Source organism: Loxodonta africana, chromosome 4 (assembly GCF_030014295.1).
Source record: "Loxodonta africana isolate mLoxAfr1 chromosome 4, mLoxAfr1.hap2, whole genome shotgun sequence".
Classification (NCBI taxonomy): Eukaryota; Metazoa; Chordata; class Mammalia; order Proboscidea; family Elephantidae; genus Loxodonta; species Loxodonta africana.
This window is the reverse complement of record NC_087345.1, coordinates 9,543,387-9,684,391: the sequence shown is the minus strand read 5'-3', so window position 1 is coordinate 9,684,391 and position 141,005 is coordinate 9,543,387. Positions and strand designations below refer to the sequence as shown.

The window sequence follows — 141,005 nt, the reverse complement described above, 5'->3', positions numbered from 1 at the left end:
CAGTTATTTCAGGAGGTAGCCTAAGATCAAGAACTGATGGTTCTGAAGGAAGAAGTCCAAACTGCACCAAAGACATTGGTGAACAATAAGGCTCCAGGAATTGACAACGTAACAGTTGAAATGTCTCAAAAGATGGATGCAGCGTTGGAAGTGCTCACTCATCTATGTCAAGAAATTTGGAAGACAGCTACCTGGCTAACTGACTGGAAGAGATCCATATTTATGCCTATTCCAAAGGAAGGTAGTCCAACAGAACGCAGAAATTATTGAACAATATCATTAATATCACACACAAGTAAAATTTTGTTGAAGATCATTCAAAAGTGGTTGCAGCAGTATGTTGACAGGGAACTGCCTGAAGTTCAAGCTGGATTCAGAAGAGGACGTGGAACCGAGGATATCACTGCTGACGTCAGATGGATCCTGGCTGAAAGCGAGAATACCAGAAAGATGTTTACCTGTGTTATATTGACTATGCAAAGGCATTTGACTGTGTGGATCATAACAAATTACAGATAACATCGTGAAGAATGGGAATTCCAGAACACTTCATTGTACTCGTAAGGAACCTGTACATAGATCAAGAGGCAGTGGTTTGAACAGAACAAGGGGATACTGAGTGGTTTAGAATCAGGAAAGGTGTGTGTCAAGGTTGTATCCTTTCACCATACCTATTCAATCTGTATGCTGAGTAAATAATACGAGAAGATGGACTATATGAAGAAGAATGGGGCATCAGGATTGGAGGAAGACTCATCGACAACCTGTGTTATGCAGATGACACAACCTTGCTTGCTGAAAGTGCAGGGGACTTGAACCACTTACTGATGAAGATCAATGACTACAGCCTTCAGTTGGGATTACACCTCAACCTAAAGAAAACAAAAATCTTCACCTTGGACCAATATGCAATATCATGATGAACAGAGAAAAGATTGAAGTTGTCAAGGATTTCATTTTACTTGGATCTACAATCAACAACCATGGAAGCAGCAGTCAACAAATCAAAAGATGCATTTCATTGGGCAAATCTGCTGCAAAGGATCTTCTTTAAACTGTTTAAAAGCAAAGATATCACCTTGAAGACTAAGGTGGGCCTGACCCAAGCTATGGTATTTTCAGTCTTATCATATGTGTGCAAAAGCTGGACAATGAATAAGAAAAACCGAAGAAGAATTGACGCCTTTGAATTGTGGTGTTAAGGAAGACTATTGAGTATACCATGGACTGCCAAAAGAATGAACAAATTTGTCTTGGAAGAAGTACAACCAGAATGCTCCTTAGAAGCAAGGATGGCGAGACTGCGTCTTACACACTTCAGACGTGTTGTCAGGAGGGATCAGTCCCTGGAGAAGGACATCATGCTTGGTAAAGTACAGGGTCAGAGAAAAAAAGGGAGACCCTCAACGAGATGGACTGACACAGTGGTTTCAATAATGGGCTCAAGCATAACGATTGTGAGCATGGCACAGGACCGGGCAGTGTTTCGTTCTGTTGTATATAGGGTTGCTCTGAGTCGCCAACTCGACAGCACCTATCAACAACAACAACAAAACATCTTTCTGGTATTCTCTGCTTTCAGCCTTGATCCATCGTCAGCAGTGGTATCCCTGGTTCCACGTCCTCTTCTGAATTGGCCTTGTACTTCTGGCAGTTCCCTGTCAATGTACTGCTGCAACCGCTTTTGAATGATCTTCAGAAAATTTTACTCATATGTCATATTAATGATATTGTTGGATAATTTGTGCATGCTGTCTGATTACATTCCTTTGGAAGAGGCATAAATATGGATTTCTTCCCGTTGGTTGGCCAGGTAGCTATCTTCCATATTTCTTGGCATAGACGAGTGAGCATTTCCAGCGCTGCATCTGTTTGTTGAAACATCTCAATTGGTATCCCATCAATTCCTGGAGCCTTGTTTTTCGCAAATGCCTTCAATGCAGCTTGGACGTCTTCCTTCAGTACCATCGATTCCTGATCTTATGCTACCTCCTGAAATGTTTGAAAGTCGACAAATTCTTTTTGGTACAGTGACTCTCTGTATTCCTCCATCTTCTTTTGTTGCTTCTTGCATCCTTTAATATTTTCCCTGTAGAATCCTTCAATATTGCAACTCAAGGCTTCAGTTTTTTCTTCAGTTCTTTCAGCTCTAGAAATGCTGAGCATGTTCTTGCTTTTTGGTTTTCTAACTCCAGGTCTTTGCACATGTCATCATAATACCTTACTTTTTCTTCTTGAGCTGCCCTTTGAAATTTCTCTTTCAGCTCTTTTACTTCATCATTTCTTCAGTTTGCTTTAGCTACTGGATGTTCAAGAGCAAATTTCAGAGCCTCTTTTGATATCCATTTTGGTCTTTTCTTTCTTTCCTGTCTTTTTAATGAGTTCTTGCTTTCTTCATGTGTGATGTCCTTGATGTCGTTCCACAACTTGTCTGGTCTTCGGTCATTAGTGTTCAACGTGTCAAATCTGTTCTTGAGATGGTCTCTAAATTCAGATGGGATGTGCTTAAGGCTGTACTTTGGCTCTTGTGGACTTGTTCGAATTTTTCTTCAGCTTCAACTTGAACTTGCGTAGGAGCAACTGATAATCTGTTCTGCAATGGGCCTTGTTCTGACTGATGGTATTGACCACAGATGTAGTCGATTTTATTCCTGTGTGAATTTAGCATGTGTATAGTTGCCGTTTATGTTGTTGAAAAAGGTGTTTGCAGTGAGGAAGTCATTGGTCTTGCAAAATTCTATCATGTGATCTCTGACATCGTTTCTATTACCAAGGCTATATTTTCCAACTATCCATCCTTTGTCTTTGTTTCCAACTTACCCATTTCAAATACCAGTAATTATCAATGCATCCTGATTGCATATTGGATCAATTTCAGACTGTTGAAGTTCATAAAATCTTCAGTTTCCTCACCCTTGGCCTTAGTGGTTGGTGTGTAAATTTGAATAATAGTCGTATTAACTGGTCTTCCTTGTAGGCGTATGGATATTATCCTTTCACTGACAGTGTTGTACTTCAGGATGGATCTTGAAATGTTCTTTTTGAACGTTTGGAGAAAGCATGTAAGCCAGCCATTCTTACCTTTAACCCTCTCCCCCCATTTTAGACCATGAATGTTTGAATTGCCTGTTCTGATGTTTTATCAAACCATTACTCTGAATCCATTTTTTGATATTATGGGCTGTAAAGGGTGTTGCTTGGTCTGAGGAAATGTGACCTGGCAGTCCTAATTGGTGCAATATCTTGTTTCTTTCATTTTAGTTTATACATTTGCGTCTACCACTGAGTATTCAAAGCTCAGTTCAGAATGAGCGACTATTCCTGTAAGGATCTATTTGTATGTTCCTGGGGTGATCAACAGCAGTCAGTCTTACTGGTGATGTTCAAGACCTTCGCCATGGGAGATGTTTCCCACAGCCATCTGCATTCTCTGTCTCTCTTGTTGGCAGGCACAACAGTTCTTACTGGCGTTTTGTGCCTCAAAGGGTGCAAGAGGAATATGCCTAGTTTCAGCACATCTCTGCATTTCCTGGGCCCAGGTGGCCACCTCAAGCAAGCACACTGGGGTATCTCTTCATCGGTTCTAATCACCTTCTGATCATGGAAGATGGTTCTTCTGATGGGCATTAATGCACCCTTCAAATTCCCTAACAATTCCCCTAGGTCCATGCCCCATATAGAACTTCCCTGTAATAGGCCAGTTTTCAAATTCCCTTGTTCCTGACCAAATGGCTAGGCTATTGGACACCACTCATGAGTCAGTAAAAACTCAGTCATAGGGAGTAATAACATACAGTTCAGCCCACTGAAGAAAAAATTCAAGCTTCAAGCTGCAATACTGAAGGATTCTATGGGCAAAATATTGAACGATGCAGGAAGCATCTAAAGAAGATGGAAGGAATACACAGTGTCATTATACCAAAAAGAACTAGTCGATGTTCAACCATTTCAAGAGGTAGCATATGATCAGGAACCAATGGTACTGAAGGAAGAAGTCCAAACTGGTCCGAAGGGATTGGTGAAAAACAAGGCTCCAGGAATTGATGGAATATCAATTGAGACGTTTCAACAAACAGATGCAGCGCTGGAGGTGCTCACTCACCTTTGCCAAGAAATATGGAAGACAGCTTCCTGGCCAACTGACTGGAGGAGATCCATATTTATGCCTATTACCAAGAAAGAGGATCCAACCAAATGCAGAAATTATAGAACAATATCATTAATATCACATGCAAGCAAAATTTTGCTGAAGATCATTCAAAAATGGCTGCGGCAATATATCTACAGGTAACTGCCAGAAATTCAGGCCATGTCAGAAGAGGACGTGGAACCAGGGATATCATTGCTGATGTCAGATGGATCCTGGCTGAAAGCAGAGAATACCGAAGTATGTTTACCTGTGCTTTATTGACTATGCATAGGCATTTGACTGTGTGGATCATAACAAATTGTGGATAACGTTTCGAAGAATGGGAATTCCAGAAGACTTAATTGTGCTCATGAGGAACCTTTACATAGATCAAGAGGCAATTGTTCAGACAGAACAAGAAGATACTGATTGGTTTAAAGTCAGGAAAGGTGTGCCTCAGGGTTGTATTCTTTCACCATACATATTCAATCTGTATGCTGAGCAAATAATACGAGAAGCTGGACTATATGAAGAAGACTGGGGCATCAGAATTGGAGGAAGACTGATTAACAACCTACATTATGCAGATGACGCAGCCTTGCTTGCTGAAAGTGAAGTGGACTTGAAGTACTTACTAATGAAGATCAAAGACCACAGCCTTCAGTATGGATTGCACCTCAACCTAAAGAAAACAAAAATTCTCACAACTGGACCAATGAGCAACATCATGATGAACGGAGAAAAGATTGAAGTTGTCAAGGATTTTGTTTTACTTGGATCCACAATCAACAGCCATGGAAGCAGCAGTCAAGAAATCAAGAGACACATTGCACTGGGTAAATCTGCTGCAAAGGACCTCTTCAAAGTGTTGAAGAGCAAAGATATCACCTTGAAGACTAAGGTGCACGTGACCCAAGCCATGGTATTTTCAATCGCATCATATGCATATGAAAGCTGGACAAAGAATAAGGAAGACTGAAGAAGAATGACGCCTTTGAATTGTGGTGTTGGCGAAGAATATTGAATATACCATGGACTGCCAAAAGAATGAACAAATCTGTCTTAGAAGAAGTACAACTAGAGTGCTCCTTAGAAACAAGGATGGCGAGACTGCGTCTTACATATTTTGGACGTGTTGTCAAGAGGGATCAGTTCCTGGAGAAGACCATCATACTTGACAAAGTACAGGGCCAGCGGAAAAGAGGAACCCTCAACGAGATGGATTGACACAGTGGCTACAACGATGAGCTCAAGCATAACAATTGTAAGGATGGCTCAGGACGGAGCGGTGTTTCGTTCTGTTGTACACAGGGTTGCTATGAGTTGGAACCGACTCCACAGCACCTAACAACAACAACAACAGCCCACTGTGTTTTCTTTTTACCTCCTTCAAGCAAAGTGGCAGCCTTCCAAACAGGATGCTGTTTGTTCATGTTGGAACTGCCTTCTATGAAGCAAGCAGCTCTTTTTTGGACAATCGAGAGCAGGGCAGTGCTTAAGTGGCAGTAAGGTCTGGCAGGTTCTCAGGTGTTTCCAAAGTCAGCTCCAGGCCCTGCTTGTGAGTCCCTCCTTGCGTTCCCCCAGTAGCCTGTCCCTCTATGAACCATTTCTGTTTTGTGATGGAATTCTGGGCACAACCCTCACCATTAGAGTGTTTTTCTCACATCACCCAAGATGTTATGTTTATTTCGGATTTCAAGATTATGTTATGTTTTTCAGTTGTAAGTGTCAAGTAGCACCCAATAGCAAACTAATTGTCCCTCAAATGGAAGTTTTCTGGTCCCAAATCCCAGCAGCCTTTGGGCATGGTGATGGCTTTAGCCGTAAGTACCAGCCTTCGCTCTCCTAGGGCTATTGTGCGGAGACTCAGCCTGTCACATCACTCCAGCTTCTTTCCATACCGTTTGAAATGACGACCTGTGTCCATACAGGCAATCTTATTGGCTCCCGTTAGGCATGTGCAGTGGATGTGAGCAGATGGATAAATTTATGTGCTTTCTGTTGTACGACACTAGGTCGGGGAAGTGTTTATGAGTTGAAACAGTACCCATCCCCATAATATGTTGAGGTAAAGGAGACACAACCACTTGCCATAAAGTCTGTTCAGACTTTCTGATTTTTTCATGCAAACGTTCATCCCAGTCCTATTAAACTGTCGCCCCCTCAGGGCTTCACCACCGCGTTTTGGTTTTACAATAGTAGGTAAAGGAAGTGTCCCCTGGTCAGACATAATCTGCGTTCCTATAATGCATGCAAGTGAAAATGATTTCACCATTTCCCATAAAGCCTGTTCAAACATATCAATTTTAATCCAAATTTTCACCTTAATCCACTCAAATATTATATCGTCCCAAGCTAACTACCCTCCCAATTTAGTTGTATCTTTCAGTCTAATCGTAGCCTCCATTAGGACTTCATCTACAGACTTTGGAAGCAGTGTGTGGAGCTCCTATGTCAAGGACTCCCCAAAATGTCTGTGCTCTGCCCCCTGGACACCTTACCCGCTCATGTGCATATGGCCTTAGGCCCCAGCCAGGGCTTAGAACAAGGACACAAGACCTTCTCAAAGATTCTTATCTGGATTAGATTGGGGACCATTTCCCTGGGCAATTGGAGGTCAGATTTCGTTTTCTCATCTTTGTCTTTCAGCTTTCTAGATTCCTCCAAACTAGAGTCAATCAAGCAGATATGTATACAGCCTTTCAGTATGGAGTGACTAGCAAGGGCACCCATCAGTCCACCTAAGTTCTTAGAGGATTGCCTTAAGATTTTTTTTTTCTAGTAATCTTTTTTTTTGTGTGTGGTGAAAATACACACAGCAAAACATATAGTTCCTACCTGTACCATCCAGTAACATTGGTTACATTCTTCACAGTGTGTCACCATTCGCACTATCTCTTTCCAAATTGTTTTTACCACCGGTTAGTTTACACTCACTGCCTCCTAAATTTTTATCTATGCTTTAAACTTGCTGTTGTAAATTTAATCTCATATTGATAGTCCTTTAAAAGAGCACAATGCTCAAGATAAGTATTTTTTACTAATTGAGCTAAACTGTTGTTTGGCTTAAAGATGACTTCAGGGGATAGTTTCATTTCAAGGTTTAAAGATTATGTCAGGATAATAGATTTGGGGGTTTCTCCAGTCTCAATGGGTCCAGGAAGGCTGGATTCCATAAGAACTTGAAATTCTATTGCACAATTTTTCCACCTTTGATCAGGATCCAACTAATAAATCCTTGCTCAAAACATTCAGTAACAGTAGCCAGGCACCATCCAGTTTTTCTGGTCTCATGGCAAAGGAGGCAGTTGTTCATGGAGGCAATTAGACCTGCAGTCCAGTTCCTCCTCTGTTTCCTGGGTCTGCATTTTCCTCTGCTGCTTCAGATGAATAGAGACCGATTGTTGTATCTTGGATACCACTCACAAGAATTTAAGACCCCAAGTACTACTCAGTGGCCTGGGATGTAGAACAGAAACTCTGAAAACAATTTTTGGTCAATTGACTAGACTGTTCCATGAAACCAAGATGCTAAATGTTTGAATCAAGAAAACTAACCCCATGAGGTGTTTGGTTCTACCTAAGTAATGATAGCACTCTTCCCTTTTTTGTTGTAGTTGTGACAAATTTTTCTTTTGCCCATCAAGGTTTGCTTTAATTGCTCAATTTGGTAATAAGTTTTTGAAGTTTTCCACTCTGCTGCAATGAGTCCCCTGACCTCTTCCTCTTCCCTCTGTGCTGTGTCACGTCTAACCTTTGTTTTCTGTGGTTTCAGAATGACTTTTCATTTTGGAAGCTGGTCTGATGCTAGTGGGTGTAGCTTGGTTGTCCAGAATCTAAGCTTGGCTCAGTGTCAAGATCCTTTCTGAAACTTTCTTTTGCTCTCAGTTTAAATTTTCCCTCTTATAGAGGTCACAAGGTTAGAGGCTCTAGCTCAGACCAGACAGAAGCCAAGGTTGGCCCAATTTTAGGATTGTCCCCAGTATACTCTCTTGCTTTTTTTTTCCCCCTAAATTATAACTGCATTCTTTTTAGTGTGGTAAATAGATAAAATTTGTCATTTTAACCATTTTGAAGTGTACAATTCAGTGGCATTAAATCTATTTAATGTTGTGCAACAATTAACCAGTGTTGTGCAACAATTAACCCAAACCAAGATTAAATCCATTGCCGTGGAGTTAATTCCAATTCCTAGCCACACCATAGGACAGAGTACAACTGCCCTATAGGGTTCTCAAGGCTGTAAAACTTTTCAGAGGAAGAGTGCCACATCTTTCTCCCGCGGAGTGGCTGGTGGGTTCTGACCACCAACCTCTCCGTTAGCAGTTGAGCACTTAACCACTTCACCACCAGGGCTCCTTAAAAATTGTTGTTACGTGTCGTTGAGTCAGTTCTGACTCTTAGTGACCCTTTGTGCAACAGAATGAAACACTGCCCTGTCCTGTACCATCTCCACGATCATTACTATGTTTGAGCCCATTGTTGCATCCACTTTGTCCGGCCATCTTGTTGAGGGTCTTCCTCTTTTTCGTTAATCCTCTACTTTTACCAAGCATGATGTCCTTCCCCAGGGACTGGTCCCTCCTGATAATAAGTCCAAAGTACATGAGATGAGATCTCTCCATCCTTGCTTCTTAGGAGCACTCTGGCTGTACTTATTCCGAGACAGATTTGTTTGTTAGCAGTCCATGGTATATTCAGTGTTCTTTGCAAACAGCAGAATTCACAGGCATCTATTCTTCTTCGGTATTCCTTATTCATTGTCCAGTTTTCACATGCATATGAGGTGATTGAAAATACCATGAGTTGGGTCAGGCACACCTTAGTCCTCAAAGTGACATCTTTTCTTTGTAACACTTTAAAGAGGTATTTTGCAGCAGATTTGCCCAGTGAAGTACGTAGTTTGAGTTCCTGACTAATACTTCTGTGGGTATTGATTGTGGATCCAAGTAAAATGAAAGCCTTGACAACTTTAATCTTTTCTCATTTTATCATGATGTTGCTTATTGGTCCAGTTGTGAAGATTTTTGGTTTCTTTATGTTGAGTTGTAATCCATACTGAAGGCTGTGGTCTTTGATCTTTATGAGTGCTTCAAGTTCTCTTCAGTTTCAGCAAGCAAGGTTGTGTCATCTGCATAATGTAGGCTGTTAATGAGCCTTCCTCCAATCCTGACACCCCGTTCTACTTCAGGTAGCCCAGCTTCTTGGGTTATTTGCTCAGCATACAGATTGAATAGGTATGGTGAAAGGATACAACCCTGACGGACACCTTTTCTGATTTTACGCCACTCAGTATCCCCTTGTTGTTCGAAAGACTGTTTCTTGGCCTGTCTACAGATTCCTCATGAAGCACAATGAAGTGTTCTGGAATTGCTGTTCTTCACAATGTTATTCATAATTTTGTTATAGTTCACACGGTCAAATGCCTTTGCATAGTCAATAAAGCACCCAAGATTCATCTGACATAACAATGCTGTCCCTCATTCCACCTCCTCTTCTGAATCTTGCCTGAATTTCTGGCAGTTTCCTGTCTGTGTACTGCCACGAGTGTTTTTGAATTAATCCTCAGCAAAATATTACTTGCGTGTGATATTAATGATATTGTTCCATAACTTCTGCATTGTGTAGGATCACCTTTCTTTGGAATAAGCGCAAATATAGATCTCTTCGTCATTTGGTCAGGTGCTGTCTTCCAAAATTTTGGGCATAGACGAGTGATTGCTTCCAGCACTGGATCCGTTTGTTGAAACATCTCAGTTGGTATTCCCTCAATTCCTGGAGCCTCGTTTTTCCCCAGTGCCTGCAGTGCAACTTGTACTTCTTCCTTTGGTACCATCAGTTCCTGATCATATGCTGCCTCTCAAAATGGTTAAACATCGACTAATTCTTTTTGGTACAGTGACTCTGTCTATTCCTTCCATCTTCTTTTGATGCTTCTTTTTCGTTCAATATTTCGTCCATAGAATCCTTCAGTATTGCAACTCAAGGCTTGAATTTTTTCTTCAGTTCTTTCAGCTTGAGAAACGCCCAGTGTGTTCTTCCCTTTTGGTTTTCTAACTCCAGGTCTTTGCACATTTCATTATAATATCTTACTTTGTCTTCACGAGATGCCATTTGAAATCTTCTGTTCAGATTTATTTATTTATTGCAGCACCTCTATTCGTCATCACCAAAACCTGGAAAAACCCAACATGCTCTTCAACAGGTGAATGGATTAACAAACTTTGTTATATTGGTACACAGGATACTACTCGGCAATAAACAGAACCCATTACTGAGTCACATTAGAATACAGATCAATCTTAAATGCGTTTTTGTAGGTTATAGGAGCGAGATCAAAATGGTAAATTATGGATGATTCCATTTACACAATATTCTGGAAAAGGCAAAACTATATATAGAGAAAACATCAGTTCATAGGAGTGAGAGAGGGAAGGGGGGTGACTACAAAGATCCTTTAGAAAGGTATTTTTTCAGGGATAGAACTGTTTTGTATGGCGTTATCTTGGTGTTCACCTGGCTGTAAGCGTTTGTGAACACCATAGAATTATACATCACAAAGAGTGGACTATTCTGTATACCAAACCAAACCCATTGCCATCAAGTAGATTCAATTCATAGCAACCCTCTAGGACAGGGTAGAACTGCCCCATAGTGTTTCCAAGGAGCAGCTGGTGGATTAGAACTGCTGATCTGTATGGTTAGCAGCTGTAGCTCTTAACCACTACACCATCAGGGTTTCCTGTGTATACAAATTTATAAAAGTCATCCAGAATACTTGAGTATCCCAGAGTGGGAAGCAAACTGTGACAAATGTGTCTAACTCTATTACACGTGTATGACATAATCTCCCTGAGAGCGATGAGGAAAATAGGAGCTTACCTAAAGAACTTTGGAGACCAGGTCTTTTTCTAGAAACTGTAAGTCTGAATACAAGAAGAACTGCAAAGAAATACTGCTTTAGTTGGTAAATATGCTTCTCAGAGCAGTATTGTTTAGCAATTGTGAAATTACACCTGTACCAGGGCTGAACAAGTGTGTAAATTGCATATAATCGGAACCCAGCTTCTCGCCACCAAAGACCATTATAATTAGCAAGAGAGAGGAGGAGGCTAGAATGAAAATTAGCAGAGATAAAGGACACTGCATAATGATAAAAGGGAAATTCAACAAGAAGACATAACAACCTGAAATGTGTATACGCTTAACAATAGAACTTTGATATATACAAAGGGAAAATGCATAGGACAGAAAGAAGTAGAAAAAATCACAAGCATATAGAAGATACGAACAACACCATCAACAACTTCACCTAATTGACATTTATGGAATACTCCACCCAACAAGAGCAGAAGACACATTATTTCTAAGTGCTCATTACATATTCAGCAAGGTAGACCATATGCTGGGTTATAATACAAACTTAAACACAAGAATAAAATAAATGAATAAGAAAAGTTGTGGTATATTCATCCATTGCAATAAAACATAAGTGGCAAAAAAAAAAATAAATTCCTACTATGTGCAACAACACAGATGAAATCGACTAACCTTATGTCGATTAGGTGAAGTCAGACACAATATACTTCATACAGTATGATTTTGAGTATATGAAGCCCAAGAACAGGCAAACATTTTCTCTGGCAATAACAGTGAGAACCTTGGTTATTTCCAGGGTGAATAAAAAATGGGAAAAGGGCAAGAGGGAATCTTGTGTGCTGGAAAATTTCTGTAACTTGATGTCAGAGGAGGTTATATGAGTGTATATCCAGACCTGAAAGTTCGTGGCTTTGTACACTTAAGATTAGTAAACATTATGCAGTGTATTATACATGTGAATACCTGCGAAAAAAGTAAAAACTGTTTATAATTGTCATTTTCAAAGGTGCTTCACCTTTTACCTACTGTCCCTCAGAACCACTGGTGTCTTCCTGCCTCTCATCCTGCAAAATTCCTCTCTCCAGGGTCCTCAGCTTTTGGAGAAATCAGACTGGATTTGCAGAGTTGGTGACCTGCTCCTAGGGAAAGATGCCTGGTATGCAAGAGACGACAAGCCGTGAAACGGAAGCCAAACTAGAGACTTCAACAGTTCTAAAGATGGGCAATACACGGGAGGAGCAAACAAATTATTTCTCTAAAGAACATGGCAAAAATTTTTTCAAATGGCTGAATATGCAAATACCACCTTCCTCGGCTCCCCAAGGGTATTAGAAATCTTTGACCACTGAAATCTGCATTTAAATTTATATACACATTTAAGAAAACCTAGGCTTTTCTCTGTAGGGGAAAAAAGGACAGCAATGGACAGATCCCAAATCCAAGAGGAAACCACTGAACCCCATGGTCACTGGGTGGTTGTTAACCCCATGTGGAGCCCTGATGACAAAGCAGGTGAATGGGTGGTGGTTTAAACTCACCCAGTAGCTCCCTGGGAGAAAGGCCTGGAAGTCTGCTTCTGTAAAGATTACAGCCTTAGAAACCCTATGGGGCAATTCTGCTCTGTCACTTGGGGTTGCTAGGATTTGAAATTGACTCGACGATACCTAACAATGACACTCTTCAAGTGACTGATTAAATCATACCCGTCTTTCTGAGATCAGCTGAATCTAGGGGGCGGTCTCTGTGGCCTGGGCCAGTCCCCTGTTCATTTGTACAATAAAGGCATCCCAATTATCCAGGAGGCTCCAAAGCTTTAGGGTTATCTTCTCAGGAAACAGGGCAAAAGACTAAATTACCTTTTGGTAAAGTTAAAATTGGGAATTTAAAAAAGGAAAATTGGAAGTTATCAAAAATGAAATGGAATGCAAAAAGATCAATATCCTAGGCATTAGTGAGCTAAAATGGACTGATACTGGCCAGTTTGAATCAGACAATCATATGGTCTACTATGCCAGGAATGACATATGAAGAGGAATGGTGTCGCATTCATTGTCAAAAAGAACATTTCAAGATACTCCCTGAAGTACAATTCTGTTAGTGATAATATCCATACGCTTACAAAGAAGACCAGTTAATATGACTATTTTTTTTAAATTTATGTACCAATCACTAATGCCAAAGATGAGAAAACTGAAGATTTTTACCAGCTTCTGCAGTCTGAAATTGATCAAACATGCAGTCAGGATGCATTGATAATTACTTGTGATTGGAATGTGAAAGTTGAAAATGAAGAAGGATTGGTGGTTGGAAGATACTGCATTGGTTTTAGAAAGGACGCAGGAGATTGCATGAGAGAATTTTGCAAGACCAACAACTTCTTCATTGCAAACACCTTTTTTTTCAAATATGGTGGAAAACCTGGTGGCGTAGTGGTTAAGTACTGTGGCTGCTAACCAAAGTGTTGGCAGTTTGAATCTGCCAGGCGCTCATTGGAAACTTATGGGGCAATTCTACTCTGTCCTATGGGGTCACTATAGGGTCGCTATGAGTTGGAATCGACTCGATGGCACTGGGTGTGGTTTTTTGGTTTTTATACATATGGACATCACTGGATGGAATACACAGGAATCAAACTGACTACATCTAAGAAAGATACAGGAAACCCAAAAGGTCGGAAGTTCAAATTCATCAGGTGCTCCTTGGAAACTCTATGGGGCAGTTCTACTCTGTCCTGTATAGTTGCTATGAGTCGGAATCTACTCAACAGCAATGGGTTTGGTTTTGGTTATGGAAAGAGACAATGGAAAAGCTCCGTATCATCAGTTAGAACAAGGCCAGGGGCCAACTGCAGAACAGACCATCAATTGCTCACATGCAAATTCAAGCTGAAGCTGAAGAAAATTAGAGCAAGTCCACAAGAGCCAAAGTATGACCGTGAGTATATCCCACCTGAATTTGGAGACCATCTCAGCAATAGATTTGATGCATTGAATACTAATGACTGAAGACCAGACTAGTTGTGGGAATACATCAAGGACATCATACATGAATAAAGCAAACGGTCATTAAAAGATAGGAAAGAAAGAAAAGACCAAAATGGATGTCAGAAGAGACTTTGAAACTTGCTCTTGAACTTGGAGTGGCTAAAGCGAATGGAAGAAATGATGAAGTAAAGGAGCTGAACAGAAGATTTCAAAGGACAGCTTGAGAAGACAAAGTAAAATATTATAATAAAATGTGCAAAGACCTGGAGATAGAAAACCAAAAGGGAAGAACATAGTCAGCATTTCTCAAGCTGAAAGAACGGAAGAAAAAATTCAAGTTTCAAGTTGCAGTTTTGAAGGGTACTGTGGAGCCCTGCTCAGGCTAACATTTCAAATCCACCAGCCGCTCCTTGGAAACCCTACGGAGTAGTTCCACTCTGTCCCCTACAACCGTTATGAGTCAGAATCAACTTGACGGCAAGGGTTTTCTTTTTTTTCTATGAGCAAAATATTGAAGGACACCGAAAGCATCAAAAGCAGCTGGAAAGAACACACAGAGTCAGTGTTCCAAGAAGAATCGGCCGACCTTCCTTCGTTTCAGGAGGCAGCATATGATCAAGGACCAGTGATACTGAAGGAAGAAGTCCAAGCTGCACTGAAGACATTGGTGAAAAACAAGGCTCCAGGAACTGACAGAATGCCAATCGAGATGTTTCGACGAACGGATGCAGCGCTGGAGCTGCTAACTTGTCTATGCCAAGAAATTTGGAGGACAGCTACATGGCCAACTGGCTGGCAGAGTTCTGTTCTTTGTACCCATTCCAAAGAAAGGTGATGCAACCGAACGTGGAACTTATCAATCAGTATTGTTAATATCACACACAAGTAAAATTTTGCTGAAGGTCATTCAAAAGCAGCCGCAGCAGTACCTCGACAGGGAACTGCCAGAAATCCAGGCCAGATTCAGAGGAGGACGTGGAATGAAGGATATCACTGCTGATGTCAGATGGATCCTGGCTGAAAGCAGAGAACACCAGGAAGATGTTTACCTGTGTTTTACTGACTATGCAAAAGCATTTGACCGTGTGGATTGTAACAAATTACGGATAACGTTGTGAAGAATGGGAATTCTAGGACAGTTAATTGTGCTCATGCAAAACGTCTACATAGACCAAGAGGCAGTCATTAGAACAAGGGGATACTTCGTGGTTTACAATCAAGAAAGGTGTGTGTCAGGGTTGCATCCTTTCACCATACTTATTCACTCTGTATGCTGAGCAAATAATCTGAGGAGGTGGACTATATGAAGAAGAATGTGGCATCAGGATTGGTGAAAGACTCATTAATAACCTGCATTATGCAGATGACACAACCTTGCTTGCTGAAAGCGAAGAGGCTTGAAGCATTTACTGATGAAGATTAAAGACTACAGCCTTCAGTATGGATTACACCTCAACATAAAGAAAACAAAAATCCTCACAACTGGACCAATAAGCAACATCATGATAAATGGAGAAAAGATTGATGTTTTCAAGGGTTTCATTTTACTTGGATCCACAATCAATGCCCATGGAAGCAGCAGTCAGGAAATCAAAAGACGTAGTGCACTGGGCAGATCTGCTGCAAAAGACCTCTTTAAAGTGTTATAAAGCAAAGATGTCACTTTGAGGGTTCAGGTGTGCGTAACCCAAGCAGTGAAAGACAGACAATGAATAAGGAAGAGCGAAGAATCGATGTCTTTGAATTATGGTATTGGCAAAGGATATTGAATATACCATGGACTGTCAGAAGAACGAACAGGCCTGCGTTGGAAGAAATACAGCCAGAGTGCTCCTTGGAAGTGAGGATGATGAGACTTTGTCTCATGTACTTTGGGCATGCTATCAGGAGGGACCAGTCCCTGGAGAAAGGTATCACTTGGTAAGGTAGAGGGTCAGCGAAAAAGAGGAAGACCCTCAATGAGATGGACTGACACAGAGGCTGCAACAATGGGCTCAAACATAACAATGATTGTGAGGATGGCACGGGACCTGGCAGTGTTCCGTTCTGTTGTACGTAGGGTCCCTATGAGCCGGAATCGGCTCAAGGGTACCGAACAACAAGAACAACAAAGTTGAATTCTTAGTACAAGTAAACTTTGAATGGATTCATGGTTAACAGATATCTTGTCATAGAGGGGGCAGGTTGGGACTATGTGATCATTGTGCCTCTATCCGGTCTCCTTGTTTGTCTATTTCTGGGTGCATTCCACATTGGTCAGTGACCTTTGTGGGATTTCCTATGTACTGAGAGAGGAATCTGAGAATCTGGGCCTCCATTTCTTTATTATTGACATTACCATACCAAAACCAAACCCAGTGCCGTCAAGTCGATTCTGACTCATAGCGACCCTATAGGACAGAGTAGAACTGCCCCATAGGGTTTTCCAGGAGCGCCTGGTGGATTCAAACTGCTGACCCTTTGGTTAGCAGCCGTAACACTTAACAACTATGCCACCGGGGTTTCCATTATTATTGACATTACCCAAAAACCCAGTGCCATCGAGTCGATTCCGACTCATCATTAGCTTATTTAATTCCTCATTAAAAAAAAATTCCTCATTTTTTTTTTTTTTTTGGTATAATGTATAGGTGGCATTATTGCCCTCAATTTACAGATGAGTAGACCAAGGCTCAAAGGTTGCATGGTGACAGGTAGTTTGTGACAGACGGGGCTTAGAAATTGGCATTACCCAGCTTCGTGAGGCTGGCTTGCAGGCCCAAGGAGAGAGAGTCTGACTCTGACCTCTCCCCTATACCCTTGGTCACCTCTGATCCCCTTTCCTCTCGGCCTCATGTAGGGAGTCCAGGACACACACACGCACGCACGCACACGCACACATGCACGCACACACACACACACCCTCGCACATGTGAAATAGTTAAAAATAGACATTTTACTTTGATTTCTCTCACCCTTGAGCCCAAAATTAACAGTAAAAGCCTGACCCGTAAAAACTGTAAATCTCCTTGTTCTTTCACCAGGAACTGCTAAATACTTGCGCATTGTCAACTTGTTTTTTCTGTCTTCAGGAAGTGTTAACAATAAGGAAACTGAGGACCAGTTTAGCATGGTCAGTAAATCATTGCAAACCCCTTTGTGACAAACATATTTATGAAACGTAAACTAGCTCAGCGTTTATCTAGTGCTAAGGATGTTACTTTAGGGAATTTCCCTTGCTTCCAGAGAGATGAAGTACCTTTTACTTACTCCTGGCAGGCCAGAGACCACCTAGTAACCTGATGTCAGCGGATCTGAATAACTGGGGCCTGGTTCAGTCAGTCACATTAGAGTTAGTCAATGGTTGATTTTCTATTCTTCTTCCACCTCTTCTCTTTATAAATTTCATTGTAACTAGCTTACGTGGAGCCATTTTTTTTTTTTTTTAAGAATCAAAATGGTTTCCCTATATGCATATAGAATAATAAACCCAATGTCTTAATTTCTTTGTGCTTTATTTTTTTTTATAATTTTTATAGTGCTTTACGTGAAAGTTTACAAATCAAGTCAGTCTCTCACACAAAAACCCATACACACCTTGCTACACACTCCCAATTACCCTCCCCCTAATGTATTTTTTTTTTTTTTTAATGAGACAGCGCACTCTCTCCCTCCACTCTCTCTTTGTGTCCATTTCGCCAGCTTCTAACGCCCTCCACCCTCTCATCTCACCTCCAGGCAGGAGACGCCACAGTCTCAAGTGTCCACCCGATCCAAGAAGCTCACTCCTCACCAGCATCCCTCTTCAGCCCATTGTCCAGTCCAATCTATGTCTGAAGAGTTGGCTTCGGAAATGATTCCTGTCCTGGGGCAACAGAAGGTCTGGGGGCCATGACCACTGGGGTCCTTCCAGTCTCAGTCAGACCATTAAGTCTGGTCTTATGAGAATTTGGGGTCTCCATGCCACTGCTCTCCTGCTCCCTCAGGAGTTCTCTATTGTGTTCTCTGTCAGGGCAGTCATCGGTTGTAGCCCGGGCACCATCTAGTTCTTCTGCTCTCAGGATGATGTAGTCTCTGGTTCATGTGGCCCTTTCGGTCTCTTGGGCTCGTAATCGCCTTGTGTCCTGGTGTTCTTCATTCTCCTTTGATCCAGGTGGGTTGAGACCAATTGATGCATCTTAGATGGCTAATTGCTAGCGTTTAAGACCCCAGACACCACTCTTCAAAGTGGGATGCAGAATGTTTTCTTGATAGATTTTATTATGCCAATTGACTTAGATGTTCCCTGAAACCATGGTCCCCAGACCCCTGCCCCTGCTATGCTGGCCTTTGAAGCATTCAGTTTATTCAGGAAACCTCTTTGCTTTTCATTTAGTCCAATTGTGCTGACCTCCCCTGTATTGTGTGCTGTCTTTCCCTTCACCCAAAGTAGTTCTTATCTACTCTCTAATTAGTGAATACCCCTCTCGCACCCACCCTCCCTCCCTCCCTCCCCCCTCTCGTAACCACAGAAGAATGTTTTCTTCTCAGTTTAAACTATTTCTCAAGTTCTTACAATAGTGGTCTTATACAATATTTGTCCTTTTGCAACCGACTAATTTCACTCAGCATAATGCCCTCCAGGTTCCTCCATGTTATGAAATGTTTCACAGATTCCTCACTGTTCTTTATCGATGCGTAGTATTCCATTGTGTGAATATACCATAATTTATTTATCCATTCGTCCGTTGATGGGCACCTTGGTTGCTTCCATCTTTTCGCTGTTGTAAACAGAGCTGCAATAAACATGGGTGTGCATATATCTGTTCGTGTAAAGACTCTTATTTCTCTAGGATATATTCCAAGGAGTGGGATTGCTGGATCATATGGTAGTTCTATTTCTAGCTTTTTAAGGAAGCGCCAAATCGATTTCCAAATTGATTGTACCTTTTGACATTCCTACCAGCAGTGTCTAAGTGTTCCAGTCTCCCCACGGCCTCTCCAACATTTATTATTTTGTGTTTTTTGGATTAATGCCAGCCTTGTTGGAGTGAGATGAAATCTCATTGTAGTTTTGATCTGCATTTCTCTAATGGCTAATGATCGTGAGCATTTCCTCATATATCTGTTAGCTGCCTGAATGTCTTCTTTAGTGAAGTGTCTATTCATATCTTTTGCCCATTTTTTAATTGGGTTATTTGTCTTTTTGCAGTTGAGTGTTTGCAGTATCATGTAGATTTTAGAGATCAGGCGCTTATCAGAAATGTCATAGCTAAAAACTTTTCCCCAGTCTGTAGGTAGTCTTTTGGAGAAGTCTTTGGATGAGCATAGGTGTTTGATTTTTAGGAGCTCCCAGTTATCTAGTTTTTCTTCTACATTCTTTATAATGTCTCGTATTCTGTTTATGTCATGTATTAGGGCTCCTAACGTTGTCCCTATTTTTTCATTCATGATCTTTATCGTTTTAGATTTTATATTTAGGTCTTTGATCCATTTTGAGTTAGTTTTTGTGCATGGAGTGAGGTATGGGTCTTGTTTCCTTTTTTTGCAGATGGATATCCAGTTACGCCAGCACCATTTATTAAAAAGACTGTCTTTTCCCCATTTAACTGTTTTGGGGCCTTTGTCAAACATCAGCTGCTCATATGTGGATGGATTTATGTCTGGATTCTCAATTCTGTTCCATTGGTCCATGTATCTGTTGTTGTACCAGTACCAGGCTGTTTTGACTACTGTGGCGGTATAATAGGTTCTAAAATCAGGTCAAGTAAGGCCTCCCACTTTGTTCTTCTTTTTCAGTAATGCCTTATTTATCCGGGGCTTCTTTCCCTTCCATAAGAAATTGGCGATTTGTTTCTCCATCTCATTAAAGAATGTCATTGGGATTTGGATCGGAATCGCATTAAATGTATAGATCGCTTTTGGTAGAGTAGACATCTTTATAATGTTAAGTCTTCCTATCCACGAGCAAGGTATGTTCTTCCACTTCTGTAAGTCTCTTTGGTTTCTTGCAGAAGTGTAGTGTAGTTTTCTTTATATAAGTCTTTTACATCTCTGGTAAGATTTATTCCTAAGTATTTTATCTTCTTGGGGGCTACAGTAAATGGCATTGATTTGGTGATTTCCTCTTCGATGTTCTTTTTGTTGGTGTAGAGGAATCCAACTGATTATTTAATGTTTACCTTGTATCCCGATACTCTGCTGAGCTCTTCTATGAGTTTCAGTAGTTTTCTGGAGGATTCCTTAGGGTTTTCCGTGTATAAGATCATGTCATCTGCAAATAGAGATACTTTGACTTCTTCCTTGCCGATCTGGGTGCCCTTTATTTCTTTATCTAGCCTAATTGCTCTGGCTAGGACTTCCAGCACAATGTTGAATAAGAGTGGTGATAAAGGGCATCCTTTTCTGGTTCCCGATCTCAGTGGGACTGTTTTCAGGCTCTCTCCATTTAGGGTGATGTTGGCTGTTGGCTTTGTATAAATGCCCTTTATTATGTTGAGGAATTTTCCTTCTATTCCTAGTTTGCTGAGAGTTTTTATCATGAATGAGCATTGAACTTTGTCAAATGCCTTTTCTGCATCAATTGATAAAATCATGTGATTCTTGTCTTTTGTTTTATTTATGTGATCGATTACATTAATTGTTTTTCTAATGTTGAACCATCCCTGCATACCTGGTATGAATCCCACTTGGTCGTGGTGAACTATTTTTTTGATATGTTTTTGAATTCTATTGGCTAGAATTGTTTTGAGGATTTTTGCATCTACATTCATGAGGGATATAGGTCTATAATTTTCTTTTCTTGTGCTGTCTTTACCTAGTTTTGGTATCAGGGAGATGGTGGCTTCATAGAATGAGTTTGGTAGTATTCCGTCCTTTTCTATGCTCTGAAATACCTTTAGTAGTAGTGGTGTTAACTCTTCTCTGAAAGTCTGGTAGAACTCTGCAGTGAAGCCATCCAAACCAGGGCTTTTTTTTGTTGGGAGTTTTTTGATTACCTTTTCAATCTCTTCTTTTGTTATGGGTCTATTTAGTTGTTCTGCCTCTGTTTGTGATAGTTTAGGTAGGTAGTGTGTTTGCAGGAATTCATTTCTTTCAGGTTTTGCTTTATTTAAAAAAAAAACACATTACATACCTTACAAAGAGAAAGATCTAGAGAGAATCACATCAGCAAAACACATCAGACGAGTGAGAAAAGACCCACTCCCCGGACATCCCTGGGAGCCTTGCTTTTAGGGAGGAAAAAGTGGAGAGAAGGCGTGTTCCCACTGGAGGGGCTTGGTGAAATGAGGTATGGCAAATCCACACAATGGGATGCCCTGCCTTGGTCAGAAAAGACGTGGAGGATATTTTCAGGTCAAGACAGGAAAGGAGTGCACGCTGCCTTCAAAAAGCCCATAAAACCACAGCTAAGGGATCTAAAGAGAGAAATCCACACTGACAGGAAAGACAGGAAAGGAGACACAACAACAGAAACTCTGGGGGCTGGAAAGCAGGGAGCCCAGTGCTACCTGATGTGCTGACGCCAAACAGCCAAATCTTTTCCAGCAATGGGGAAAGCTGAGATTAACCCTGTTCATCCCTCAGAATCCTCGAAAGCTTAAGAACTGCCAGCACCAGCTGCTTTCTGCTTTAGGGGCGAAGGAGGGCTAAACTCGTTGCCATCGAGTGGATTTTGACTCACAGCGACCCTGTAGGACAGAGTGGAACTGCTCCATAGGGTTTCCTAAGCTGTAAATCTGTACAGAAGCAGACTGCCACATCTTTCTCCTGCAGAGCGGCTGGTGGGTTTGAACTGCTAACCTTTTGGTTAGCAGATGAGCACTTAACCACTGCACCACCAGGGCTCCCAAGGAGGGCTAAAACAGGGACTATTTCAAGGTCTCTTTGAGAAGCATTTAGATTTCGAGATCCCCTCCAACTCCCTGCCCACTGTGATGCCCCTCCCCTTCACTGGAAAGGGTCAAAGGATCCCGTGGCTGGGCATGTCAGGGGCAGCTATCCATGTAGGTGCTCTGTCAACAACAGGTGGGCACTGAATGCGGAATACAGAGACACCCCCCCAATCTTTTCCTCCAGTGAGCTCCCAGAAACCTGGAGCCAGACCCTACCCTCCAGGCAAAGGACTGGAGAACTCTTGGGAATCTGACCTGGGAAAATCCTAAAGATAGTCCAGAAGTTTCCAGACAAATGTCTCACCAACTTTACATTACAGTTTAGTGAAAGCTAGCAAGTGCCATCCATGAACTTGTTTTAGTTCTTTTCTATTTTTGATCATGAGTGGTCAGCAAAAGATTGCCAGACATCTGCGGAAGGCCTCTTAGAAACAGAAAAAAAAAGGAAGAAGAAGAAGCCACTTGTAGGATTTAGAAACTATAAAGGGAAAAAAAAAAGTTTTAAAAAGCTATCATTGATATCTTTGAGAGAGAAAACGCTGCATCATGAAATAAGAATGTACAAAAAAGGAACATTCAGAAACAAAAAAATTATTTCTTGGAAATTAAAAACAAGGTAGCAGAATCGGAAAAACTCAATAGAAGGCCAGGAAGAGAAAGTCTGAGAAAATCTCTCAGAAGGTAAAGAAAAGAAAAGAAAAACATGAAAAGTAGAAATGAAAAGAGAGCTAGAAGACCAGCCCAAGAAGTCCAGGATTCTGAGTAACAGGAATTTCAGAAAGGGAAGGAAATCATCAAAGAAATAATTCAAGATAATTTCTGAGAAATAAAGGATATGAATTTCCAAATTGAAAGGACCCACTGAGTGCTAGCACAGATAAGATGCAATCTCGGAACTGTGGGGACAAAGATTTGAAAATATTCTAGGAAGAATAAAACAGGTCATATAGGAAGGCGGAAGAAACAGAATGGCTTCAGCCTGCCCAACAACAACAGGGCAGCTGGAAGACGCAATTCTAAATGACCATAATCTCCAATTTGGGATTCTTATTCAGCAAAGCGTCAATCAAGCATGGCGATAAAATACAAGATTTCAGAAGTGCTACCTCTCATGCACTCTTACGAACTCCTGGAGAATGGGCTCAACGAGACAATGTGCAATCCAGGAAATGAGGATCCAGCCAGGAGACAGGTCGAGGGCATTCCCAGGGTGATGGTGTACCCAGGATGACACGTGTACCAGGCTTGCAAGAAGCCAATCCAGATGGTAGCAGCATGACCTAAGACATAGACATATTGAGGTATTTAGGGTGTCATCACCAAGATCTCCGTTGCCACTGTACCACCTGTTTAAGAACGGAATGTCCAGTGAGCTTGACCCAGGTTCTTGTTTGCATTTGGCTGGTTTTCACCATGAGATGATGAAGCCTGGGACAGCTGAGGGCACTGGTTCTACCTTCCAGAAGTGTCCAACTTCCCCTACTCCTGGGAGCTGAACATAGGGCATTGTGAGCTCAGAAGCCAGAAGACAGAACACACTTCTTTGTGCATTTCCTGCCTGGATACCCATGCCAGAGCCCTGCCAGATGTCCTGACTGAGGGAGCCCTGTGCCCCCCTGGCCTTACCCATGACCTTGCCTTCTGACTACCCCAGAAGGGCCTCTTGTCAATGATCAGAGGCACTGAGGCCAGTCTGTGTCCTGGAGGCTCCGTTCAGGTATTCCTTCCCAGGGGTCTTCTGGTCTGGCCAGAGGGCCCAACCCTTCCCCCAGCCAGGTGTGAGCTGCCCCTCAGCTGTTCAAACCTAATCGATACAGTTCTCAGGAAAACATACATAAGTGGTATTAATACGACTCCAAAACAAAGCAAGGGCATGTTCAGCCCAAAAGTCAAGATAGAAGTCATCTCTGGAGGTGGGGAGGAGTCACTGAACAGGGTGTTCTGGGGGATCTTTTGGCACTGGCAATGCTCTTTTTATTAACCTGGGGAATGTTATTATTATTAAAGTGTTGTTGTTAGGTGACATCAAGTTTCGACTCATAGCGTCTCCATGTGACAGAGTAGAACTGTCCTATAGGGGCAGTTTTCTAGGTTGTAATCTTTACGGGAGCAGATCGCCAACTGCTGGGTGGGTTCGAACCATCAATGTTTTTGTGAGCAGCCAAGCACTTAACCATTGTGCCACCAGGGCTCCTTTTAAAAGTGTGCACGTATATCTTATACATATTTCTGTGTGTATGAAACCGTTCACAATTAAAAAAAATGTAGACAAATGTTTGTTAATGTAGAAAGAAGTTTCTGATGGAAGAAAACAAGTTACAAAATGGTTGATGGCATGTTGCATTCCTGTAAAAGAACAGGGGTGCGTGCTTAGAAAAGGCACAGAAATACAGAAGAGATGTCGACAGTGCTTTTCTCTACGTGATGGGAGGGGTGGGTGCCTTTATTTTTTTCTTTCTGTTTGTCTATATTTTCCAGTTGCTTTACAGTAAACACAGATGACTCAGGTAATAAACACATAAGTAAAATACGAGGAAATACTGTACTAGAACCACACTTGGACTTGGGAGGCAAATGGCACAGTGATCCACAGTGCAGGGCCCAGAACTCGGGGTGTGAGTCTTGGCTGCATCACTGATGGGCTGTGTGGCCTCTGGGATATCACTTCACCTCTCTGAGCATGTGAGGTAGGATCAATCCCCAGGGGACTGGGAGGGTGTTTCCCAAGCCTTCTCCCTCCATCTGCTTGTGCTGTATTCTCTAGGGTTCAGCCCAGACGTGGGCACCCTGAGGTGCTCGCTATACACTACCCTTGAGGCTGGCACATCCAAATGCCCCAAGAGCAGCGCAGTGGTCAGGGCTGTGGATTCAGAGGGGAAGCGGTCACTGCCCACTCAGAGTCAGGGAGGTGCAGAGCTGGGGTTCTAGGAGAGCTTTCTGGGTGATGCTGGAAAGCCGTGTGGAGGTGCCCAGGGTGGGGGGCCAAGGGTGCTCCAGGCAGTGGCACAGTGCAAAAGCACAGAGGTGGGAAGGGGTCTTCGGCCTGACTCCTGCTTGGCAGGGCCTTGAACACCAGGCTTGCACTGGATTCTAAGGCAGTGGGAGCCACAGAGGGTCCTGAGCAGAGGAGGGCTATGCTCAGAGTACCTGCAACAGCTGGAAAGGAGAGGGGAGCTGGGGCAACTAGGGGCTCCGGCCACTGCCCAGGGAGGCAACGGCTGCTGCCCAGGCTAGGTGGGGGCTGTGGGGAGGGAGAAGAGGGAGACAGAGGTAATGGGGAGGCTGCAGGATGAATCTGCAGAGTGAATCCCTGGCCCCCCCTAATGTGTAGATTTCTCAACTGTGCAGTAGGTGTGAACTTCGCCAATGCGATGGCCTTGGGTGCTTCTTCTCAGCCCCTCCCTCCCTTTGGCTCTGGCATGCTGCAGGTATTTGGGGACAGAAACTCCTCCCTGGAAGGGTGCCCGCATGAACTTAAAGCTCCCATGCAGTCCGGGTGAGGCTGGGGGGGAGTGGCACTGCTTCCTCTCCTGATGGGTCTTCCGGGCGAGCTTGCCACTCGGCCAGGCACCTCCCACCGGGTGGCTGCACGTAGGAGGCTTTGCCAGGCTAGAGTTTCCAGTAACTGCAGTAGAAACAGCGGCTGGGGCCACAGTGAATCTAGGAACCCACGGAAATGTTTTAATTTTTTTTTTAATCAGAAGAAAAAATGAATACAGTCCAGCCTGGATTATACTTGTCTTTACATTAATGCAGTCAAAAATATAATTTTTTTTAATGGAGGATGGGGTCCAGGAAGGTAAAAGTGTCCCAACCCCCCCCCAAACGAAACCCAAACCCCTTACTGTCAAGTCAATTCCGACTCCTAGCGACCCTATAGGACAGAGTAGAACTGCCCCATAGGGTTTCCAAAGAGCACCTGGTGGATTCGAACTACCGACCTTTTGGTTAGCAATGGAGCTCTCAACCACTGCGCCTACTGCGGCTTTGGCCAGTCCTCAAGGAGGCGGCAGGTCTATGCAGCGACCGGCTTGGGCAGATGTGGCCGCTGCAGCCCGTGGTGGCCCAAGCAGCCTGGGCCGCAGTGATAAAGCCAGGCGTCCCCACCCGGGAGGGGGTGACGGTGGCTGCCTCCCCTCAATGAGCGCCAAGCTGTCCCGAGCGCCCTGCCTGCTTTACCGTGGGGCATCCTCATCAGTCCCACGACGCTGTGCCCATTTTACGGATGAAGAGGTGGAGGACGGAAAACCGGCCAGAAAGTGGTTGACCCAGGACTGGACTCTTGGGCAGAGGGCAGCGCGCGGCTTCCTGAGGCTACAGCTAAAGGAACTGGGGTGCTCGCCGGGAATGGGGGACAGGCTGCTGTGCAGGACAACGTTCAGGGCTTTGTCAACAGGCGAGGTAACTGCCTCTTTGCACCTCGGTGTCTGTTGCCCCATTTTACAGATGGGAAACGTGAAGCTCGGAGAGGAGAAGCGACCTGCCCTGGGACACCCTGCGGGGACCTGGCGTTGACAAATGCGCAGCCGGCTGGGTCTGCCCCGCGTCCGGCGTTCCCCAGTTGGGGGAGAAGGAGCCAAGGGACCGCTTGTGGCCGGGGAGAGGGAAAAGGGAAAGGGGGAGGGAGGCAAGAGGGCGTCTCGTAGGCCAGGCAGCCGAAACGAGAGGGAGTTCCCGGTCCCAGGAGCCGTGCAAGCGCGCCGCTGGCATCCAGCCAAGCCGGGCGGGGCCGGGTAGGGCGGGGTCGGGGGGCCAGGGCGGGGCGGCCCGGGGACCTTCGCCGCCATCTCCCGCAGGGCAGTGCCCTTTCCAGAACGCACCCTCATACGCTGGTGAGTCGGGACTGGACGGGGAGGCGGGAGGGGGCGGGAAGGGGCCCGCGCGAGGGCGACCCCAGACAGCGCGGGGCCGGCGGGGAAACTGAGGCCGGAGGGGCGGCCGCCTGGCAGCGTTGGGGGGCTCGGCTCCCGGGTTAGCCTGGGCAGCGGCGGCTTCGGGGTGCGGGTCCTGCACCTTCTGCTCCGGCCAGGGTGGGGTGCGGGGCTGGGAGGCTGGAGGGGAACACTGGCACCCCGTCCCGGCCCGCCCCTGCCCCGCCCTCACCCCGCCCCTGCCCCCGCCCCCCCCGCCGGAGACTGGGGTCCTGCAGGATGCGCCCCCCGCGGCGAGGGCCCAGACCCTAACCACTGCGCGCAGGAGCCCGGCGAGGCCGGGAAAGGGTGGGCGTGGGCGGGACCCGCACGGGCCCACCTTTAGGATCGCAAAATGTCAGGGAGGCCTTGGGCTCATGATCCATTCAGACACTACTCGCATTTCACTGGGGAGGAAAAGCAGACCGAATCCGGGTGCTATTTGCCCAAAGCCATTTAGTGGCACAGCCGGATTTTAAGCCCTGTCCCCCCACTCCGACTCGCAGTCCGTGCTCTGGCGCTCTAGCTGGGACAGGGGCTTACAGTGAGCGGAGCGTCCCGGTACCCACTGCCTGCGGACCTACCTGCCGCCAGGACCCACCTGCCTCTCGCCCCTTGTACAAAGGAACTCGGGTGGGGCTGGAGGGGACGTGGGGCTGTCCCATGAACAACCTGCTGAGTGCGGGCGCCAGCTTGGCGGAAGCCCACGGCCCCAGCTTGGTTTGCAGGTTTAGAAAGGCCCGGAGCGGCCACGGAGCCGGCTCTGCCTTGCCTGTTAGGGCGAGGGGTACGTGCTACCAGCCACGTGTTCTTGGGCGGATGAGAGGAGGGTGGGACTGGAGCCTCCCCTAGGGGTGGGTGACAGGGCTGTTGTGAAAGCGTCAGAAAGAGTCACGGGCAAGGAGATGGTGCCCGCGGAGTCTGTGTGCAGCCTCGTCCGCTCAGGGCGCCAGCACCCAGCAGGCCCTCGACCTTAGGCGGGGCCTTGGGTTGTGGGCGGGGGCGCTGGTGGGCGTCTGTGGGGCTGAGAGGGGACCCCCGCCCCTGGGCAGCAGCAGGCAGCACTCAGCTCCCAGGAAGCTCCAGCGCGCAGGCCACTGCCCGTCGGAACAGCTGAGGAGCAAGTAAGAGGGGTGGTAAGCAGGTCTCCGCGCAGGAGGGAGGCAGGTAGCCTCCTGAGTCCCCAGAGGGAGGCTCAGAAGGAGTCCGGGTCCCCAAGGGAACCCTTTGAGCTGGGAGGAACTGAGGCTCACCCGCAAACTTCTCCAAGGGCACATAGCCAAAGTGGGAGCCAGAGTTTGGACCCCTGGTCTGATCCTAGCCTCCAACCCCCTCCAGCTCCAGCTCCGGAGGCCACTTTCACTTTCCTGATGTGGTTGGTGTGTGCGTATGTGTGTGTGTGGGTATGTGTGCACGCATGCGTGTGTGCACAAGCGTGTGTGTAAATGTGTGTGTGTGTGGAGTGTGTGCGCGTGTGTGTAGACACACCTTTGTGCGTGGCCGAGAAGTGACAATATCCAGCTGGTTCTTCCAGGAACTGTTGACTGTGGCTTCCTCAGGGATGTGGTGAGGGCTTGGCTGAGCGTGGAGAACTGCTTTTTACCTCATACAGTGTTGCTTTTTCATTTTATTTTCGAAGCTGTGTTTCTCTTGTTGTATTTTCGTCTACTTATCTTTGATTGTGCAGTTGATTCCTGAAGGCTCTCTTTGTTGAAAAAAGCAGTCATTCCCGATAAAGCAACCCCCCACCCTTGTTCACCCAGGGGTCCCTCCCCAACTCCCCACCCCTGCCCCGTGGGTCCTTTCAGAACTTTTCCTACCCGTCGTCACAGTGGTTACTTTCATAATTCAAAAGTTTTACAAAAATTTTAATGAGGAGCATTAGTCGTGAGTCATTTAAAGAAAGAGAGACTGAAAACAAGTCCCTGAGACAGTAGTGGCTTCCAGGGGGGCTGGGTCCAGCCCAGGAGAAAAGGGTTCTGTTTCTGGGCATCAGTTTCTGTCACCTTCTATAGGGAGACCTCAGAGAAAAGGAAGGTCCCCAGAGGCCCGCTGGCTCAGTCAGCCCCCGTGTCACAGATGGGGACACAGAGGCCCAGGAGATGAGACCCCACCGGCAGGGGTGGGCCTGGAGTCTCCTGGCCAGGAGTGAAGCCTCCCAGGGACATGGGGAGGGGGCTGCAGATCCTGTAACCAGCTGCCCCCAGGCTGAAGTAAGGTCTGGTGCCTACCTGTTGGCACTGGGGGTGGAGAGATTAATGCGGAATTTTCTGGCGCTGGGCAGAGGGCTGACGGCTGAGGTGGGGTGGGGAGCGACCTGCGCCCTCCATCCCGCCCTCGGCCTTGCAGGCTTTGGGGCAGGCGTCAAGTGCATGTTACCAATGATCTGATCGAGGAGACAGGGGGTGTGGTGGCGAGTGGCATCGCTGGTGGGTGATCTCGTGGGCCCGCCCAGAGCTTCGGCCCAGCAGACCCAGTTCAGTGTCCATTCCTTGTCTCCTCTTGAAGATGGGGGAAGGGTGTAGTGGCTTTGGAATCACTCGGACCTGGAAAGTTCTGTGACTCCCGCACCTCAGTTTTCTCGTCTGGCAAATGGGAATAGTAATGAGGTCCAAGGAGCCCTGGAGGTGCAGCGGTTAAGTGCTCAGCTGCTAACCAAAAAGTCGGCAGTTTGAGTCCACCAGCTGCTCCTTGGAAACCTTATGGGGAGTTCTACTCTGTCCTATAGGGTCTCTATGAGTCAGAATCGACTCGACAACAGTGGGTTTAATGAGGCCCACAAGGGAGAGGTGTCTCAGGGGAGAAGCTGCAGGTCCCCTCCCTGTGGTCACTGTGAAGAATAAATGAAGTAACACATTCCACCAAGTGCCATGTTCTCCATAGGCCCGAGGGTAGTCAGAGTCGAGCAAGGCCTTGAACCTTCTTTGACTCCACGCCCTGAGCCCTCTGCTTTGTCCTGTTCCAGGCCTCTGTTTTGGGGGTGCTCCCCTGTGAGTGGCCCCTGGCCTCGAAGGGGACCTTCTGTGAAGGGCATTTTACCCAGGAGTGTCCAGCAGCTGACATGGCCAGTGTGGTCTCGGCATTGGGTCTGGCCTGAGCCACTGCTTTCCCTGGAGGAAATGGGGCAAGTGCCCCCCAACACTGGTATCTGCACCCTTCAGTGGTCTACAGTTTTTTAGGCAAGCGTTGCTCCCTCCCCGGGACCCTGTGGAGCAGGCAGGGCAGGTTAGACCCACCTGATGTAGGAGGAAGCAGTCTCAGATGTTGGGAGTTATCACCAGGCAGACCAGAGGGAATGCCAAGGCTTGGATTCTTACCTTCTGGAGGAGATAGAAACACAGTTTCGATGGGGGCTTTGGTTGGTGGTGCATAGTTAAGAGTTTGGCTGGTAACCAGAAGGTCGGCAGTTCGAATCTACTAGCTGCTCCTTGGAAAACCTGTGGGGTAGTTCTACTCTGTCCTGTAGGGTCGCTATGAGTCAGAATTGACAAGATGGCAATCGGTTTGGTTTTTTTTGTTTGTTTTGGCCTCTGCTGGAGCCCAGAGCCCCTTCCCTGCCATGGTACCCCCTGGCCCTCCCCTGGCCCTCCCCTGGCCCTCCCTGGACCCCATCCCAGACCGGAATTCTCTCCATCCTGCCCAGCCCAGCCCAGCCTGGTGTGACTCAGCTTGGTGGTTCTGTCCCTGCCTACTATGCCCCAGCCTGGAGAGTCAGGATCTGGGCAGTCCCCCAGGGGCCTCAGGAATCTCCTGCCTAGGAGAAGTTCCCTACGTGTGGTGTCTGACCTCCGTGTTTTCTCACTCTCCGGTGGCAGTGGAGCCGGGCCAGCCGAGGGGGCAGCCTGGGTGTGGGCAGGAGCACAGGGCTCAGGACTTGGGGAGGTCACCACCCCTTTGGGGCCTTGGTTTATTGTGCCCAACAGGGCAGTTGGGTGGCAAACTCCATGCTCTATCAGCTGGAGCCAGCCCTCTTTGGGGTTTCCTGAGCCCCAACTGGGTGCTGTGGCAGTGTGACATGAGCACCCTCCCCTCAGTACCAAGGGTCTCAGAGCAGGAGTGGTGTGGTGCCAGTGGATGGTCAGAGGGGCCTTTGTGGTAGGCAGGCCCCTGGGTGGTGCGAACAGTTTGTGTTCAGCTGCTAACCTAATGATCGGTGGTTCAAACCCACCCCATGACGCCCAGGGAGGAAGCCCTGGTGAGGCACTTCCATGAGAGTCACAGTCAGGAAAACCCTGTGGAACACAGCTCTGCTCTGTGACACACCGGGTCTTCAGGAGTCGGAATCCACTCGAGGGCGACAGGTTTTTGTAGTGAATGGAGCCAGGAGAGGGTGTCAGGGGACCAGGGGGACCCAGGGAGGACTTAGGAGGGACTGATCAGTTAACATATATTGAACATGCACTCAGCTGCTCGCGGAAAGCTTGGTAGTTTGAGTCACCCAGAGGCAGCTTGGAAGAAAGGCCTGGCAATCTACTTCCAAAAAATCAGCCATTGAAAACCCTATGGAGCACAGTCCTACTCTGACATACATGGAGTCAGCATGAGTCCATGGGAACTAGTTAGGGGACCATGCAATTTTTTTTTTTTAATTTTTGTAATTTTTATTGTGCTTTAAGTGAAAGTTTACAAATCAAGTCAGTCTCTCACACAAAAACCCATATACACCTTGCTACACACTCCCAATTACTCTCCCCCTAATGAGACAGTCTGCTCTGTCCCTCCACTCTCTCTCTTCCTGTCCATTTCGCCAGCTTCTAACCTCCTCCACCCTCTCATCTCCCCTCCAGGCAGGAGATGCCAACATAGGCTTAAGTGTCCACCTGATCCAAGAAGCTCACTCCTCACCAGCACCCCTCTCCAACCCATTGTCCAGTCCAATCCCTGTCTGAAGAGTTGGCTTCAGGAATGGTTCCTGTCTTGGGGCAATAGAAGGTCTGGGGGCCATGACCACCGGGGTCCTTCTAGTCTCAGTCAGACCATTAAGTCTGGTCTTATGAGATAGGGGACCATGCAATTTATTGTTCAAACTAGGATACTTTTTTTTTTTTTTAAATGTCTTGTTTTGAACGAAGTTTAGACGTACTGAAAAGTTGCGAAATGGTAGAAAGAGTTCCCGTATGCCCTTTACCAGCTTCCTCTAATAATATAGTGACAAAACCCAGAAGATTAACACTGGCACAGTACTACTAACTAAACTACAGACCTTAGTTGAATATCCCCTGTTTTTCACTATTGTCCTCCGTCTGTTCCAGGATCCCACTTAGGGCCCCACATTGTTGGGATCTGATGCTGTTTTTCTTTAGTCTTCTGCAGTCTGGGATGGTTCCCTCCGTCTTCCCTTGTCTTTCACGACCTTGACACTTTTGAAGACGGCTAGAATCCTGCTCTGTTGTTTGTAGAATGCTCCTTCGTGCAGGATAGTTTGGTTTTTCCCGTGACTGGCTGGGGTTATGCATTTTGGGCAAGAATGCCGTGGAAGTGTGGCCCGTTTGTGTGAGTAAGTTGTATGGGGGGTTCACCGTGTTGAAATGTCTTAGTCATCTAGTGCTGCTGTAACAAATACCACAAGGGATGACTTCAACAAAGAGACATTTATTCTCTCACAGTTTAGGAGGCTAGAAGTCCAAATTCAGGGTGCCCAGCTCTAGAGGACAGCTTTCTCTCTCTGTTGGTTCTGGGGGAGGTGCTTATCATCAATCGTACCCTGGGCTAGGAGCTTCTCTGTGCAGGAACCCTGGGTCCAAAGGACATGCTGTATTCCCAGGCCTGCTTTCTTGGTGGTATGAGATCCCCCTGTCTCTCTGCTGGCTTCTCTCTTTTATATCTCAAAAGAGACTGACTCAAGATACAGCCTAATCTTATAGGTTGAGTCCTGCCTCATTAACATCATAGAGGCAGGATTCACAACACGTAAGAAAATCATGTCAGATGAAAAATGATGGACAACCACACAACACTGGGAATCATGGCCTAGCCAAGTTGACATACCTTTTTTGGGGACACAATTCAGTCCGTAACAACTGGCGATATTAACCCTGATCACTTGTAAAAGGGACACTTTGGAGAGTAAAAGGAGGCCATTAGCAGTTAGTCTGGGATGAAGCAGGGTATAAATGGGCTGACCTGGGAGAAGGCTCACGCAGGCCCCATAGAGCCCCCAGGGGCTGGCACTTGGCCTGGGGAAGCTTCTCTGGACGAGGTGGCAGAGAGGAGGCTCTCTCTTGCCAGGAGACCCAAGGTCAAGGATGAGGGTAGGGGAGTGCAGGACCCTCACAGCTGGGGCAGGAGCTGAGGTGGAACTTGAGTTGGAGGGAGGGGCACCTGAGGCTCCCGGCCATGCAGGGGCAGCCTTCTGGGTGGGTCAGGAGTTTGGGTGGAAGAGAGGCACTTGAGCTTTTGGGCGAGGGATGCGGGTGTGACTCCAGCCCCTCCCTGCCTCTCGCTTCTCTACACCTCTTGATCCGTCGACCACTGGTCAGTGAACTGGGTCTGGTGACACACCTACCCCAGGTGCCACTGAAGGAGCCCATGGCCTGACCCCAGGTCTGTGGCAACAAGTCCTCGGGACCTGCCCCCACTCTGGGGCACCTCCCACTCTTACCAAAGCCCTGTCTTCTCTTTCAGAACTTTCCAGAGCAGCAGCTGCAGCAGCCATGGCCCCATCCTGGGTGCCCGCTCTGGGCTTCACACTGGTACCTGGCCTGGGGGGCTTCCTGAGCTCCCACTTCATCCACGGAGAGGGTCTCCACTGGTATGCCAGCCTGCAGAAGCCAACCTGGCACCCACCCTACTGGACACTCAGCCCCATCTGGTGCACGCTCTACTCGGCTATGGGGTAGGTGGGCCGGCGCTGACCTGCACAGTCAGGCTTGGTCCCCCCGAGCAGGCTGGGCAGGGCCATCCCCCGCTTACAGGTCCCGGGGCAGTTGGTGGGGCAGACCTGGAGCAGCCATTTCACCAGCCTGGTTTGGCAGCCACCAGGTAGGAGAAAGCTGTGGGGCCCACTGGTTGCACAACCCAACTTTCTTTTCCTGGGCCCCTGGGGAGAGGCCGCCAGGGTGACGTAACCTCACACTGGCATCCTGGCTGTTTCACAACTCCGGGCTCAGCCAGCCTCTGTGTGTCACGTTCAGAGCAGTGTCAGTGCTGCTGTGGTCACCAGCGTGCACGCCTCTGATGACAGTTCGGTTGAGGATAAATAACCACGGCGTCAGTAACGGTAGCTGCTGTGCATTGGGAGTCCCTGAGTGGTGCTCGGCCGCTAATTGAAAGGTTGGAGGCTCGAGCCCACCCAGAGGTGGCTTGGAAGGAAGGCCTGCTCATCTACTTCCAAAGAATCCGCCACCGGAAACCCGGTGAGAACAGGGCTACTCCGACACTCATGGGGTTGCCGTGAGTCGGAATCAACTTGACGGCAGCTGCTTGGGGCAGTGGTGACGCAGTGGTGGGACTCTCACCTGCCATGTGGGAGACCCGGGTTCACTTCCTGGCACAGCCATCATTTGCCTGTCAGTGGAGGCTTGTTGCTGGGACGTTGAACAGGTTTCAGGGAAGCTTCCAGACTAAGAGAGACTAGGAAGAAAGGCCTGGCCCTCTACGTCCAAAAATTAGCCAATGAAAACTCTGTGAGCACAGTTCCCCGACACCTATGGGGTTGCTGCAAGCTGGAGTTGACTCTGCTGCAGCTGGCTTTCCTGTTGTCGTGCCCTGAGCCCCAGCAGGGCGCCGGGCCTCGACCTGCCTCATCCTCACAACCCTAGTCTTATAGAGGAGGGACACGTGGCCTTCCTAGACGTAGGGACCCGGCAAGAGCTCCTCTGCCTGCCCGGGTTAGTCCCTTCCGCTCTCTGGGCAGCAGTCTGGCCTCAAAGGCCCCCTGGGATGTGATGCAGGAAGGAAGTGCAGACCAGGGAAGGCACCCCCTGGTGGTTCCTGTGGGGACTGCGCCCAGGAGGTGTGGTCTGCCTCCCACCCTTCTTCTCCAGTGTTCTCTGCTGCAGGCTCTGCCCAGCCGGGTCCCCATCACTTCCCATGTGGAGGACCCTGGCACAGGCACCGCTCTTGCTGCCTCTACCTGCTCCAGCCTCCAGGCATCTCCCCCAACACACACATACCTGCCACCATCAAGACCCTGCCAAAGCACAAATGGGACTGAGCCACTCCCTTGGTGGTTCCCTGTGGCCCTGGATAAGGTCAAACCTCTCACTGCTGGTTAAGAGCCAGGCTCCAGCCCCAGGTCCCCTGGGTTCAAATCCTGAGAGGTCTCAGGCAGTGACTTCACCTCTGTGCTTCAGTTTCCCTACCTGTAAAATGGGGGTGATAGTACTGCCCACCTCATGGCATTGTCATGAGGGTGGAATGAATTAATGCTTAGAAAGTGCTAGAGCAGTGCCTGGTGCAGGTAAGAGCTAAAAGGCATTAGCTGTTATTATTGGTGGTGGTGTTGCCCTCGAGGCCAGAAAAGCCTCACCTGCCTCTCCAGTCACCCCTCCCCTCAATCCCCCTCCGCAGACCTCACCCTGTGGTCACACAGACCCACTCAGGATCTCACGCCTGCCTCTAAGCCTTTGCACATTCTATTCCTTCTCCCTGGCAAACTCCCACTCGTCCTCCAGGGCCCAGGCCAAATGTTCTGTCCTTTGTGCAGCATCCCTGTGTGGTTTAGGAACCCCCCCTTCACCCACAAACCCCATGTGCCTCCCCCTTCGCAGCACTGATGATGATGACAATGTACCAGGCACCGCCCTAAGCACAGGAAATGTGTTAACTCAAATCCCACAGCAACCTTGTGAGGTAACCCAGAGAGGTGGTGAGAATGGCATGGCGGTGGGGGCCTGTGACCTTGTCTGACTTCACAGCGGGGGAGGAGAGTCATTATCAACCACCGTCAACAGCCCAAGGCTGATCGTTGAGACGGAGGTCAGGCAGGACTCCTCTCCCCAACCTTTTTACCAATTGTGACACCAACCGTCCCTCCCACCGCACTCTACTTCTCTGCTGGATTCGATAACGTTGCATTGGTCATACAGAACTCACAGACCACACCTCATGATTAAGGTTTTATTAGGGAAGTTAACAGGTTACAATTCAGGATCAGGAAATACTCAGTATACAATTCTTTGATCAGGACAGCCTCATCTCAGCTGTGCCCTCAGGCAGGAGTCTCTTTGGCCCTTAGCCTCTCAGCCTGGCCTCTGTCCTGCTCGGGCAAGTGTAAAAAGCTTTTTAGCTCCACCACTAAGTGCTCAGAGGCACCCACTCTGCCAGGAAGCCTCCTGCTCCAAGATGCGCAGCTTTCTCCCTCCATGGGTTGGGAAGCCCAGTGCCCCGCCTCCAGGCTCTGCCGCCATCTCTCACCATTGCTGGTGTTACAGCTCCCTGTCTATCTCCTGGATCTAGGAGGTTCTCAGCACAGGGATCCTGGGTCCAATGGACGCACTCCACTCCTAGCTCTGGTTTCTTGGTAGTAGGGAAGCCCCCTCTGCTCTGGGTTGGGTCATTTTAAGCCTAGAAGGATGGCAAAACTGGGTTCCATACACCTTATTATTTGCATAGCCCACCCCCACAAGGGTTCCATGCACCTTATTTACATTATTAGCAAGCTATCCAATCCCCTTGTTGAGCCACAAGCACTGCATTTGCATAGCCCCACCCAGTCATTTGGTGGGAGTTAACAAAGACTATGACTAGAAAGGACCATATTAAATAATTCACTGCACTGCAGAGGTCAAGCAACTTCTCTGAGTCACACAGCAGGCAGTGCTTGGGCAGAATTTCTGGCTCCCCCACTGACCTGGGTTCCCCGAGAGCAGGGGCATGCCTGAGCCCTCACAGTGTCCACCGAGGGCCAGGGAGGCTCCTGGCCTCTTCCTGGCAGGTGCTCTGACAGGTGGCTGTGTTGCAGGTATGGCTCCTACCTGGTCTGGAAAGAGCTGGGGGGCTTCTCGGAAGAGGCCGTGGTCCCCCTGGGCCTCTACGCTGGACAGCTGGCCCTGAACTGGGCATGGCCCCCGATCTTCTTTGGTGCCCACGAAATGGGCTGGGTAAGTATGGCCTCGGCTTGTCTCTCTGGCCTCTCCCAAGGACTGTGGGGACGTCACATCTCGGATGCAGCCAGAATGTCTCTAGAAGTTCTTAGGGACCGATGCCCTGGAGTGCCCCTCAGCAGGTTTTCCTGGGGGCTCTGGCTGCAGTCGATGCAGTTGCTGGGATTTAAAACCAAACTAAAACCAAACGTGTTGCCGTTGAGTGGATCCTGGTGCATAGCGACCCTAGTGGGCAGGGTAGAACTGCCCCCAGAGCTTCCACGGCTGCAGTCTTCGCAGAAGCAGACTGCCACCTCTGTCTCCTGCGGAGCCGTCTGGTGGCTTTGACCCGCTCGTCTTTCAGTTAGCAGCCAAGCACTTAACTACAGTGCCACCAGGGTGCCTCTGCTTAGGGTTCGTGGCCATTTTATCGGAAAATTCCACATGACACTCGGCGCCGCGCCTGAAGAGACGTTGGCAGCAAGCTGGGGGCCACCTCCACCGAGTCAACGTTTGCTTCTCTTTCAAAAGATCTTTTCTGAGTTGGCGGAATTCATGCACAGGGGTGTGACCTCACTCACTGTCACCTCTTGGGGACAGCCTGGGACAGTTTACAGCAGACATTTCTCCCTTAACGATCTTGTTTGGGCCTCACGGTAGTGCTGGGAGAACAGGGTTGCCCTCTCCAAGGGCTCTGGAGCTCGGGGGAGGAAACAGGTGCCTGGGGCCTCGCGGTGGTTGCTTCGCCCTCAAACGTGCTGTGTCCTCTCGCGGCTCCATCACGTACAGGCACACACGTGTACACACATCACGGGTGAGGAAGGGGGGCTGTTCCCATTTCGCAGATGAGGGCACTGAAGCTGAAAATGGGGTGAAGGCCTGGCCATGTCACTGGAAGGCAGAATGGGGGTTCCAGTGCTTCCCAAGTCCAACGGGTGGCGGGGGAGCTGGACACATCCCCTGTGCAGACCTGGTGCCTCAGCCTCCCTGTCCCCCTCTCCTGTGTCTCTGCAGGCCCTGGTGGACCTCCTGTTGACGGGTGGGGCAGCAGCTGCCACCACTGTGGCCTGGTACCAGGTGAGCCCGGTGGCTGCCCGCCTGCTGTACCCGTATCTGGCTTGGCTGGCCTTCGCGGCCACGCTCAACTACTGCGTGTGGAGGGACAACCGCGGTCGGCGCAGTGGCCGGCGGTCCCCGGAGTGAGGATGCCCAGCTGAGGACTGCGGCCGCTGCCTGTCAGGAGCCACTGTGGTGGTGGCTGCCACGCTTTCACTGCCATAGGCCTGCTGTTCTGTCTGAGTCCCCAGCAGCCTCGGGTGGTCCGGGCTGAGCCCCTATCCGCACCCAAGCAGTGTCCCACGCTTCCTGCCTGAGAGGAGCATGAAGGAATGTGTTTTATAAGCCAAATAAAATTTTAACCTCTTGTGCGATGGCCTTCCTCCCTGGGGGGTTCTGGCTGTGGAGATGGGAGGGGCTGGGCAGCTGCAGGGCCCGTCCTCCTGTGGGCTCCACCTGCCCCGGCTGGGGATACCTGACGCTTTCTGGGACCCTCCCAGGACCCTGCAAGGGTTCAATCTGGGGCCCACACCAGCTCGAGCTGCAAGGCCATGGGCATTGACCGTGGGGTCTCGTCCATGGCCCGTGGCTTCTAGGACGCTCAGGGAAGGTTCTGGAAGGAGCGGGCTGCACAGTTGACCTGGCTCAATGCCTGGCTCCGTGGGGGCTCCAAGCAGGGTCCTCAACTGGCCTTGCCCAGGACCAGGGTGTGGCCCAAGCTGGGGATGCTGACTGACCTGCCACTAGGGTGTCTGGGCCATACCAGGCTCTCCCCACCAGGGGCAGCCCATACACCCCAAGCAGCAGGAGGCGAGGGGTGTCAAAAGGTGGTAAGAGCCGTGTCTATAACCATAGGATTGACGGATGGCAGCTCCTCTTTGGCCCTTACCCACCTGGGTTTGGAAGTGTCATCCCTAGCCTTAAATCAGGTGGCCCACGACCTCTGCAGGCAGCTGTTTGGTTGAAATGGGATTTGGCAAAGTGCCAGACACACAGGCAGGCTGCGTCCTGGGCAGCGCTCAGCAGAGCAGCCTCCAAGGACCAGGCCCCTCACTGGGCTAGGCCCCACCTGCTGGGCTACTGCTTATTCAGTAGATTGTTGTTGTTGTTGGGTGCCGTCGAGTTAATTCTGACTCATAGTGACCCTGTGTACAACAGAATGAAACACTGCCCGGTCCTGCGCCATCCTCACAATCGTTATGCTTCAGCCCGTTGTTGCAGCCACTGTGTCGATCCATCTCCTTGAGGGTCTTCCTCTTTTGCGCTGACCCTCTACCAAGCATGATGTCCTTCTCCAGGGACTGATCCCTCCTGACGACATGTCCAAAGTATGGAAGACGCAGTCTCACTATCCTTGCTTCTAAGGAGCATTCTGGCTGTACTTCTTCCAAGACGGATTTGTTCGTTCTTTTGGCAGTCCACAGTGTATTCAGTTTAGGGTTGCTGTGAGTTGTAATTGGCTCGACAGCGATGAGTTTGGTTTTTTTTCTTCTTTGGTTTTTCAGTTGACAGAAGCAGCTTATTCAAATAGGTAATATTTCCACACGTGGAGGTTTCATCACCATTTCGCAGGTGTGGTGTTTGCTCTCTCCACTCTCATGGCCCCCTCTGCCTTCCTCCTACTCTCACCTTTGGAAGTGGCCTGAGACCATGAAAACTCGGCTGACAGCATTGTCCAGATTGTTCTGACAGGGGACAGCTCACTGTCAGAGTGGTCACCACGCCGGTCTCCCCCATTCAGCTGTGGTGGCATCCATGCTCAGCACGTCGCACTCCGCAGGGGCCAGGAGCACCTAGCGAGCCCTCGGCTGCCCCACGTGCGTTACCGACACACGTCAGAGCAGAGGCTTTGTGCGTCCTTTTTCTTAATTTATTTCTAAGGCTTTCCAGGAGTTCCCAGGAGGTACAAATGGTTACTGTGCACAGCTGCTAACCGGAAGTTTGGCGGTTCCGGTCCACCCAGAGGCATCTCGGAAGAAAGGCCTGGTGATTTACTTCTGAAGAATCAGCCATTGAAAACCTATGGAGCAGCCAGCGTTGGGGCAGGGAGTTTGGGGAAAGTGGGGGTGTCTGGCAATGGGCACGGGGTTTCTTTTTATGGTGATGACAATGTTCTAAAATGAATGACGGTGATGGTCGCACAACCGTGTGCATGTGCTAAAAACCATTGTATGTGCTAAATGGCAGAATTGTATGGTATGTGAACTACATCTCAATAGGTGTTATAAAAAAACAGAGACCCCTGTGGAGTGCACTTCTACTCTGATACACGTGGGGTCACCATGAGTCAGAGTTGACTTGACGACAACGGCTCAAGGCTTTCCCACGTGGTCAAAGCTCGATCCCTCCTGAGCTTTGTGCCTCAGACACTTGTCTGAGCCCCAGGAGCAGAGAAGTCCGCGCCACCACTGACTTAGAGGCCAGGATGCCTCCTGCCCCAGAATGCTCTGCGAGCAGGCCTGGGCCCTCGCAGCGCACGGGCGCCCACATGGGCACATCTTTTTTCGGGCTTACAGAAAGTGCGCAGGGACGCCTGCGATTCCAGCGGTGGCCGTCCGGACTGGTTTTGCCCATTCCACAAACTTGTGGGCTTGTCCGCCTCCAACATCGGATTTCCTCCTGACCACAAAACAGGCACTGGCTGGACAAATGGGCGCTCAAGGAGGACACTGTTGCCATTATGTTTGTGGCTTTCTGTTAAGGCCCGAGCGATGCTTTCTTTCCGCGTTCTTCACGACCAGGCGCCATTCTTCCTGTTTCTAAGGTGTTTCCATCTACCAGGGGCTTTAGGTTTCTGGCAGTGTCCACGCCGGTTTCACAGGGGACGCCATTCCTCAGATTTACCAAGTCCTCGCGGTCTGAGCTCTTTCCTGGGGCGGCTGCACGCAGCCAAGACCCGCTGGAGCCTGCCTCCACCTCCCCCTCCCGTGGCCTGGCAGGAAAGCCGCTACGGGAACACGTCACAAGACAAGACTGTTCACACGAACTGAGAAGGCTCTGCTGGTTGGTCGCCAGCATGAAAGCAATAGTTTCTGAGGAGTGCTCCAGGAAGGCAGTGTAGCTCAGTGGTAGAATTCTCACCTTCCATGCTGGAGACCTGGGTTCGATTCCAGCTGATGCACCTTATGGGCAGCCACCATCCGTCAGTGGAGGCTTGTGTGTTGCTATGATGCTGAAGAGGTTTCGGTGGAGCTTCCAGACTAAGACCAGGAAGAAAGGCTTGGTGATCTACTGAAAATCAGCCCATGAAAACCCTGTGGCACAAAAAGGTGCTATACATGGGGGCCGACTCGATGGCAGCTAGTGACAACAGGGTTTCCACAAGCCCCTCTGTGCACATGGGGACCTGGCCCCCCGGTACTAGGAGACATGTGTCCTTGGCTTCTTGGCGGGAGAGCCACCACCTCGGGACACATTTATGTAGACAGACTTTCTAAATTTCATGGTCAGCCTCCTGAGCTTTACCTTCTGGATTCTTCCGTCTCAGCACAGAACCTTGGTATAGTTACTACCACTGGGATTCTCTCGGTCCACTCCAAATATCCAGCACTTATACAAATTCCAGCTTTTGATGGATTCTTGAAACAGGAAGCGACAAGGGCAGGAAAGTGTACCAGAAATATTCAGTGGACAGGAAGCGGCGCCCCAGCACCTCCCTCGGCATTTGTCCGGCCTTCCGGCTGTGGCCCTGACTCTGGTCAGAGGAGTGAGGACCTCAGCAAGAAGCCAGAGGGCCTGGCTATGCGGCCGATCCTGGTGGCTTCCCGTGTCTACGGGTAGGATGTCTCGCAGTCTGGCTTCTTAAGAGGACTGAACAGCTGGGGCGTCAACCCTGCTCAGCTTTTGAGCAAACACTAGAGTGAGCTCTGGTCCTGGGTAGCTCCAGCAAGTTGCGTGTAGTCTGTGCGGCCCCCCAACAGCCACGTGGGGGCAGTGGGGAGCTCTGTCCTCGTTTATCCATCTCCACACCAAGTGGGGTCACTATTCCCCCTCCTCCTGGATGACACTTGTCAGTGCCAGCTCACTGGACCCACCTACTGACCCCGAGGGGCTGATTCTCTCATCACATCCGCCCCTCTCCAGTGAGATCAGGCGCAGAGAGAATCCCTCTGCCAAGGCCACCAGATTTTCACCCAGCAGTCGGAGGCCTCGGGGCCTTGTGGGCGGCACAGGGTCAGCCTCAGCCCTCATGCCCCACTGCTGCCCCCTCTGAGACGGACCTGGAGCTGAGATGCTGCGCCGGGCTGGGGGACTTGGGGTCTAACATCATCTTATTTCTCTTATTTCTCAAAGCCTGTGTCTAGACTCCGGACATGAAGCCTGTGGTTCCAGGGCCCCCCGAGAGAAACTGAGGCACCTGTACAAGAGAAAGTCATCTTTTATTGTAGTACAAATCAAGTTGAGGCGGGGTAGTACCATGTCACAGCTGTCCCAGGAGAAAACCAGGGATGGAGTGTCCTGGCCTTCGGGACATTCAACGAGAGCCCCAAGGAATAGGCTCCGGCAGCAGCACTCGGCCGCAGGGCGGTCCCCTCGCGAAGGGCAGGCCCTCAAACGAAGCAAGCATGGGGATGAGCAGACACAGCTGACAGAGACAGAGGCAGATTCGTTCCAGTTCTGCTACGAGGAGGACTCCTTTATGGCTTCAAGATCGAAGCGACCACCACACCCAACCCCGACCGCCCTCAAGTGGGAATGCCCTGGGGGCAGCCCAGGCACCAGGAGCCAGACCCCCCACCAGCTTCTCAAACCCATGAACTAGCTGGGCCCAGGGGTACTGCTGCTACCAAAAAAATGCTGGCATCTGACTCTCAATTGCAGGAAAGAACTAGAAGTTGTACATTTTCCTCCCCAAAATTAACAAAAGTCCAACATCCTGACCCTAGAGCCTGGTAGGAGATGGCATCTGATTGTCTTCTGCGGGTGCTGGTGCTCCTTGGCCACCTATGTGTCCTGAGTTGCCGTCGCCAGAAGATCTCAGGAGGGCAGAAGGCACTGGAGTGCCCACAATGGGGAGGCCTTGGGGACAACAGGGACCCAAGTGGGTAGACTTCACTGTGCGTCAGTGACCCAGGGACAGGCCCAGCCTCACCAAATGGAAAGGAGACCAGGACAAAGACAGGGTCTTCCACCCTGGACCTTCACAGGTGTGCTGATAAAGGGTCTGGCTGAGCTGGGCACGGGCAGTAGGGCAGGGTTTGTGTGGTCTGGCAAGCAGCGTTTCCCCATGGTCTCCGGGGTCCCCTGCACAGGAGCAGATTCCTGGTGAGGAGGAAGCCTGCCCGGCTGTACCGCCCCGGTGGTTTCCACTCTCCCATGGAGGCTGCCGCTGAGGGAGGGCCACGTCACGCTCCACCAAGCCTCCCTTTTGCTAGCGCCTCTGGAGGATGATCAAGGTCTCAGATGCCTGCGAGCTCTTGGCTGAGCTGGAGGTGAACTGCTGCAGGATGGTGCGAGGAGGAACAGGCCTGGTGCAGCGCTTGGCCCTGGAGACACCTGCCTTGTCCCGCCTCTGACCCACGGAGAGCAGAGCCCTGTGCTCCCAGGGGACTGGGCTGGGGCCAGCTTGGGTGGGAGGCAGGCAGGCAGGCAGGCAGGGAGGCGGCCCTTGTAGAAGCCGCTCAGAAGATGGGCCTAGAGGAGAGGCGTGACATGGCAGTTGCTGGGCTGGTCCAGAAACAAGGTGCTGAAGACGTCATTGAAGAAGGTCGGGTGGTACTTGCAGGCACGCTCGCAGTCCGGGTTGAAGTTCACCTCCAGGATCTGGGGCTGCATGACCCGCTTCCCTGGATGGCGAAGAAATGGGTATGTTGGCGAGTCTGGGCATCTCGCTCCCAGGAGGGTGGGGTTGGGGCGGGGGTGTGAAGGCCAGGTTCTGGGTCGGGACTGGGAAGCTTGGGGAGGCCGCGCGCCCAAGCCCCATAGCTCCTGGCAGCAGTGGGGTTAGGACCGGCATCTCCTAGTTGAGGCCGCCCCTTGCAGAGGCCGGAGCTGCCTGGACAGGTTTGGTTCTGGCCCAGGAACAGTATGAGTACGTCACCGAGACGCCGAAGTCTTCAGTTTGGTCAGGAAGGGGTGGGGGCTGAGCACTGAGGAACCAAGGCTGGCCTGGCCGGTGCTGCCTGGGGTGGTGGTGGAGGGCCGCACGCTCCTGCCTCTCACTCCTGGGCCCACTGCAGACCCTTCTCCCACAATGTCTTCCTGTGAGTGCCTGGCCCACCCTGCCATGCGCTCTGAGGACACCCTGAGGTGTGGTGACGGGGCGTGGGGGCCCTGCCTTCCCTGCTATTGGGGGGTGGCTGGCCGGGGAGAACGTGATGCAGGTGGGGGGTTTGGGTCACAGGACAGGAGCCCCCAGCCCCCTTACCATCAGGGCGGTCGTCCCACTTCAGCATGAGGTCGATGGCATACACGGCTCGGGATGAAGGGTAGGCACAGAGGCCCAGAGGCGCAGGCTTGGCACACGCTGCCTGAAACAGCTCTGTGATGGCCTGGAAGATCTCAGCCTGGAGGCCGGGGAGGCAGAGTCAGGGGCCTGCATGGTGGGTCTAGCCCCCCAGAGAAGCTTTCGTGGAGGGTTCACGGCCTCTTCCTGAGCCCTAGCCCCAAGTTGCCCCTCCTACGCCTCTGTCTCTAGACCTGGCCATGGAGGCTCCGCCTCACAGTGCTGCCCTTGTAAATTTGCCCCGTCCCCTCTCTCAGTGCCCCCTCCACCTCACACACCAAGGAAGCTTAGCACAGCACGTGGGGTCTGGCTGGCCTCTCCAGCTGTACCCCTGCTGTCCCCTCAAACCTGACTCCCACGTCAACCTGACTATCCTGAGTGTGCTCTGATGCCCTTGGTCACGTCCTCTGGGGGTCCTCCCCAGGGCCACACCCTGCCCCCAACTGGGCCCAAGGACCCCCCATGACGGGGGCGACTCCTGCGGGTCCCAGTCTGGGCGACCCCAGGAGCTCAGGACGCACCTGGACACCCTTCCATGGAAACTCGGGGTACTGCTTCTCAAAGGCCGGGATGAACTCATCATAATGCACCTGCAGCAGATACAGGGATGTCACTGTCCCAGGCCTCCTCCAGGCAGGCTCCAGGATCACCTGCAGGGAGGGGAGGGAGCCCGTCCCCTGCCTGCAACACCGGGAGGAGGGTCACAGGAGGTCAGCGTTGGCAGGGAAAATCCAGCCCACCCTTCAGGGTGCAGTGAGGGGCAGGAGACTGGGCCTGAGCTCTGGATCTGATCTGTGTGACCTGGAGAAGCAGCTTAACTTCCCTGAGCCTCCATTTCTCCACCTGTAAAGTGGGGCTGATGCTCTCTGCCCAGCAGATGAGTGTGAGGGCTGCCCTGCGGCTAGCTGACCGTGCAGAACCCCTTTCAGAGCCCGCGCCTGGGCCCAGCCGGAACCCCCACCCGGCTGCAGGGCCCAGCCTGGGCTCACTGCTCAGCACCAGCTCCGACAGGCCCAAGGGACAGCAAGATCACCCGGGGCCAAGGCTGTAGCCAACGCACATGGGTAGGCTGGCAGTTGGCTCTGATTTCTCACAGGGAGGACAAGCCAGGTCTGTCTGACTCCCTCCGGAAGCCCCAACACCCACGCCCGGATGGGACACGCACCCACGCGCACACACACACACCGCCCCCTGTGGGGAGAAGCACTTGGTACCCTGGCTCAGAGACAAGGGCTCTGGGTCCTGTGCTGGCCCAGAGCTGCAGCCCTCGGGGCTGAGGAGCAGCAGGCCAGCTCGGTGCCCAGCTGGAGGGAGAGGACATTGGCACAGCTGCCTAGACACAGCAGTTCCCGCTAAGCACCTTCCCTAGAGCACGTCCCCTCCACGCAGGACAGACTGTCTTCCTGTGGAGTCACAGGACACATCTGTCCAGCCCTGCTGTCCTCGTGCTCAGCGGGCATCAGGTGGGGGGTGAGCCCCTGCTCTGCTCCTGACTTGCTGTGGGATCTGGGGAAGCCCCTCATCTCCCTGGCTTGTTTCCTCAGCTGTGGGCAGGATTATTTGGGAACACATGCACCAAGTGTGGCACATGGAGTCTTCTGGACGAGAAAACTTAAAAGGCAGCTCCTTGGAACGACTGTCCACCCAACTTCACCAGAGACGGCGTGACAGTGCCAGGAACAGAAGCCTGAATGACCCGCCATGAGCCCGCGAGGTCTTGGCCCTGCCACAGCCTCACCTGTTTCAGTACCACATCAGGGTTGTAGTTCATGACGGTGAAATGCTTCTCGTAGTCATCCAGGTCATTGAGTGCGAAAGGCCTGGACACAAGCAGACAGACACACATGTGGGTTCCTGAGTGGCACCTTGTCCGTGTGGAGTGGTCAGACTCAGCTTTCTGGCCACCGGCCCAGGCCGAGCATCAGTTTCCACGCCCTTGTTCGTGTTTGTGAGTGGCACCACGGCCCACCCAGAGTTTGGCTGGTGAGTGACCTGCTGACCAATAACATTCTCTGTGGGTCCACAAGGTGTCACTACACTCTCGTAGGCAGATATGTTCTACAAAGAACATTCCCATCCACCACGTGGGGGATGAGGGACCTCTGAAGCAGGCCAGGCAGGAGGTGAAATGAGCTCAGCCGGTAACTCACTGGGTTAGGGTAGAGAAGGGATTTCTGGATCCAAGTAAAGATAGGCCCATTGCCCAGCCTCGATGTCCCTGCCAGCCTCCCCAGTAGTTACCGGTTGGAGAAGCGCAGCCAGAACACGTCATAGGCGAACAGCTGCAGAGGCGCCACCGACCGCAGCAGCACGATGTAGCGGACGTCAAACTTGACCATCCCCACATCCTCGCGATGGAACAGGACGGGGCTCTCAATGTACTTTGACACAACCTGGGTTGACAGATGCGGCCTCATTCACCTGGGCTGACAAACTCTGCCAAGGGCACTCAGCCCTCCCAGGCTCCAGGCTGTGAGGCGTCCAGGCACCGCCACCTCACTGTGGAGAAGATGGACTCTCTCCCCTGTACCCTGAGCGCTGGCTCCCCTGGGCAGGGCCCTGACCTCTGTGCCGTGGGGAGCCTGTGCCGGCACCCCCAATGGCCAAGTCACACTGCACTTTACTTTCCTTTTGCTTCCCAAACCCTTGTCTACATTGTATCAGCCCTTATATTGATCTTTATTTTAACTGCAAGGGACACAAACACAACTCTACAGTTTCCAAGTTCTGAAAACAGAAGATAAGATGTTACTAGGAGAAGCAGCCTGTGGGGCAAAGGGAGGTGGGGGACTCTGGACTTTTCTGCCCGAAGTTTCTGTAAACCTCACGGTGCTCTGAGAGATAAAGGCTGCTAAAACTGTAACGGATTCTTAAAAAGGTGAAAAACAAAACAAAAAAATGAACTCAGACTCTCACCCAATATTCCATCCACTTCCCACCCGACTCCCCCAGATCTCTATACCGTTTTGGCACACTTCCTCTGGCTTCTTGTCCATGGACATTTCCCACAGCTGTGTAATTCTGTGCAAGACTGGCCTGGTAATCTACTCCCGGAAAATCGGCCACTGAAAACCCTACGGAGCCCAGTTCTGCACTGACATGTGGGGTCGCCATGAGTCGGAGCTGACTCGATGGCAAAGGGTCCTTGTCCCGGTCTGTAAGTGTGTGCCCTACAGGTCCCCCTTCATACATCCCAGAGTAGCCCTGGGTCACGACAGAGTCTTCATCCATGACCGGGTGGCTCTGTCCTGGCCTGGCAGTCTCCCTGCTGCTGAGCAGGTGGGTGGCACTGAGCTACAAAGCACTGTCGGGGACGGCTCCCCTGAAGGGCCCCCTCCTCTCTCAGCTGGGCTGTCCCCCAGCTCCCCTCACCCCTGGTGGAAAAAGCGTGGGTGGGGGCCTCGGACTGGGCTGCGACCTACAAGCCGGGTGACCCTGCCTCACTGCCCCCTCCTGAGCCTGCCTTCCCCCCACACCTGCACCCCCGCCCCCTCAGGTATGGAGCTGCGGGGCCCACCTTGGGGGCGCTCTCGCGGTGCCGGATGATGCTGCTGAGGTCCCTGGTGATGTGGGTGTCCAGGCTGCGGGCCAGGTTCCAGGGCTTGCAGATCCAGTGGTTGTCCTCGCCCCTGGGGGGAGAGAGCTGGCTAAGCCCCCTGAGGGGAGACAGCTGGCTAAGCTGCATCCTGGCCTGCCCCTGCGGGGAGACAGCTGGCTAAGCTGAGTCCTGGCCTGCCCCCTGGGCCACGTCTCCCCAGGACCGCGGCAGCGAAGGATAGAGCACCTAGCCCCTCCTGAGGTGCCGAGGCGGGCACCACAGACGAGACTTGGGCTGTTGGGCCCCAGGGACTAAGTAGGAGTTTGCTGAGCAAAGGGAGTAGCTTCCGGGGAAAGATCAGCCCAACAACGGCCTGGGAGGAACCACACAGTGCATGAATCAGCTGCCCCACACAGTGTTGGTCACCTGGCACACAGCAGGCACCAGGGAGGGCGCAGGCCTGGGGGATGCGGGTGCTGCAGGTGGGGCAGGGGCTGCAGGGTCCCATGGCTCTGGGTGGGGCTCACCGCCTCTCCCGCTGCTGGAAGTAGCTGACGAACTGGGGCAGCTCGGTGCACAGGTTGAAGGTGCGGGGCAGCCAGGGGGGTCCCTCGGGACCCCCCACCCGGCGGGCGATGGAGGCCAGGCAGTCTTTGACCGTCAGCAGGTTCTCACACGGGAACTGGTTCAGCAGCACGTTCGGCCGCTCCTGGCTGAGCTTCCTATGGGCCAAGGTGGAGCAAAAAGCTCAGTGGGTGGGGGAGCCACAGGCCCCGGAGGCAGGGTAGTGGGGAGTCTGTGGCCGGGCGGGGCCTTACCGGTAGTCCTTGAAGTGGGAGAAGTTGTAGAGGATGTCGGCATCTGCCTCCCTCGGGGTGAAGGTGAAGCGTGGGTGTGTCAGATGGCTGAGCACCTGCTGGACGTCAGTGCAGACCCTGCGGAAAAGCCCATGCTGAGCTGCAGACAGCACCCACCTCTGCCCGAGTTCTCCCTGGAGACCCCTCTGGAGGCACGAGTGTGATGGGCCAGAGAGCAGCTTGGGGGAATGGTGGTGGCGTCCGCCTGTCCTTCTGTCTCCCAGCCCTGCTCCATCCAGCCCAGCCCAGCGTCCCTCTCTGTGTCTCCTCACCCTCATTTGTGAAATGGCGTGGCTCCTGGGCAGGAGATGCACATGTTTCCACATGGGGTGGGCCTCGACTCACCTGCCTGCCCTCATGTAACCTACCAGCCCCACCTGCAGATGCTGGGAAGAGCCCTGGCCACCTGGATGCCCTTTCTTGGAGCCGGCTTGTGGCTGGCTGGTCTTCCATTTCCAGGACTGAACCCTTGTGCCCAGGAAGCAGAAAGTCCCAGGCAGACGAGTCTGGTCGTGACCCCTCTGTACCCCAAAGACAGGGGTGAAGGCAGGACCTGTGTCAGGCTGACCCTTCCCTTTGGAGCTCCCTTTGCCGGCCACCAGTGTTTCCACAGCCTATTCCCAGTTGTCAGTGAAGAGCTCACAATCTGCTTTCTCACGCTCTTGGTCCCGTAGTGTTTTCTCTGAGATCCCAGAACAGGACCCTGGTGTCTGTCACCTCCATGCCTAGGCTGCCAGCCCCCAGGAGAAGGGTGGGGAGTACTCCCTCCCCTTTGCGCTGGCACCACCCCGAGAGATCAGCTGAGGGGGGAGCAAAGCAACTGAGGGACAGTCACACCTGGGCCAGAGAAGGGTACGTACTTGAAGATGTGGTCGTGGGGATACGTTCCTGGGCTGATGGCAACTGGCAACTTCTCCTTGTTCTCCTCCAAGATGGCCTAGGAGACACCAGGGGTGGAGACAGACCTTAGTGCAAGGGGCACATGAACACATGCCTCCCCCACCTGGCACGTCAGGGTGGATGGCACGGGCCACATGCCTGCCCAGCATCCCCCTGGACACACCTGGACCCCAGTCAGGGCCTCTCACAGGCGCTGCAGCTACCAGCACCCAGAGGCCTCTGCCTACCCCCTCTCCACACCTGAGACCACCCACCACAAGGGCTCTGCAGAGCTCCACGCCCCGCTCAGGCACTGGCAGGCAGCGAAGAGCAGTGTTCCCAAAAAGAACCCAGTACCTGCCAGCTCAGCCTTTCTACAAATGGATTCTGGGGTTCAAGGCCCCCTGGGTGCTGAACACCCCAGTCTCGTGTCAAGAGAATGATGGGAACACGGCCCTGAATCTTCTCAACGCTGCCTCCAAACTACAGGCACTGAGAACATGCCAAACCTGTCCTGGGAGGGGCTGCCTGTCTGAGGGAGGAGCCCCAAGGCTGGTCCAGACCTGGGCAGTGCAGTGGCTTAAAAGAGGTCCACCAACTCTGTGACACTCCCTTTAAAGGTGGGGCTCAATTCATTTCCTTGAGTGTGGGCTATACTTAGCACCCTACATCTGATAATTAGAAAAAAAGTACAAGTGACAGGGTGTTACTTCTTAGACTAGGTCATAAAGGGCACTCATGGCTCCCTTCCTGCTCTCTTAGATCACTCCTTCTGGGGGACGGTGGCCGCCATGGTGAGAGGCCACTCAAGCAGCCTGTGGACAGGACAACTTGGTGTGGGGCTGGGGCCTCCAGCCCACAGCCAGCACTGACTTGCCAGGCGTGTGAGAGAGCTGCGGGGGAAGCAGCTCCTCCAGCCAGACATGCCTCAGAGGACCGCAGCCCCGGCCAGTATCAAGATGGCAGCCTTGCGGGAGACACCGAGTCAGACCCGCTCAGCTGAGCCACTCCTGAACCTGTTCCACAGAAACTATGAGACGACAAACACTGCTATTTTAACCTGCTACGTTTTGAAGTAATTTGTTACCTGGCCAGTTCACAGCTTTCTAAGAAAAAAGACAATTTTAATTTATGTTCCATTAAAAAGCAAACTCAAGACCAAGGAGTGTTTGTCCTAGCCATCCTTAAACCTTGCCCCTTTGCGTTCCCTAAGGCTTCACCAACTAAGCACCTACCCGTGTGGGTGGGTGCTCAACGAGGGTCTGAAACACCCAAAAGAGCGATGCCATCTTCATCGTGGTTCGTTCAGTCACCACTGACTTAGATTTACAAGAAAAATTGCCATCGGGGCCACAGCCAGGGCCCCCTGTCAGTCAGCAGCACTCACAGAGCCAGCCAACACTCCGAGGCCTTCTACTCTAACGTGAGTCAACTTACTTAATTCTTTCGACAACCCTCAGAGGCACAGCCTGAGTGTATGACAAGCCGGGGAGGGGGCCGGGGCAGCTTCCGCCATGGGGGCAAGTCTGTGGCATCGCCATAGCTGTCAGCTCCCCTGGTTCTGGATTCCAGTTGTCTACCAGCTATGCGACCTCAGCCCTGACCAAGTCACTTAACTCCTCTGTGCCTCAGTTTCCTCACCAGTAAAAGGAAGATAAAAACAGGATCGACTCAGTACAGTTGCTGTCAGGACTGCACTACAGCGTCCTGTGAAGTGCCAAGCACAGGCTTCTCACCAGCCGGCTTCAGGTGGGCCTGACCCACAGGACGAAGTGGCAGCACACCAGAGCGCGGGGAGGGGCTCAGACATTAATGCCCACCTCCCCAGTCCTGCCTGGTTCTGACAGTGGCTACGGTACTCCCCTGCCCCAGGCCTCGCTGGCTCCTTGCCGTCTCCGAAGCCCTGCCCATCCCATGAGCTGGGTCGCTGAAAGTGCCTTTGTGGTTAACGACAGTTACAGTCCTAACAATTACTTGTCAAATGCCTACTGCACCCCATGGAGCACCTGAACACAGTGTCTCTACACCCCCAGCAAGGCACACGTCCTGAGAGGAAGAAATGTGCCTGGCACACTGGGACCAAGGGGGACTCAGAGCCAGTCTGACTGCAGAGTCCCCTAAAGCATCTCCCAACTGTCCAAAAGGGGGAGACGGGCATCAGGTCCCTGAGGTCGGGTGCAGTCCAAGCCCGAGCTGTGGGACCACAGGCGGCTCATTTCCACTGAGCCCCTCATCCCTCAAACGCTCCCCAAATCTTCCTCCCCTCCCTCTGGTAACCAGCCGGGCCTGGCAGCCAGCTGGGTCAGTAATGCTGGGTGATCTCACAGACAGTATTTCAGAAGTGGCCCAAGCAGAGGGGCCAGAGGCGGCGCCGCACCTGGTAGTGCGTGTCGGGCGGCTCGGGCGTGGAGGAGCTGATGTCCAGCATGTCGGCCGGTGCCCAGGGCAGCAGCATGCACTGCCGGATCAGGGGGTTTGTCTCTCCATAGGCGAAGTCCCGGGTCACCTCCTCTGCACCGAGACACGCCTGTCAGGGGCTGGTGGGTGCACACCAGGCCCAGGCCTGTTGTCCTCTGGGGTGGTGGCAGGATCTGACTTACCGCCTGTGTCCAGGTCCCTCAGGGGCCACAGCAGCGTGTAGGCCACCTGCTGGGGCATGTAGAAGAAGGGGGCCGTGGCAAAGCTGGGCACGTCCGCGTGCTGGATGCGCGAGCCAAACTCGTCCATAACGTACCACACCGGCACCTTCTCCTCCGCTGACTGTGGGTGGACCCCACAGCTATGTCAGCCAGGCCTGTCCACTTATGCACCCAAACACCAGGCACCCACCCACCTATGCTTGGCTCTCCACGCTTTCAAAATTATCACACACCCCCCAGTACTTCCACATAGAACACCGCCCTACCCCTGCAGACAAGTCAGCGGGTCAGTGTGACGCAGTATGGTGATTTGGGTGAGGAGGAGCCAGGGCTGCAGGCAGGGAATGGGGCAGAGAACCGAGCAGCTATAGGGATGTGCTTGGTTTCCTGTGTGTGGGGGTGGGTATAGGGCTGGTGTTCAGGGAAGGCTTCCTGGAGGAGGCAAGGTCTATGCTGAGATCATGAGAAACAAGCATTCATCTTTTCCCAAGCTAAAAGTCCTGAGAGGCTGGTGCATAGAGGGGCGGGTGCTGAAGGTCGGAGAATGTGTGTTAGAAGGAGTTCCAGGAACCACTGAGGGCTTTTACAAAGGATGAAGGACTCAAGCCATGGACAGGCTAGAGGGGCCAAGAAAGGGGGAGCTGTGCCATCTGGGCCCAAGATTAGGGGTCTGAGGGGCCATTTCCTATGAGCTCAAAAGTTGGGTAACATCTGGTTCTGGGGTGCCTGCCACTGGCCTGCTCGGAATAGACATAATATGATGTGACGGGGACGCAGGGAACGAGGTGGTTTCCATGTGGTCCCACCCCCTACTAGCTAGAGGGCACTGGTAGTGAGCCCCATGTCAGTGTCTGCCCTTCGCCAGGGCTGGCTGCCCTCTCACCCCGTGGGCTGGCTGCCGTCTCACCCCGTGGGTTGGCTGCCCTTCACCCCGTGGGCCGGCTGCCCTCTCACCCCATGGGCCAGCTGGTAGGTCTGGTTGAACTTCCACATCTCTCCTAGCACCAAGTCCACGGCCTCGGCACTGGGCACCTCACCGTGGAACTCGATGCCCATCAGGTTAGCCATTCGGTGCAGCAGCCCAGGTGTCTGCTGCAGCTGCCGGCGGGCATGCTCCAAGCGGTACGTCCAGGCATGGTCAATGAGGAAGATGCTGCAGGCACAAGGCGCAGTGGGTGTGAGGCTGTGGACAGCTGCCGGGGAGGGGAAAGCAGCTGCCGGGGAGGGGAAAGCAGCTGCCAGGAAGCGGGACGGTGGCTGTGGCCTGGGCCCACACCCAGCCCCACTGAGCTCCGTCTCCCCAGCTCCAACATCACACATGGTTTAGGTGTCCCGTGGGTCTAGGATGAGACCCTGGCTCTGCTGACCACGCACTGTGTGGCCTTGGGCAGTTCTTCTCCCTCTTCACACCTCTAAATGCGGGCAGTAGGAGTCCCCACCTCCCACTGCCCGGCTGACATAGCACTGAACAAGAAAAACCTGCCATGTACCCACGTGTGTGACACACAAAAAACTGCAGCGATCACTGTAATTACCCTACTGGGTCTGAATGGCCGGTTGGGGGGGACCTGCTCCTCCTCCTGCCACCCCAAGGCCTGATGGATGGACGGCAGGTGCTCGGGCAAAGGAGCCGGCTTGCTCCCACTCCCTCTGGGAATGGCCTGGCAGCAGAAGGACCCTTCTGAGGGGAGGCCTCAGGGGTCAAACGTCAGAGGACCCAGCAGGCCAAACTTCCGTGGGAGCAGGACGCGTCCCTCCTGCAGGGCGTGCCCTCCCCCGGCCCAGAAAGATGGGGGCTGCCTGGAACACTGGCTTAGGGGTCTACAGTCAGAGGAGCTAGTGGCCTGAGGCAAACCAGCCTCCCCTGGCTCCACGCCTGTTCCTGCTGAAAACAGACGGACTGGTAATACGGCAGTGGCAGTGCGTAGGCCGGGTGGGGAGCTCAGGAGTATTCATTTTATTGTGCCTCACAACTCACATCCACATTACTGGGCTTTTTTGTATAATCTATGTTAAGGAGCCCCAGTGGCACAGTGGTTAAGCACTCGGCTGCTAACCAAAAGTTCGGCAGATCAAGCCACCAGTGGCTCCTTGGGAAAAATATGTGATGATCTGCTTCCGTAGGTTACACCCTTGGAAACCCAAAGGGGCAGCTCTATTCTGTCCTATACGGTCCCTATGAGCTGGAATTGAGTCTGTGGCAACAGTTTTGTTTTTTTTTCAATCCCTGCTCTCATGCTTGGGGAGCTGCATGACGCAGCACGGAACCGGGCTCTCGGCGTAGGGCCCTCGGGTGACCCGGCAGATGCAAAGTGGGGAGTGCAGGGAGGAAGGACGGAGGAGTGTGGCTGGGGGCCTGTAGGTGCTGGGCCCCCAGGTGACACGGGCAGATGCACAGGGGGCAGAGGGGTGCAGGGAGGGAGGATGGAGGAGTGTGGCTGGAGGCCTGGCAGCCAGGGAGGACTCCCAGACAGAAAAAGGCCTGGAGGCAGCCAGCCCAGGAGCTGGAGGGCTGGGGGTTGGTGGGGCAGGTTCATCTTGAAAATGTGGGGCACTCCGGCACTTTTGGGGAGACTCTGGGGTGACAACGAGTGGGCAGAGCCTCGCCCTGAGATCTCCTTCCACCCTCGCAGCACCTGGGGGGCCACTGCCTTCCCCTCCTGTTTACGGACCAGGGAGAGGCTCCTAGGGCTGGAATCTGCACTTCCGGCTGCAAGACTCCAGGTCCCACCCCCACCTGAGGACAGCACATGTGCAGGACTGCTGCACCTGTGTCTGGAGCCAGCAGGACGGGAACAGGCAGGCAGGCAGGGCGGGTGCTGCCCTGGACTCAGTGGGAAAGGAGAGCCTGCAAGTCCGGAGTCAGGGTGTGGGTGTGGCCACTCCCATAGCTCTCGGGCTGGGAAAGGAGCAGGAAAGCCCCATAGTGCCTTCCCTGAAGGGCCCTGTATGGAAACAAGCCAATGACACTCCAAGGCCGTTGGCCTTCTGCCTCAAGGTTCTGACAAATTCTCAGCAGAGGGCCTGCACCCTGACCTAACTCAGCACAGCCACTCAGGCCCTGGAGGTAGGAAGGCTGGGGTGCAGTCTTGGCTCTGCCCACACCTACCCTGTGGCCTGGGTAAGGCCCAGGCGGGTGCTGGCCCTCAGTGTCTTCACGGGAAGAAGTGACTAGACCATGCTCCTCACCCTGCCTGGCCAAAGTGCCAGAAAAAAACCCCACAAAGAACAGTTGCCACTGAGTTGACTCCGACTCATGGCAACATCTGTGTGTCACAGGAGAACCGTGCTCCACTGGATTTTCAGTGGCCAATTTTTCAGAAGTAGGTCACCAGGGTTTTCTCCCATGGAGCTGCTAGGTGGACTCGAACCTCCAAATTTTCAGTTAGCAGCTGCGAGTGTTAACTGTCAGTACCACCTAGAATGGTTTGGTTGCTTAGGTGCCGTGAGAACCTGCTAGATCTGGCCCCGCCCTGAGTCTCAGATTCAGCAGGATGGCGGGAAGCTCAGGAAAAAGACTGACCTAGTCCAGCAGCCGTACCATGAACCAGCTGTGTGACCTCAGGCCAGAACTTCCCCTCTGTGACCGCATTCTTACCAACAAAACCAGAACTTCTGACACACACGTGGTAGGGCCACGGTGACAGTGAGTGAGGGCCTGGAGGAGCTGCTCCCACGACAGCACTAAGCCACACTGCCATGGAATCGATTCCGACCCACAGCGACCCTACAGGATAGAGTAGAACTGCCCCATAGGGTTTCCAAGGGGGTAATCCTTACAGCAGCAGACTGCCACACCTTTCTCCTGGGGAGCAGCTGGTAGGTTCGAACTGCCGACCTTAAGGTTAACAGCTGAGTGCTTCACCACTATACCCCCAGGGCTCCTTCATGACAGTCCTAAGTGTGATGAAAAGGGAGTTTTCCGTGTTGGGCCAACACTCCCCTGGCATCCCAACGCAGACATGGCCTGCTGCACACGGGCCACAGCTCGGCGTGGGGTGAAGCGGATGGAGCGTGTGCATAGGAAGCGTGTGCGTGTTTGCAGTGACTGCTCTATCCCCAAGGGCGACGGCCGTGGGCCTGAGAGTCACAGGGTGATGGGACGCCTGCTTCCCGCTCCTACCTGTTGGGGTCAGCCGCCTGCAACCCAACCTCGCTGGTCACGATGACCTTGTAGCAGAGCTCGCTCCCGGGGTTGGGTCTCTTCTTCCGCACTTCCCGCATCTCCTCGTCCTCACTCCCGTCCTCCTCCACTTCCTCCACTTGCATAATCCCAAACATCTCCCCCGCATCGAAAACCTGAGGGCCAAGGCACCGGTCAGTAGGGGCTGCTGGCAGGATAACCGCCCCCACCCCATCGTTGAGGCCAGCAGCGGGAGCCACACCCAGGCCTCAAGGACAGACTGAGCCCCTTCAGAGATATCAGCCCAAACGCAGCCCTAATCTGCTCCAGGGACTGCCACCATGCTGTTATCCCAGGCCCTCCAGTATCCCCCCCTTCATGGTACACCACCCCTGAGAATCTGGCTGTAAAGACTGTCAGAACTTACCTAGACTGGTCCCTTGTTCTACATGGAAAACTGGGCCCAAAAGGCAGAGGGTGGCCCTGTCACTCAGGAAAGAAATGGGAGAACCAGCATTTTGCTGGCCTGGGATTCCACACCAATTTCCCTCTCACCCGAGAAACCAGCCCCAAACCAGAGCAGCTGAGGCAACCCAGATGGGCACAGGTGCCCAGCGGCCTCCTCTGGCCACTCAGCCAGCCCAGGGCCTGCAGGAGGTGTGGCCCCAGGCTCTGGTGTGGCCCTGGCTCCCCTTTGCCATCTTCACGAGGTCCAGGTCTAGGTGGGATGGAAGATAAGGGCCTTGGCCCTCAACTCAACCTCATGTAGGACAATTACAAGCCATGTGCAGCTAGTAAGGTGGATAGGTCAGCTGCTTATTATGTGCTTCGGAGCTAGACCACCCCAACTCCAGGCCAACCCACACACTGTACATGTCTGGACAGGTCAGCACAGGGCCCAGGGAAGATTCCAGAGCCAGGCTGGGTGGGTACCAATCCTGGCTACACCATTTCCTAGCTGCATTCACCTTGAACAAGTTACTCAAGCACTCTCGTGCCTCAATTTTCTTTTCCTTACAATGGGAACGTAGAGCCTACCTCAAAGGGCCGCTGAGAGGATTAAACGATTAATATCAACCGAGAGCTTAGACTTGGGCCTGGCCTGCAGCAAACGCTCCACAAGCTCGCGCTGCCACCGTTCCCTGAGACGGCCTCCTCCCCACCACAGGGGTCACCCACCTTCCAGAAGAGCGGTAAGGATTAAGGACAACGTGCACACAAGACCCTGGCACACAGTGGGGCTCAGCAGACAGCTCCCTTGAGACCTATTTCTCAGTGCTCTATCAAAAATAAAAATTTGCCCCAGCAGTGTGGAGCCACTCACAGCAGCTTCTGCAAGCTGGGCCAGGCCAGGCACTTTGGGGTGTGGGCATGAGTCACTGTGATCTTGCCCAGGAGCTGAGGTGACTGGCAGAGGGAACTAGGGTCCTGGCCATGACAGAAGGGCCCGGGCAGACTTACCAAGGAGGAGTCATAATCAGAGGTGAGCTTGGAAGGAAGGGAAGGCTTACACCTAGGCCGTGGGCAGTGGAAAGGACTCCAGGCAGAGGGAGCAGCAAGAGCCAATGCCAGGAGGGCTGTGGGTCTCTGGGGGCAGGCTCATCTTGAGGGCCAGGGGCACTCTGGCACTTTCTGGGAGACTCTTAGGTGAGGACAGGTGGACAGGCCCTTGCACTGAGATCTCCTTCCACCCTCGAGGCACCTAGTGGTCACTATCTTCCCTCCTGTTTACAAACCAGGGATGAGGAATGGGGTGACCCTCATTCCCTCCTGGGGCCACACCTCCTGCCGACCCTGGGCTGGCCGAGTGGCTGGAGGAGGCCCTTGGGCCTCTGTACCCATCTGGGTTGCCTCAGACGCTCTGGTTTGGAGCTGGTTTCCCGGGTGGGAGGGAAACTGGTGTGGAATCCTAGGCCAACAAGATGCTGGCTCTTCCCCTGGCTTCCTGAGTAACAAGGCCACGCTCTGCCTTTTGGGTCTGATTTTCCCTGTAGAACGAGGGGCCGGACTAGGTAAGTTCTAATAGAGTCCGTGCAGCCAGATTCCCGGGGGGCGGGCAGTCATCAAGCGTCCTGTCTCCTCTGCCCCGGCCGCTGGCTCTGCTGTCCACCCTGGCCAGTGTTGCTTCACTGATTGCCAGTGTTTCTCCATGAGCACCCTAAGAAAGGGCACAGCGGGTTCCGGTGGTGGAGCTGGGAGTCACTGCTTCGCAAGACACAAACCTGCAACGTTATCTCTGCTCAAAACCGCCTAGGGTTGTGTGTGTTGGGGGGGGGGTTTGTTAGCACACCAGCAGAAAAGGCATTCGCCAGCAGAGGGGGGCTTTTTCACCCCCTGGCCAGGCCAGGGACCCTGACTAGAAAGGAACTGTCGTTTAGAAAGGACAAGGAGTATCTTAGAAGTAAACGTCACCTCTCCTTATTCTGTGTACTTTCCAGCTGCAAAACCATTGCTCTGCACTGCCTCCCTGGTGCTCCCCCGTCCCAGCAGGATGCGATGGGGGTCACCCTTTTCCTCAGCCAAGGAACAGCCAGGCCTGAGCCAGGTCCTCAGTCCCCCACTGCCCCAGACAGGTTTGAGGCACCAGGATCTCCCTGGTGACTGCCCACTAGGTGTGGACCCTGGCTGAAGCTTACTTCTCATGCCACCCCCACCCAAATGCCAGGTACCCTCTCTCACCTTTCCCACATAACAGAGGGAGACTTGGGCTCAGACAGGGTGAGCGACATGCCCGACAGTTTGCTGCCAGCGGAGGCTGGCTGGGCTGGGGCCAGGGCACTACTACATCCGACAGCTTCCCCCCAGCACCTGAGACCTTTGTATCCTCCCTTCTGCCCAGCACAGGCCCCAGGGAGGCACTCAGGAAATGGGGTAGAGTTGAGGGCCAGCCATATGGGTAAATGAAATCCACCGTTACCAGACATTAGGTATTATACTGAGGGGGTACTGAGAGTGCATTTTTTTTTTTAGCATCTGTTTGCACTGGAAGGTGCCTTAGAAGGCGCTTGGTCCAATCCCTGACTTTACAGATGGAGAAACAGTGGCTCAGAGAGGGTGGGGCTTGCCACAAGGCCAGGCTCTGGGGACACTTGCTCGGGCCCCACCCACCTTATCACCTGCACATTCACTACTTAGCTAGTCTATCTGCACCCAAGGAGGCAGCCCCTGAAGATGACCCCGGTTCCAGCTAAGAAGAAGGCTCCACTAGCTGGCCCTTTGGATGTGCTTAGCTTCAGTGCCTGGGCAAACACCCCAAAACCAGGGTCCATTCCTCAGCCAGGGCCAGCAGAGACACCCTTTGGAGGCCCAGGTTAGCATAGGCTGGTAGCAGAATGCATCCTTTCCCCCCAAAAGGAGAGAATTTAGAAGCATCTAAACTCTTTTCATTTTTCTTTAAATTCCTTCTCCATCTCCCACAGCCTCAGTTTTCTTTAATCTGCAAAACGGCAACCAGATCAATGAAGAAACATGCGAAAGCTCTACGACTGGGTAAAGCCACACAAGTTCCCGGGGCTCTATCGTGGGGGAGGCATGGCTGAGAGAAAGCTCCGGGCTTTGAAGTCTGACGGACTTAGGAGAGTCAGTTCCTCTCCCTGAGCCTGTTTTCCCAGCTGTAAAATGGGGAGACGAGTCTTGCTCCTCCCAGGGCTGCTGTGGGGATCACGTGCGTCAGAAGTCAGCACAGCGCCTGGCACACGACGGGAACCAAAGCTGGGTTTAGTTCCAGTTCGCGCTGCAGCCCCGGCCGAGCCCCAGGTGTTGGCAAGGTAAGGGCCAAGCTAACAGGTGGGCGGCCTCTTGCTGTCACTGAAGCCCCAGGCCCTCCTTGGCAGGCTGCTAACCTGCCAAGAAGGCAAGCCTAAGTCGCTCCACTCGGCACTCGTGGTGCTTCCCCTTCAAACTCCTCCAGGCTCATCCATTCCTAACGCTCCGGATTGGCACACCTGCGCTTCTCCCCAGGGCTCCCCTTTCTGCACTTCGCCGCCGCGATCTCCCCAGGACAGGCTCCCATCCCTCAAGCGCACGTGTCCTGCAGGCGGCCTCCCTGCCACCCCCGCACTGCCCGTCCTGGGCCCAGCGCGGGCCGAGTCCCCCGTCCCCGGAGAGGGGCTGCGCGCTGCAGGACCCGCCCCGGACCCCGCCCGCCCCGCGTCGCCCGCCCGCACCTCGTGCTCCAGCTTGTGCAGGAGGCGGCCCCAGTAGCGCTCGGGGACTCCGGACGCGCGCAGCGCCGGGCCGTGCAGCGCCGTGAACGCGGCCAGCGCCTGCGCGTCCTCCTCGGGCCGCCCCGGGCTCGGGCCCCGCTCCGGGCTCCGCGCCGGCTCCGGCGTCAGGTCCGGCGGCTGCGGCCGCGCGGGGCTGCCGTGCTCCGCTGGCGGGCGCTCCGGCCCCGGCTCGGCCTCCATGGCGTCTCCACCAGCGCCGGCGCCAATCCCGGCGCCGCCGCAGCCCACGGTCCTGCCCTCCGGCTCGGGCGCTCTGCGGTCCCCGCCCGCCCTCGCCAGGGCCGCCCCGCCGCCGGCCAAGATCGTGGGCGAAGCCGGCAGCCGGAGCGGGGACGGCTGAGGCCCGCGTGCGCGAGGGCGCGTGCGCGAGGGGGACGGGCATGGCCGCCCCGGGGTGCGCGTGCCTGCGTGCGCGTGCCGGGAGAGCGTGCGTCTGGCGGCGCCGGGTGCTCGTGCTGCCGCGTGTGCGCACGCGCGCTTGACGGGCGCGATGTTCTCTTCCTCTCGCTTCCCCGAACCCATCTTGCGGCTGCCCCGGGGGATGCCGGGAGGTGGGCGTTCCGACGTCTCACTGGGTCAGAGCCGGAGGGGAGTGTAGGGACAGTGCAGAAGGGGAAGTCGAGGCCCAGAGGCGCCGGTGTGGCAGACCTGCAGTATTTGCGTTGCCAATGCTCTGAGGCCTTGGAGAAACCCGGAGTGTGTGTGTGGGGAGGGGTTTCTCTGATCCTTTTGGTTGCTTCACCAAACTTGACCAGTGAGCACCGTAATGATAAATGGAGAAAAGATGGAAGTTGTCAAGGATTTCGTTTTACTTGGATCCAAAGCCCATGGAAGCAGCAGTCAGGAAATCAGACGACGTTTTGCATTGGGCAAGTCTGCTACAAAAGGTCTCTTTCAGGTGTTAAAAAGCAAAGATGTCACTTTGAGGACAAAGGTGGCGTGACACAACCCATGTTTTTTTTTTTTTCAGTCACCTCACATGCATGTGAAAACTGGACAATGAATACAGAAGACTGAAGAAGAACTGACGCCTTTGAATTGTGGTGTTGGCGAAGAATATTGAATATACCACGGACTGCCAGAAGGATGGACGTATCTGTCTTGGAAGAAGTACGCAGAATGCTCCTTAGAAGCAAGGATGGTGAGACCTCGTTCCACATATTGTGGACATGTTATCAGGAGGGACAAGTCCCTGGAGAAGGACATCGTGCTTGGTAAAGTAGAGGGCCAGTGAAAAAGAGAAGACCCTCAGTGAGATGGATCGACACAGTGGCTGCGACAGTGGGCTCAGACAGCGATGACTGTGAGGATGGCGCAGGACCAGGCAGCGTTTTGTCCTATTGTGCGTAGGGGGGCAGTGAGTCGGAATCGATGTCAGGGCACCTGACAACAACCACGCCAAACTTGCCACTGCCACCAGTTGGCGATGGAGTCGATTCTGACTCGCGGCCACCCCGTGTGTGCCACAGTGGAACTGGAGGTAGATTGCCGGGCCTCCTTCTGAGGCGCTCCGGGTGGACTCAAACTTCTAACCTTTCGGTTAGCAGCCAAGCCCGGTAACCGATTGCGTCACCTGTTTGCACTACAGGGACTCCTCGCCAAAGTTGACTGCTGCACAATGGGGCCCTTCTCAGCTTCCGTACATTGTGATTCAGAGTGTAAATTCATCCCCTTAAAAATGGGAGCGCCATCAAAAGACAGTTTTCTTAAACAAATGTAGGTGTTTCAAAGTGCAGTTACGGAATTTCCCCAAAACCCTCTTGTTTGCACTCTCATTAATTTGTTCAGTTCTGCCTCCACAGAGCTACCTTTCAACATCTTCCTGTTGGCAACCTTGCAGTCAGTGTAATTGGATAAAAAGCTCAAAGGCTGAGGATTTTTTTTCTTTTTTGGCCCTTCGGTTGCTGAATATTTTGATGAAAGGTTTTCCCCTAAATTTGAACAAAACAGACCAGTTCAGAGGACTTGTTTACAGAGTTCAGTGCCATCACAGGACACTTAGGTTGGTCTGAAACGCTCCGACATTTCTGAAATCCTAGTTGATGAGGGGTGCTGAGAAAAACATGTTACTGCCACGCTGAAGTATTTTTCTGTATCTAACATCGGGTTTGTCGCAAAAATTGTCTGATTCAATACTCTATGTATATGAAGAAGTATTTGTAAATTTTGGACATCTATGATTTCTAATTTAAACACTGTTTGAATAAAATCGACTATGTCTGTACCACAACCAGTCGTAGGTGCGTTTCTGGTGCACGGAGTTCTTCATTTAGTAAGGACGTCAGCACCGTGCGCCGTGCCCCATCAGGCTTTATACGAGTCTTGTTGTCGTTGGTAGTTGTCATGGAGTTGATTCTGACTCATGGCGACCCTATGTGTTACATAGTAGAACTGCACCATAGGGTTTTCTTGACTGTTCTCTTAAGGGAAGCAGATCACCAGGCCTTTTCTCCTGAGGTATCGCTGGGTGGGTTCAAACTGCCAACCTTTGGGTTTGCAGTTGATTGGTTGCAAACAGTTTCTGCCACCTAGGGACCTTTTCTATGCATATTAACCCCCCCCCCAAAAAAAAAAAAACCCATTGTTGATTCCGACTCATAGCAACCCTATAGGGCAGGGTAGAACTGACCCATAGGTTTTCCAAGGATCAGCTAGTGGATTTGAACTGCCGACCTAAGCTCTTTAACCATCATGCCACCAGGGCTCCAATATGCATGTTAGCATCACAAAAATAAATGGATAAGTAAATGTAGTTATTGTGTGTTATTGAGTCAATTCAGATGTTTAGCTACTGTATAGGGCAGAGTAGAACCGTCCCATAGGCTTTCCTAGGCTGTAATCTTTATGACAGAGCCCTGGGGGCCCGGTAGTTAAGCACTTGGGCGCTAACTGAAAGGTCAGCGGTTTGAACCCACCAGCTGCTCTGCAGGAAAAAGATAAGCCAGTCTGCTTCCTTAAAGATGACTGCTGTGGAAACCCTATGGGACAGTTCTACTCTATCCTATACGGTCACCATGAATTGGAATCAACTCAATGGCAGTGGGGTTTTTTTTTGTTTTTAATCTCTATGGGAGCAGGTCGGCAAGTCTTTTCTCCCATGGAAATGCTGGTGGATTTGAACCTCCAAACCTCCGAACCCCAACCTTTTGGCTAGCAGTCTATTAGCTCTGTAACGTCTGCACCCCCAGGGCTCCTTTAAGTAAATGTATAAATGTTTTCAGGGTTAAAGTTTTTAACTGAGTTTAACTGAATGGCATTCCTGGTAACTTCCGAAAGTAAAAGTTGACAAATATTTCCTGGAGGCTTCGGTTTCACAATGCACTTTGTGAAAGAGAAATTCAGAACATAACTTTTTAATTAAATTGGACTTAAAAAAAAAAAAAATTGCTCCTGCCTCAATCCTCCCAGGGATCAAATCCCACTGGGGAAGGCAGCCTAAGTCCCCTTGGCTCTCCCAAGCTCTGACTGGGTCATGTGACCCTCTGTGGCCCCATCGCTAAGACCAGGAGAATGATAGGCCAGTCTGTTTTCCATGCTCCTCCCCAAATGCAAACCCAATAATACCAGATCCCTGCTTGGAACTTCATCGTTGCCCAGGGCTCCAGGAATAAAAACCCAGTCCTTCATGTGACCTCCAAGGCCCTGTGTCACCGGCCCTGCTGGCCTCCCCAGCCCCCTCCCCCCACTCTGCCCTCATTCTTTGAGCCCCCCCCACTGCTGTCTTCCGCTCTTAGAACATCGTGTCACCTCTGTCTCACGGGTTTTGCAAACGCCCTTCCTCCTGCCTGAGACCCCTTGCCCCCTCCCCATCCTGCTCCTTCTTCAGGTCTCAGCTGAAATGTCACCTCCTCAGGAGTTTTCCCTGACCTTCCCTCACTAGGCAGACTAGTTGCTCCCCAAACCTGTACCTGCCTCTTGTGCGGCACGCAGCGGACTGGGAGCGGCGGCCAGGCCTTGCCCTGACAGCCGGGATCCCACACGTGATCGTCCGCCTTCTGTCCTCTTCTGAGGTGACCTAGGACGTGAGGGCAGTGCGCTGCCAGTTGGAGGAGCCTGAATTTGATCGCTGAAGTCTCTTGGAGTTCGGCGAGAGAGAATTCAGAAATCCTATCCTGTGGAGCAGGTGGGCCTAGACACTTGGTGAAGTCCCCTGAACCTGGGCAGACACAGGGGACGCTGGAACCAGCTGGGCTGTGGGTCCTGCGCCCTTCAACGAATTTATCACTGGATTTTGGAATCTGGGGAACAGATCGACATTCCCCCCAACACTTCCCTTATGCATGTGAGTGAGGCTAGGCCTCCTGGCAGCTCGTTTTCCGCCCACGGTGGCCAATCTGCTGATCTTTCTCCCCAGGTTCTGGTAGACACGTCCCAGGTACTGTGTGCTCAGAGGGGGTTGTACTGTTCTCTGCTTACAGCTTAAGTCACTGTGACGGAGCAAGATATGACCGCTGCGCACCCTGTGGCTTATTTGGAATAGCAATTAATAACATTTTATGAAATCGTCTTTTTGTTTTTCTGCTGAGTGAGGATGCCAGGGGCTCGCCACATTATTGAGGTGAGGAGTGGCTATTTGTCTTTCTGGGGTTCTAGATTTCTCTGAGGATCTGATGAAAGCTCTGGGCCACATTCCCAGAGTGTATGCACGTGTGCAGATACACACACTCACACACAGCAGATGCAGACATACGAACATACAGTAGACAGACACAGAGACACACACAGATACACACACAGATACACACAGCAGACACACAAAGCAGATGCAGACAAACACAGAGACATACAGTAGACAGACACATACAGACACAACAGATGCAGACATGCACACACACACACAGATACACACACAGATACACACAGCAGACACACCCAGCAGATGCAGAGACATACAGTAGACAGACATACACAGACACACACACAGACACAGCAGATGCAGACTTGCACACAGACACACAGACATACAGCAGACACAGCTACAGCAGACACACAGCAGATGCAGACAGACATACAGATACACACCAATACACAAGCACACACAGCAGACACACAGAGACATACAGCAGACAGCCACACACAGACATGCACAAGTACAAACACACAGCAGACAAAGACACACAGACACACATACACAGAGACACAGCAGACACATGGAGACATACAGTAGACACACACACAGACACAGATACACACAAGTACCCACACAGCAGACACAGAGACAGACACACAGACCCACAGAGTAGACACACACACACACACATACAGCGGACACACAGAGACACACTGGGACACACAGTCACACACAGACCACACGCGCTGCATTGTGTATCATTTCGAGGTGTCCCGGATTCCCTGGGGCTTGCCGTGACCACGGCTCCCAGACGAAAGCCCCCTGTGGAGGTACATCTCTTGTTTCATAAATCAAGTCGGAGGAGAAATGGGATTGAAACACAGGGCTCGTACTTCCCCGCAGCTCACTGAGGAACACGTCTGTCCCTAAACTCGGGGGCCTCTGTCTCTCCACAGGCCGGTCGCAGCCTCTGCTCTGCTTCTCAGGAGAAGCTTGGAGCTCCTTCTTCACTTCTGCCCTCAGCACAGCCATGAAATTTCTTAAACTTTTTTTCCCTGGTCTGGATTCTGGTTGCCTTTTTCCCCTCAGGCATGGTCTTTGAGGAATAAGAGAAAGGAACAATATTTAGGTTCATTTCCTGTTTATTATTAAAGTGAGTCCACAAATGTTTAATTACATGCATACGTGGGAACGTGATCGAGAGAACATAACTGAAGATTCGAGGGGACTACAAGACAATTGTGGTTATACTGCTGTTTGTCACTCTCGTGGATGGAGTTCTCGCCCAGGCGCCTGGATACTACAGCGAGGGGGCCTGTCCCCACGCCAGGAGGGCGTGCCCAGGGCCCGTGTCCAGGGCAGCAGGCTCAGGGTCTGATCTCAGCGGCCTAAGAAGTTCCCTGCGGATCTATGGGGCCTCTCATGGGCAAACACACCAGGTCTCAGTTCTCTCTTTTCTCTTTTCTACTCCTCACAGCGCCACCTGCTGACTGACCAGTTGTATGTCACCCACCTGTGCTGCAGCCTGCAAGAGGGCTGATGGGAGGGGGACGGGGTCTGAGGGCAAGGCCCCTGGTAAAGCTGAGGGACGGTGGCTTCAGGTGGCGGGGCAGTTTCCACAGCAAGTAGTTTGTCCCCCAGTGAAGAAGGCACAGCCTGTCCTTTCTTTGACTCTTTTTAACGCTTATTGAGGAGGCAGGGCCCGCGTCACAAGAGTCAACAGCCACCCCCACCCCCCTTTACCCCTCCTCTCCCCACCCTGGACTCCCCAAGCACTGCCAGGGCCAACCAAGCTGTTTTCCAGTCTGTAAATCCGGTAGTCAACATTTTACGGAGAGACATTGCCTGCGCCGGAATTAGACAGGCTTGGGTTTGATTCCAGGAACCCCGGTGGTGCAGTGGTTAAGTGCTCAGTAGCTAACTGAAAGGTCGGCGGCTCAGACCCACCATCTGCTCCCCAGGAGAAGGATGTGGCAGTCTGCTTCTGTAAAGATTACAGCCTTGGGAGCCCTCTGGGGCAGTTCTACTCTGTCCTATAGGGTTTCTGTGAGTTGGAATCGACTTGACTGCAACGGGTATGGGGTTTGATTCTCGCTCTGTGAATCGCTGACCTTGCCTGATGCACGTCACTTGGCCTCCAGGAGTCTCAGTGTCCACATCTGGAAACTGGGACCGTCCCCCTTGCCAGGGTGGGGAGACGTTTACACATATGCAGGAGGATGAGGCACTGCGTGGAGCAAGCTTTTCCACCTTCACTTCTTCCTGCTGAGACTCAAGGGGTACGCACCATCTTGGGGGGGTCCGTCTGGTGGCCTCTGGGCCCCCGCTGTCTGGGTCATCAATGCAGGGCTGGGAGGTGGCGAGGTGCCATGCACAGGCTGGCAAAGGAGCCAGGTGGGATGAAGAGCAAGCTCCTGTCAGCCAGGGCTCAGGGCTGCTTCCTGGGTGGGTCTAGCAATCTGTGGGTGCTGTGTGGGCTGAGGTGCACGTGTGGTGGTATCGTGTCTCATGTATTGTGTCCCCTGCTTGTGGCTGGAACAGCATTGGCTTCACCTGTTGCCCTGGTCATGGGCTGGGTGCCTGATGGACGTCTTTGGGGAAGGAGAGGGGCCGTGATACAGATGTACTTTACCAGGCTGAACTTTCCATGCATGGAGTCGGAGACAAGAAAAAGTAAAATTCCCCCCTTAGTGTGTACCAAATCAGGGAGGGCGGAGGCCACGGACCTGGGTGTGGTGGTGGGCTGGCAGCGGGCTCCAGGACAGCAATCCGGGCTGGAGCCACCTGCCTGTGTGGCCCTCTGTGCCGGGAGCCTGGACTGTCTGCAGCTTCTCCTTCTGGACGCTCTGCCTCTCCTGCCTGCCGCCTGAGGGTCTGGGCTGTTCTCCCCACCCGAGCTCCTGAGATGGGGCCAGGGCGAGAGCCCTTCTCCTGAACCACCCCCCCCAACCCCGTCAGCGGAGATGCGGGGCTCTGCGTGCCCCCCAGGCCGACCTGTCTCCTCTTGATCTCTTTGACCAATGCCATTCCTCTGCCCCTGGCTGTACTCGCTCTTGGGGTCTGTGGTGGGGCACTGGTTCCCTTGTCCTTCTTGAAGTCTTGCATGCAGTCGGTGCTTCATAAATGTTTGCTAAATGACCTGACTGATTTCATTATCTTATTTTTCTGCTACGGGTGTCGTGGGGCTGGAATAAATTATTCAAACCCCAAAATGCGGAGGAAGCCCCTACTAGAGCTTCAGTTCCCTCCCACAGGCCAGGCCTCCTGCCCTGAGAACCTGCCTGGGGCTGGGACCCTGGGCTGCTTCCCTTGGAAGGAGTACCTGTGGGAGGACGGAGAGCGCTCAGGCAGGGACCGTGCTCATGAGAGCCCTTCACATCCAGCCTCCTTTGTCACTGTTGTCTGGGGGCTTTCTGGCCGGTGTTTCAGTTTTTCTTCATCTGCGTGTCTCAAACTAACAGGTGGCTGGAGGGAAAATGGCCAGGGCTGCCGCCTTGGGCCTGCGTGTCCCTAACCCTAACCCCGAGGTGGTGGTAGGGGGAGCCAGAGTTGAGGGGAAACATGCTCCCCACCACTGTCCAGTGAGGCCTGTTTTGGGGTGAGGGTGGAGAGGCGGGGGAGCTAAAAGGTGACTTTGCTGTTTTAGAAACCACCTGTGGGAGTACAAAGGTCAACCACACTAGAGCTGCAAGCTGTGAAAAAAGAAAGCCAATCCTGGTACCTGATGTGGTGCCTCCTCACTTCCTACCTCACACCTGTGACTGAGGGCTCGGCCGCGGACTAACCCTTAAATCGGATTCTTCTCTATTTCTCATGGAGTTTCTGGGAAGGTCCAGGTGAGGAGGCTGTGAGCTGGAGGCGGCTGTGGCCCCTCTACTCCCGGTCCCATGTGATCCCCTCCCCTGAGCCTTGGGTTCCCCATGCAGGCTCTCCAGCTGGTCCAGCAGCGCCATGCTCATCAAAACCTCAGGACCTTGGCCTGCCTTTCAGGCCTGGCCAGCTGGCCAAGCTTTTGCCCCCAGAAGCTTGTTCCTCTGCTCCCATCCTCTGGAACTGCGGTGTGGCTGCTGGGGAGGGAGGGTCAGCGCCAGGAAGAGGGCAGAACCCCAGGCAGGGGTCCAGGTGTCGGGGCACACTTAGCTCCCCACGTCCTGCTTCTCCTCAGACAGCTCCGGGAGACTCCTGAGCTCCCTGGCACCCTTCCTTTCCCAGACTTCCCGGATTCTCCAGCTTGGCACAGCGTTTGGATGTATCGTGGTGATCTTCTGTGGCTGTGCCACGTCCGCCCTGTTGCTGCCCACTTCTCCCTGCGTCCTCCTTGAGCAGGTAGAACCGCCACCCTTGTGGTGGTCAAGTGGCCACTGGCCTCTGCGTGGAAACACGGAAAAGCAGGCCTGTGATCCTGGGGGTTGATGTGTAGGGTCCCCCAAGCCCTCCTGTGTGGAGCTGATGTGGAGATTCTAAAGGAGGGGCCGCACCTGGACTTCAGGGGCCTGGGAGGGCCGGAAGGTGACTGCTTGGACAGCTGCCAGGTTTGGGTCTCTGGCCACCTAGCACTCCTGAGGGTGCACCCCTGAGGGGCTCCTGCATGGGACGAGAGCTACAAAGGGCTTCGCAGCGGGAGGAGGGTGAGGGGTCAAGCACCTGTCCTGCCCCCTGCATCCCTGAGCTCCTGCTGTGTGACACAGGGCCCATAGATTAGGGGTAAGTGGGTGGCAACCATCAGAAAACCACCCAGAGAACAGCAGAAGGAGCTCTGGCGAGGGCTCTCTTCTGTTCCTCTGCTTCTTTTCTTTCTTTTATTGTTGTAAAAATATAGATACCCCAAAATTTGCCAATTCAACATTCTTCGCATGTACAATTCAGTGAGACCGTTATCCACTCTGGTTTTGGAAAGGTTGAAAATAAACGCCTCAATCCAGCCCTGGCCAGTGTCCCTTCCCCTGCCCTTCCCCTGGGAAGCTGATGCTAGGGGCTCGTTCTGCGGGGCTCTTTCTCACTTCTGGGGGTGGCCGATGGCTTGGCAAAGAGAAGGCTCTGGCTGGGAATGGGGGCTGGCCTGCATGCACTGTGATGGCAGGTCAACAGCTGGCACTGACCGGTCCCCTGAGTGCAGAGGCCCCCAGTTGGAGGTGGGCTTGAGCAAAGGAGGCAGCTAATGAGCAAAGGAGGTGGCCAGGACTCAGCAGTTGCCAATGTGGGTGACGAGAGTGAGTAGTTCCTGAGCCCCAGGCCCTTCTCTGGACAATAAAATGTGTTATCGCCGGCCTTGTCACCGAGCCCTGAATCTGCAGAGACCTGGTGCTCGCCCTCAACCTTCACTGTACTTGGAGTGCCACGGAGGTTTCCCAGACTGCGGTCACTTCTGACTGGTCAGGTCGGGCCTGGAGGCGAGGGGCAGAAACAACCCAGAGCCATGTGAAGTGGGCGACTAGCATTCACCAACATTCTCCCTTGTTCCCTAGGGCTTTCAGTTCTGTTCACCTCAAAAATCTGGACCACTTCCTATTCGTGTTCCAGAGCATGTCCACGCAGTCTGGCCATTAGGTGAGGCCTCAGGACCCGGGAAGACCTGACTCCCCAGCATGGGGAGGTCTGAGCTATCTCCGTCTCAGTGCGGGGTCTGGCTGAGTGCAGCCTGGTCACATCCTCAGACTTCCCTCTTCCGAAGGAGAAAAAGCAGCTCTGTGAGGGTAGTGGTGCGGTGTAGCAGAAAGAAGGCTCCCGACAACTAGTCCCAGCTCTGCTTTGGTGACCTACTGTGACCCTGGGCCAGCCACCTGCCCTCTGGGCCTCCATTTTCCTCCTCCGTAAAGTCCAGGAGCGGGTCGGTTGCTTAATAAGGCTCCTCGTGGTCACGCTCACATAAGAAAGGCCTGGTTTCTCAAAGACTTGAAGGCACAAGAGGGACCCCAAGTGCTTGCTTGGGACCAGAACACAGGACCCCTTCTGCAGACTGTCGCTTGGCCCCCACATGTCCTAGGGAGGGGTTCAAGGGGAAGCTGCCTCACCCCAGGTCCCATCTGAGGGCCAGACCAGGCCCACACTCTCGCCATGCCTCGGAGCCCCATCTCCAAAGACGCTGCAGTCAAGAGCGTCCGAGGGCGGCCTGTGAGCACCCCAGTCCTGTGGGCTCCGCTTCGTGCAATCACCGGGGTCCAGCGTGTGGAGAAGCAGTTTAATCACGCAGGGTGGCTGTGACAGGTGTGACTGTCAATGGCTTGTGGAAGAAAAGGTGAGGTCACGATGAATATTTACAGTTACTAAAGGTAATTTTCCTAAGTTATCCACAAATAGAAGTATATATATATTTATATTTATATATATAGTGTGTAGTTAATTAGATGCTCTATCAAAGGAAAGCAAAAATCTACAGCTTCCTCCCCCTAGCTGCTGTTGCTGTCCATCACAGGGCCCTTCAGAGGCACACAGCGTGGCACCTGTGTCCTCTGCCTGTGGCCGGGGGAGTCTGGGGGTGTGGAGGCCCCTGCGGGCACCCACATCCATGGGTGCCTGTGGACAGAGCTGCTCCTCGGGCTGGCTCCTGTCACGTTTGGGATGCCAGCCCAGCCTCCCGGCCTCCAGGGGCCAGGTCAGTCACGGGCCTCTGGCTTCTGCGGCACAGGCAAAGGTCAAGTGCAATCCCGGCCCCAGGTGTGCGCTGCCCAGGCCCCTGCCCGCAAGGGCGCCCTCTAGTGCTGGCTTGGGAGAGTGCATCCCTGGTGCTCAGTGAAATGAACGGGTGGAGGGAGGGAGGAAGAAGCAATGTCCCCCATTCCACCCCACCCTAAGTGATGGATCTGAGGAGGGAAGCCTGCTGGCGTCTCGCCTGGGCTGGTTTTAGCCCTCTGCCAGCTGGTCCACTTTCCTGGAGGCCAAACGTCTTGGCTATTTCCCAAGGCAGCTTGGAGGGGCCCCCTGTCCCGGGGAGCCACCTTCAGCTTCTACTGGAGGGGGAAGGAATCTCAGGCAGCGGGCCCTCCCCCCTGGGTGCACCCTGGCCGTCCCCATGCGGGGCAGCGGGCAAGTTATTTGTAGGGCCGCAGGAACCGGGACACTTTGGAGCGTAGCAGTTTGATGAAGGACCGGGGAAACATCTCCTTGGACTCCTGGGCTGTGTACTTGAAGTAGTTCTGGGGGTGTGCCAGCACGTCAAAGAGGGCCTTGATCAGCTTCTTGTCCTGTGAGACACGGTGAGGGAGGCACTGCCTTTAACGTCCGGGGCCTGGGAGTGTCTGCCAGGCTGCTAAGAGGCCGGGCCGTCTTCCCCAGGTCTGCCTTCTCCTCTCCATCACCACCCTCCTTCCCATGTTTTTCTGGGAGGCGGGATACATGGATCCCCATCCAGTAAAGAAACTCACTTTCAAAATTTCCTGGTGATTCTCTGAGGCGTATAACCGTCCATCTCGAACAATATCTTCTATCAATTGCTGGTAATCCTCTGGGAAGAAAGGAAGGTGTGGGCTGGAGATCCCGCCTGCTTCCCACTCACCTTTAGCCTCTGCCCCTCCCTGGCTCCAGCCTCAGGATCAGGCTTAGGCCCAGTGCAGCTCTGCTTCTGTATCTGCAGTTCCCTCCACCCTGCAGCCTTGGAGTCTGGCTGCCCAGAAAACTGTTCAGCCTTCAAACCCTGTGTGGGCTGAAACCTGCAGACATCACCAACCGCTCCCTCATCCGTCCACTCTGTACCCCTTGCCTTTACATGCCTCATCTGCATCTGGTCTCCTACACAGGCTGGAGCTCCCTGAGGGGAGGGCTGGGCGCCTGGTGTGGCTGTGACAAGATGGTCCTGCCTTACCATCATAGGTGACGTAGGGCACTTGGAACCCTTTGCCGCTGTTGCCTTCATTGGATTTGAACTGGATCCAGAGCTTGCGGGAGCGGGAGGTGAAGGCGATGGGCCTCTCGTACGTCTGGCAGGTCTCATAGGTGGTGATAGACGTAGGGGAGGCTGTGGGATGCCGCGAGCTGAGCTGCCAGCGGATATGGAGCCCCTCACCTGGCCCCTGCCCTCCTGCTGCAGGCCACTGTCTCTCCCCATGGTCGGCCTCCCAGCCGCCACGTGAGATAAGGTTCCCCAAGTGCTCTAAGCTCTTGCATCTCGCGTTTGTTCCCTCTGCCTTAAATGTCTTTCTCACCTTCTCCTGCACAGTTCCTACTCATCCCTCTGAGAGCCGTTTCTGTGCCCCCTCCTTCAGGGAGCCTCCCTGACTGCTCCACCCTGTTCTGCCCTGCTCTGGTGAAGCCCCTGTCACAGTCCCTCTCTGTCAGACTGTCACTGTCTCCCTCCAGCTGCACGAGATCGGGGCTCATGCCTGCACCCAGAGCAGAGCTGAGCCAGAGCAGAGGCTCAGGGAAGGTGCAGGACACGAGCCAGCCGAGGTGTGCTGGGGCTGGGGGTCAGATCTGGGAAGGCCTCGGGTGGCCCACCTCCCCTTCTGTGAGCAAATGAAAGGGGTGAGTCCCCTGACCCTGGGGTGCCTGGGACTGGCCAAAGGTTGCCTGCCTCCTCCCTGCTCCCCGGGCAGCCTTCCTGAGGCAGCCTGGGCAGGAGAGGTGGCCTTCCAGAGAGAGTAGAGCTGGTGACAGGAACGGGTGGGGGGGATGCAGGGATTTGAACTGGTTCGTTCTTGTTTCAACCCCTGCTGAGAATTTGCTTGTCCACCACAGATACACTGAATCAGAAGTTTGACAAGATCCCGGGTGGTTCTTCTGTATGACAGATACATTTTGAGACCCACTGCTCTGCTAGTGGTTCTCAGAACTGGTCCCAACCAGCAGTATTAGCATCCATTGGGAACTTGTAGAAACGTAGATTCTCAGCAGGGGTACCGATTGGTTCAAAGCCCTGGAACGGTGATCCTGGACTGCTCTGACCTGCTGTGTGACCCTGGGCAGGAGCTTGCCCTCTCTGGTCTATCCTCCTGTTTGCACATTGGATGTTCCAGCTCATGGGCTACTCTGAGGTCATACCCGACATGGCAAGAAGAAGGCCACGCCTGCCGGGTACCGGGCTCTGAGACCTATCCCGAGACGAGGGGCTAGATGAGCACTGTGACTTTGTGTGTGCGTGTTCCTTGCCTTCTTCCTCTGACATTGACTTGGAGCTCCCTACCGGCCCCACAGCCCTGCAACAGCAGTGAGGTCCCCACGGCCCAGGGCACTGTTGGGGTCTGACCAGGTCCCTGAGGCAACTCAGGTGCTTCCCCATTTTTCTGGCTGCCATAGGTCTGTGGGTGCACACCTGCCTGCAGGTACATGTGGGCGTGGCTGCTGCTGTCACTTTATATCCCTCCCTCATCTGCAGCCTCACAGGGAGTCCCCGATGAAGGGGGTGACGAGCCAGAAGTCTGGGGTTCAAGGAGGGGAAGGGACTGGCAGTAATGGGGAGAGTCTGGGACAATCTGATCCTGGGGAATCTGGTGTGTACATGGGTGGGCTGGGCCCTCATACCCCCAAGCCTCGGGGAAGGGGAGAAGGCCCTGTGGCATTGGGGTTATTCCTGGGGGTTGTGCTAGGGATGGGGGTCAGGGACAGTGGGGGCGGCTCTGCAGCTGGTAGGACGACCAGGATGAGAGGCTGGGTGTGGCCAGTTGAGCCCTGACTGGGCACTGACCCCATGCTTGGGGTGCCCCTGAGCTTTCAGGACCTTTCTGCAGAGCTCCGAGAAGCCCAGCTTTCTGGAATCACGCACGGTAAGCCCTGGATTACCCGGCGTGGTGACTTGCCCCCTCTGAGTTCAGGGGACAACCAGGAGGGATGGGAGGCCGAGGCCATGCCTGGCTCTGCCCTCCCCTCCCCCTGCCTGGCACGCACCGCTCTTCCTCATGACGAGCACGTCTCCACACTCGTCCTCGATGGGCAGGAAGATCTCGGGGACCACGATGAGGATCCGGCGCTTGGGAGGCGGTGAGATGTACCACACGCACTCAGCATTGGCCGGGTAGTCACCAGGGTAGTTGGGGGACTCGATGTAGCCCGTGTAGTCGCCAAGTTCGCCCCCGCAGTGCTGGTCTGTAGGCAGTGGGGCGCGCGGGCTGGTCAGGGCAGGCTCTCCTGTGTGCTCCTTGGCCTGTCTCCACCTGGGCCCCCGTCTGGGCCCTCAGAGGCCCTGACAGTGGAAGCCAGCCAGGCCTGAGCCAGCCTCCTCCTGGCCTCTCAGTGGAAGCACAGGCCCCCCATCCCTCCGCTTGCTCTCTGAGCGCCTCCTTCTCACTGGGCACCTCTGCCTGACTGAGGCCCATCCTCCGTCTGTAGCTGAGCCTTGCCCAGGCATCCCTCCTGGGTCCCCCAGCCTCTGGCAGGCCCTCTCGCTGCCCCTGTGGGCTGTCTGCCCCCACCTGCCCCTTGCCTGAACTCGGGTCTCAGCCAAGTCTCGAGTGTGAAAACCCAAGTGAACCCCACTGACCCTTTCTCCTCGTTTATTCCTCTGCCCACTCAGTTACTCAACATTTTCTGGAACCAGCTAGGTGCCAGGCAGGCCCTCCCACCCCCCGACTACGAAAGGCAGGAAGGGACATAAAGGGAAAAAGCAACAACTGAGCAACACAGTAAGAAAAACTGAGGAGAAAACCGTCTTCTTCCCACTGCCTCGCCTCTGAGGCCAAATGTGACGTTTTTATGAGATTAGGAGGCCTAGTGGTGCAGTGGTTAAGAGCTACGGCGAGAAACTACAGCTGCTAACCAAAAGGTCAGCAGTTCGAATCTACCAGCTGCTCCTTGGAAACCCTAAGGGGCAGTTCTACTCTGTCCTATAGGGTCGCTAGGAGTCGGAATCAACGTGACGGCAATGGGTTAGTCTTAAACTTACAAATGAAATCATCTTAGGTCTGCAAAGAGAATTGAAGGCAAGTATTGGATGTATGTAATTTCCCCACAAGTCTTCATTTTAAAACCCTCTTCTCACTTCAAGATTCCTGGGAAATGTTTCATTTCTGCTTTTAGCGTTCTAACAGCTCTCCTCCCATCTGGCTTCCCGTTATCTACTCGTTGTTATTAGGCGCCATAGAGTTGATTCTGACTCATAGTGACACCATGTGACAGTGAAGAACTGCCCCACAGGGTTTTCAAGGCTGTAATCTTTATAGGGGCAGGTTTCCAAGTCTTTCTTCCACAGAGCTACTGGCTGGATTTGAACTGCTAACCTTTTGGTTAGCAACCGAGCCCTTAACTGCTGCACCACCAGGGCTCCTTTTTAGAACATTGAAAACCATGTACCTACTGAGCACCACCGCTGAGTTTGCTCTTCTAACCCAGGAACACAGAGAAGTGGGGGGCACGTGCTCAGCCCAGGACAGCCCTGGACACAGGGGACCGACTCCCAGTTCCTGGATTAAGTTCTTTTCATTAAGTCCAGGCTGTCCCAAATATCACCAGGAACCCAGGAAAGGGATAACTGAGTGGATGAAAATTAATAGTTGTTAGGTGCCATCGAGTTGGTTCCGACTCATAGTGACCCCAGGTACAACAGAACGAAACACTGCCCAGTCCTGTGCCATCCTCACGATCATTATGCTTGAGCCCGCTGTGTCAATCCATCTCGTCGAGGGTCTTCCTCTTTTTCGCTGACCCTCTACTTTACCAAGCGTGGTGTCCTTCTCCAGGGACTGATTCCTCCTGACACCATGTCCAAAGTATGTGAGACGAAGTGTCGCCATCGTTGCTTCTAAGGAGCACTCTGACTGTATTTCTTCCAAGATAGATTTGTTCGTTCTTTTGGCAGTCCATGGTGTATTCAGTATTCTTTGCCAACACCATAATTCAAAGGCATCAGTTCTTCTTTGGTTTTCTTTATTCACTGTCCAGCTTTCACATGCATGTGATGTGATTGAAAATACCATGGCTTGGGTCAGGCGCACCTTAGTCTTCAAGGTGACATCTTTGCTCTTCAACACTTTAAAAAGGTCCTTTGCAGCAGATTTGCCCAATGCAATGCGTCGATTGATTTCCTGACTATTGCTTCCATGGGTGTTGATTGTGGATCCAAGTAAAATGAAATCCTTGACAACTTCAATCTTTTCTCCGTTTATCATGATGTTGCTCATCGGTCCAGTTGTGAGGATTTTTGTTTTCTTTATGTTGAGGTGTAATCCATACTGAAGGCTGTGGTCTTTGGTCTCCATTACTAAGTGGTTCAAGTCCTCTTCACTTTCAGCAAGCAAGGTTGTGTCATTCACATAACGCGGGTTGTTAATGAGTCTTCCTCCAATCTTGATGCCCTGTTCTTCTTCATATAGTCCAGCTTCTCGGATTATTTGCTCAGCATACAGATTGAATAGGCATGGTGAAAGGATACAACCCTGATACACACCTTTCCTGACTTTAAACCACGCAGTATCCCCTTGTTCTGTTGGAGTGACTGCCTCTTGATCTATGTACAGGTTCCGCATGAACACAATTAAGTGTTCTGGAATTCCCATTCTTTGCAGTGTTATCCATAATTTGTTATGATCCACACAGTCGAAGGCCTTTGCATAGTCAACAAAACTGAAAGTATGCCCTAAAGAACTTTGAAAAATGAATAAAAAATACCCAAAGTGAGCACAGCAGCCAACACCCTCTTTGGTATGCCCGAGTGACTTGCTACCCAAGAACTAGGGATATTCTCTCCTTTGCTGTCCAGGCTGCCTTTGGCTAAGCTCAGCTGCTTAGTCAGCCTTGCTTCCTCGTTGCCCCCCACACCTGTACACACTCATCAGACGCCTCCCAGGTGCTCTAGGTTGTCGTCTTGTTCCCACTGTGTGCGCCTGCATGAGCCCAGGCCTGGTGCTCAGCGGCCTCGCCCCAGCCTTCCGCTCCCACGCCCCTCCCCCTGAAGGAGTCCAGAGCAGGCCTGGCCTGGCCAAGAGGCTCAGTGGTGTCTGTGTGGGACTGGGATGGATGGAGTTGCCACCAGTAGGAGAGCCACACCCTTCCAGGGACAGGCCTCAGGTAGCACTGGGCTGTCAGGCTCACGGTGGGTGTGGGCTCCAGGGTGTCTGCTGAGTGGATGTGACTGGCAGGGAGGTCAGATTCTGCCCCGGCCCCTCCCCGCCCCACTGTGGGCAAGAGCAGCACCTACTTTTGCAGTGGGTGACGTTGGTGGAGCCATCGAAGTCGGTGCTGGTGTTGCCAGGACAGGTGATGCAGTGGTTCTGGCCAAACTCGGGCTGGTAGGTGCCGACGGGGCAGCGTATGCAGCGGTGGGTGCTGGTGTTGTAGTGGTGGCCGGGTGAGCAGTGCACTGCGGTGGAGGGGGGTACAGTGGGAACAAGTTGGGGGACCACCTCCCCAGGGACTCTGTGCCCCTGGGTCTGTCTCGGCTTGGAGTTCCCGGCCCTTCCCCACTGGCCTGTGACTCCTGCCACTGCCAATCCAGCACACAGCCTGTCCCCTAGCCCCCTGGCCCCGTCACCCCTTTGCACCTTCACCCCTTCGCCCAATATGACCTGAGTGCTGCCATGGGGACCCAGCAGTGAGAGAGACAGACACATTGTGGATCCAGGTGCCCTGGGAGAGGTTGTCTGAGGTGGTGATAAGTGGTGCACCGGTGGTGGTAAGAGGCGGGTGTGGAGGAGTTTTGAGAAGAGCCCTCAGGAGCGAGGGAGCTGGCCCCAGGCTGGCTGAGGGCAGGGAGGGAAAGCACAGGCCCTGGCTGGGGCGGGTGGTTTCAGGAGCAGGAGAGAGACAGCTGGAGCTGGGGCGAGGGTCCAGGCCGGCAGGAGGCAGAGGCCATAGGCAAGGTGGCGCAGGGCCGAAGGGAGGACTGTGCTTTCTTCTGGACGAGAGGCTACATCTGCCTTTCCTTCTTGCAGGCCCCCCTGTGAGTGGCTGCGAGGGGAAGCAGGCTGGGTGGAGGACCCCGTCACATGGTCCAGTGGAAGATGGTGTGGCCTGGGTCAGGGCAGCGGTGAGAGTGGTAAGATGTCCCTGAAATCTGGATCTGTTTAGAAGGTGGGGCTGACAGGGGCTGCTGACAGACTGCAGGGGGGGTGAGAAAGAAAGAGGGTCAGGGTGACCCCGAGATTTCTGGTCGGAACAATTGGCAGGATTGGGACTGGGGGTAGGCGTGGACAGAGGTCAGAGAGTAGGCATGGGGACAGGGGGGTAGGGGTGGGGATGTCTTGCCACCACCCTTCAAGACGTGGTTTTAATGCCTCCAGTTCTGAGATGCCGTCCTCAAGTGCCCTGACCCAGCTGGCAGCTCCCGTGTGGTGCTCCCCGCCACCTCTTCCTCTCCATTCCCAGCCCCTTCTGGGCGGCTCCCTGTTGTCCCTTCCTATGGTGTGATACTGTGCTGTCACCAATGTCCCCCACCTGACACTCTAGGCTCCTTCTCTGGGAAGGCCCTCCTCGGAGGTTAGCCAAGGGAGTAAATGAGAGGTATTCCAGGACCGGTCCTCACTGTGTGTGTGTGCGTGTGTGATGTGTGTGAGTGTGTGTGTGAGTGAGTGTATGTGTGAGAGTGAGTTGGTGTGTGTGTGAGAGCTTGTGTGAATGTCTGAGTGTGAGTTGGTGTGCAAGAGTGTATGAGTGTATTGTGTTAGTGCATGTGTGAGTGTGAGCTGGTACATGTGACGGTGTGTGAGCATGCGTGAGTGTGTGAGCACATGTGTGTGCACGCACACAGAAGAATGCAGTGTGCTCACCTCTGGTCTCACAGTCCTGGAAGGAGGTGGCGCTCTCGAGCTTGGTGAGCAGCCCCCCTCCGCAGGGGAAGCAGCCGGTGCGTCCAGGCTCAGGCTGGTACGTGCCCAGGGGGCAGGCCTGGCAGGGCTTGAAGCCGTCTGTGGAGAAGAAGCCGGCAGAGCACTGGCCTGGAAGTCAGAGGTCATGGCTCAGGCCCGCAGGGGAGGACGTGCAGTCACCAAGGCTGTGGGGGCCCAGGCCTGCTCTCAGCCCTGGCCTGTCCCTGGAGAAGGCACAGAGGCGGCCAGGGCTGGGGGACACTGGCCTAGGTGGCAGGAGGCCTGGCCCCCCAGTTGGGATACTGCCTTAGCCAAGCCTGGCTTTCTGTCTCCCACCAGCTGGAAGGGCCTCAGACGAGGCCTTGCTGCTGTGCCAGGACGCGCAGACCCCGTGGAGTGTAAGGGCATTTAGAGGGGCTCTCCACAGGGGGCAGGCCACACATGTGTCTTCACAGGGGGTCCCGGGGCAGCTGAGGCTGGCCCAGGGCTGACCACTGCCCTGTCCATTTGCAGGGCTAGCTCAGAGCAGAGGGAGGAGGGCCTGTGAGGCCCCCAAGGGCATGGCTGGGGCAAAGGGACAGGGCAACAGCACAGCCGGTTTCAGCTCCACATAAACAACGTTCTAACATTCTAGCGGAAGGTTAGGATGCAGAGGGTGCTCTGATGCCGAGTGAGGGGTGTGCTTTGTGCTCTCGTGGCCCAGACCCTGAATTCTGGGCTTCTAAAGTGGTTAAGAGTTCAGTTGCTAACCAGAAGGTTGGCAGTTTGAATCCGCCAGGCGCTCCTTGGAAACTCTATGGAGCAGTTCCACTCTGTCCTATAGGGTTGCTGTGAGTTGGAATCGACTCAATGGGGATGGGTTTGGTTTTTTTGGAACCATGATGATGCTCCCACCAGTGGCCACCCTGTGCTTTCCATGGTCACCATTCCTCCCTGGGGTGGAGGCCACACTCCTTGCGAGGGTGTGGGCCAGGGGTCACCCGCCAGCCTGCAGAGTCTCAGGACTGGGCTCTGATCTCTTCTGTCAGAGAGCAGGGCAGGGGGCAGATCCTGTAGAAGTCCCCACTGCCCTAAGGACCCACCCCGCCCTCACAGGTGCCCGCATTCCTCAGGATGGTGAGCTTCGTCCCATCCGCTCCCTTGGGTGATGCCACAGAGTGCAAGGAGGAAGGCTGATGAGGTGGCTATGCACCCATTTCACAGATCAGGTGAAGCAAGACAGGAAAAGCTCTTTGCAAACCAAATTGTGCTCGGTGAAGTGAAAAGGGATTTGCAACCCCCCCTACAGGACAAACTGTAAAGCTCTTTGTGTCCAGCAGAGTTCTTGCCCAAGTACACTGCATACTCCACGAACCAATTTGAAGATGATGGTGTGCTCCATAAAATGTAAAATGTGTGGTCAACCAGAAGGCATGTGTGCACCTCTGTTATCTACCGCCAGTTACCTGTGAACGAGAGTACTTGTACACTGGAAGATCCTTTCCAACCTGCACGGTGTGACTTTTACAAGTCCTCTAAATGAATACAGTGCTGTGTTAACTAGTGCATGGTGACCTGTGTGTGTGCGTGTGCGCGTGTGTGTGTGCGCGTGTGGGGGGGCTTTGGCAGCTATGGTATACTAACTGCAGTGTCCTCTGAGCCACACGGGGGGCTTTGGTATCTGTCATGTACTCTAAAAGCAGTGGTTGCACTGAGCTTGTGAGATGCTTTGGGAACAGCAAAGAGCTTCACCAAATACAACGTGCTACAATCATGTGGGGCACCTGGGCCTTTGCTTTGGGGGCCTCAGTGGAGACGGCAGCCCCAACCCCCCTCTCGCCTTTTTCCAGGGTGGGCCCACACTCGCCTCCACACTCGGACACGTTGCGGGCACCTGGCAGGCCAAGCCCGTGGTTGCTGGGGCACGGCGTGCAGCTGAGCTGGCCGTCCACGTCCTGGTAGGTCCCCGGTGTGCAGGGCATGCACTGGCTGTGCTCGCCACCAAAGTAGGTGCCAGGCTCACAGCTCACTGCAGAGGCAGAGGGAAGGGGTGTTGGGGGGCGGAGAATGGGGGCCGGGCATTCTGTCTGCTGGGTGCCACAGCCTGGGGCTCTGGTACAGCTATGGTGCAGGCCTCATTCCTGGTGCTTAGAGGGCACAGATAGGCCCCAGGCCTGTCCCAGAAGAGTCAGGACTAGGAACCAGGCTGCAGACACCTGTGAGCACCCTGGAGGCCTGACCCTGGTCTCTTCCCTCTTCTCTGCTGCCCTTCTCAGGGTCCTCCAAGAACCTCTGCCTCAGCCAGTGCTCCTTGGGGCTCTACCTGGACTTCTGTTCTCGCTCTGGTGATGCCAGACATGGACAGCTTCCCATCCTGCCTCCAGCCCCAACCTCCCGGCCTGTCTATCAAACTGCCTCCTGGGTGTCTCCACCTGGCATTCCACAGTCAACTCATCCAGAACTGAGCCGACTTTCCTCCCCTCTCCTCCTCTCCCTTTCCACCCGAGGACACGGACAGTATGGGGAGGCCTGGGAGGCACACAGAGGCATGGGCAGAAGGGCCTGGTGGTTAAGGGAGCGAGGCCATAAGGGGATTGATTGGGGTGGGGGGCTGAAGAGAGAGTCATTTGTGCTTGGGAGACCGGTTACATTGAGCAAATAAGTAAATGGATGAGTAAACAAGTAAACTTAGTGAGCAAGTAAGTAAGCTTACTGAGTAAGTAAATTATGGAGAAAGGGAGCAAAATTTCTCACTGCTGGAGAAAATATTTACAAACATGTTTTGGGGATGGTTACAAAGAACCCTGAGGTATTGAATTGGAATTGGGGGTACTGATGTGAACTCATGGTTTTGCAACACACACAGCTATAGAAAGAACATAGATGGATATGTGCGTGTGCCTGTGCGTATACACAGATCTGTATGTACATTTCTTAGCTCTGTCCACTGACAGTCCTAGAAGCAATGATAGCTCAGTAGCAATGAGCACCCAGAGCACCCAGATATTGGTGTCTACATACCATCCTCTTTTAAAAGGACCCGGGGCCCTTGGAAATCTGGCAGATTCCAGGGCCTGGGGCAGGGAAAGTATAAGTTGAGTCTGAAACATCTTGTAGTGCCAGAAAACAAGGAAATCTTCAACGAATGATGGGGACATGTCAAAAGGACACAGGAAGCCAGCTTGTTGGGGAGGCCAATGGCTAAATCAGGGACAAGCTGGGCATCAAACTAATAGGAATGGTTCATAACCCAATCCGTATAAGAGGAATTGGCTGACATACCTCTTCCTTTGGGAAACCTCCTCCAACCACAGCCCACCCTGGGCAGGAGGCCGCTCATGCCCCTCACCCCACCCCCCACCGTGGCCTTATCACCCTGCAGCCTCTCATATGAAAAACGCAGCCAGAGAGCCCTGCCCAGGGCCTGATGCCAGGAGTAGCTCTCCGAAGGGCAGCTCTTGCTATGAGTACTTCTGTTCTTCTCTCTGGTGGGCCTTTCTCATGCCCGCGTGTCTTTCTGTCCCCTCCCCACATGTCTGTCTTCCCTGTGTGCCCACTGCTGCTCACCTGGGTACATGTGGAAGGAAGGACAGACAACATTTGCCAAGTCCACCTTGGAGTGGCCATGGGCAGGGACTTACCACACTTGCCATCCTGTGGCACCTGGCCTGTGCTGCACGCCCCCTGCCCCTCCATGGCCTTGGCCGGCCGCTGAGCCACTTCGTACTCAGTATCTGAGACCTGGACATAGAACTGCTGCCGGCTGATGGATTTTCGGAGGGTCTTGATGGCTGCCTGCAGGCTTTGCTCTGCTCGCTTCCGCAGGCAGTCCGCCTTACAGGTGTCTGCGGGGGCGGGGGAGGCCGAAAGAGTAACCACAGGCATGACAGCCCCAACCCTGCTAGGAATGGCCACTCATGGAGAACGTCCCTGTGCCTGGCCTGGCTGGGCCTCCACTGGTTACCTCACCCCATCCTCACAGCAACCCCAGGGTGAGGGGCCACTGCCATGCCCATCTGACAGATGAGGAGACTAAGACTTGGAGAGGTGTGACCTGAGGGCTGAGTATACACCCAGGCCTCTGCCCACCACATCACATCATCTTCCTGGGGCACAACCCACTGAGCAGGGACTTCTCCCAACCACTCTGACACTGCTCTGAGGAAGATGTCCAGCTTTCTGGCTGGAACCCTAAGCCTCTCACAGTCTGGCTCCTGTCTGCCTTGCCAACCTCAAGCCCCAACACTCTGACCTCACTGTCAACTCCACTTTCAGCCATGCTGCCCCAGTCACTGTTCCCTGACCTCTGTGCCTTCGTGCATGCTATTTCCTCTGCTTGAATGTCATTCCCTGCCATCTTCTCCACCCGATGAACTTTGACTTCAAGCCCTGATTCAAGGGGCGCCTCTTCTGGGAAGTCTTCCCCGGCCCTATGCTGGGGAGACCTCAGCTCTGTGTCTGTTTGTCCCCAGGCCTCCCCCTCTGATGTCTCCTTGTCACTGGATAGTCTGTGTCCACGTCTACCTCCCCCTGGCCAGGGAGCCCGGCCATGGCAGGGACCACAGCCTGGTGCCCTCTTCCTGCGCACCCAGCTCAGGGCTGGGCACACACAGTACACATTTGCTACAGATCTCAGCTCCTTTGTCACACTGAAAACTCATTTGCAGCTGAGTGGGAAGTGCTGGTGTGGAGTACGGCCAGCGTTCCAAGCGCCTGTCTGGAACCTACGAGGGACAGGTCCTTGGCTTGACCTTTCGAGGAGGCTGCAGGCATTATCCCTTGCAGGTCCTGGTGACAGCACTGAGGGCTTGGGGCTGGCTGTCTCTTTGATCCCTTGAGCCCTCTCCTCTCCTTGCCCCTGGGCCACCTCTTCCATCTTGGGCTCCAGGCTGCTGTTTGGGTCCCCTCGCTCGCCTGGCCGGCCTCTGCCCCCAGTAGCTGTGGCTGGGCTGGGAGCCATCAGCAGGCTGGTGAGGGAGCCCCTGACCCACCTGAGGCCTCCTCCATCCTTGTCTCCACCTCAAACTCTGCCGTGATGTGGGACACCTCCTTGGACGGGGACTTGCGGCCACGACGCCTCTTCTTGGAGGAGTCACACTTGAGGGTCACGAAGGTCACGTGGCAATTGTCTGGAAAAGGGAAGGGACCACTGTGGTGTGGAAAGGTGGCAGGGGACAGGGAGCAGACATCTACCTAGCCCTGGACACATAGACATCGGCAAGGGGCCCGCCTTGCCTAGTAGTCCTTGGTGCAGATGGGGAAACTGAGGCTGGAGGAGGCCAGGGCCGGCCCAAGATCTCAGGAGGAGTGGGTGGCTGGGCCCACACGCTGCTGTACACCGGGCACCTGGCGCCTATCTGCTGAGGAGGTTATGCAGCAGCTGTGGGCTTGCAGAGGGCCTGGCCCACAGACTTGGACCCCAGGCCAGGTCTGCTGAGGGCTGAGAGTTTTGTCAGGTTTGAGAAGAAATCCTAAGGTCTTCCGGAATCTTCAGAGAAACAGGGCTGGGATGCTTCCCCTGGGCCCTTCCCCTGGCCTGGAATGTCCTCGGCCCCCTTCAGTCACTCAGGCGTCGCTGAGTGTGCCCTATAAACCGCCCACTTACACGGCAGGCTGCTGAGCCTAGGCAAGCAGGGACAGTGGACCCCAGGGGTGCTGGGTCACCCCCTTTCCACCTCAGTGCTGGCCTTACGTCCAAAGCGACACCACTGCTGTCTACAGCGAGCCAGGCAGGGTACTGGGGTTATGGGACCATGGTGGGGAGGGCACAGGGCCCCATCCTTGGAAACTCACTTCCCAGGTCTGGGGGAGGCCCCCTCCCTGTGTGGGCTGGCACCAGGGTGGCCACTCACCCAGCAGTGGCTGCCGCGGCGCCTCCTTTGCTCGCTCGCGGCTGCGTGGCCGGAGGTGGCACTTGGCATCTCTGATCTTGAAGCGGGCCTTCTGCTTGATGGGGGGCACTGGGGCATCTGGGAAAAGCCAAAATTCCCCCAGGTGGTGGCCCCTCCTGTGGGCAAGGAGGTGGTGGGGGACGGGGGCTGCCGTAGGGAGTGTCTGAGTTGGGGGGTGGGGTGACCGGGGACAGATGTATGGGGAGCTGAGCCATGGCATGGGGTCACTCTGCCCCAACAGCTCTCCGCGGGGTGGGAGAGGTGCCCCTGCCCCATCTCTCTCCCCGCAAGGCCTGAAAAAGGTGAAAGTGGGGTCAAGTTCAAGCCCAGGAGCAGCACAGCCAGGGAGGGGTCTTCTGTGAGGAGAAAATGAATGCCTCTCAGCCCCTTGCCCATCACCAAGGCAGTAAACAAGGCTCACACTTTTAGGAAAGGGGTCCGCCAGGAGAGAAAGGGAAACAAGGAAGGGAATGGGATTTGAAATACTGTACGAAACAACCAAACCCAACTCATAGCAACTCTACACTATAGATGCCCAGAAACACAGACCCCGGACTAAAGAATCCTACGATCAGTTCATGCACACATAAAGTGTATACGCATGCCACCCTGGTAAGGAATGCAGCACCCTGGAGAAGAAAACTGCTGGAGACACACCCCCTCTCCTAAGCCGGGGCAGCAGGCTGTGCCCTGCTGACTGAGACCCGCCACAGTGCTAGCCTCCCCAGATCTCCCCATGCCTCACCCTTCTGGGTAGAGTCAGGGGAACTCAGGTGACAGGAGACGCTAGAACCTAGCGGCCACATCAGATGTGGCTCACTCTGTGACACACAGCACCCATGGACTCAGGGCATCTTGGTGCCCCTGAACCTCACAGCTGGAAGGGCCTTCCCACGGTCCATGGCCCTGGGCTGGGACTCGGCCTGCAGCCTGCTGCCTTCCAGGTCCTGGCCCTGCTTGTAGCTCCCCAGGACCTGTGTTTGGACCTCCCTCTCTCTCCAGCAAGGAACAACGTCAAAGAGTCACCCAGGTCTGGATGGCATGGACAGGCCAAGGGGTTACCTGAGCAGCTGGGCTCGGAGCTGGAGGAAGTGCCGTTGCGCTTCTGTGACGTCTTGGCCTGGAGAGCTGGGACACCGCAGCTCAGGATGTAGCTGTCCTCCGAGTCTGCAGAGGGGCCGGTGGGTAAGGTAGGCCTGGGGGCACTTCTTTTCCAGGCCCCCAGGTCCCTGGGGCCTCAGAGGAGTCTCTGAATGAGATGCAAGTCAGGACTGACCCTTCGTCCATACCTTTCTGCTACTCGGCCACAGAGTAAGGGCTGGGCAGGAAGGAGCCCACTGAATCTACTTTGGAGGACTCAGAGCCCCTCAGTGAGGTAGGCCAGGGTGGGCCCCTAGTTCTCAGGCTGAGCTCTCTCCTGGAGAGCAGCTGGACCCTGGGGGAAGAGGCCCCTGCCCAACCTCCCACCCCAGCCAGCCTCAGGTTACCTGGCATGAAGAGTGTGTGGGCCGGGCAGGAGAGGAGGCAGTTGTCTGCACCGCCCATCTTGCTACAGGACAGCTGGGCCGGGGGCAAGGCCTTAGCCCGTGAAAGGCACTTGCCTGTCTCTGAGGAGAAGGAAGACACAGAGCAAGGGCTTGAGGGAGAGCAGGGTGGAGGCTTTTCCTGAATGTGGACCAGCTGGGATTCCCACTGCACCTCTCTCCTGGGGCCAGGCTGCCTTGGTGGGAAGTGGCCCAGAGATGGCAGAGCTCAGATCCATCTGGAGATGTGGGAACATGGACCTGAGAGCTGGTTTGCTCCCTCCTCCCCCTGAGACTCTAATCCAGGCGGGCAACTCCCCCAGGCCAGGCTCTCCAGAGCAGGTGCCCAACGGGAAACTGCTGGTTTAGATGACCTTCGACATATGGCTGAACATTTTCAAAAAGCCTCAGAAAGTAAATAATCTAGAAATAAAAATAAACTCACGGCTCTCCAGATGAAACATCTGGCCTCCTAAGTAAATACAAGACCAAAAGTCCCCTATCCCCATATGATGGCAAGCCTGTGGCTAAGAGAGGGTCACTGGAAGAATCAAGACTCCGTGTTTGTGGAGAAATAGAAGGACAAGTACCCATACATTTACAAGGGACACATTTAAAAAACAAACACCCACTGCCATCGAGTTGATTCTGACTCATAGTGACTCTACAGGACAGAGGAGAACTGCCCCATAGGGTTTCCAAGGCTGTAATCTTTAAGGGAGCAGACTGCCACATCTTTCTTCCATGGAGTGGTTGGTGGGTTTGAACTGTCGGCTTTTTGGTTGGTAGCCAAGTACTTTAACCGCTGTGCAACCAGATCCAACAATTCCCTACACTTTCTCTAAACCCCAAAGAGAATCAGCCAATAAATATAGACAACAACACGGCTGTCTTGTTCACATGGGGCCCCTTGTTGGAGAGGCAACCCACCTTGGGCCCTGAGCATCCTAGCATGTTCTTTCTGGGTACACCAAGAATGTAAACTCCTGCCTGCATTTCACCGGGCCATCTCAGGGTTGTGTTGCAGCGAGAAACCTCGAGGGACAAGATAACATCTCTGTCCAAAGAGCAGCCATGCTATTCATTCACTACAAAAGCAGTGAATCTCCCAAGCTCAGAAATCCCGACTTTGACACAAACCCGTGGTAGGTGCACCTGGGCCCCTCCACGTGGGCCCCTCCATGTCACTCCCATGGGACTTGGTGGGGGGCAAGGGGAACTGACGTAAACATGCTGTCATACTGCTTGCTGTGCTGTGAGGAATGAAGTCCTTTGTCTCTGACCCAGGAGACTTGTATCTTCTGCTGCATCCATGGAACAGTAACAGGTGAGCTTACTTAGCTTATAAGTAGGAGAAAATCTCAGACTCTGACTCCACCACATATACCATTATTTCCACTACCACAGAACATCAGATCCCTCCAAGTAAAGTTTAAATTGCCTAAAAAGCAAGATGGAAGGCAAACTGATTGATATGAAGCACAAAAAAAAAAAAAAAGAGAGAGAGAAGAGTAATTCTGCCTTTAAGTAAGAATGTCTCATTGTGCCAGAATGTGGATGAAGATGTTGTCGTCGTTAGGTGCCCTCGAGTCGCTTCCGACTCATAGCGACCCTATGCACAACAGAATGAAACACTGCCTGGTCCTGCGCCATCCTTACAGTCGTAGTTAAGCTTGAGCTGGATGAAGATAGCAAAAGGCAAATTTGAGAATGTACAGCTGTTGTGAGAATGGTCTGCCTCTACACGTCCCATCCAGGCTGCCTAAGTAAAGGCCTTGGGCCTAGAACATTCTCTGATAAGGAGGCTGGGAACTGGGTTGCCTTCTCTCTCCCAGTTCCTTCTCCTTATCGGAGAGGTTTCCCTTTGTTCTGGACACACAGTAACTTTCTCTGTCTCTTGCGCATGTGCAGGCACCATACCGCACCTGGCCAACACTACTTCTCTGTATGTTCTCAGTGGGGAGGAGATGGGGTTTCTCATACTCCAGCACAAGAGGGGGAACGTGCCAGATTGTAAGAGCTGGCCACGAGTTGTGGACTGAAGGGGAAACAGGCTTTATGAAGCTGAACATGAGTGCCCTCATGTGGTCTGCTAGTTCACTACAGTTTGCATTCTTATGTAAATCCCTGGCCTGTAGCCACTATTGTTCACCACCACTATAAACCCTCTGCCCTCCCACTGCAGGGCACAGAGATCTGCTTTGGTCCTGTGGCTTCGCAGGATTTGCCTCATCCGTAAACACCTTCGCTGCCATCCTGGTGTTGCCCGCCTCTTTTTTCTGTCTCTCGGCACCCTCCATTCTGGAGGCAAGTTTCAAGTTGCTGGTTCATGCCTGGACAAGAAGTTGTAGAAAGCTTGAGGGGAAGTGAACTTTCTTTGCTTTGGTTTACTAAAACCACTCAAGTATTGGGACTTTCTAACTATCTTTGGTTCTTTCCCAATTCCCTTTGGAACTGTTATCAGCAGACACTCTTCCTTCTCTGTGACCAAGCCCCTATACATGTAGTGGGGAGGGGTTGACTCTCCAAATAGAACTTCCAGGTAAAATATACTGACTCAGTGCCATTGAGTCAATTCTGACTCACAGCAAGTGTCATGGATTGAATTGTGTCCCCCAAAAATATGTGTATCAATTTGGCTAGGCCATGATTCCCAGTATTGTGTGACTGTCTACAACTTTGCCACCTGATGAGATTTTCCTTTGTGTTGTAAATTCTGCCTCTATGATGTTAATGAGGGGAGATGGGCAGCAGTTATGTTAATGAGGCAGGACTCAATCTGCGGGATTGGATTGTGTCTTGAGCCAGTTTCTTTTGGGATATAAAAGAGAGAAGTGAACAGAGACGGGGGACCTCCTATCACCAAGAAAGCAGTGCCGGGAGCAGAGCGCGTCTGTTGGATCTGGGGTTCCTGTGCACAGAAGCTCTCGGTCCAGGGGAAGGTTGATGACAGGGACATTCCTCCAGAGCCAATGGAGAGAGAAAGCCTTCCCCTGGAGCTGATGTTCTGAATTTGGACTTCTAGCCTACTAGACTATGAAAGAATAAACTTCGGTTTGTTAAAGCCACCCACTTGTGGCACTTCTGTTACAGCAGCACTAGATAACTAAGACAGCAAGCCTAAAGGACAGAGCAGAACTGTCCCGTAGGGTTTCCAAGGCTGTAATCTTTACAAAGGCAGACTGCCACATCCTTCTCCTGTGGAGCGGCTGATGTGACTGAACCTCCAACCTTTCAGTTAACAGCCAAGCACTTAACCATTGCACCACCAGGGCTTCTTAAAATATACTGCAGAGGGCTATTTTTAGAAGTTTCAGAAAATTCTCCTACACGTGATTCAAATTATAGCTGATAGAAACCTTCATATACCTGCACTATGTATGATTCAAAAACAGAATCCTTGGGGCAAAAACCTCCACAACACTGGTGGAATAAATGGAGCAGAGCCCGGAAAGAGTCCAGATTGAGTCTTCTCAGATTGCCACAAACTTTTCTTTTTGAACAAACATGCAAAGATTAGGCCAGCTCTAGGGGTATAAACACCATGACAAGCAGCAATGACCCATGTATCTCCTTGAACAAGCCAAGGCTTATTCTCCCTGCCTGAGAGCAACTGCAACCATTGCTAAATGAGATAAAACATTATTAGATCTTGTACTAGTTGTTGCTGTTGTTAGCTGCCATTGAGTCATCCCCGACTCATGGCGACTTCATGTTTAATATAACAAAACATTGCTCAGTCCTGTGCTCTCCTCACGATTGTTGGTATTTTGAGCCCATTGTTGTGGCTATTGTCAATCCACCTCGCTGAACGTTTCCCTTGTTTTTGCTGTCCCTTAACTTCACCAAATGGTATATCCTTTTCTAGTGATTGGTCCTTCCTGATGACAAGTCCAAACAAAGCGAGCCGAAGTCTTGTCATCCTTGCTTCTAAGGAGCATTCTGGTTGTATTTCTTCTAAGACTGGTTTGTTCATTCTTCTGGCAGTTCATGGTATATTCAATGTCCTTTGCCAACACAATTCAAATGCGTCAATTTTTCTCCTGTCTTCCTTTTTCATTGTCCAGCTTTTACATGCCTATGAGGTGATTGCAAAGACCAAGGCTTGGGTCAGGTGCACCTCAGTCATCAAAGTGACATCTTTGCTTTTTAAAACTTAAAAGAGGTCTTTTGAGCAAATTTGCCCAATGCTGTATGCTATTTGATTTTTTGGCTGCCGCTTCCATGGATATTGATCATTGACCAAGTAAAATGAAACTGTATTAGAATCACCTTTAAATCTCAGGATATCACATGCAATATGATTCCTATTGTGAACTGAAAGACATTTTTTTTTTCTGCTTTTCGATGAACTAATTATGGCGTCTTGTTACTTTCTCCTTCACATATTACCCTCAAGCAACTCTCTTACACCTTCCTGAAGGACAAACCCATTTTTGTGTTTCTTCAAAAGTGTTTATAACCAGAACAGACCTTTTGGACACTCCAGTACCAGATTCTGACTTAATGGTGTTTGTTGATGGTCTTATCTTAAAAATGAAGCTATCCTAAAATTTATATGGAAGTCCAAGGGGCCTAGAATAGCTAAAACAATCTTGAAAAAGAAGAACAAAGTTGGAGCACTCACCCTTCCCAATTTCAAAGCTTACTACAAAGCTACAGCAATCAAGACTGTGTGGTCCTGGCATAAAGACAGATAGAATTAAGTGTCTAGAAATAAACCTTCATGTTTATCATTGACTGATTTTTGACAAGGGTGCCGAGACAATCAGATGGAGGAAAGAATTGTCTTTTCAACAAATGATGCTGGCACAACTGGATATCTACATGCAAAAGAATGAGGTTGGACCCCTACCTCACACCGTACACAAAAATTAACTCGAAATGGATTAAAGACTTAAATAGCTAAAATTATAAAACTCTTAGATACAATACCTAAAGCACAAGCAACTAAACAAAAAAATAGATAAATTTTACTTAATCAAAATGAAAAGCTTTTGTGTTTCAAAGAACACCTTCAAGAAAGTGAGGGGAAGACAACTCACGAAATGGGAGAAAATATTTGAAAATCGTCTATCTTATAAGGGACTTGGATTTGTATCTAGAATATATAAAGAACTCTCACAACTCAGTAACAAAGGCAACTAACCTAATTAAAAAATGGACAAAGAATATGAATAGACATTTCTCCAAAGAAGATATACAAACAGCCAATAAGCCCATGAAAAAGATACTCAGTATCATTAGCCATCAGGGAAATGCCACAATGAAATGAGATCCCACTTTACACCCACTAGGATGGATATAATGAAAAAATCAGACTAGAAACAAGTATTGTTAAGATGTGGAAAAACTGGAACCCTCATATACTGGTGGGGACGTAAAATGGTGCAGCCGCTTTGGAAATCGGTTTGGTGTAATTCCTCAAAAGGTTAAACACAGAATTACCATATTATCCAGCAATCCCACTCTTAGGTATATACTTAAGAGAAATGAAAACATATGTCTACACAAAAACTTCTCCGTGAGTGTTCACAGCAGTATTACTCACAATAGCCCAAAAGTGGAAACAACCAAAATGCCCATCAACTGATGAACGGATCAACAAAATGTGATATAGCCACACAATGGAATATCATTTGGGCATAAAAAGGAATGGAGTACTGACATATGTTACAACATGGCTGAAATTTGAAAACATGCTAAGTGAAAAAAACAATTACAAAAAATCACGTATTTATACAAAAATGTCCAGAGTTGGCAAATCCATAGACAAAAGTAGATTAGTGGTTGACAGGGGTAGGCGGAGGGTGGGGAGTGGATTTGAGGGGAAATGGGGGGAGTGGCTGCTAATGATACATGGTTTCCTCTTGGGATAATGAAAATTCTAAAATTGACTGTGGTTGGATCAGTAAAACTACCAGCTGCCATTGACTCTGACTGATGGCGACCTCATGTGTGTCAGAGTAGAACTGTGTTCCATAGGGTTTTCAGGGTCCAATTTTTCTGAAGTGGATTGCCAGGCCTTTCTTCCGAGGTGCCTCTGGGTGGATTCAAGCTTGTAAACTTTCAGTTAGCAGCTAAGCGTGTTAACAGTTTTGCATAGTAGGTATCAGTTGCTGTTGAATCAGTTCCGACTCATGGTGGCTCGATGTGTTGCACAGTAGAACTGCGGTCTACAGGGTTTTCATGGCTCTGACTTTTGGCAGCAGACTGCCAGGCTTTTCTTCTGAAGCGCCTCTTGGTGAATCTGAACTGCCTACCCTTCAGTTAGTAGCTGAGCGCTTAACCGTTTGCCCCACCCAGGGCCTCCCGCATAGCAGGTAAAAAAAAAATTTTTTTTTTTTTTTTGTAGTCAGCACTTATTTGTGGAGCCAACGTGGTGGAATAGTGCAGAACTCAGCCTAGATGGGCCACAGCGCCTGGGCACACCGGCAAAAGGTGTGAACTCCACCCTCTCTAGGAGCTTCCTACCCCCATTGTGGGGCTGGGACCTGGGCAGCTGGAGGGTTTGCAGAGACAGATGGGTGTCTCCTGTCCAGGTGCCCCACAGTCCTTGCTCTGACTCTGCTGGGCACCATGCACCCACTCCCTGCACTGTTCACTCCCTCTGCAGGACAAGGGGAGCTGGAGGCAGTAAAGCCTCCACACTCCACTCCGTTTCCAGCCCCTTCTGAGACCCCACGGGGCCCCCGTGTCCCACAGCTCTGGCGGATCCCCAGAGCTTCATTTAGGTCCCTGTTCGGCCCTCCTGTGGATGCCTGGTTTTGCCGCTCTGGCAGGCTCTGGCAGGCTCTGGCAGACTCCAGGCTCTCGCAGACACCAAGCATGTGCTCCCGCCTGGCCCGCTCCTCTGCTGCAAGCCCTCGATCCCACCAGCCAAGCCCCGGCAGCAGGGCATCCCTGCCTCGTCACCTCAAGGCCCAGAAGGAGGTGACTCCGCCCTGCTCACCACGGAAAAGTCTCTGCCCCTTTGGAGCACCAGGAGGAAGGGCTCCTTCCAGGAGCCAGCACCCAGGCCTTTGTGCACACGGGTCCTGGGGGCTGTCCCGTGGTGGCCCTTCCTGCCGTCCTCCAGCACTCACCCACACAGTCCTTGCGGTTCCAGTGGAGCCGCCTCCCTGGGGGGCAGACGCACTCGTAGCTGCCCTTGGTGTTGACGCAGCCCTGGTCGCAGCTCCCGCTGTTCAGGCTGCACTCGTCCACGTCTGCAAGCACAGGTGGGCGTGAGGGCAGAGGGGAGCGGACTGGGGCTGGCAGGGTGATGGGCCCTCTAGGACAGGAGGGTGGAACTCTCCTTGACACCACCCCCAGCCCAACATCGTCAGCTGGTGCAGACACCAGCCGCACACAGGTATACATGGTCATGCACACAGATTCGTCACATACATGGTCACACAGACACACACAATCACAGTCACACGGCTACGCACACAGTCACATAGCCACACAGCATACAGAGTCACATACACGGTCAGCCACGCACAGTGACATGAACAGTCACACAGCCACGCAGTCACACACACAGTCACAAAACCATGCACACTCGGTCACATAGCCATGCAGTCACCGTCACACACGCACAGCCACACACACAGTCATAGTCACACAGCACAGAGTCAGTCACGCAGCCATACCGTACAGCCATGCACGCAATCACAGTCACGTAGTCACACGGTCACATACACAGCCAGACAGCCACACACACAGTCACATAATCACACAGCCATGCAGCCACACACAGGATCACAGAGTCACCCACAGTCACACACATGGTCACACACAGTCACATACATGCAGTCACACAGCCACATAACAGTCACAGCCACAGTCACACATACGCACATTGTCACACAGTTATACACAGTCATGCAGTCATGCACACACGGTCACACACAGTTACACACGTAGCCACACAGTCACGTTGCCACGCAGGTCACACAATCACACACAGTCTCACAGTCACAGTCATGCACAGAGTCATGCAGCCACGTACACACAGTCACAGGCACAGTCACGCACATAGAGTTAAACACACAGTCACACACACACACAGGTGCACAAGGTTCCGATGGTCAACAAACAGCTGCGTGCCCTCTCCCAGGGAGCCGGGCAGTGTTCTGAGCTCAAGCAGCTGCTCCCAGCCTGGAGGGCGGCAGAGAAGGCGGCCTACGATGAAAACTGCCAGGCAACCAGGCCTGTGGGGCAGGGACCAAGCACTGCTCAGGGTTCATGAGGCCCAGGTCATGGTCTCACTGTGGGACTGGACTTCCCAGCCTCCGTTTCCCCTCCTGAAGGCCCTCCTCTGACCACTGGAGACCAAGGGTCCCAGTGATGATGGGGACAAGGGCTGGAACGTTCCTGCTGGGTGGAAGGACTGTAATGCCCAGCGCCTGGCCCAGGGAAGTCTTTGTAAGGCCTTCCTGAAGAATCAGCAGCCCACCCAGCACCTGCTGTGCCCTGACTCCTGCAGGGTGTGGCTATCTCCATCTCCCCAACAGGAAGAGGCACCCAGAGACAGTAGGGCCACCCTTGATTCCTCCACCTTCATGCCCCATCCATCACCTGGTCCCACCAGCTCAGGCTCCCAAATACACTAGAGACTGCCCCCACCCCAGCAACAATGCCTGGACCACTGGTTCTCACCGCACCTGGAGTGAAGCCCACGTCCCCTCCAGGGCTCACCAAGCACTGCCTCTCAGCGCGCCACCATCCTGCCCACATCTTGGCCCTGTCCCCTTCTCTCACGGGGCTCCGGCCACCCTGGCTGCCCCTTGGCTGCTCTGGGCTCCTCCTGCCTCAGTACCTTTGCACATGCTGTTCCTTCTGGACCACCCCCCCCACTCTCAGGCTCCCCCATTGCCTCAACACTCCCTGGCCTTCTCTGTGTGCCCCTCCCACCTGGTGAACCATCTGTGGGGTTCTTTCTGTGCCGGCTGCTTGTGGGCAGAGGTCTTCGGGCAGGTCCCCCGTGACTGGCCGAGGCCCGGCACACAGCAGGTACTTGCTGCCCCTTGCCCCTGCCTGGCCTCCCCAGCCTAGCTTAAGTCCCTCCCAGGCCCCCCAGGGTCCAGGTCGCGGGGTGCAGTGCAGGTGGCCGTGCGGCCGGGCGCGTGCCTCGGGGGGGAGGTGGCCCTGGCGGGCAGGCTGCAGACCTCCGCAGTGAGTTGTCCCGTAGAGGGTGTAGCCGCGGTGACACAGGCACTGGAAGCTTCCAGGGGAGTTGATGCAGATGTGGTCGCAGGTCCGCTCGAAGGAGCACTCGTCGATGTCTGCGTGGCCACAGGGAGACAGGGTGGGAGAGCAGTCAGGGCCTGTCCCTCACTCACTCACAGCAACTCTGTGCACATGCAGGCCCTGGGCCCGAGGGGATCACTGGCCAGCCCTCGGGGCTCAGTATGCAGATGACTCACAATAAACATTTGACATCTGGTCACTGCCCCATTAACCTTACTCTCCTGGGTTCAAAGCCTCCTCAAGTCTTTCCCGGAGATGGGCAGGGTAGGAATATTTTGAATAGAAGGGGTTATTATGACTATTATGAGTCTCTGGCAGTTTATTATTGCACATTCAATGTGACTGGGGTCAGCGTTTAATCCACACCGGCATGGCCTTTATCCCACTTTTGAGGTGAGGAAATGGGGTGAGGCTCCCCCAAGGGCCCCGAGGAAGCAGCAGACTTGGACATGAACCTGGGCCTCCTGGACTCTGACCAAAGCCTGTTTTCCCATTACCCCAAGATGTCTGTTGAGGAAATAATGAAACACCACAGATAGAAAGGGGGAAATGGTCTTCTCCTAAGAGTTAACAACGGATCCCTGAGAGTATGTGAAATTTGGCTCTGAGGTTCCTGGCAGCCAGGGCAAAAAGGGAAAGAGGAAGGGTCACAGAGTGCTTGTTACTGGAAAGGAGGAAATGAACCACATGTTACAGGAGGCAAGTCTGTCCCGGCCATACATTCTGAGGAAAATGTCTCCCACAAGACAGGTGACGGGGACCTGAGGGCAACGCAGACAGTGACCTGACCTTCATTGTTTGCATACATGAGCTCATGCGACTTCATACATAGTCATAACATACGTGTGTTTATAACGACATTAACGCAGGAAGGAACTGTGTCATGGGTGCTCAAAGGAGGACACCATCCCTTCCAGGGATGATCTGGGAAGACCTCCTGGTACTGTGGTACCTGGGCTTAGCCTTGAACGAGGGGCCAGCTTGGAATGAGGACATGAGAGTGGCGAGAGGGCATTCCAAACAAGGAGAACAGGACAGGTCTTGGCCACCATGGCTGCCCCTTCGCCAGTCTGGGCTACCTCTGCCTCTGTGCCTTTGCACATGTGGCTCCCTCTGGACCACTCCTGGAGGTGGGCAGAACCCAGGGGACCATATGGAGGGGTGACACGGATGTGGGTGGAGGAGACACGGCTGGGGCAGACATGTATCTCACCCCATCCTCAGCCACTGCCACCTCTCAGAGGTGGGGGGAACGTAGAGTTGAGGTCCCTCCACAGTCCTGCACAAACCAGGTGGGGGCAGACTGAGAAACAAAGGCCTTGCTCTCACCCAGACTGATGGCAAGACAGTCCCCTAACTCCATCTGCGGAGGCTGAGGCCCAGCCTAGGGAGGGAAGGGGGTGGCCCGGGTCACACACCGAGCTCAGGGACAGGCTGGACCTGGAGCTGCCCGAACCAGCCTCCTGCTCTCCCCATCTGCAGGGCCTCCTGGGGCCCAGTCCCTGCCTCTGAGCCGCACTCACAGGCCGAAGTGACATCCCTTAGTAGCCTCAGGCACACACATGAAACGAGCCAGTGAGCGCCCCCGCAGGATCAACACTGATGAGACTGAGCCCCGCCCTCCGCAGTCTCTCCTAAAGCTGGCCCCCATGAACACCCCTGTCTTCTTCCCATGGCTCATCCAACCCCACAGGGCTCCTCGGGTCCCCCCAGCACCGCCCAGGGTGGGTTCACAGCCTTGGCAGCCCTGGGAAAATTCCTATGCATCCTTTAAGCGGTGACACCAATGTCACCTCCCCCCGAAAGCCTGCCCTGCCGCCCTCTCCACGGCCCATCCCCTGGGCTCCCTCTGGATCCCGATGTCCTGCTGGACTGGTTCTGAGCTGTGCAGTTGACTTCCGCCCACACCCCTCCTCCCACGAGTCCTGCTGAAGACCGCACCAGGGACTCTCAAGGAAGGACTGGTGGAGATTGTCTGCAATGTGCCATGCAGTCCACCAGATGGCAGCATCCTACCTCTGAAGCCAGAGCCACTGGAGGCCACCTGGGGAGGGACGGGCTGGGGCGAGCTCTGAGGGACACCCCTGACTCGTACTGTACCTGAGACACGTGCTGACCCCTCTCTGTACGTCAGCTTCCCATCTATAAAAGGGGGAGGTTGGACTGTTGTGTCACGGGGCCTGGGACAGGGAGCCCTAAAGTGATGAAGCTCTAAGCAACTTGGACCTGGGGCCGGCCTGAGGGACCAGGAAAGGCGAGGTGATCAGGAAACATGTCAAGGACTGAAAAGCCACATCCGGTCCCTCCAGCCCGGCCAGCAGAGTGGACAAGCTCCATCCACACGCTCCCTTCCTCCCCTGGCAGCTGGCATCAGCCCTGAAGGGGAGCTGGCAAGACCAGGTGGGGCCAGGGGGTCCCCGACAAAGAGTGGGTGCCCAGGGCTGGCAGAGCTTACCTTGGCAGGTGCGCTCGTCGGTCAGCAACTTGTAGCCCTTCCGGCAGCCACACTCAAAGCTGCCCACGGTGTTCCGGCAGAAGTGGTCACAGCCCCCGTTGTTCGTCAGGCACTCGTTGATGTCTGTGGGTGCGGGGTGAACGGGTGGGTGGGGGGAGAGTGGGCTCCTGCCGTCCGGTGGGGGACACGGCCCAGGCACCATCCGTCTCATCCTGCACCTCAGCCCCCTCAACTGGACAAGGGGGTGGGGCCTGTCTCCCAGGGGTGGGAACTCCCCAAACTTCACTGCTCCTCCTGCCCCAGGCTTGGAGAGGCAGCACACATGACATCATAGAATGGAAAGGACCCACCACCTGCTGAGCCAGGGAAGGCAACAGGGACGACAACCCCCGTGTCCCCTCTACCCACACAATCACGGAGGGGGACTGAAGGGCAGTGACAGGCTCTGTTACCTGCAGGTGCTGAGCCGAGCTCAACAAATCCTTCATAAAAGAAGGATTTACTGCCCCTGTTTCACTGTCCTGGTGGCCTAGTGGTTAAGAGCTCGGCTGCCAACCAAAAGGTCAGCAGTTCGAATCCAGCAGCTGCTCCTTGGAAACCCAACGGGGCAGTTCTACTCTGTTCTACAGGGTTGCTCCGAGTCGGAATCGACTCAACAACAGGTTCGTGCCTAAGCATCTCTGCTTGTATGCTTCTAATGATGGCGTGCTTTCTCCCTCTCAGCATAACCTATTGGCTGAAGCATCCTGAAGGTCCCTGTCTCCTTGAGCACCCGCTGGCCTGTGGGCTCCCCTCATTCGTCTGGGCTTTGCCCTCTGGCCCTAGCCAGCCTGGCCGAGACATGTTGTCAGTGGCCCTGCCCCAAGCAGAGGCTCCAGGAGTCAGCATCCCACTTACTCCAAAGGTCCTCTTGGGCCCGGACCTCCAGGCATCCCTCTTGGTCATCCCTCTCCAGACACAACCCAGTAATTAGTAACCGAAGTGAGAGAGGACTTTCAGGATGGTGGTCTCACTCTGACTAGGGGGCAAAAAGGAAGCCGGAAAGGACTTCTCCTCGATGGTCAGGGACCACATGGCAGCAGAACTGCCAGTCAGAGTCTAGCCCTTGCTGAGCATGACCTGAGCGTGGGTGCTGGCCAGGTGTCTGCACACCTGTCCCATTTTACAGATAGGGGAACTGAACCCAGGGAAGGACCACCGAGGTCTCTGCGCCAGGCTGCTCTCCCCACACTGCTCTCACTGCTTCTTCTGCAGACCAAGCAGGCTGGACTTGAGGCCTGGCGAAAAGTTCTAAAGCCCCGTTTCCCACACCATGTTCTGACACCACCACAACAAAACAAAGCCCTGTCTGAGGTCCAGCACCTCAGGGAGGGCGGAGTTACAGAGAGCTGGCTGACACCCCTGAGGCAGCACCCTGTTTGGGAGGCTGGACGCGCAGTGCATCTTGGGGAGAGGCTGATGACACAAACCTGGGACCGGGCTCTGGGGGACACAGGTGCACCCCACCCTAGGGTGTACCCCTGTAGCCCCAGCCCTTGGCCAGCCTGCCTGAGGCACCTCCACCCAGAGGCTCCTTCTGCTTGCAGGTTCTCATTCTGTTTGCAATCTCTGGCCCCAGGAGGGTGGGGAGGGAGGGAACCTGAGATGCTCCACCCTGAGGGAGGTGGTGCCCGGATTCACCAGACCCATGTCCAGCTGGCATCCTGCCACTCATCAGCTGGGGGCTTCGCACAACCCCCTCACTTCTCTGAACATAGTAGGAGCTCTGTAGTGCTCACTGCAATTCTATTCTCAGAAGCAGTGACTTCTCAGCACCAGGAACCGTGCAGGCATCCTGAAGACCACGGTCTAGGAGCAAAGCTGCCCTGAGGGGAGCCCACCCTGCAGAGCACCAGGACCTCAGGCCTTTGAGCTGTTGACCTGTTTGCTTCTGGCGAGGGTCCTGTCACTGCTGAAGGGAAGACGCCAAGCACCTTCTGGGCACCACGGCTCTCCCTGCAGTGGGCCAAGTGATCTTCAACACAACCAGAGGGCAGGTTTCCAGGTCACAGGTGAGGCCACAAAACAACAGTGGTGAAAGGACAGAAGCTGAGCCTCTGATGCCTGTCAGCGCTCCTCCTCCGGCCCGGTCATCCCTGTCCTCCAGAGCCTCGGGCAGCCTAGTGGTGAGGCCTTGAGAGGGTTCGGCACCTCTGAGCCTCAGGGTCACCATCTGCTAACAGGGTCTCTCACAGCATCACTGGGAAGATGAAATGGGCCAGAGTCCCTACGGACGGGGCTGCCACAGGTCGCCTCCATGTCCCCTGCCCTCCTCAGGACCTGCCTTCCTCTGGAAGCCCCAGCCCCTTCCCCTGGGCTGCCACAGGTCGCCTCCATGCCCCTGCCCTCCTCAGGACTGGCCTTCCTCTGGAAGCCCCAGCCCCTTCCCCTGGGCTGCCATAGCGACCAGACAGGGGAGTGAGGCATGTTTGCTGGAGGCCCAGGCTGGCGAGCTGCTGCCTGGGGTCAGTGCGAGGGAGCCCCGGGTATCAGAGGGGCGCTGGGCTCCCACAGGCGGGAGCTCGGACCCAGCTCCGCCACTAACGCTGCCCACCCCTCACATGCCCACCTCTGTGGGAGGCCCAGCCCCCATCGCCTCCCCCACTCCTGGGAAAATGGGCCCCTCTGGGAAGCCTTCCCTGACATTGTCTCTGGGGTTAGCCGCTCCCGGTTCACAGGACCTGCCTTTGAGGGGGATGAGAGGGCCTGGAGGGCAGAGATGGGGGTCTGTACAGAGTCACTGTCCAGGAGTGTGGATGGACTGAGTGACTGACTGAGTCAAGGGTGACCCTAGACAAGGGGGATGTCAGGGCTGAGAGGAGGGCAGGGTCTTGGGCCCTGGAGAGAGAGTGAGAGTGTGATGGTGTGTGTGTGTGTGTGTGTGTGTGTGTAGGGGGAAGGGTAAAGGGGGAGGGGTGAACTACAGGGACACTCAGCAGGACAATTACTTGCACTCCCCTCTGGGCCTGTCCCACTGAGGGGCACAGCCTGGCAGCCCCGGAGCCATGGGCGTGAGGGCTTGGGAGGGAGCAGAGCGAGGTACAGGGAGCAGCCTGGCAGGGAACGCGGCCAGCTGGATGGAGGGCAGGCGTGGGCACCGAGGGCACCATGGCTCCCACTCAGAAATAAACCCTGAGAGGATGCCTGCCTGGCCCACAGCGCTAGTGGGAGGGGAGGTAGGTGGGTGTTCCCCCAGATTGTTCTGGAATGTGTTGGGAGGAGCTGGTGCCTCTGAGGGAAATCTAGGCTCCTGCTTGAAGAGCCTAGGCTCCAGGTGCCAGCCTAGAGTGGCTAGGCCTGGTACCGCAGGGAGGGGCTTCAGGGAGGGGGCTCAGGGAGGGGGCCCTCAGGGAGGGGGCTCAGGGAGGGGGTCTCAAGGAAGGTGCCCTCAGGGAGGGGCTTCAGGGGGGCCTTCAGGGAGGGGGCTCAAGGAGGGGGCCCTCAGGGAGGGGCCCTCAGGAAAGGTCAGTTAGCAAGGTGCCCAGGTCCAACAGGTGCACAGCACCAAACCAGAAATTTGAGGACTGGACCCTTGCCCCATCTGTACCCTTGAAACATCAAAGTGAGGGCTTGGAGCAAATCCTGTCTGGAGGTCTGGCTGAAGAAGCCTCCACAGCCCCTATATCCCCACCCATCCCGCCAGGTTTTCATCTCTGGGCTTCCTGAGTGCCCTGCTATCTCTGCCCTCCAGCCAACCATCTGGCTTGATAACCACCTTTTGGCTTCCAGAAAACAACGAACCTTTGAAATCACACCTTTGATATCTTCCTTTGGGCCCTTCCAAGATCAGGGCTTGCATACTGATTGAGGAACCAAAGCCTAGGGCTTGCTGGGAATTCCCACTGGGCTGGCCCTGCCAAGGCCCTGTGTCCTGACCGCCAGGTTCTGGAGCACTCCAGTGTGTGCCCAAGGTTCCAGGAGGGCAGACCTCAGGGTCTGGAGGTCAGCATTTGGTTCCTGGGGCTCCCTGATTGGAAGACGTTATGGTGTTCATATCACTCAGTTCTAGACTTTGATGACTCTAAAGTTCCACGGGGCCCGGATCCTTAAACACTAAAATCTATGAAAACTTCCAGACTCTACTTTTCTCCATCTCTACTGCCACCCCCTGGCCCAAGCTGCCATCACTTGGAGCCCGGGAGATGCCCACTCAGCCCTGTTGAGGGACTGCTGTCCAAGCAGTGGTCAGGGGGTCTTTTCAAAATAAAAACCTGAGTGTGTCCGTCCCCTGCCCAAAACTGCTGAGGCTCTTGGAATGCAGCCCAAATTCCTTGTTCTGGCCGCCAAGTCCAGTACGCCGTGCCACCACCCCGCCCCCCTGCCCATCTTTCAGAGATCCGGACACTCAGCTGCCTCTGCACCACAGCCACCCTGCTGGAAATGCTGTCCCCGACCCTTGCACCCTCGAACCCCCAGCCCTCAGCCCCATTACTCGAGACCCTGGCATGCTGAGCTTTTTCTGTCTAACACTGTTGTTGGTGAGTGCCATCGAGTCAATTCTGACTCATAGTGACCCCATGGGACAAACAACTGCCTCATTGGGTTTTCTTGGCTGGAGCCCTGATGGCGCAGTAGTGAAGAGCTTAGATGTTAACCAAAAGCAGGCAGTTCGAATCCACCAGCCGCTCCTTGGAAACCCTATGGGGCAGTTCTACTCTGTCCTGTAGGGTCTTTATGAGTCGGAATTGACTTGATGGCAGTGGGTAATCTTTACGGGATTAGCCTGCCACATCTTTGTCCCATGGAGTGGCTGGTGGTTTGAACCACCAACTTTTGGTTAGCAGCTGAGCACTTAACCGTGGCATCACCAGGTCTCCTAGCAGACTGTAACTACATGTTTATGTTGGTGTGCTTTAAAATTAAAGCCTGTCTTTCCTGCATTAGATACAAGAACCCTGGGGGCAGGGAAGGCCCCCCCCCCAACTCCCTGTACCTGCACCAGGTGGGAGCCCAGAAACACAGCCACTAAATGAACGAATGAACCCATCTCTGACTAAAGGGCATGGACAGTGAGGGCCCTAAGAGTTGCAATGACAGCCACGAGGGGCTCGGGCCTGGGGCCCAGGCTCAGGCCTACTCCCCACTGGGGAGAGTTCAGCCAGGTTTGGCCATGGGGCAGAGTAGGGGCAAAAAAAAAAAAAAAAAACACGCAGTGCTGTCGAGTCAATTCCGACTCATAGCGACCCTATAGGACAGGGTAGAACTGCCCCATAGAGTTTCCAAGGAGCGCCTGGTGGATTTGAACTGCCGACCCTTTGGTTAGCAGCCGTAGCACTTAATCACTACGCCACCAGGGTTTCTGAGTAGGGGAGGTCCTGGTTAAAGAGCCAGTTGTTTCTGGAGGGGCCACACCAGTCACACCCAGTGGGGCCCCTGGGCTGGTGGCCCTGGCTGTGTGACAGCCTTCCTCAGGCCCCCAGGCGCGGGGTGGGAGTGGGGAGGGGAAGAGTGCCCCTTGGGGCACCAAGGGATGAGGCCGGGCCGCAGCCAGGTCCCGCCTCAGTGGCTCCCTCTGAATAACTCAGGGCCTGGCCAGACAGATCAGCTCCCAGTGGTGTGCTCCTGGCCTCCAACTTCCCATTCCTGAGGCCTGGCTGCAGCCCCTTGGCAATGAAGGCCTCTGCCCTCTGGTCCTGGGCCAGCGCTGGGCCTCTGGGCAAACGGTACCCAGAAGGACAGTGGCCTGATTTTACACCGTGCTGGCTCAGGCTCGGTGGCAGACGGCTGCACCTCTGTGCACGTCCACTGGGCTGGGCAGACGACCGCGGCCTCCTCCCTGTCCAGGGACGCCTGGCACTTGAGGCGTGTGGGAAGACTCAGGTGCCACCAGCTGCCCCCGTGGCCAGAACAAACCTCAGCTATGTGGTGGTTACAGTAGGGCTCTGTTTTCAAATAAACAGGCGGAAGCACTGTTATTTCTGTCAGTGTTCACTGGGTCCTTCCCAGCTCTGGAGCCTGCGAGCTGGCGAGGAAAGGGAAGCCTTCCGCTGTCTGCTCATTTTTATGGCTTAAAAAAGCCCATCTCACACTATTTAAAATCACCCTGAGCCTTTGCTCTCAGTGTTCTTGACCCCTGGGTGGCAGGAGTTCAAGTTCCTCCCCCCTTGCACGCCCCGCCCTCCAGCCTACACCATCCTGGTAGGGTGGCCAGAGGAGACCAACCAGGTGTACAGGGACTTGATGGCTATGCTGAGCTGTGGGGAGGGTTGGCTAGGTGCTGTGCCTCGCGTGCCTCACAGGGGGCTTTGGTATTCAGGCCTAACTCTGACCCCAAAGGCCATGGCTTCTCGTTATTGTTAGGTGTCGTTGAGTCGGTTCCGACTCATGGAGACTCTATGTCTAACAGAATAAAATATTGCTGGGCCTTGCACCATCCTCACAATCTTTGCTATGCTTGAGCTCATTGTTGCAGCCACTGTCAATTCATTTCGTTGAGGGTCTTCCTCTTTTTCGGTGACCCTCTACTCTACCAAGCTTGATGTTCTTCTCCAGGGACTGATCCCTCCTGATAACATGTTCAAAGTATATGAGATGAAGTCTCGCCATCCTCGCTTCTAAGGGGCATTTTGGCTGTACTTCTTCCAAGACAGATTTGTTGGTTCTTCTGGCAGTCCATGGTATATTCAATGTTATTTGCCAACACCACAATTTAAAGCCATCAATTCTTCTTTGGTCTTCCTTATTCATTGTCCAGTTTTCACATGCATATGAGGCGACTGAAAACACCATGGCTTGGGTCAGGTGCACCTTGGTCCTCAAAGTGACAGCTGGGAATTGCAGACACTTAACTGTGTTCACGAGGGACCTATACATAGACCAAGAGGCAGTTGTTCAAACAGAACAAGGGGGATAATGCATGGTTTAAATGGAAAAGATATGCATCAGAGTTGTATCCTTTCACCATAATTATTCAACCAGTGCGTGAGCAAATAATCTGAGAAGCTGGACTACATGAAGACGAATGAGGCATCAGGATTGGAGGAAGACTCATTAACCTGTGTTATGCAGATGACACAACCTTGCTTGGTGAAAGAGGACTTGACGCACTTTACTGATGAAGATCAAAGAACACAACGTTCAGTAGGGATTACACCTCAGCATAAAGAAAACAAAAATCCTCACAACTGAACCAATAAGCAACACCATGAAAAACAGAGAAAAGATTGACATTGTCAAGGATTTCATATTACTTGGACGTACAATTAACGCCAGTGGAAGCAGCAGTCAAGAAATAAGATGACATATTGCATCGAGCAAGTGTGCTGCAAAAGACCTCTTTAAAAGTGTTAAAAAGCAAAGATGTCACTTTGACTACTAAGGTGCCCCTGACCCAAGCCATGGCTTCTCTTGTTATTGTTGTGTGCTGTTGAGTTGATTCCGACTCATAGCACCCCTGTGTGATGGAGCAGAATTGCCCCACAGAGTTTCCTAGGCTGTAATCTTTATGGGAGCAGATCGTGAGGTCTTTTCTTCCACGGAGCGGCTGGTGGGTTCAAACTGTCGACTTTTTGGTAAGCAGTTGAATGCTCAATCATTATGCCACCAGGGCTCCTTGTATGGCTTCTTAGGGTTCTGTAAACATGTGGTACAAGGCTGGGCCCTTCTCGCTGACGTCTGTCTCCTTCCCTACCGTCTCATTCTTGAGGTGTCCCCGGGGCCAAGCACCCTGGTGAGGCATGTACTCACTCTCTGTGGCATGAGTCAGGGACTGAGTGGGCCGAGAAACTTCTATGTTCTCAAGCCTCCAGTCCATCCTGTCCTCCCTTCAGTGGAATCGCTCTCCCATCTTGCGCATCCCTCGTCTCCTCATTGCAAAGGTAAGCCTCTCCACGTCCTTATTCCTTCCGGTGAGGTTCTTCCACAACTTCATTCCTTCAAGGATGTGGACACGCAGTGTCCTTATTTTTCCAAAGGGACGAGAAGACAATCACCTCCCAGGATGAGACCTGCCTTTCCCAGACTGTGCTGTGTGCCATGTTGCCACCCCCGACTCTGCAGAACATTCCACATGTCAAGGGCTTAGCGAGGAGGCCATATTGCGAGGGCTGCCCCCTTGGGAAACACAGGGAGGCACTAAAGGCCCTGGTAAGTCCTGCAGGGAAGACCCCATTTAATGGTTTAACCCAGTGTACTGCCAAATTATTGGACACCAGAACCCCTTTTCTTGCCCAAACCCAAAACAAAACCCCGAGTCATGGCGACCCCAGTGTTACAGAGTAGAACTGCTCCACAGGGTTTTCTTGGCTGTAATCTTTCCAGAAGCAGTCTGCCAGGCCTTTCTACTGTGGTGCTGCTGGGTGGGTTCGAACTGACAACCTTTTGGTTAGTAGCTAAGCGCAAACCATTTGAGCTACCCAGGGACCTTTTTCTTGCCTGAAAAAAACCCGTTGTCATCGAGTTGATTCCAACTCACAGTGACCCTATAGGACAGAGTAGAACTGCCCATAGGGTTTCCAGGAAGCTGCTGGTGGATTTGAACTGCCAACCTTCTGGCTAGCAGCTGCTGTCTTAACCAGCCCAGGACCCAATTAATACACTGTGGAACCAGGGTGCTCTTGAACTCTGTTGGGGAATGTTGGTGCCGACCCTATTCTTCTTGCTTCTCCAACAGAATTGGAAGTGACGGTTGAGCCCCCTGTTCCTGCAGCCGCGTTGCCCCCCACCCAGCCCAGACCGCTGTGCCCAGTGGTGCCAGCGCACTGAGCCTCTCAGCTCTGCCTGGTGTGGCTGTGACAACCACTCCACTCCTGACCTTTGCACGTCTTCCCATCTGGCTGCAGTGTGAATCCAACCGGGCAGCTGCAGCGCACGCCAGTGGCTGTGTCCTTGCATGTCCGGTCGCAGCCTCCGTTATTGACAGCACACGTCTCTGGGAAGGGAAGACAGAGACGCTCAGCACCCTCAGGCAGAAGCCACCGCCTTTCCCCATCCGTGCGGTAGGAGACTTGGATCCCAGTTCCATCTCTGATACTCTCTAGTTGTGGGGCCCTAGGGAAGCTGCACTGCCTCTCTGAGCCTCAGGCTCCCCATCTGTAAAATGGGGCTGCTGGTTAGGATCTAATGTGACAATGGATGGGAAAACTGCTTGCAAACCATTAAGGTTGGTGCCTGTGTAAATGTTACTGTCAACAGGGTCAAAATCGCTGTTTGGGGGCCAGCCCGGAGACTGGTCAGATGCCTGTACTCTTGCCCTGCCTGGGCACAGGCTTCAGGTCCAGCTTGGTGTTGACTGGGTGGCCAGCGGGGTTCACCTGTCCTCTCAGAACAAATGGTGGTGGCCCTGGCCGCATGGGTAAGGGGAGGGTCTTGGAGCCTGCTACCACCCATTGCCTCTATGAGGTGCTCATCCCACATCTGTTCTCACTGAACGGCAAGCCAGAGCATCTGGTTTTTGTCCACTTGAAGCTTGTCTGTTTTTTTTTCCCTCCTTTCCTAAATTGAAAGGGGCTAGGAGGGGCTGGGGGCCTAACTGAAGTCACTGAACCCAGGGAAGTGGTGCGAGAGGCTCCAGGCAGGGAGTGGCCGCGGAGCCTCGGAGCCAGGTCACTGGGCGTGGGCAGCTCCTGTCTCGTCAGCCTGTTTCTTCCGCGCATCTGGCAGGCTTTGATCTTGGGGAGACTGTACTGAGTGGGCTGCCCCTTCTCTGCTGCCGGGAAGCCAGCAGCCACCTGCAGCCATCTGGTGTAGTCTGTGAATTCTCCTGCCTGCTCCGCTCTGGCTTCAGTGGGCACCCACCCTGGCGGCCCTACTCCCCGAGGGCTCTCCCTACCAGTTTACTGTTAGTTTCTGTCCTTCGGGGGTGTCTGTCTTTCTGCTGGCTGCCTCTGTCCTCTCAGGGAGCATTTTGGGTGGCATGAATGCAAGAGTGAATGAATAAATGAATATCTACCCCCCACTTGCCAAGAGTCCCTGCTGTTAATTAGACCAAATTCATGGTGCCTTTCCTTTGAACTTCAACTTTGGAAGGAGCAGGCAGCGTAGGGAGAGGAGGAAACCCAACATTCCCCGTGTGTGTGCCCATGCACCTGTGCGTTTTTGTGGGGTGGCACTGGGGTGCTACCTGCTGCAGAGGCCATCATCTGCCCTTCCCCTCACAGCCAGGATCATCACCATGAGAGGCCAAGCTGTGACACCTGCCGTCGAGTCGATCCCGACTCATGGTGACCCCACGTGTGCAGAGTAGAACTGTGACGTTTTCAGAAGTAGATCACCAGGTTTGTCTCCCGAGGCGCCTCTGGGCAGGCTCAAAGAACCAACCTTTTAGCTAGTCAACCAAAAACCAAACCCACTGCCCGTCAAGTCAATTTCAATTCATAGTGACCCTATAGGACAGAGTAGAACTGCCCGATAGTTTCCAAGGAGCGGTCAATTCCAATTCACAGCGACCCTATAGGACAGGGCAGAACTGCCCGATAGTTTCCAAGGCGCGCCTGGCGGATTCGAACTGCCGACCTCTTGGTTAGCAGCTGTAGCACTTAACCACCATGCCACCAGGGTTTTAGCTAGCAGTCAAGTGCTTAACCCTTTGTGCCTAAGTCTTCTTGGCCTGACTCTTGCTGGGCCTGTCTTGCCGCATCTCCCAAATCCCAAGCCTCCAGGGGGGTGGGCGGTTTCTTTGAGCCAATCACACATCTCCCCACCTCCCTGCCTTTGAAGGTCCAGCTGCTGGAAGGTCTCCCCCTGCTTGTCCCTGAGGGTCTGGCTCAAAGGCTGCCTAGTGAGGAACCACCAAGGCCCCAGACACGGCCTTGCCTGAGCTTGGGTAAAAAAGAAAAAAATTTTTCTTTTTTTTTTAGGGGGCCCCTATCTCAGCACGGGCAGTTCCCATGGCACTCGCCTGCTCGTGCCGGCTCATCAACAGGGGCAGGCCTGGGTGGGGATCCCGCTGCCCCTTGCTGTGACCCAGGCAGGCCACCCTTCTCGCTGGACCCGGTGCCGCGCCTGTGAACTGAGGCCCAGCCTTCCCTCACCACTAAATGGCCTGGCCTGCCCCGCTGGTAGTAGTTGCTCAACGAAAGCTTGTTTCCCCTCCAGGGGTTACAACCAGAGGGGAATCCCAGCCCCCAGCCCAAATCAAAGAGCCCACATACCCCCAAGTGCCTTTTAAGCCTTTCATGAGGGAGAGTCCTCTCTGGAGAGGGGATAGAGAACCAGCTGGCTTTCCAGATGCAAGTAATTAAGGCTCGGGCGTCAGGGAGGTGGGCAGCCCTCCAGCGGGGGCGCAGCCAGGGTGGCCTTCCTCGGGGACGGCAGATGACCCCCCAGCCTCTCTGTGGTGGGGCATGCGGGGTACTGGGAGTTGTGTCCCTGAGAAATGGACCCAGCCAAACAGGCTCCAAGAGACACCTCCCTTCCTAACGGCCTGGACGAAGCTGGGAAATCTGTTGGCCAGAGATGAGGGGGCCTCAGGGGTCTCCTGACCAGTATCTTGTCCCCTGGGCAGACTGAGGTCAAGAAGGGGCTTATGTGGCACCAGCTGGGTATGAGGTCTCTGGATCCTCGGAGCAGGACTCCACCCCTGCACAGTCCTCCCTACGCCCTGCCAATGGCCGGTACCTGAGTAGCTTCTGCTTGAACAAGGGGTTCTGGGCCTCTGGGAAGGGCCCTGGACTATTACTGGTGCTGACAAGCCCACCCCACACCAGCCCCCTTCAGCCCTTCCTCTCACTGCAGCCCTGTGAGCCCATTACTCCTGGGCCCTTCACCCCACCGACAGGCCAAGCCCCCACAGAGCAAGACATAACCAGCTCTAAGCTGAAGGGTCCTTGGGGTTAGTGGCCGCACAATAGCCTTGAATCTCACTCTCCAGCCAAACCCAGCTCTGGGCACGTACAACCAGGTACCCACTGGAGCCTTGGACTCAACCCCACCCAGTCCTCCTTGTCTCTGCCAAATGGTACCCCATCTGCCTAAGGCCGAATCTCAGGAGTCCCTGTCCCCTTCCCTTCCCTCCCTCATCCCAGCAGTACTCAGGACCTGGCCTGACTTCCATCTCCTGATTCCAGCCCTGCCCTTACTGCTGCTGTCCTGGGCCAGGTTACCACTTCCACCTATGTGACCACTGCACCTCTGATGGTCCTTCTTCCTCTGGACCACTGTCCTCACTCTGGGAGCTGGAGGGCTTGTTCTAAACCAGAAACGTGGCCTAACTCCCTACCACCTTCAAGCTCCATAACGCTAACAGCCCCATTCACCAAGGGTTTCCTGGTGCTGGGTTCTGTGCAAGGGCTGGGCAGGGCAGAGCCTCTCCTCAGGCCTCTCCCCATGGGACCTCAGGAGTCCCCCCTACGGGATCTCAGGCCTCTCCCCCATGGGACCTCAGGCCTTCCCCCTGTGGAACCTTAGGAATATCCCCCACAGGACCTCAGGCCTCTCCCCCACGGGACCTCACACTCCCCCCCACGGGGCCTCAGGCATGCCCCCAAGGGACCTCAGGCCTCCCCGCCATCGGACCTCAGGCCTCCCCCCACTCCACCGGCGCCTTGGCCTGTTCCCTCCATGATGCAGGGACGGAAGGTTCTGTCTTGCCTGCCCGCCTCAGCTATTGCTCTGAGGTAATATATAATAATGTAATGGGTTTTTGAGTTTAATACTAAATATAAACTGTGAAGTACAAGACACGTGGAAAGGGTAACAATGAAACCTACCCAGGTCCTCAGGGCTAAAATGGGGGGCTGGGGGCTGAAGTCTACAGTTACAGGACAGGGTGTCCCTGTACAGCCCGATGAGGGCGGGGGTTTCCAGGCTGAGGCTCCTGGGTGCTGCTGAGGAGGCTCCCACCTCAGATGGTCCTTCAGTCTGTTTCACTGCCTGGTCCCCCATCTCTGAACACCCCAGGGAGCAGCCTCAAATCTCTGCTCCCAAGACAGACCACTCAGCCCAGTGTTAGGCCATCACGCTCTCAGAGAGATTCAGAAACCGACTGCCCTGTCCCCTCCCTACAGTGGGGAGTCTTGACTACTGGGTCACCTCAAATGCAGGAAGCAAATGGGAGCTGCGCTCTGGCCCTGGGAGAGGTGTGGGAGGGCCCTGCAGACAGGGCCTCCTCCTGAGCCCACGGCCTTCCCTGGGGCCCTGTCCCAGCCCCAGTCCTCCCAGAGGCCAAATTCCCAGAGCCAGGGCAGGAAGTGGCCCTGTGAGGAAATCCTCATCTGGAAACACTCCGGGAGGTGAGGTGAGGCCTCCCGACAGACCTTCAGGGTATGGGGTCCTGAGGTTGTCTGGGGGTCCTGGGGATTTCCTTTCTGGCCTGTGAGCCAGCCAGTCTCTCTCCCTGTATCCAGGTGACAGCTTCCAGGTCCTTCTAAAGTTATCTACTCTACACCTGGGGAAACGGTGGAAACAAACCTCCCAGGAGTACAGCCCATAGCTGACAATGCACCTTCTCACCCCTCCTCCATGGGCCTTATGGAAGCTCCAGAGGAGGTTCTTCACAGGCTGGGAAATGAAGACTCAAAGAAGCTAAGCGACTTGTCCACAAGGACATCATTTGCTGGGCCCGGGGCAAAATGGAAACGCAGGGCCCCTTGTTAAACAATCATTAAGAACTTCAAGACAGAGACGGCAGAGCAATTGTGGGCCCTTCTAGTGGACGGCTCTGTGGACTGCCTGGGTCGCATGCTGTGAGGCTGACCCTGTGTCCCAGGTCACACAGCTATTGGGAAGGGCCAGTACTTGAACCCAGGGCTGTGACACTGCAGGTGGATGCATGAGCCCAGCCAGGCCAGAGAGCGGGCCTGAGGCAGGTGGGGATCTGGGCTTACGATGTTCTCCACCATCGGGTGGGAGAACGGTCCTACCCCCAGGGCTGGGATCGCAGAGGAGGAGGAAGGCCAGGTGTGGGGTCGGGGTCTCAAGTGTAAACAAGCCCTGGAAAGAACCCCTGGGGCAGGCAGGAGAGCCCCACGCAAGTTAGGGGGCCTTGTCTTTGGTCTGTCCCCATGGAGCTTGAGTTTGAGCATGGGAGACGCTGCCGAGCACACAGCGAGGGCCCGAGGATGCCTTTGCCATCTGGGACAGTGTCCACCATGGTACAGCGGGAAGCCATGAAGCAGGGGGGTGGGAAGCCAGGGCTCCAATGCTGGCTGCATGGGCTGGGCAAGCCACCTGTTTCTCCAAGTCCGAGTTTCCTGATCGATGACATGGAGAGAAAGAACATTTACCACATGCCTCCTGCAAAACAGTGGACGTGACAGTGCTCTGTAAGCTGCCGGGTAACTGCTGGCTGAGAGCTCCCTCTCGCCATGCTCCTTGGAACCTCTGCCTATGGAGTCCAGCTCCCCCGGCAGCTGCTGACTCTCACCCAATGATTTTTCAAGCCCTACTCTGCACTGGGCACCTGGGCACGAACACAGTCCCTGGCCTTGTGGAGGCCCTGTTTAGCGGGGAAGCAGATGGGAACACTGTGTCCAACCCTCTGTCAGACCAGATCTGACCAGCAGTCTGGAGTAGTTACTTGGTACTGGTATTTGGGGGTGTAGCGGTTAAGAGCTATGTCTGCTAACCAAAAGGTCAGCAGTTGGAATCCACCAGGAGCTCCTTGGAAACTCTATGGGGCAGTTCTACTATGTCCTATGGGGTCACTATGAGTCTGGTTGGACGTGACAGCAATGGTTTTGTTTTGTTTTTTGGTAGTCGGGGGAGGGGTTACAGAGGAATCTGACATAAGCTCTGCCCTCAAGAGCAAATGGCTTCTCAGGGGAGATAAACGAGGGCAGGGACCTGGCCTTTCTCAAAGGAGTTTGGCCCCATCTCTCCCACAGCCCACCTCTGTCTCCACAGCCTAGCACACTAGTGGACGGGGTCTACAGGGTGGCTCCTGAGGCCTAACCTGCCACCTTTCTCAGGAGTTGCCTCAGGGGGCCTCCATCAGACAGCCTTCCTGAGTCTCTCTCACTTGCGCAACACTGCCTGTTGGTGAGGCTTCTCCTCGAGGGCAGAATAGGAACAGGCTGGACTCTGTGCTGGGCACCCAGCACAGGGCTGGGCAGGTGCCTGATGAGTTTGGCCAAAGACCCTGCTGAAGGAGTGGAAGCTCTGGAGGCCCCGTTAGGAATGAAAGGAATCAAGGTGACGGAGCCCCTGCCCTGCATGGGGCGCAGCAGGGCAGGAGACCTGAGACCAGCCCATGGCCTAGGAGACCTGCATGTCCACCTAGACAGCCAGGGGGAGGGGGCCTGAGACCAGCCCACTGCACAGGAGACCTGCATGTCCACCTAGACAGCTAGAGGGAGGGGGGGCCTGAGGCCAGCCCACTGCACAGGAGACCTGCATGTCCACCTAGACAGCTAGAGGGAGGGGGGGCCTGAGACCAGCCCACTGCACAGGAGACCTGCATGTCCACCTAGACAGCCAGAGGGAGGGGGCTGAGGCCAGCCCACTGTACAGGAGACCTGCATGTCCACCTAGACAGCCAGAGGGAGGGGGCTGAGGCCAGCCCACTGCACAGGAGACCTGCATGTCTACGTAGACAGCCAGAGGGAGGGGGCTGAGGCCAGCCCACTGCACAGGAGACCTGCATGTCTACCTAGACAGCCAGAGGGAGGGGGCTGAGGCCAGCCCACTGCACAGGAGACCCGCACGTCCACCTGGACAGCCAGAGGGAGGGGGCTGAGGCCAGCCCACTGCACAGGAGACCTGCATGTCCACCTGGACAGCCAGAGGGAGGGGGCTGAGGCCAGCCCACTGCACAGGAGACCTGCATGTCCACCTGGACAGCCAGAGGGAGGGGAGGCGGCAGGCGAGGGAAAACCTGAGTGCCGTTTCCCTGCAGGCGGTGCTCTCCGATGGCCCACAACCAGAACTGGATGTGGGTTCAGAGGCTGAGTGTCAGTCCCAGCTCCTGATCCGCCCTGTGAAGCTGAGCGTGCATTACAATCACCGAGACGCTTGTCCTGGCTCCTGGGAGGCTTTGATCCAGCAGGTCCAGTGTGACCCACCAGGCCCTCCCTGCTCTGACACACTGCCCTGTCTCCTGGAGGCCTGGCCTGGTGGTGGGAGCAGCCCAAGCCCTTCCTGCATCTGTCCTGGTCTCAGCAGGGCTGGGCTCACCTGCCCTCTGGCCACCAGTATTGACTGCAGCCCAGCTGGGAGGAGGGCCAGGCGCTGGCGGCATCCTGTACTGTGCTGCACAATGTGCCCTGAGGGCAGGGTGCCGGGTGGCCTGAGAGCAGACTTCCTGCCCCAAGACATCTGGACCTGAGTGGGGGTAGGCCCTGGGGGACACCCTAATGGCTGATGTGCTGTGGGGGAGGGGCTCCATATAGCTGGAGGCAAGGAGGTTGTGGAAGCCAGGACTGCAGCCTGACAAGGGAGGGATCTCCCAACTGGGGTCTAAAGGGGGATGGAGGGGGCCGAGAGGGCAGGGAGAAGGAAGGAGGCCTCAGAAGTTTCCACGGGACCACGCTGCTCTCTGCCACATCGAGGCCGGCTGCCTGAGGCCCTATTCCTGAAAGAGTCCACCCAGGCCTCTGGGTCAGTCCCGGGGGCGGGGGGGTGGGCCTGGACACTGCCTTTTAGCACACAACAGCCTGGGAGACTCTGAAGCTCATTTAGGGCCCTGCTGACTTCGCCCAGTTGCTCAGCAAATAACGCCTGTAGGTCCACACCATGCTGGGGGCTCGGCTTACCTGGAACTCGCCTACTCATGGGGGTTTTCTGTGAGGTTACATTTGCCAGGGAACCATCTTCCAGGGGCATCAGGATAGGGTACAATTCCAGCGACTGGCTGGGAGTGTGGAGACCCTCTCGGGGGGCTGTCAGGTGGGTGGGGATTCTTATACAGGTGCTCCAGGAGCAGAGCCTCCCTGGAACAGGACCGTACCGCAGGTCTGCAGCGGGGCTGAGGCCTGACAGCTGGGGAGCAGAGACAAGGCTGACCCAGGAGCAAGACTGGGGGGCCTTCTCTGGCAGGCATGCCTCGGTCGGGGGGGGGGGGTGTCTCCATTTGGTTTGAAGGACTTCGACTCTCCAAGACCTCTGGAATGCCCGTCCACTCAGGAGGACCACTGAGGTGTCAGAGGAAAGCAGGCACCAGGACCAGGGGTGCGAGGCTCTTCCCTGCCGCTGACTCCGGCCTTTACTCGGCCGTGAGCAGAGGATGATGAAGGCAGACAGGAGCCTCACAGGCCGAATCTCATCTGAGCCAATCCCCAGGGGAGGCAGGCAGGGTTATTATGCCCATTCTACAGAAGAATTATCAGTTATCAGGAGATAACTGAGGCTCAGGAGGGAAGGAGCTGGACAGCTGGGCCAGGCATCCTTCCTCTGCGCTGGGTGGCCCCTAATGGGGAGTGGGAAGTGAGAAGCCCCTTCAGCTCTCTGAGCCCGGTCTCCTTACCTGTGACCCTGAACACACTCTCTCAGGGCTGCTGGGAAGATTAAATGTGACGAGGCACTGAGGATGCTGCACAGAGGGATGGCCTCGGTCTCGTTCCTGACGGCTGCCCCAGAGACTTGATCAGGGAAAGATCAGGTGACAACCTGGGTCAAGGGAGGCAGTGCCCAGCCCCAGTGTGTAACCCTCTGGGGGGCTCTCAAGCGGGGCCTTCAGCCTTGGTGACTCCATGGGGAGGGGGTAGAGGCAGGGGGAGGCTGATTCCTGGAGGCTCCAGCCTGGGAGTGGTGCAGGGCTGGGGGAGCCCAGGCTGCAGGGACCAAGGCCTCTGTGAGGGGTGTTGACCCTGCTGGCTCCGCAGGGCCCCTTTCCTAAGGCTTTGCTTCAGTATGACCTGACACACGTCAGGTAGTCCCCCGGCCCCAGGAGTCTCACCTCCCCCACCACCAAGCTGCAGTTCCTCACGGGCATTCTAAGGGCCCTCTGAAAATGGTCATGGCCTGGGGAAGGAGAAGATGAAAGAAGGAACTGCTGACTGAGCCCCCGGTCCAAGACAGGTGCCACCCCTCACATCTCTCATGGAAGCTGCTTTCAAGGAGGCTACAAGCCCATCTACAAAGGAGGACACCGTGGGGCTCCAAGATGTGAGGAGACTCTGGCAAAGGGATGGAGAAGCCAGGAAGTGAACCCAGGTCTCACTCTGGAGCCTGGATGTTCCTCTGGGCCAGGGTAGCAAACCCGGAGGAGAAGCCACTTTTAGCAAAACTCTCATCAAAGGTGTCCTGCTCTGAGAACAAATGCATGGCTGGTTCTAAAGCCACCAACAGAGCCCTGACAAGCACCCAGAAGCCTGCCTCCGCGGATCACTGGGGAACCACACCCTAGGGAGCCCTGAGTGACGGGCTATGCCTCATCAGCAGCCGACTGCTGCCCCTCCTTGGTTTCTAGCCACCACCTGGCCTGCCCTGCTCACACCCAGCTAGACAGCGTGAGGCAGGCAAGGATGGGCTAAGAGGGAGACTGTGGGCAGGGTGACTGAGCCACCCCAACCACAGGGCCTGGTCCGTTTGATCTATTTTTATGTCCTGGGATGAAGGACTGCAGTGCTAAGAAGACGGCCCTGGGCCCTGTAGGGTGCCTTCCATGGCTACATGGGGCAATCGGTATTAAAACTCTAGGCCCACCTGAGTGCGGGCAGGGCCAGGGCCAGACTAACAAAAACAGCCTCGCCTCCCACCCTGCCCGGAATCCCCGCTGGGCCTGAGCGGAGCTTTCCTGGGCACTTTCCCCACCCCAGGACCTCTGCTAGGTGCTTCATATCTGATGCCATTTTATCCTGACTTCGTATCACCTATCTCTGGTGGTGTCTGTTCCCTGGCACACGCTGGACACTCAGTGAGTACTCGCTGGACAAGGTCTGAGCTCTGACAATCGGGTATTGTGAGTCCTGCTTTATACAAGAGGGGAGCAAGGGTCCCCAGGTCACACAGTCCACAAAAGTTAGACAGAGCTGGCCTTGGCGTTGCTTTGTGCCTGGTGGCCTGTCCTGCCCTGAGCGCTGTGCCTGATCTTCCTTAGGATGCAGAGAGCCCAAGGCCACACAGTGCTCCGAGGAAGGCAAGGAGTGGCTGTCTCACCATCCTACTAACGCCCCTCACTCCTTCCCACAGATGAGGGCGTGGCCATTGCCCATGCCCAGGGACATCTGGCGCAGTGCCTGGTGCCTGGTGCCTGGTAGGCCTTGGGAAAATGTTTGTGGAGTGGCTGACTTAAGCTGGGCAATGCCAGGGGAGACCACTGAGGTCCCCGAGGGAGTGCTGGTCTCCAGCAGCAAGCATCACCACACTCCCTCACACAGCCTATGCATGGGGTCCCAGCTGGCAAAGGGGCCAAGGGCCGGGTGGCCATCACCCTGAGCAGGAAGTGGGTGCAGGGGAGGGGTGACTAGGTGGCAAAGGGCATTGAGGGCAGATCTGGAAGCGCTTTGGGGGCCCACTTGGACCAAATCCTGAGAGGCCAAGGACTGAATAAAAGGGGTAAGGTGGGGTTAGGCACATTCAGATTTGTGTCCAAGGAAGATGGCCGTGGCTGCTTCGCTGAGCGTCCAGTGAAGCGGAACCAGGGTGGGACTTTCCCTCTGTGGGGCTTACCTCCACTCTCAGCTACCCTAAGTGGGGGGCCAGGTGGCAGCCACAGTCCCCTCTGAGTGGGAAAGCCGCTGTCTCACAGAACTTTCTGCTTCCGTCAGGGCAGGGGCTGAGTGGAGGTTGGGTCTGGCCCCCACTGCCTGGTGCAGCTCTGGGTGTGGGGTGCTGGGAGCTTGGGAGGCCCTGTTGCAAACCTGGTGGCACTGCACACACAGCTGGGCAACGCTTACGCCAAGCCTGAGGGCTGAGCACTGGGACGCACCCTGTGAAGTGTCCACAGGCCAGTCTGACTGACGAAGCACTACAGAGCATGCAACGGTCCCAGGTCCTTGTCACAGTCCCAGAGGCAGGAAGACTGCCCTCCCACTTCACAACCCCGAGAGGGGAAGTGGCTTACTCAGGTCATCAGAGGGCAAGGGCAGGGCAGGCCAGGGTCACTGATCGCTCCCCTCCAAGCTCAAGCATTTGCTGGACCCGAGAAACACCCTCCCGCCTCCTCCACCCTGTTAAAAGCACACTGTCCCTCATTTCTAGGGGTGAGAGAGTGGCACTCAGCAGCCTGTCCTGTGATGGCTGTGCTCCAGGGGGTGAAGGTCCCCCTGGTGGTGCTACTTTATGAGAGAAAGGCCACAGACTGGCTGGCATCAGATCCAGATCTCTTCTGAGGCCCAGAGAGAGGCAGAAAGCTCTAAGTCTCCCACGGGGGCACCACGGCTGGAGGCCCATCTACTGGGACGGGGGAGCCACTTCTGCATTGCCCAGGGCATCCCTCACAGTTAGCACTGGTTTTCAGAGTGTCAGGAGACAGGGAGTTCAGCCTGGGAAAGGCAGCAGCGAAGGCAGGTGTGGGCTCTGCCTTAACGGAGCTCACAGCAGGCAGACGGCCTGGGAGGGTCCTCCGAGCCAAGGCTGAACCATCTGTGATCTGCAGCAGGAGAACCCTGTTGTTGCTGAGTTGATTCCAACTCATAGCGACCCTACAGGACAGAGCAGAACTGCCCCCTCGGATTTCCATGGCTGTAAATCTTTACGGAAACAGACTGCCACATCTTTCTCCTGCGGAGCTGCTGATGGATTCAACTGCTGATCTTTTGGTTAGCAGCCAAGTGCTTAACCACTGTGCCACCAGGGCTCCTGGTCGGCAGCATAATGGCCACCAAAGATGTCAACACCTTAATCTCAGGAAGCTGTGATGTTGTGCAGCTAAAGGCACTTCGAAGATGTGACCAAATGAAGGACACGGAGATAGAGGATCTTCCCAGGTTCTAGGGATGCGGGTGGGACAAGGTAATCACAAATCTCCTTAGACGTGAAAGGAGGCAGAAGAAGAGGGCCAGGGAAGGAGATGTCACCATGCAAAAGGAATGAAGAAATGCTCACTTTGAAGAAGGTGGGAGGGCACGAGCCAAGGAATACTGGCGCCTTCAGAAGTTGGACAAGGCAAGGAATCGGATTCTCCCCTGCAGTCTCCAGAAGGAACGCAGCCTTGCCCACATCTTGACTTTAGCCCAGTGAGGCTCGTGTTGGGCTTCTGGCCTATGGAGTGTAAGATAACAAACGGGTGTTGTTTGAAGCCACCAGGATGGTAGTACTCGTCTGTCAGCTTGTCGTACTGTGGTGGCTTGCATGTTGCTGTGATGCTGGAAGCTATGCCACCGGTATTGGAAGCACCAGCAGGGTCACCCATGGTGGACGGGTTTCAGCGGAGCTTCCAGACTAAGAGACTAGGTAGAAGCATCCGGCAGCCTACTTCTGAAATAACTGGCCAGTGAAAACCTCATGAACAGCAGCAAGATGCTGTCTGATTTAGTACTGGAAGATGAGCCCCTCAGGTTGGAAGAGCTGCCTCCTCAAAGTAGAGTTGGCCTTAATGACATGGATGGAGTCAAGCTGATGTGGCATGACTTAAAATAAGAAGAAACAGCCGCAAGTGTCCATTAATCATCGGAATGTGGAATGTACGATGTATGAGTCCAGGAAAATTGGAAATCATCGAAAATGGAACAGAATGTGTACAGATCAATGTCCTAGGCACTAGTGAGCGGAAATGAACTGGTATTGACCATTTTGAACTGGACAATCATATGGTCAACTATGCTGGGAAAGAGGAGTGGCGTTGGATTCACAGTCAAAATTTCAAGATCTATCCTGAAGTAAAATGCTGTCAGTGACAGGATAATATCCATATGCCTACAAGGAAGACAAATTAATCCAACTATTATTCAAATTTACTCACCAACCACTAATGCCAAAGACAAAGAAATTGAAGATTTTTACCAACTTCTAGAGTCTAAAATTGATCAAATGCAATCAAGATGGATTCATAAATACTAGTGATTAGAGTATGAAAGTTGGAAACAAAGGAGGATCAGTAATTGGCAAATATGGCCTTGGTGACAGAAATGACGCTGGAGATCACATGAAAGAATTCCGCAAGACCAACAGCTTATTCACTGTGAATATCTTTTTTCAACAACATAAACTATACACGTGGACCTCACTGGATGAAACTCACAGGAATTAAACCAACTACATCTGTGGAAAGAGACAATGGAGAAGCTCAATACCATCAGTCAGAACAAGGCCAGGGGCAGAACATGGAATAGATCATCAACTGCTCATATGCAAGTTCAAGTAGAAGTAGAATAAAATTGAAACAAGTTGACAAGAACCTAAGTACGACCTTGAATATATCCCAAATGAATTTAGAGAGCATCTCAAGAATAGATCTGTCGCCTTGAACACTAATGACCAAAGACCAGATGAGCTGTGGGATGACATCGGGGACATCATACATGAGGAAAGCAAAAGGTCATTAAAAAGATGGCAAAGAAAGAAAAGACCAAAATGGACGTCAGAAGAAACTCTGAAACTTGCTCTTGAATGTCGAGTAGCTCAAGCGAATGGAGAAATGAAGAAGTAAAAGGGCTGAACAGAAGATTTCAAGGGATGGCTCAAGAAGACAAAGTAAAGTATTATAATGAAATGTGCAAAGACCTGGAGTTAGAAAACCAAAGGGAAGAACACACTTGGCATTTCTCAAGCTGAAAGAACTGAAGAAAAAATTTCAAGCCTCGAGTTGCAATACTGAAGGATTCTACAGGCAAAATATTGAACAACGCAGGAAGCATCAAAAGAAGATGGAAGGAATACACAGAGTCACTGTACCAAAAAGAACTGGTCAACGGTCAACCATTTCAGGAAGCAGCATATGTTTAAGAACCCATGGTGTTGAAGGAAGAAGTCCAAGCTGCACTGAAGGCATTGGCGAAAAACAAGGCTCCAGGAATCGACGGAATACCAGCTGAGATGTTTCAACAAATGGATGCAGTGCTGGAAGCACTCCCTCATCTATGCCAAGAAATCTGGAAGACAGCTACCTGCCCAACCGACTGGAAGAGATCCATGTCTGTGCCCATCCCAAAGAAAGGTGATCCAACAGAATGTGGATATTATCGAACAGTATCATTAACATCACATGCAAGTGAAATTTTGCTGAAGATCATTTAAAAAGAGGTGCAGCAGTACATCGACAGGGAACTGCCAGAAATTCAAGCTGGATTCAGAAGAGGACCTGGAACAAGGGATATCAGTGTTGATATCAGATGGATCCTGGCTGAAAGCAGGGGAACACCAGAAAGATGTTTACCCATGTTTTATTGACTGTTGTTGGATTGAACTTAGTCCCCCCCAAAATGTGTATCAACTCGGCTAGGCCATGATTTCCAGTATTGTGTGGTTGTCCACCATTTTGTGATCTGACGTGATTATCCTACGTGTTGTAAATCCTAACCTCTACGATGTTAATGAGGCGGGATTAGGAGCAGTTATGTTAATAAGGCAGAACTCAATCTACAGGATTAAGCTGTATCTTAATCTCTTTCGAGATATAAAAGAGAGAATTGAGCAGAGAGGAGAGGGATCTCACCATCACCAAGCAAGAAGAGCCAGGAGCAGAGGGCATCCTTTGGACCCAGGGTCCCTGTGCTAAGAAGCTCCTAGACCAGGGAAAGATTGATGACAAGGACCTTTCCCAGAGCCAAAGGAGAAAGCCTTCCCCTGTAGCTGGCACCCTGAATTTGGACTTCCAGCCTCTTAACTTCTGTGTGTTAAAGCCATCCATTTGTGGTATTTCTGTTATAGCAGCAGTATATAACTAAGACAACCATGCAAAGGCATTCAACTGTGTGGATCATCAAATTACAGATAATATCACGAAGAATGGGAATTCTAGAACACTTAATTGTGCTCATGAGGAACTTGTGCATAGATCAAAAGGCAGTTGTTTGAACAGAACAAGGGGACACTGAGTGGTTTAAAATCAGGAAAGGTGTGTGTCAGGGCTGTATTCTTTCACTATACCTATTCAATCTGTGTACTGAGCAAATAATCTGAGAAGCTGGACTATATGAAGAAGAACCGGGCATCAGGATTGGAGGAAGACTCGTTAATAACCTGCGTTATGCAGATGACACAACCTTGCTTGCTGAAAGTGAAGAGGACTTGAAGCACTTACTGATGAAGATCAAAGACCACAGCCTTCAGTATGGACTGCACCTCAACATAAAGAAAACAAAACTCCTCACAACTGGACCAATAAGCAACATCATGATAAATGGAGAAAAGATTGAAGTTATTAAGGATTTCGTTTTACTTGGATCCATAATCAATGCCCATGGAAACGGTAGTCAAGAAATCAAATGATGTATCACATTGGGCAAATTTGCTGCAAGACCTCTTTAAAGTGTTCAAAAGCAAGGATGTCGCCTTGAAGACTAAGGTGCCCCTGACCCAAGCCATGGTATTTTCAGTCGCCTCATATGTGTGTGAAAGCTGGATGACGAATAAGGAAGATCGAAGAACTGATGCCTTTGAATTATGGTGTTGGCGAAGAATATTTAATATATACCATGGACTGCCAAAAGAGCGAAGCCCTGGTAGTGCAGTGGTTAAGTGCTCTGCTGCTAACAGAAAGGTCGGTGCTTAGAACCCACCAGTCGTTCTATGGGAGAAAGATGTGGCAGTCTGCTTCTGTAAAGACTCACAGCCTTGGAAACCATATGGGGCAGTCCTATTCTGTTCTATAGGATTGCTATGAATTGGAACTGACTTGGCAGCAAGGGGTTTGGTTTTTGGTTTTGGTCAGAAGAATGAACAAATCTGTCCTGGAAGAAGTACAGCTAGAATGCTTCTTAGAAGCAAGGATGGCGAGACTTGGTCTCACATACTTCTGGACATGTTGTCAGGAGGAACCAGTCCCTGGAGAAGGACATCATGCTTGGTAAAGTAGAGCATCAGCAAAAAAGAGGAAGACCCTCAAAGAGATGAATGGACACAGTGGCTGCAACAATGGGCTCAAAGGTAACAATGGTTGTAAGCATGGTGCAGGACCAGGTAGTGTGTCCTTCTCACAGGGTCGCTATGAGTTGGTGCTGACTCGATGGCACCTGACAATAACCACAAGGATGGTGGTGGTTTGTTACGGAAGCGAGAGAAAACGAATATACCATCTCTCCTAAAGTATACTCTGGGGGAGGGAACGTGACTTAAATCCTGGAGCTGACAAAGATCCTCACAGCATGTCATAGATCTTGCTATCGGGGGCCTGGTGGCCTGTGGGAAGCTCTCATTCTGTACCCTTAGCTGGCTACTCACATGCTTCACAGAAGTCAGTCGGCTGGCTAACTGAACTTTACCATTTTCAAATCTAAAAATTTTAACTGATTTTAGTGGCTGTCTAAAATTGGTTATACATTTCAGCGGTGCCTCAGAACAAAGGCCTGGCAATCTACTTCTGAAAATTAGCCACTGAAAACCCTACAGAGCGTAGTTCTACTCTGACATACGTGGGGTCACTGTGAGTCAGAGTTGACCCCGTGGCACCTGGGTGAACACACCTTAATCGTGTCCTGAGCCTGAGCTCAGTGACTGTACTGAAGATGGTGGGGTTTGACTGCTGGCCCTGCCTGTGAAGTCGCTGTGCACAGAGCTCTCTGCTAGCTCTCTGGTGGTTTCCAACTCGGCCGCACTCTCAGGCGGGCTGTGATGGCACCTCACCACGTCAGTGCTCCCTGCCTTCTGCGGCCCTTCCCCACTGGAACTCCTTGTTCCCGTATGGCCTGAGCCACTTAACCCCTCTGTGCCACAGCGTCCTAACCCCTCTGGTCTGTAACAGAGACGGCTTGTCCTCTCCCCAGTGCTGCTGGGCGTGAAATCTCGGCTCACACGCAGGAAGCACCCGCCTTACGTAAACAAACGACACTGCAGGACTGCAGTAGATGGTAGTGTTCCTATCCCTATGGTGTTTACACTGGGGAGCTGCGTCATCACAGTGTTAGAACTTGGGTGCAGAAAGAGAAGGCAGGTCCCAAGTGAGGAGCTGAGAGGCTCACATAAGGGTAAAGTGCCCAAGTTTTAGTTCATACACTCTGCGGCCTTTGGTTTTTGCTTATATTGGGCCTGTCTGTGGCTGTGTTTAGAGGTGAGGCTGCTAATGAATCAACTTGCAGATAGCTAAGGGATCTGTGGCCTCTGCAGCCTGGGCAGGTCCCTAGGTGGCACAAATGGTTGGTGCTTAGCAACTAACTGAAAGGTTGGCCGTTCAAATCCACCCAGTGGCACCACAGAAGAAAGGCCTAGCAATCTACTTCTGAAAACTGAACCGTTAAACCCTACGGAGCGTAGTTCTACTCTGACACGTGGAGTTGTTCTGAGCTGGAATCAACTTGATGGCAACGGGTTTTGTTTTGTTTTGGCAGTCTGGGCACAAAACCCTTCTGAAATAATTCTGAGTCAATCTAGGTTATGTGGACATCTCCATTTGGGGAAGGGAAACCACAGCTCACAGCCTCAACCAGGAGATATGGCCCCGAGGCCACTTAACCTCTCTGAGCCTGTTCAGAATGGGGTGTATCCTGGGAGGCCCCGCCAGGACAGGAGAACGGGAAGGTGGCTTCACCTTGAACATGCGGGACAAGTCTGCTTGATGTGTGGTCACCACAGAGGGTGACGAAGATGGGTGTGTGCTATGGGGGTGCACGCGGCTGGCATGAGCCGCCCTGGGGTCCCTTCATTCTGAGCTTCCCTGTACCCACTCACTTCCAGAGAGGGAACGGGGCCCCCTCACTTAATCCTTTCCTACCCACTCCAGACATGGAGCCCGCTGACACAGAAAAGAATTGGCCTCTCTGGGATGGAAGCAACCCGAGGGGCTGGTCAACTCCCGCATTCTTAACACCTTGCCTCTGTTAATACATCCCGGGAGCAGCCACACCTCCCTGGGGGATACTAGCCTGCATTCCAATAAGATGCCTAAGTCTTTACCACACAGGCTGCTCTCAGAGGTGATGTGCTAAGGTTATGAGGATGGGGCTCACCTGTGCCTAGATGGGGCCCCAGGATCCACCCTCCACAGGAGCCTCAGACGTTGGTTACCTAGCTTGGGGTGTGGGGCCTTGGCCATTGGCCCCTGTCCCCCATGTGGCAAGCGCTGTGGGGAGCCCAGAAGAGGGAGAAGTCTGTCTGTGGGAAGGACAGGCTCTACGGGGTGGGTGGGTGGGGGGTCTAATGATCACAGAGGTGAGGACGCAGGAAGGCCACTCGTCATCCAGCTCCTCAGTCCCTTCCCCTGTGCCTGGCCCAGAGTCCTCAACCTGCTTCCCCACCTCTGCCTCCCAGGCCCAGGTGGGCTGACCTGTATTCTTAGGCCTCCCTCCTTCCATCCCTGGCCCCACTCCAGGTTCCAGCTCTGGGCTTGACCCACTGACTCTAATTTTAAAAAGCAATGACAGAGGCCCTTCTCTCCACCTGCCTACCCTACCTGCTTGATGGCAACTCAGCTCGGCCCTCCTCCATCACCCACGCTCTTCCTAGGGAGGGTGTGGGGTGCCTGAGGGCCCACCTCTCCAGTACTCGAGGCCCAGGAGCCTTCATGGCACCACTTGAGGCTCCCATTGCCCACCTCTAGCCACCTTTCCAGAAAGCCCACAGCTCTGGCTCACACCTTCTTGGAAGATACTGGTCACACCTGCTTGCTGGGGCCACAAAGCCTGCCCTCTCTGCTGTTTCTAGCTCTTTCCAGGCCAACCCAGACGCCCAAGTCAACAGGACAAGTGGAGAGTCAGCACCCAGCCTAGTGTGTTCCCCTGGCCTCTGGCCTCCAGTGCCTTCACCTGGAACACGGGTGGCGCCAGTCAGGCCTGGGGTGTACATGAGGCTGGCAGATCACCATCAGCCACTGCTCGGGGCACAAGGGCTGCACCCTCCCTGAAAGGTCCATGAGGCCCACAAAGCTGGTAACCTTTCCGGGACCTCTGGCATTGGCCTCTACGGTCTCGTGACCCTAACATTCAAGACAGCCTTCAGGACCTCTGGGCTAAACTAAGCTGTGCATGGTTGTGTGTGGCCTTAGGCAAACTCGTGTACCCCAGTGTGCCTCAGTTTCTTCCTCTAAGGACAGGAAATGCGCCACCAACCCCACAGCTGCCAGGGTGGCTGTGAGCACTCAGAGTGACATAAAGAAGGTGTGACAATCTGGTTGGATGAGGACTGTGCTCGGGAGGCCCTGGGGGAGCCGGCATCACACAGAGGCCACATCCCAGAAGCGGGGGAGCTGAGTGAAGGACCAAGGGACAGAGGCACGAAGGCAGGGGCAGAGTGCCTTTCTGAGCTCTCTGTCCAGGCCCAGTTGTTTCCTCTTTTACCTCTTTCTCCTTACACTAGCCCCAGGGTCCGCCCTGCCAGCAGGCCCCTAAGACACCCTGAGACCACCTGGGTGCTTCTGGGAAAGCCGCCCTGGAGCCTGGGTCCGGCCCCTGAAAGCAGTGCTCAGAGCGTAGCTGACAGGACACAGGCCCCACAGCCAGCCTGAGTCCAACATGCGGGCGGGTGCCTGAGGAGGGACAGTGAAGGTGACACCGTGGGAAAGTGGGCCGGGGGGGGCCGCTCAGGGTCGGGGAGCATTGGGGTCAACCCCTAGCTGAGTAAGCCTTGCTTTCTCTGCCTGGACTTGCTAAATGACCTTAACCTGTCCTTCCCTCTTGGGTCCCAGCCTTGTCAACTATGAAAGGAGCAGGCTGGACAGACATCTTGGAGAACCCCCCAACCCAGCCACGAAGCAAGGAGGTCGATTCCTTTCCCTGAGAACTAGAGGTGCTGGATGGCGACTTCTCTCCCAGGAGAGGAGGCTGCTAAGGACCAAGCTGCTTCGAACCCCTGCCTGACACTAATGCTGGGCTTGCCTCCAAGCCTCAGTGTAGCCTTGCTGATGCCAGGGAGCCTAACTGCAAATGTGGGCATTTACGGCAAACATAGGAGGTTAACAGGCAGAAGCCATTAAGCCTTGGCTCTGGGTTCTTTGCCACAAATGAGCACACACATACACACAAAGAAACAAACGTGTTTCATGGAGGGTAAAAACTTTACAAAGGAAAAAGCGAGGTCACATCTGCAGTGTGGCCTCCCACATTCACACATGACACACGTGACCACCATACATGGGCATACCACACGCCACACAGACGCACCACACACAAGCTCACAGCCCACACACCATCTCACACACACTCAGACACCCCACACACCACACAGACATACCATACACACGCTCACAGCCCACACCAGCTCACATACACTCAGACGCCCCACACGCCAGCACACGCCGCCGCCCCACACATTCACACTCACGCACACACATGCTTGCACACACAGGCACACAGACACAAACACACAAAAGTGGAAGTACAACAAAGGAAGTGGAGAAAAGTGTTACCCATGAGTAGCCGCCGTTTCACCCGCTTGTCCACATCAGCTACTGACGTGGCATTGAACTGAGAGCGCTCAATTGCAGCCTCATCCTTCTCTAAAACACAAGTAAGGGACAAACACGGAGCCGGTGGTTAATGACAGCCCACTTACCGCGGCCCGAGACAGTCAGCCTCTCGGTGGGGCGCAGGCAAAGCCAACACAGCATGCCGGCCAGCGCGGCGGCCTCACCAAGGGGCTACTCCCAGGAGACTCCAAGGAGGGGTGCTCAGGGCAGGAGCGGGAGGGAGGGTGGGTGAGAAGGAGGGATGACCATGGGATGAGCCGGGACACAGAGGGGACACAGGCCGAGCTGCACACAGAGGCGGCTGAGGTCAGAGCGGACAGGGCTCGAGCCGCAGGGCTGAGAAGCAGATGGCACCGGCACGGCGCGTACGGAGACACAGGCACCACAGACACCCAGGCTTCAGGCTGGAGAGGCAGGCACAGGACAAGGAGACAGGCTGCGAGGTCCGGTGATGGATGCGCCTGGGGCAGCAGACGCCCTGTCACAAGGACGTTGTCAAACACTCATGCAAAATTAAGAACAAAACGCACGGAGGAGCAGACACGCATGGCGAGGGATCCAGTCCAGCAGACAGAGAGACCGGGGTCGATTGGGGCAGCGCTGGTTGCCTGCTTGTCTATGGTGGGGGAGAGCTATACATTCAAGCGCTCAGTGAGGGGCTGCTAGGGGGGCTCAGTGGTTTTAGGAGCGAGCAGGAGGGGAATGCCCAGTGCCTGCCAGGGAGCATTCTGGCAGCTTGGGCATGAAGCCACACCAGGATGTGTCCTGTGGAGGGGCAGGTGGAGTTAGCTGGCTCAGGTTCCTTTGCTCAGTCAGACATGTGCAGGGACACTTGTTCCCCAGGGGAAACCGATGGACAGTGAGCAAAGCCAGATGAAAGGGTTCTCACCCGGGCCGGGAGTGGAAGCAGCAGCAGCAGCTGGGCACGGAAAATGGTTTCTAAGGGAAGGACAGGGGGGTTTGGGACATAACTTTAGAAAATAGATCCAAGCGGGGACTGTCACATGCAGCAGACATTAAGAAATAAAAAATGGAAATAAAAAAGGATGAGTCGGGTGGACAAAGACAAGATGTGTTAGACAGAGGGCTGGCGTGTGTCTGGCCCGGCAGCTGTTTGCACCCGTCCGTGCCCCACTGGCGACGGCGGCAAAAGCTGAGGGAGACCTTGAGGGTACGCAGACAGGGAGGAGGCCGGGGTGAGGCCCAGGTGGCCTCTGGGCAGGACAGTGGAGGGAGAGAGGTGGGAGGAGAAGGTTCTAGATGGGATCAGGCTGCAATAGAGACACTGGTCTGAGACCGGGTTTTGCTTTTAATTTTGTTGATTGTTTGGTTGGTTTGGTTTGGCTTTTGGCTCCAGAAATAACTACTGAACGTCAGCTATCAGACAAGACAGGCAATCAGGGACCATCACCAGAGAAGCAGGAGGAGTGAGATCAAATGAAATAAAAAAACGGCTGTCGCAAGAAGAGACCACACAGAGGAAGGGAGAACCACCGCAGGCAGCAGCACCCTGGGACGTGGACCCAGGGCCAGGGCGTGACACGGGCCCACCCGCAGCCCCAGGCCACTCCCACCCCTGCAACACAGGGAGAGAATGAAGCGGCCGAGTCTGGGTGTCACGGGCTTCGTGGCCATCACTGGCTTACCAACCCCTTTCCTGTTACGTGAAAGCACCTCAAGAAAGATTGCCCGAGCCCACAGAAGGTGGCTTTTTTTTCTTTTACTTTTTAAATAAACATGATAACTGACTTGTTTTGTGTTTCTAAAGTTCGCCAACACTGAAGAGAGGAAAGAGGGTGAACTCTGGGCACCAATTTTGAAATTCCTCTTTTCCTTAATACCAGTTAAAAAAAATCAGTGGCATTTTTGAGTGGGAAGAAAACCCACCAGTGCTTCTGGTATAAAATACTCAAAAATAGTCTAGCTTCACCTCGTAAATATGGATCAGGAGAAAGGAGGTAACCGAGACTAAACTTGAGGCTCCATGTAACAGGGGAGGTGACAGGTAGGGGCACCCTGGGAAGAACAACCTTTGAGTGTGAGAGAATGTTCTGGCCCAGAGCTCCCATTAGCTGGGGGTAAAAAGCAGTTAAAAACACCCGAACCCCACACTGATTCACACCGTCATCTCCCCCGGGTTTTAGACAATGAAGACTTACAATTTCTGAGAAAACCTCTTGGTTTTCCACATTGCTGAGGGCGCTTACCCGGCTCAGGGTTGGCCACTGTGCCTGACTGGGTGCTTTCTGTCTTAGGGAGGGGACACATCCACTTAGGCAACAGAGATCCCTCCGTGGGGATACACACCTTCCCCCTCCCCAAGGACCCTGCCTGGGGCCACCCCCAAGTCAAGCTCTGTTTTAAGGAAGCCTGAGGCAGGCGAGCCCTTGCCGGGCACCTGGAGCAGAGAAGCCTGGCCTTGTGTGGCTGAGACTCCACAGAGAGCTTCTCTGGGATGGCTGCCGCCCCCCATCATTACCGGGGGCGTTCCTTTTCTTGCTTTTTGGAGACTGGGACCTGGCGGGATGGTAGCAGATTCCAGGGCCACGTGGTGCCCTGTGGGGGGCAGGGTGACGAGGGGGTGGTGTGCAGCCTACTTACCGATGCACGTGTGACCGTCTGTGTGGAGGGCGTACTTCTGGTGGCAGCCACACATGGGGCCTGTGTCCGTGTCTTCGCAGCTGTGCTGGCAGCCTCCGTTTCCATAGTTACAGGTTACTAGTTAGGCCCAAAGTGTACATACGTGTGTATAAACAGAACGACAGCAAAACGATTAGTTTGTCGGTGTTGGTGGTTTCTTTTTAGGGGAGGGGAGGGAAGTGAGGGCTGGACAGCGGACACACAGCTCCTGGCCTTTCCGCCTCTCCAGGGGCTTGGGTGGAACCATTCACTCCTTAGAGGAGACACAGGATAGGACAGGGGTGTGTGGGCCCTTTGGGCTTGGAACAGAGCTGGCACACAGCTGAGACGCTTGGATGGCACTGGGTAAAGGGGTGAATTAAAAAATCTTACCCTCCCTGTCTTAGTCATCTAGTGCTGTTATAACAGAAACAACACAAGTAGATGGCTTTAACAAAGAAATTTATTTTCTCTCAGGCCCGTAGGCTGGAAGTCTGAACCAGGGCTCCAACTTCAGGGGAAGGCTTTCTCTTTGCCGGCTCTGGAGGAAGGTCCTTGTCATCAGTCTTCCCTTGGTCTGGGAGCATCTCAGCACAGGAACCTCAGGTCCAATGGACACGTTTTGTTCCTGGCTCTACTTTCTTGGTGGTATGAGGTCCCCGTGTCTCTCTGCTCGCTTCTCTCTTTTATATCTCAGAAGGGACTGGCCCAATCACTACCTAATCCCATAGATCTCATCAACACAACTGCTGCCAATCCATCTTATTACATCGTAGTGATAGGATTTACAACACACAGGAAAATCACATAAAACGGTGGACAATCACATAATACTGAGAATCATGACTTGGCCAAGTTGACAGACATTTTTGGGGGGATGCAATGCAATCCAAGACACTCCCCTCAGTTGCAAAGAGCACTTTACAATAGCCTGTCTCAACGGGGCAACGTCTGTTGACGCCAGGGTGGGATCAGCAGGGGGCACGTGAGAGGGGATACTCCTCTCATCACTTTCCCTGCAGCTTTTCTTCTCCAGCCTCTGTTTCGGGATGTGAGGATGGGCGTTCCCACGTTCCCCATCCAAGCGCCCCCCTCAAACTCTATCCCCTCCAAGCCCTGATCCCTCCGAGCTCCGCAACATTCACACAAATGTGAGCAAACGGATGCCGTGTGAGGGTTGGTTTGGGAAATGTCTGGAATAAGGCATGCTGAATAAGCTGCAGCGCCGGGCCCGGGCCATCAGAAACCCTTCAGCCCCAAGTCTCAAAACTACCATCAGCGACCTAGGTCAGCTGGAAAGGACGCTCAGCCAAAAGCAGGAATGACAAGTTCAAGTTTATTTAAAAGAAAATACAACACTATCCCTTTCTAGGGTGAGGAACATCACCCAGGAGAAGCAGGGGATCTAGATCTTTCTGGAAGGCCTTCTCTGAGCCCTGCTCCCCTATGTTAAGAGGGAGGGCTGTGTGCCAGTCACTGGTACGCAAGGAGCACCAGGGCCTCGAGGGCAGGGTGTCTTCTTGGAAACCGTAACCATTTGTCCAGAATTCTGTCTGCACTCTTTACTTGGCAAAAACCTAATGATGATTGAATATGCGAAAGAAAACCTCAGACCAGTCATGGTCAGAGGGGCCAAGCATCCAGAGTCTACAGTCTGCGTGAAGAATGTGTGGTCAGGTTGACCCAGACCACGGCTAAGGCTGGAGGGAAGTCATGTGGTGACGACTCCCCGTGCAGGGTTCCAGACTTCTCGCAACTGACTTCTGGGGTGTTCCCAGGGGCTCCTCCTTTCACCAAAATGATGACAGTGGGGGCTTTTGGGGGTGCTGGTCCCAAGGGATGGTGGGGTCCCATCAGCCTGGTCACATGCAATTGTCATGTCAAGGGAGAATGGTTTCATGAGGAAAGGCTCTTTCTCTGGGTCCCAGACTCTGTCCCCAGCAACCTGAGGGAACAAACGACCATCCGAAGGAAGGACTGACTTCCAGGGGTGAAATTTCAGGAACTGGCCCCACTGCTTCGGGAAACATGAGCTGGCTTCGCGCACAAAGCACTCGGGCTCCTTCTCTGCACTCTGGGTCGTCTCGATGGTGGTGGAGTCACCTTCTCTCATCTCTGAAACAGCCCCTCTCGCCCAGGAGAGACCCAGGAAGGCCAAGGGTCCCAGGGGTCTGCAGCTGAGCTCTGCTGGGAGCCCAGGTCAGGTGAGGGGAGAGACAGGCTGAGCCCTGTCTTTCTGGCACTGAGGAGAGCTCCATGTCAGAGAGGGTGGGGGTGGAGCTGCGGAGAAGGCAGTAAGAGCATTGCAGATGCTTCTTCCGGAGCCCTGGATCCTGGAGATGGGTGGTGCCCTGAATAATGACTGAGGAGGAGCGGGCTCTCTGGCCAGGCCGGCCCCGTGACACGAGGGGGGTTTGCACATAGGGCCCTCACGCCACCCAGACGTCTCGCCTCTCCTGGGCCCTGGGGGCCAAAACTTACTGCAGCTTGTACCCAGAGATGCCTGAGCCCTGAACCCAAGGGAGACAAATGGGTGCATGTGCTCACAGGCCCTGGAGTGGGTCCTGGGCTCTGCGAGGAGGACAGAATCTGGGGGCAGAGCCCCTGCTGTCTCGGTGGCCCATAGAGGCTGGCTGAGCTGGGCCTCAGCCCGCACCCACCTTGAGGCTTAGGAAGCTTCTGGCTCTCCAGTGACCTCCAGGGCCCTAGGGTAAGCCTCAGAGGTGAGCTCACTTGACATTACCCTGCTGCATTAACCACACGGAAGGAACCCACACCATGGACTGGGCAGCCACCAGTTCAGTCACTTTGTAGCAGGCCCAGCAGGCGGTCACCCACTTCCTGGCTCTTGAAGTCATATAAAGTAAGGCACAGGCTCTAAACCCCTTAGCAACATCCAGCAGCCCAGAGAGGGGTAGGACTGCTGCTGCTCAACCAGCAAATGTTCCAGCAAGGGTTTAGCTCTTCTCTGATAAGTGGCCCGTCTGGAGGGAGGGGACACAGGCTTGGCTGCTCCCTCCCCTCACACCAGGTCAGCCCCTCAGAGATGCCATCTAACCAAACCGTCTCTTCGGAGCCCCCGTCCTGGATGTGGTGAGAGAATTACGGAGTGGCTGCTCCCAGCCATTCCCCATGCTGGACACCTGGTCCACAGCTGATGCTCGACAAATCTTGTGAGATGTCCCCAAGCCTGCTAACTCCACATATTCTTGACCTTGGTCTTTCTCTTGAGGAATCTTGGATCACCCAACTTGGAGGGGATGGGAAAGCTGGAGTTGGTCACTCTCTGTTCTGAAAGCTGCCAGGTGGTGGGACGCTTCTCTGCAGCTAACGGGATTGTCTGGTGTAGAGGAGAGGAGGGCCTGGCTGGCAGCGCAGGGCCAGCGCTGGGTATTTCCCAGTCAAGACTGCCCGTTTGGCCCTGCCCTTGGTGACAGCATACTTGCGTCTCCATTCTCGACCCCCCAAAGCAACTCTACTGCGACCCCCTCAGCCTACGTGAGTTCATTTTTGACACCCCACAGGAGAGAGTCAGGAATGAAGAGGCTGGTCCCCAGCTCAGACATTACGTGGGCTGAAGGAAGCTTCACCTTAGAGAACCGATGACACACGAATCCGGGGCTGGGGTGTGAGCTCCTGGAGACAGAGACCATGCCTGAGGCAGTTGGGTCCCAGGGCCTTGGGGACACCGTGAGGAGAGCTTGGTGGGAGTGACATGGCAAGACATCCAAAGGACAGCTGATGACAACTGCAGGACTCCATGACTAAGGGCCATCTTCCTTCTCCACAGCACGGTCAGGGGAAGGCTGGTTGGTCTTGGTCTCCTCTTTCCTAACAGCTAAGTGAGGACCATTTTCTATACTGTAAGGGGGAACTGAACGCCTCCATCCCATTTTTCTGCATTGGAAAGTGGGCTCGGGGGGGAAGTGCCTGTCTCTGGCCAGAGCTGGGCAGTCTTTACAACAGCCTCGCTCTGCTCTTTGCAGACACGGGCAAGCACCATCAATCTAGTGTCCCCACTGCTCAGCAGGGAGAGGCCACACTGGCCACCTCCCCAGGCAGCTGTCAGAGGGCAGCACAGGGCCTGAAGCTTTGGCGGATGAGCTGAGTGTCCAGTCACTGTCCTGTTTGTTCCCTGCTCCCACCCCTCCCAGGGAGCTAGGTGACCACGGGAAGAGGCTGGCCTCCGTGTGAGTCTTATGAGAAGACTCGTCCCCAGCCAGACCTCCGAGCAGGCCTCGGTCCACCCAGGTCTCTGAGGATACTACCATTTACACGCTCGGCCCCTGCCATAACCCTTGTGGGGGTCGGGCTGTGAGTTCTGATCTTTGAGCCCGGAAATAAGGTCAGCACAGAACCAAGCTCCCTTCCTTCTTTACACCGTCCCATTACCAGGGGCTTTCTGAGCCCCTCAAGAACCCAGCTGTTCAGAAGTCTTGTGCCATAGCCCCTCCACTCCCATTGGAGAGCTCAGGCTCAGGGACCAGCGCTCCCCACCCTCATCTTCACTGGTTGGGGAGACAGGAGTGAGTGAGACAGCAACAAGCACAGGCAGGGGGTCGTAGCAGGCCCACTTGGTGGGGCTGCTTCAGGGCATTATGCTGGGTGGGGAGACCCTAAGCCTGGGGTTCAGAACCCTTTCCCCTGTGCCTCCCCAAGCCCCCCTTTCTCTCCAACCCAAGGGGCTGGGAGCCCGCCCTGGCCAGTGTCCAGTGGACTGGACAGACCCTCTCAAAGCAATGGCAGGAGACGCGTGGGGGTGTCTGACCCATCTGCCTCCATCTACCTACGTGTGCAGTCCTTCTGGTTTGGGGCAAGGTCAAAGCCGGGCCTGCAGTCGCAGGCTACCCCACCTTTGGGCGTCTCCCGGCAGATGTGGGCACAGCCATGGTGTTTGTTCATGCAGTTCATGCCCTCTGCAGAGAGACAGACAGGAGAGGGTGGGATGGGGAGAGAGGGGAAGAGAAGATTTCAGGCTGAAAAGAGACAGGCGGTGGAATATCACAGCCCCATTGTGTGTCCTTGGGCTGCCATTTGCACACGCCTGCACGTGCACAGGGGGGCATGCCCCCATCCAGTGGGGATCTCTTAGCAAGAGACCAAGGACACAGGGCCCAGGAGTAGAGCCAGACCTTGCTCCGTGAGCCACGCTGTAAGGGACGCCTCGGGACCCACCGACGAAAAGCCCTTCCCTCGAGCAGGTTCTGGGGTACAGTCTGTGGGCTCTTTTAAGTCAGGACATGGTAGAGCTGGCCCCACTACAGCAGGTGGGTGGCGCCAGGCCTTTAAATGATGGATGTGCACACTTGTCGATGTGCAAAGGGTTTCACAAGCACTTGGGAGAGTCCCCTCAGGCCCGGAGAAGAGAGGGGATCTGTCAGGGGGCGGGGGAAGGCAGGTGGGTTGCAGCCGAGTGCCAATGCCCTGCCCTGGTCTGCCTCCAGGAGTCACACCCAAAGGCAGTCAGCCCCACTGCCCTTCCCTCCTGGTGCTCGCACACAAGCAAGAGGCTGCCGACCCTGGTCAGCGGATGGCACAGGTGGCGCTGGCTCTCGGAGGTGGCCCAGTCCCAAGGCACCCTGCACTACTATACCGCTGGCCTGTGCTGCCCAGCATGCGGGCTGTAACTTACCTGGCTTGTGCGATGCACACAGGACTACAGAACCTTTCCTCTCACGCAGAGCCCTGCAGCTGGGCCAGCTGCCCTCTCTGGCCTCCGCTTGACCTCCAGTGCCTGCCCCCTGCATGCCTGCCCTAGCACATCCCAGCCCCCTGGTCCACACTCACACATGTAACTACATCCCTGCGCTTAGCAGGTGATTCCCCTGTGTTGGCAGATGCCACTTTATAAAGCAAAAATGTTCCCACACTGTAGCTTCAGGCCTCTCTCCTCGGGACCAGCGGGTGGCCTCCCTGGGGTTAGGATGACACATAAAGCTTCCCCTAGGTGCACGGCCACCCTGACCGCCCTCAGGCCACCCCGGCAGAGCCTCCCCATGGTGCATGGCCGGGCTTGACCCGCCCTCAGGCCACCTCGGCCCTGAAGAGGGCCTGCCTCCAGCTGCGGGGGAGGTTTCTTACATAGAGCCTTGACCGTGGCCGGCCTTTCTCTGATGGCCTTTCCAGCTTGTTCTCCGGGCACTTGGAAGCCCAGTCCTTCACAAGCCAGCCTCATCCCCCGTCTCCTCCCCTCTCAGGCTCCCACTTTGGTGACAAACCCTGGGTAGTAACAACTGTCCCGTGCCAGTTCTGCCCCCCACTTCCCAGCTAGGTAGAGGGGGGTTTCATTGACCCCCTTCAGACGAGGGCCTGGTGAGGGTCTGCCCACCCCGCCCCCCCAGGTAGGTGGAGGGGGGTTTCATTGATCCTCTTCAGACAAGGACCTGGTGAAGGTCTGCCCACCCCCCTCACCAGCTGGGTGGAGGTGGGTTTCGTTGGCCCCCTTCAGATGAAGGCCTGGTGAAGGCCCTCACACAAAGGTCCACGTGGGCTCAGGACTCGAACCAGGGCCTCTGACTACAAACCCCTGTTCTCCCGCCCCCCAGAGGCCTCACTGTGTGCAGAGCTGGAAGCCCATTCAGTGGAGGGCCTCCAGGCTCCCCGTGCCTGGCGCCACGCCTGCTCAGTCCATGCCCACTGAGACAGCTGGAGGGCACTGGTGTGATCAGGGAGCACAGGAGTCCCTGGGGTCGGCCCTTTGACCCCTTGCCTTCCTCAGTCACCCCGTGGCTCCTGAGACACGCCCTCCCCACCCCTCACCCCTGCCAGACTGGATCTCCCCTCCCTGACGGCCTGGGGTGGCTCAGACCTCCTTCAGCTGACCCCAGTTGATGCCCATCTTCCTGGTGATTTGTGAGGAGTTTCCAGAACTTATGAGGCCAGGGGTCAAGCAAGAGGTTGTAGATTACAAGTCCATCAAGAGGCTACAGGCAGATGAATGAGAAGAGCTGAGTGCCAACGCCTTGCCTCCCACCTCCCACTGTGAGGGCCTGTGAGGAGTGGAGCCACCTAGGAGGAGGAAGGGACTCGGACAGATGCCCTCCTGTCCCCAGGGACACGCCTGCCTCGGGTTCAGCCATCCTGGCCCCGTCCACTTGAAGCATGGGCTTCGGGCAACCCAGAACGGACATACGTTCAAAAACAAAACCACCTTGGCAGCTATAATAAAGATTTTAGAAAATTCTGAAGTTTAAACAGGAACAAAAGAAAAAAAGGTTTGTATTGTTGACTGTCTTACTCTTACTATTCCTCCACCCTGATTTTCTCATTCAAAAATTAAATTGTTGGGCTGACTTAGGGTACACACAACTAACCAACAACTGAACCGGTGAAGCACCTCCCGGCTGTACCCTCACAGAACGCTGCAAGTTCACACTCCTAAACCCTAAGGAAGCGTCGAGGCCTGAGTCAGAGCTTTAAAAATCACTGTTTGCTCCCAAGCCACGGACTTCCCATCGGGCGACCTTTCTTTCTGAGAATCTAGGCTTAGGTGGTGCGGAAGAAGGGTGTGTGCTGGTAAAGGCTTAACGACTGGCTCGGGTGCGGTGGGGGACCTTTGTAGCATTTGCCCATTTCCATGGTGTAAATAACTCTGACCAAGCTACTAAGGAGATGTCACTGAAGGCAGAGTTGGGAATAAATATACCGGCGAGCTGGTACGAGCCAGCTCGAGCACGTTACTGCCTTGGAGAGGTCAACATAAAGCGTGGCGTGAGTCTGGCCTCTTTACTAGCTGCGCGTCTCGGGAAATTTCTTCACTTCCCTGAGCCTCATCTACACAACCAGAATGATAACCTCTGTCTCATAGAGCAGGTGTGCAAATTAAATGAGGTCCCAGACAGGACAGTGCCAGGGATATGGTATACGCACACACCCGTCGCCGTTGAGTTGATTCCGACTCATAGCGACCCTATAGGCGGGTCGGTACTCAGGAGTGGAGACTAGATCTTTCTATGGATGCAGGGACTTCTGAAGGTTGGTGCCCTGTTTGGGGTGGATAACACTGCTTCAGAAGAGGCTTTCAGGAAAAGAACTCTCTCGGGCCACCGAGACATGTTCAGTCTCTCATCAGGTCCCTGGGGAGACTCTGTCTCAGGCAAGGGGCTGGCCAGCGGGTGGTGGCCGCCAAGCAGCCCCTCTGTCGACCCCATGCACAACATAATGAAACACTGCTTGGTCCTGTGCCATCCCCACGCACAACGCGAGTGGACTACTGTGGCCCACAGGGTTTTCACTGGCAGATTTCTCGGACGTAGGTCACCAGGCCCTTCTTCCTACTCCACCTTAGTCTGGAAGCTTTGCTGAAACCTGTGCAGCATCGTAGCAACGTACAAGCCTCCACTGATAATGAGCGGTAGCTGAGAATGAGATACACTGGTCAGGGACTGAGCTGGAAGTGACTTGACGGCAAGGGGTTTGGTTTCGTTTTCTCCTGCGTGGATGGTAAGGATTCTACCACTGAACCACCATGGCCCCTTCGCTGACCACAGTGAACGCTGCGGCCAGTGGTGAGCTCACTTCCCTCTCACACAGCTTCTGTGGCTCCCTGGTGCCCACAGGACACACAGGAATTAGCTTTCAAGCCTTCTTCCGAGCTTCATCTCCCACCTCTTCCTCCACAGGCTCTGCTGGCCAGCAATCCCACAGCACCTGCTGACCATCCTCCTGAAGGGTCCCATCCCTCCCCGTCCTCTGCCTCCCCTTCCTCCTGGGACATCTTCTCCTGTCTTCCATAAACGGAATCTTAGGCCTCTCTCCAACTCCAGCAATCCCACGGAACTTCCTGGCCCCCAGGTTACACCCTGCGTCTCCCCTCACCACCACCCCGTGCTCATTCTCCAGGGCTGCCCCATGTCGGGCCAGGAGAGCAGTGCTGTAAGCAGACCTGTGCTTTGGAAGAGCCCACCGGCCCCTGTGCCATTCAGGCTTATGACGGCTAAAGAGGGAGCGTGAATTTCCATCCCCAAAGAACCACAGCTTCCGACAACCATCATCAATCACAGATCTGTCACTGGGAGTCCATGACGCCCTGAACCTTGGCAGCTACCAGACGGAGTACTGAGCTGTCAAAATCTCGATTTTCTCCCGAAACACGGGCTTGCCATCAGGTGGTCTTTCTTTGGGAGAATCTAGACTTTAAGAATGAGCCAAGGCATCACTGTCATTCTGCTGGCAAAGTAGAATGTGGAGAGTAATCCGGCGTTCTACCCAAAGTCAATGGGACGCTCAGCAACGGCATCTCAGAGGCGGGAAGGGTGGCTCCAGGGCACCTCTTGACAACTGTGGGAGACCAGGACGAGGCCCTCCACCTCTACCTGAAGACGCCGAGGTAGCGTGAGGTGTGGTGATTGGCCCTCTCTCCCTCAGCTATCCAGTGGAGGAGCTGGATGGGACCCCCAACAGACCACAAAGGTCCCTGCTTCTCCTCTAGTGGCCTCCAGGCTCTTCTCACCTGACCCAGAGCCCCCTCCCTTTTTCTCTCCAGGTGAGGGCTAAGCTGGGCTGGTTAGCGTTGGCGTGGTGGCTTTAGGACCTCAATACGGCCTTAACAATTCCAAAGGCACCCCAAGAGCACTCGTTGGGGTGTTTATGTGCTCTGTCAATATTTACCATACCAGAAATAAAAAGAGAAATTGACATGTATTTATTAATTTATCTCAAAATAACAACAAAAAACTCATTACATGTTAACATGTCATGTTTTTTAAATTAAAAAAAAAACTACATTTTTCCTAACAAAAGAACATGGAGAGAGTCTGCCTGAGAGGAGAGCCCTCACAGAGAACCAGGGAGAGGGAGAGGAGAGGGTGAGGAGGGCATGAGGAAGGGGTAAGGAGCGGGTGAGGATGGGGTGTGGAGGGGGTGAGGAGGCAGAGACAGCCTCTCCACCAAAAGTTTGAACCCCTGGGGATCATCTGGGCCTATAGGCACGGCTGCTCCTGGGGTCTCCAGGCACCTGTGCCATCGCCCCCTTGCCTGTACTAGGCTAAGGGGTGTTCTGTCATCTGCGCTGGACAGAGGCTGCAGAGGTGGTCTCCTGGTGGTGATACCCCAGAGCACTGTGGGGCTGCACACCACTGCCCCCTCCTCCAGGAAGCCTTCCTGGATCCTAGGCTGGTCAGGGCCTGTTCTGGCCACCCGCTCCTAGCACTGACTGTGAGGACTGCTCTCCG

At 53.6% G+C, this 141,005-nt stretch overlaps 3 protein-coding genes and 1 long non-coding RNA gene across 6 annotated transcripts; 2 read left to right on the top strand and 2 right to left on the bottom strand.

The window, feature by feature from the left end:
* The first annotated feature begins 26,596 nt into the window (after positions 1–26,596).
* On the top strand, positions 26,597–38,205 carry TSPO (translocator protein). 3 transcript variants are annotated; one of them, XM_010599282.3, is made up of 4 exons: positions 26,597–26,677; positions 33,380–33,590; positions 36,660–36,798; positions 37,795–38,205. In XM_010599282.3, exons 2-4 carry the CDS (start codon positions 33,409–33,411, stop codon positions 37,981–37,983), a joined length of 510 nt encoding a protein of 169 aa, XP_010597584.1. In that variant the 5' UTR covers positions 26,597–26,677; positions 33,380–33,408; the 3' UTR covers positions 37,984–38,205. The 3 variants fall into 3 exon arrangements, with proteins under 3 accessions (XP_010597584.1, XP_003419768.1, XP_010597585.1); XM_003419720.4 differs by lacking the exon at positions 26,597–26,677 and adding an exon at positions 27,766–27,879; XM_010599283.3 differs by lacking the exon at positions 26,597–26,677 and adding an exon at positions 27,803–27,891.
* Positions 38,206–42,471: 4,266 nt separating this feature from the next.
* Positions 42,472–60,856, bottom strand: TTLL12 (tubulin tyrosine ligase like 12). The gene is made up of 14 exons (XM_003419801.4): positions 60,484–60,856; positions 56,318–56,493; positions 53,149–53,347; positions 52,156–52,315; positions 51,933–52,066; positions 49,537–49,613; positions 48,638–48,754; positions 48,347–48,541; positions 47,799–47,910; positions 46,523–46,674; positions 46,020–46,101; positions 44,803–44,871; positions 44,204–44,342; positions 42,472–43,622 (listed from the first exon to the last, which is right to left on the bottom strand). The coding sequence occupies exons 1-14, from the start codon at positions 60,721–60,723 to the stop codon at positions 43,471–43,473; spliced, it is 2,004 nt and encodes a 667-aa protein (XP_003419849.2). The 5' UTR covers positions 60,724–60,856; the 3' UTR covers positions 42,472–43,470.
* A 10,920-nt stretch (positions 60,857–71,776) lies between these two features.
* Positions 71,777–135,688, bottom strand: SCUBE1 (signal peptide, CUB domain and EGF like domain containing 1). The gene is given in 15 exon segments (XM_064283402.1): positions 71,777–72,294; positions 72,475–72,554; positions 72,912–73,064; positions 74,930–75,127; positions 78,174–78,335; positions 79,741–79,908; positions 81,626–81,787; positions 83,400–83,603; positions 84,750–84,887; positions 85,611–85,644; positions 96,385–96,444; positions 98,865–98,987; positions 107,656–107,772; positions 130,816–130,932; positions 135,624–135,688. Coding segments are annotated over 14 exon segments (1,857 nt in total). The 5' UTR covers positions 130,921–130,932; positions 135,624–135,688; the 3' UTR covers positions 71,777–72,141.
* On the top strand, positions 78,782–83,489 carry LOC135231153 (uncharacterized). Its single transcript, XR_010321668.1, has 3 exons — positions 78,782–79,010; positions 81,609–81,716; positions 82,035–83,489. It is a non-coding gene; the product is annotated as an uncharacterized LOC135231153 (long non-coding RNA).
* Positions 135,689–141,005: the final 5,317 nt, after the last annotated feature.

Excerpts from the sequence above, each read along its gene's own strand:
- TSPO (XM_010599282.3), top strand. The coding sequence starts at position 33,409 with ATGGCCCCATCCTGGGTGCCCGCTCTGGGCTTCACACTGGTACCTGGC. Across the intron at positions 33,591-36,659 it reads ACGCTCTACTCGGCTATGGG|GTATGGCTCCTACCTGGTCT; the intron begins GTAGGTGGGCCG and ends GCTGTGTTGCAG. Across the intron at positions 36,799-37,794 it reads GTGCCCACGAAATGGGCTGG|GCCCTGGTGGACCTCCTGTT; the intron begins GTAAGTATGGCC and ends GTGTCTCTGCAG.
- TTLL12 (XM_003419801.4), bottom strand. The coding sequence starts at position 60,723 with ATGGAGGCCGAGCCGGGGCCGGAGCGCCCGCCAGCGGAGCACGGCAGC. Across the intron at positions 52,316-53,148 it reads CCTACCAGCTGGCCCATGGG|TCAGCGGAGGAGAAGGTGCC; the intron begins GTGAGAGGGCAG and ends GTCCACCCACAG. Across the intron at positions 43,623-44,203 it reads GTGGGACGACCGCCCTGATG|GGAAGCGGGTCATGCAGCCC; the intron begins GTAAGGGGGCTG and ends TTCGCCATCCAG.